This window comes from Adiantum capillus-veneris, chromosome 24, assembly GCF_014529385.1.
Source record: "Adiantum capillus-veneris isolate H3 chromosome 24, ASM1452938v2, whole genome shotgun sequence".
NCBI classification, from domain to species: domain Eukaryota; kingdom Viridiplantae; phylum Streptophyta; class Polypodiopsida; order Polypodiales; family Pteridaceae; genus Adiantum; species Adiantum capillus-veneris.
In genome coordinates this window covers 124,709,811-124,853,989 of record NC_140954.1, presented here as the reverse complement: position 1 = coordinate 124,853,989, position 144,179 = coordinate 124,709,811, and the positions used below count along the sequence as shown (strand labels likewise).

At 43.0% G+C, this 144,179-nt stretch overlaps 1 protein-coding gene and 1 pseudogene across 1 annotated transcript; one reads left to right on the top strand and one right to left on the bottom strand.

The window, feature by feature from the left end:
* Positions 1-496: 496 nt before the first annotated feature.
* LOC147427087 (uncharacterized) lies at positions 497-6,341 on the bottom strand (annotated as a pseudogene).
* A 29,969-nt stretch (positions 6,342-36,310) lies between these two features.
* LOC147427086 (autophagy-related protein 18a-like) lies at positions 36,311-98,496 on the top strand. Its single transcript, XM_086498675.1, has 4 exons — positions 36,311-37,207; positions 96,543-96,792; positions 97,318-97,444; positions 97,855-98,496. Exons 1-4 carry the CDS (start codon positions 36,473-36,475, stop codon positions 97,952-97,954), a joined length of 1,212 nt encoding a protein of 403 aa, XP_086354801.1. The 5' UTR covers positions 36,311-36,472; the 3' UTR covers positions 97,955-98,496.
* Positions 98,497-144,179: the final 45,683 nt, after the last annotated feature.

Sequence of the window (144,179 nt, the reverse complement as noted above, 5' to 3'; positions counted from 1 at the left end):
TCTTTCTAAAGAGATCCAAATTCAAAAAAGATATTTTTACTCAAAATATTGTCAATTTTACATCTGTTTTTTTTTTTTTTTTGGTATCACTAGGCATGTCACCCCTATATCTCAAAAACTTTCTTCTTTTATAGCCCCCAAGAAGGTTGACATTTGTCTCCTCAGTTGTTGCTACATGTAGTAAAGAAAGTATCCTTCTCTTGAGGCATTGAATCCTGCAGCATACCCAAATATTCTAAGTGTTGCATCTCTCAAGAGTAGCATGATCTTGTTTGCATTGATTTGAAGGAATTTGAAGGGGAGTGTACCCCATAAACCGTGACAATATCTTCAGGGCAAATATTGGCAACTCACGATCTTCAGAATACTACATGTGAAAAGCACAAAAGGCGGCACTATCCAATGTAGGCATGTAGTGCATGAGAGAGGAGGCATCCCTTTTTGAAGTTCCCTCTATTGCTTTCCCTCTCGAGCCTTTAGCTCTCCCAAGAAAAATTTATTTATCAAGGAGTTCAATCTGCAAAACAAGAAATAATGAGTAATTAAAACAAACTTGAAAAAAAGAAAGATTTTAGGAAGGGGGATCAAGGTGAAACTAAATCTACCTTTGGCAACTCATCCTCTGCGATGACTTTTTCTTGAACGAGATTGCATGATCCAGTCATCTCTCTTATGTCAACATCCTTATCAACTTCCTTTAGCTTAAAGTCTCTGCCAAAAGATTGGATGCCAAGCTCAACAAGTCTCTTTTCAAAATCCTCATCTTTGAGAGTAGGTTTCTCCTCTTCCACTCTTTTCATGCATAGAGCAAGTGCATCAGGAGCAGAAAGAAATAATTTATTGGATGTCTGAAGGTCAAGTTCCAAAAACTCCTCTTTTGACTCTTCTTCTGTGTCAATGAAATCTTTGGCCACCTCAGAAGCTTCAGAAATGGTTGCAATACAGTAGTCCTCCCTCATATTAAGCACACATTGAATATGATGGAACAGTACTAGCTCTAAATTGAGCACATCAAAATTTGAACTTCCTGCTCCTCGGCTGCAGCATCAATTTCCTCCTCCTCTAGAACTTCATTTTTCTCAAGCTGCAAGACTGTGGAAACATTTGTATTTGTTCCCTCTTTGTCTGTATCTTTCACTTCATCACCTTTGTCTTGCATATCAACTTTAAGGAACAAAAAGAAAAGAAAGGCAACTTCTTTTGGAACAAGGTTACAAGGCTTTGAATGTAATTGACAAGAAATGGTAGTTGGACAAATAAATGAAGTCTTCTTAGAAAATCTTTCAAACCTCCTTGTTACTTTGCCTTTCTCAATTGAGTTGGTAGTAAAATCAGTTAGAATAAGTCTTACCATCCAACACCAAACACTTACCCTCAACTGGTTCTTCAAACTCTTTAAATTCTTTTGACAAAGATTCCTTCAATTTGTCTAGCATAACTGCAAGATCAAACAAAGGATTGAATATTTCATATGCCTTGGTGTACACTTCCATGTCACCACCATCCATGACAGCAACCAAGAGCTTCTCACTTGGGCTCTCCTCTAATATCTCTTCACGACCTTCACTCATGATCCGGTTGAAAAACGTTCAAGGCAAGGAAGCAAGACCAAAATGGAGCGATAGAGGCACGAGCAAGATCTTGCTAAATACCCCTATCGCTTTGTGTAGAGGCTTAGGCCGTGGAAGGAAAACCCAAACGGAGCAATAGAGGCATGAGCCACACTCTGCTGGCTACGGCTATTGCATCGTGTAGGTGGTTAAGAACGTGGCAATAAAACCCGAATGGAGCGATGGTGCAATGAGGCAAACTTTGCAAACACCCACCCTCACGTCGTGCAAGACAAGCATGATGGATATGGAGAGAGATCAGTGAAATAGAGTTGAAGTGAGAAAACAAGAGAGCTTTGAAGAGCTTAAGCTTAAGGATTCTCCCGTCGTGCGGCACAAACTAAAAATAACACGCCAAAAAAATACAAGATCAAGCTTATACAAGGGGGTCAAAAATGAACGTTATTGACACATGCCACTCATGCACACATACCATGTGGCAAAATTTCAACACACTATACGGATGGTCGGATGTATAAAAAAGCTCATGTCACGTGGTCATTTTCCATCTCCCCCAAACAACACGTTCGTGTCGTTTTGTGCCTCCAGCAACCTCCACCATCTCTTCTTTAATCTTATGTTGCATTTTCCTCATCGACCCGCACACACCCTTTTGCAATATTTCATCTAACATGCCCGAGCGACGCGATAGCAGGTAGTTTCAACCTTTGAAAATACTTACTATCATGTTATGTGGGATTTGCTCTCCAACTGATGCATTGCTTTCAACTTCCCACACGACGTGATAGCGAGCGCTTCCAAACTTTGGGAGTACCTCTGATCGCGTCTTGTGGTATTTCTTCAACTTCTTGCACGACGCGATAGCGAGCACTTCAAGACTGTGGAAGGACCTCTTATCATGTCCTTTGGTATTTCTTCAACTTCCCTCACGACTCGATAGCGAGCTCTTCTAGATTGTGGAAGGACCTCTTATCGCATTGTTCAGGATATTTTAGGAGTCTCTTGAACCTCCCGTGTGCCTTGTTTTGGTGAATTTTGTAGCAAAGTACAAAGCACTTTCCAATTATCAAATGGCAAGGACAAAGAAAACTGCAAGAAAAGTTTACCAAGCTCCAAAAGATTCAGAGAAAGATGATGATGACAACCAAGAAGAATTAGTTGGGAAGAAAGAAGAGAAACCACCTACACAACCTCGCCAGAGGGCTACTACTAGGAAGAGATTGAATTATCAAGTCAAATCTCTAAAGCAGATAAGGAAAGCATAGAAGTCTACTTGTCTTCTTATTCCAAAGCTACCCTTCATGAGAGTTGTCAAAGAGATATCAGATAGAAATGTGAGCATGATGAATATCAAAACCTTTGTTTCAATAAGGTGGAAATCTCAAGCCTTGATGTGCCTTCAGGAAGCTACTGAGGATTTCCTTATAAACTTTATGAATGATAGTTACATCGCAGCTGCATTTTCTCATAGGGTCACATTGATGAGCAAAGATTAATTTGTGCTTGTGTCAAGGCTGAGGTACAAGTTTGATAAGGATCTTGAGCTTTTCCTAGTTAGGATCTTAGGGCCTTCCAAATTTTAAATATCCCCCCTTCCAGGTAGCAGAAGAATTCAGGGGTTGTCATTGAAGATGTTACACATCAGTATGAGACAAGAAAGGCCCAGGATATCAAAGAAGGCAAGGAGGTTGAGAGGGAGCAAGACATGATGTCAGAGGATGCTATCCTTATAGAGCAAGCAAAAATTTTAAGAGCATCCAACTCTCTCCTTTATGAAAAAGTTACAGGCCAAATGTGTGGGGATGATGAGGTGTACTGTGACATATTCCCTCAAGACACAAGTATGCTTGTAAACCCCAACATTGAGCTTGGAGATCCTGTGCTCTTTATCTATTTCAGGTATGTGTTGCCCCTTTGCTAATTATTAGTGCATCTGCGCCTACAAGGGCCCCATTGGGGGATGTTTTTCCTTTGACTTCAGGTGTCTTATGAGAGATCTTCCAGAGGCTATAGCTATACAAATTTCCATACTTGATCCTCTAGTGACACAATGTTTATTTAACAAACAAGGAAGACTTTCAAGTTTTTTTGAAGATTTTGACATGCTGACCTACAATTACATAATATACCCTATGCTGAAGGGTAAATCTTAACTTCTAACAATTTATAATATTATGTGGTATTCCTAGCTAATTGTTATTTTTTAGTAGAGGACATTGGAGTCTTATTATCTTCAATCTTTTAATGAAAGATATTATATTCATGAATTCATTGTCAAGTATTCATGGGAGAACTAAACTGTAAGTATGAAGTATGATCTATGCTTGATGGCCCATTGTTTTCTGTTAGTATCTTTTTGATTGATGTCTTCTTGCAGTGCTGCCAAACTTATCGTTGGTCACCTGAGTACCACAAATAAGGATTACAATATAGAAGGTTTCAAGTACTACAATCAAAAAGTGCCTTTACAAACATACTCAACATCTTGTGGATGGAGGGTGCTTGCCAATGCATGGAGATATCTTGAGTCAAGGTGAAGGATGATTACACTCACTGTAAGTGTGTATCTCATGTGCCATTGATTTGTTTTGACTCCTTAACTATGATGTACTCATATCCTTTATTTTCTTTTTCTATTTGTTGCAGCTGCATGAATATCCAGAGTCTTGGGTCACATGGGGAGAGAGAGGGCTGTTTCTATGGTTTTGGAAAGATCAATAAATCCAAATGATCCAGACTCACCTATGGCACCAACTACAGATGAAATAGAGTCTCCTTTGCCACCAAAGAAAGGTAGAGCCACCAAGGGTTTGGATGCAAAGAAAAGGGAGCACAAGAAGAAGAGCCCTGCATAGAAGATCCATACAAATAAAATACCTTCAAAGAGAATCCATACAAAGAAAAGTACTACAAAGAAGAGCCATGCCAAGAGGAAGAGCCTTGCAAAAAGAAAAGTAGATAAAAAGGGCCATCCATTCCACTCACCATTGAAATTCAAGGTTCAAAAGCGTCATTCAGCTAAGAACAATAAGGGAGAGGCACCTAGCTGACCTTTCAAGCTACCATTCATGTTGCCAAAGAAGGTTGCCAAGTCACCCAAGTCAACCACTTCTCAGGAGCCCAAAGCACCAACCCCTGCCAAGTCCCCTGTGCCAAGCCTTGAGGAGCCCAGGTCACAACCACCCGCTCCTGAAATTTCACCCCCTCCTGAACACAAAAGAAATAGGGTCTTTGAGGATGCAGAATCCTCTCAAGCAATAAAAAAAGTTGAGTTTCATGATTGATTACTCCACAAAAGCTATGTACACTTTTGTTCATTTTGTCCATATGAACATATACCCTTTGGTGGTTTATAATTTTTTACTTCAAATACTTAATACCAATTATTCAATTCTTAAATGTGTATCATGGTGTCATGTCAGTTTAAAACAACATAAATAATGATCACAATAAGGTAGAAAAGACAAATATATTTGCAAAATGCAATGATTACAATATTGAACTTGTTTTTTCAAGTCCTTGCAAGTGGCTCAATACAACTCTTTTTGGGGGAAGGCATGTGATGCAAGAGGTTGAATTCTCCATCCTTGTGCTCACCACAATTCCATTTACTTTGAATCTATACTCAGGAGATGTTTCATCAAGAAACTCAAGAGATTCTCTAACATCTTGTACTCTCCAATTTGTTGTTACTATAAGCCTTCTATGCTCAGTGTGTGGATGGACTATGACCTTTAGTTCAAACTCTATACAATTTTCCTCAGAGTTGAGAGGAACCCAACCACCTAATTTGCTTCTCCATATCCTATAGTCATAACCTAGAACTAATGATTCACGACATAGTTGATATGAGATAGACATAGAATTTGGGCTTACTCTACAACTAATATTATCGCCAATATGGAAAGTTTCTTTGGTACTCCATATGTCTCCAAGTACATTATCCAGTTCAATCATAAAAAGTCTTCTATTAAGCCACATTGTCTTTGTCCTCTGCAAGTCCATTGTTTTGAAACATGCCACAAAGACATGTATAGGCAAGAACTAATGAACTTTAATCCTTCTTGATATCTTGCTCGGAGACATAGCTTTAAGGATGTCTTCTTTGATCTTGGATTTGAAGCTTGATATAGTACATGCATCAGGAGCTTCCCAATCAAGTGAACTTATGGTGGGAACGGGTAACTGATGTAATTCTCCATATGCACCTTCTCGTGATGGAGCCTTGTATTCTGCAAAATAGACAAACAAATCCATTGTTTTGTAAAAACAAGGTGGCTTGTCAGCATACATAGCATTTGCAATCCCTTTATGCATTGCTTTGAACGTCCCACTTAGACTCTCCACAAGCTACCATTCCACATCTGTTGAAGGAAATATATCTAAAATGGAATCAAAAAATGAGAAAAAGCAAGGGGAGAACGAAAAATTCATTGTGTCAAATAGAAGTTTTCTTTTTTACTTACAGTAAGAATGCAATGTGGGATGTTTGTCCAAGTCTAACACCATCTCCTTGGCCATGTACACATTTTGAACCTTAGCTAGCCAGCCATTGTCGGTCACTTTGAAAGCAAGAACACGACCTTTCCAATGGTTTTTTACTTTATCACGTTTAGTTCTCTTCACTCTATGTACAAATTTGCATGAAGGAAGCATTGTTACCGAGTCATTCACATGAAAAGATATGGGTTTCCAAAGATCATCCTTTCTACCGTTATGAAAGTCACAAGAAGTTATGTTATGTGAAGGGCGATGTGCAGAAGACGCCATGTAAACTCAAAGATTAGAGAAGAAGAAAGAAATACAGAGTCAGAAAGACTTAAACCTCTCACAAAATAGAGGGAAAGTGAAAAACGTATATGTTTAAAAAAAGTAGGTGATTTGTCATTAATGGCCTTGTTTATAGAGCCTTCTCACAAAGATTTCATATCTTTTGACAACGATTTTGTGAAATATAAAATAGAATAAAAGATGAGACTTCATTACTTTGGGCTGCAAATTTAATGAGCTTACTCGCCGAAAGCACCTAAATATAGCAGTTTCAGCCTTATGATCAAGACATTTAGCCGCAATCTGTCAAAATAGGACCACCAAAACCGAAGATAAAGGAGACAAGAGTGCCATACTTTTGGATATGTGTCAAATGACTACTGGACTATTTCTTAATCCTTAGATTAACAAATAGCCCTTTTCTAGCCGTTTTTGGCCCTAATGGTTTGCAGGCATGACCGACTTTATGAGCCCGATTTCTACAAGATTTTAGCAAAGAGGTATCTCCAATCATTATGGATGCAAACTTGAAGGCCCTCAAGCAAGATGTACGTCAAGGATTCATTATATTTTCTAATTGTTTTGAAGATTATTGAATAGAATGGGCGATGGCTATGGAATTAGCCAACGATGAATATTTTAAGCTTGACAACATGCTTGCACCCAAAGGTGCGGAAAAAAGTGGTTTTTGAAATCTCGGAGAACTATAGCAGGAAGATAAAAAAGAATATTGAGCAGGGTATGTTAGGCCATGTGGCGATGGCTCCTACTCAACCGCACAGTCTGCGATGAAATTCAAGTGGAGAATCAAGTAAACCAAGGTGTGTAAGGAGTTCCACATCAATGGATACGTATTGTTCACAATTTAGCAGGGAAAATGCAACAGTTGTGATTAACTATGATGAACAGAGGAAAACCAAGAGGAGGAAGAAACATAGCTACACCTTTCCTTGGTTCATGCTACAATTGTGGAGAAGAGGGGCACTATGCTCCGGACTACCCACACCCACCTAGATAAAGAGGAGGCATGTACCCCATATTTGGTAGAGGTAGAGGGTAGAGGCTACTCAATGGTCCAAGAGAGCAACCAGTTGACAATCTGGAACCATCTTCCTGACTAGGTAATGAGAAAATTAATAGGATTAATATCATTGGAAATGGCAGGTAGGATGTGAACTTGTTGGCCAACAAAAGGACTTATGGCGATAGAAAAACAAAAATGGAGCAAGAGACTAGAACCCGCAAAGGGAGAGAAAGATGGATGTTGATAAAGAACAAGTAGAGACTAGCAAGAGGAGGAGGCATTACAGGATGGATTTGACTAGTTGTGCTCAATCTGAAGACCAAAGAGAGCTACCTCCATCCTATGCGATGGGAGATGGAGATGATTCAATGGTGAGCTACAAAAATGATACTAAGACGGCCTATGATGAAGGATACATAGGTACCAAGGAGGAAGGGAGTGATGAAAATATTTTGAAGATCGATGCGAGCTTTTTAAAGTTACGATAGATACCCCCTACAAAGAAAGGTATGTTGTCTCATGTCCATGGTATAGATGTAGTAAAGGTTGCTGGTATGTTGGGTGAAGACCTAACTAAGCAGGAAAAGGAGAGTCACTACAAGAGATCAACTCAATATCGATGCCAAATTATCGACGTTTATGGATGGCGTGTGTATATACGTAGCTAAATCTAGAGGGAGGCCCAAGTTTTAAAAACTTTAATTTTTTGAATCTTGATGCTTATACAGACGGTGGTATCGATGATTGTCCCGATGTGCTTCCTTTGCATGTACTTGATCATCATACCTACTCTTGCACCTTCACATTCACCTGTAGATGTCCTCATCTCTAATTTTCTCAATTATTGGAATTGACATGTTATGGTTGCACCATTATTGCCCACCCCCCATGTTGTACATTTATGTTCAATCAAAGAAGTTTTTTATTGAATTTGAAACTTGGTGATGCAACCAATGATGGTTGCACCATCATTGTTTTTCCCCCTTTTTGTATATTTATGGTCAGCCAAAAATGTTTTTATTGAATTTAAAACTGTAAAACTAAGTAAATAATTGAGCAAACATAATATAATAGCACATACTATATCTGCAAAGGTTTATTCTCATGTCCTACAACTTTTCTTTAGGCGGTTCCTCAATCCCCTTAGTCACAATCTGATGCATGTGTGGCACCAATCCCTTATCAAAGTACAACTTGAACCACACACCCTTTACTCTGCTTGAGATGTTTTCCATTCACCTACATCAATTGGTAGGTCCCATTGGGGAAAAAATTTTGTATCTTATATGGACCTATTTCTTCTTGAATTTCTTTTGGAAGGTGAAATCAACGTAGCTTTTGCATTTGTACTTTATCACCAAGTCACCCTCTTTTATCTTTTTTTCCATTGGAAAATGTTGATTGAACTTTGCAACTTGCTTATCCCTTTGGTTTACATAAAAATCTATTTGTGCTTCTCTACTCATCTGCATTAATGCCTCAAAGAAAGTAATCCAATCCTATAAAACATGTTCTTGACTTATATTAATTTTCCATATACCTTCCATTGCACTCAATGGTGCATGTGCTGGTAGCAACACTTCTAAAAGTCTAGAGTTAAAGATTCATATGGTGCCCTTCAAAATGCTCTCCAGACTCATTTTTCAATCGGAGTCATAATGCTCAAGATGTTGGAGTTGGGAGAATAAAGTAGTTTGCATATTCTTGCCATGTGAGAAAAAAGTAACAATGGCCTAAGGAGTATTCACAATTTGACAATTGAAGTGTTTGACTTATGGTACATGCTAGTCGTTTTAGATCCGCAATTGAAGTCCAAATGATCGAGATATGAGCAGATGAAGTTCCACCAGGAGTCAAGTCTACACCATTTTGGTTGTCCTAGGAAGAATTCCATCAAAGGTTTTTCAATGTTGCCAAGGTTTTGGAAGCTGGTATATAGCATATGAGACAAGGAAGAAGTGACGGCTCGCTAATCAAAGACCCCAGCACCAAGCTATAACTAGTCAAAGCTAGCAACACAAAAGAAGAAATGTTACGGGATTGACCGAATGGGCACCCACCTGGTCGGACACGTAACCGAACACCACATTTGTACTCTGTTAGTCTGAAATTAGGAACCTAGAAAAATGTTCTATTGCCCGTAAGCTTTCTACCTGGCTATACCTGACTCAATTTGAGGTTGTCAATCAAAAGTTAGAGTAATTTTAGTGAAATGCACTTGAAACAGCACTTAAAGACCAGAACACAGGAACTTTGATTTGTATCTTGGTCTCTATAAGGTATTTTTAGTTCAAACTTGAGATTTGGGATGAACTCTAGTATGTCTACAAGATCATCAAGTCAAAAATCCCCACTATGTTGAGGTACATGGATCGCGATCCATGTTCCCTTGTCAAATATTTTCTCCAAATTTTGACAGTATGTAGACAAGGTCATATGCAGGCTCTGTACTAATTTTCATCAAATTCTGAGGTTGAGGTAAATATGGCGATCCATGTTCAACCACATCTAAACTTGATCTCTTGGTAGATTGTTTCTCACTATGTCCACAACCTAAATCTCAAATATTTTTGGATATGGACTTGGTTTGATAGGTCAAATACCCAATACTTGGTTTGCACCGCGGTTCTCAGTTTGTCACCTGTTTTGATGTCTTTTGACCCAAATTTTTGCTGATTTTTTTTCGACAACTAGGCCTCGGGATATGTTTCCTTGTGTATGCACTACTGATCTAAAAAATTTTAAATCAAGGTGTCACTATGAGTACATGGATTGCGATCCATGTTTGGAGCCCAAATTGATTTTTCTTGGTACCATTAGAATCACCATGACTAATAGGTCCTATGGTATCAAAAATTTTGAAATTGGACATCTGGATTGAAAATTAGGTCAGTTCTTGTACTTTGTCAGAGTACTTGGCAATTCTAGGATTTTGGTCTGGTTTTTGGTATCCAAATTCACTTTTGAAATGACCACTAGACTCCTTGTGATGTCCTCTAGCTATGGTGCAAGTTTGGTATCAGTCTGTGACTGAGGAACATGGATCACAATCCATGTACCTGTGTGTCAAAAGGTACTAAAACTTGACACACAGCTTACCCTTCATCTCCTCATGCTAGCTATATGGTTTTTGTGTGATTTGGACTTGATTAGGTCAAGCAAAAGTCATCTCACAGATTTGTTTTAGGGCTTTCCTCTTTGCATTGTTTTTGGCTCTTTTCACCTACTTTTTGAACATTTTTGACAAAACTCCTTTGGGGACTTTTGTTCACAATGGTTTGTGCTACAGGCTAGAAAATTTTCTGTCCAAAAATTCCCCAAGGGTACATGGATCGCAATCCATGTTCCACCACTTTCGGATCTGGATTTTGGTGTGTTGATAGCTTGTGATATTTGTAGCTTGCTCCACAAAGAATTTCTAAATTTAGATAAGTTTTGTCCAACCAAAACTGACTTCTACAGTCTAATGTGATAGTTTTGACAATGTTTTGTTTTTTGCTCTTTTGACAAAAAAATTTAACTTTTTTGCAAATGGTGCTTTTGGAAAAAGTGTTTGTCTATGTCTCAGCTACCTACCTACTAATCAAATCTCAGCCAAAAATTTTGATGTGGTACATGGATTGCGATCCATGTTCCATCACATCTGAACTCCAAATTTGGCTTGATGATTTGTTGTATTGTCAATACTCTATTCCACCACTTCTTTTTGAATTTGGACAACTTTTTCCTTGTCAAAAGTGAGTTTTTCTATCTGTCCTACGGTTTTTGGGTATCTCACAGAATTTTGATGTTTTGATTAACTTTTTTCAATTTTTTGCTATGGTCCCTTTAGAAAGAGTTGTTCCACTAGTTATCAAAAATGTCAAATATCAGTCCCAAATGTCAAAAGGTACATGGATCGCGATCCATGTTTGACATTAATTTTTCATGAATTTGTTCTACTGGTTCTCTATTCCTTGTAGAAGCCAAATCTCACCGCTTTTTGAATTTGGATCCCAAAAGTTGAAAAACCCGAATTTTGTGTCTACAATGCGTCTTTTGTTGTTTTTGCCCTAACAATCAGTTTTGATGTGATTTTTGAGTTTTCTTACAAGAAAACTTGATGAGATTAATGTCCCACTAATGCACACTGTCAACGATCAATTTTTTGCAAAATTCGTCTCTGAGGTACATGGATTGCGATCCATGTTTCTCCACAAAATTTGGAAAAACTTTCCAGATTGCTTACAAAGAGTATGTTGATGCCTTTGATCCAAAAAAATTTGAATGTGGATCACTTTTGAGGTCTCTACCATCAAATTTTCATAATTTCAGGGTTATGGTTATTTTGGCCAAACTATGGTTTTTGCTCTTTTTTCCCTCAATCTTTTAGCCCAAATTTGATGTTGGTAATTTCTACTTACTTACTCCTAAGTACTAAAATGAAACATGAAACAAAAACAAAACAAAAAAGTACAAAATAAAGTCAAAACGGAAAACGAAACAGCACTCTAATTAAAGCATAGAGAAAATTGAAGAATGAAATGCTTTTGGCTATCTCACTCACAACCCTCTTTACCTCTTGAGAATAGATCTAGTAAGTCCTCGACTCCTAGACTCTACCAAGCACTAAACCCTATGTCTAGAGGCTTCACAGATAAGGTGTAAATGGAATGGAAAGACAAATATTTGAAAAAGAATTCTCTAAATACACACTAGGTCAGTGACCATCCAAGGATCGTATCCCCGGCAGCGGCGCCAGTGTTAGCAGATTGCCATAATGGATGTCTGTAGCATAGCGATTTGGCACTAACATAATGTCAATACTCAGGGAAGTGACTCGAATGGGGCACGATGACTCTTTGAGGTTGTTAATCTCAAAAAGTGAACCTTAACAAGCAAACACACCAACTCAACAAGAAAACCAACACTCAATGATGAGGGAAATCTGCCTATTGTTGGGTTTGGATCATATTTTCCCATTATGGGCCAAAATGAGCATTTGCAGATTGAATTTCCCATCTGGCTTGGATTTTTTTAATCCTAAGTCCATTTCACCCCAAATTTTAGGGCTCTTCTCCCAAAGTAAAATCAAACTATGTGGACAAAAATTTCTCCATTCTAGCATGTTGGTGAACATGGATCGCGATCCATGTCCAACAACATTTTGGGATTGTAATTGTTGCAACTTACTTGCACTTTCAAAAGGAGTATTAGACACAACTTTTTCCTATAAACTGAGGTGGGGGGACATGGATCGTGATCCATGTTCCACCCCCTTTGTGGACTGTGATTACATGCTTAGGTTCTACTAGGTGAGGGGAGCATTCCCATGTACTTAATTTTAAATTTGAACTTGGGTTTTCCTTCCAAAATCCGTTCGTCACATGTTGTAGAGCTGAGGAGGATCACACCTCACCGATCTAGTGAAGTGTGGGCGTCCGGTGTGGCTATGATAGGCAAAATTGTGGCAGTGTGCTCTAGGTCACACAAGCCCTATAGCTCTTTCTAAACTATCTGAATGCAAATGAGGTAGTCCTACCCTTTTCGACTATATGTGCCCGGCCTGCCCCAAATACAATGTGTATACTTCTTATTTACCTGCCCCAAATACAATGTGCATACTTACCTTATTTACCCATCTTTTGTATGACATACCACCTGTGACTCAGACCGCTCGTCGTTTGGACTTCTAGTCATCATTTGCTCCTGATTTTGCAATTTTTGTGTGTTTGAAATTAGCCCTAATTTTGACTTTTGCCAAATCATTCCATATTTTCATGCTCAAAGCTCTTGCTTTGTAGTTTCAATGTTTGCTTTCAAATATAAAATCCAAAGTTCTTGGCTCTGATTATTAATTTTTGACCATTATTAGGTTAAAAAGCAAAAAGAATTACTCAAAATTATTATTATTTGGCCAGAAATTTACTAAAATTATATCGTACATGCGTATATACACACTCTCACTCTATGTATTTCTTTCATCAAAATTTGTCGATATGGCTCAATACATTTCCAGACAAGAGTAAAAATATGCTAAAAGTTATCAAAAAACAAACAAATTTAAGCATCAAGCACACTTTATACATTGTGCACATAATCTCTCAACCACTTGTAGCGTAGTATCTCGTAATGTGTTGTTGTGTCAGCTATTGTAGCCACAGTTGTTACTCCCCCCTTCCCATTCTAAGTCACTCCAAACGAAGGTCCTGCTATGTGCATGGGTGAAAACAAGTTTTCTATGCATAGTGGTACAACCAAAGCTGGTCGATCGTAAGAGATGGCACAAGCAGGTGCATATGGGCTGGCAAGTGCATAGAAAGGGACTAAAGCAAGTGTGAAAGTCCTGGGTAGATAGGTAGCAACGGATGTGTATGACTAATGTAATTTTACAGGCCATAAATGGCTCCAAAAGAGCCAATTTAGATGGTAGGCAAAGATGATTTGAGGTGCACTTTTTTGTTTGAGATTGTAAAGCTTGAAGTGCTCAAGGAGCTAGTCTAGACGGCTCGTCAAATGGAGCTGTAGAGTGCAAGATATTGAAGTTTGATGCTCAAGTGCATTGCAGATCTTAGACGGATAGGGAAGATGGGGACATGTGCTCAAAGTTGGTCACAGTAGATATATTTAAAGAGCTTGTTGTATGGAGGTTGTCAATCTGTGCAAATCATCAATCGGAGCTAGGATGGGAGAGATATGATTAGTTTATGTTTTGTGAGGGGTCTGGTATGTGACACCTTGATTGCTTAGAAATTCGTGCCACCTAGTAGATTTTTGGGTTTGATCAGGCTCAAAAGGGTGATATGCATCACATGAAGTCAGCAGGAATTGACGGTGTGTTAATCAAAGTCCCGACGTACAAGATATGCGGGTTTGAAGTTTGGTGGCAATTGTCGATAGAGCAGTCTAAGATGTTTTTTTCAATTATCGATTGGTGGGTCCGAGAACATCAAAAAAATAGCGGTGTTCTAAAGTCTTGTAGCCAAAAATAGGGGAGATCCACTGGGGCTTTACAGCTCACCCATTGGGTAAATGAGCAAAGAGAAAAGAGAGTTCAAAGGCTGCACTTGAAAGGGGAGTTTTATTGTGATTTTGCAAGATTGTATTTGAATCTTGGAGGGGGTGTGGTTATAGGCAGCCATGTGGCATCGATTGGAGCCACATGTGAGGGCTAGACGCAAAAAAGCATGGTATAAATCCCGCAAGGGGCGCCATCTGAAGGCGTCAAGGAGAAGGAAGAGCTCGTGGAGCTCAATGGCAATGGCGCCCTCCCTTGGTGCTGCATACGCTCGCGGGTGCCATGATGGGTGGCGACTGTAGGGAATTTCTTGAAGGCGATGGCATTGTTGCTGATGGTTGCCAGTAGTGATGTGGAGCATGCTAGTGATATGTGGCACCTGATAAGGGCCTGATCTCGTGCTCGTAAGCAACCAACAATTTTGAAGAGGAAAGGGAGGCCCCACTAGCGCTAGTGCTAGTGCAGGGGGAGCATCCCATAGTGTTGTGTGTGTGTGTGTGTGTGTGTGTGTGTGTGTGTGTGTGTGTGTGTGTGTGTGTGTGTGTGTGTGTGTGTGTGTGTGTGTGTGTGTGTGTGTGTGTGTGTGTGTGTGTGTGTGTGTGTGTGTGTGTGTGTGTGTGTGTGTGTGTGTGAGAGAGAGAGAGAGAGAGAGAGAGAGAGAGAGAGGTCAAGTCCAAGCAAAAGGGGCCTTCTCGTGAAGTGCATAAGGGGGAAGAGAGAGAGAGAGAGAGAGAGAGAGAGAGAATTCGACAAGCCCAGCTAAGAGGCAGTTTTCATGCATGTTTGCCAAGTCAAGCGGACACTCTGGTGCTCAAATATTTGCTAAAAATAGCAAGGTGTCTCTATAAAACAATTTTTTAAACGCCTTTTTGGGGTCTTTTTGCGGACCGACGAGGGGTCTTCCCAATGACCAAGGAAAAGCTTTTTTAAGTGAGGCTTTGGGCCATTTTTATGCCACGTGGATCTAGAGAGGGTTGTTGATTCTGGATGTTGAGCTTGTCGATGCATGTACCGGCGGATTAGCTTTGTACATGGTTGTTTTGATGATAGTAAATCCATTGTTGTTGTCTCTTTTGTGTCGATTCCCCCTTCTCTTCTTATCTTGTGTGTGTGTGTGTGTTTCTGGGTGTGTGTAGGTAGGTGTGCCAGCCCGAGGTCTATATTGTGCAAAAAAGAGATAGAGAGAGGTTGTGTGTGTGTAGAAGGCTGCAAATGAGAAGGTCAAGATGATTGGGCTTGTTTGGTGCGTTGCAACACATGTGTGTGTATGGTCATGTGCAAACAACGGATTGCTTGTGAGTTGTGTGAGTTTTGAACGTGAATTCTAGTGGATTGGGATGTTGTGTATACCTTGGGCTATGGGGAGGCATTTTGTTGTAATTCAAGTGTGTTCCCCTGTCACCCTCTCCGTCTTTTAGTGCCCCCACTGAAGAGTGCACTGATGCTTCTTATTGAAGTCAAAGCAGTTATCTTTGTGGTGCCAAAAGTGCAAGATTTGAAGAGCAGGACCTGATAGAGATGGCGTGGTCCAGTTTTCCCATTTTCACTGTGGTTGAGGATATGTGGAAGCCTTGCTGCAAGATTATGGTTTGTTTGTGTTGGAGAGTAGACTAAGAAGAGAAGAAGGTGCCTTACAAATTTTTCCATTGTTGGTTCATGGAATGCAAAACAGTGGCTCGCTCGAGGGCGGTCACTACAATAAAAAAAGTGCCTATCACGTGGGTTCAAAAGCAGGGATTCAAACGGTGGCTCGCTCGAGGGGGGTCACTACAGTAAAAAAAGTGCCTATCACGTGGGTTCAAAAGCAGGGATTATTTTAATCTATATTTTATCACATTTTCACATACAGAAGGGTGTTGAAAAAGTGATCTTGGACAAAAAATTACAGATTGAATAGAAAAAAGGTCCTTTTTATTGGGAAAAACCAGACGGGTAAGGGGTTTTTTAAATATCCCTTGAACGCACGTGATATATAGGCTCTACACATAGTTACCCCCTGAGGTGGTTTGATGGACTACCGGAAGAAGAAAATATGGATTGCAAAGCTTTGGAAGCGGCTTTTTGATGCCAATATGTGCCAGTGGTGCAGATGTATGAGAGATGGATGGTCTAAAGCAAAACCTAGACTCGGATTTTCGAGTATTTACATGGGAATTTGAAGCTCGTTAGAGAAAAATGGATGACTTAAATCAGAGTCTGGATGGGGATTTTTTAGCATTCACGTGGGAATTTGAAGCCCTTTGGATAAAGCTTATGGAGGTAACTGCTACGCAAAGTATTATTTTTTTAAAATTGAGCAAGTTTTTTGATTGCCTACATGAGGAGGTTAGAGAGAAAGTTGAGGCGGATGGGCATGTGACGTATGCTGAGATGGTAGAGTTGGCAAGAGGCCGATATCATGCCGCTCCGCTTCCATGATGGGAAAAAGAGCAAAGAACTGCATGCTAAGCTTTGTTGAAGCCTAAACATTTATTGAGCAGTGATGCGGGCTTGTTAACAGGCCAAGTTTAATGCTTGATGTATGCTAGATGTGGCTCTAAAGGGCCAACAGATGCCTTAATGATGCTAAAAAGGAGTATGCTTGAAGTGAGCACAGATGGGAGATTATGATCTAGAACTGCATTTCTTGAAGTGCTCTATCGAGCTGTCTTTACGGCTCATGGATTGGAGCTATGGTGAAGAAGTTATGGCAGTTTGAAGTTTGAGTCAATTGCAGATCCATACCGGATTGGGCAACTGCAACTGATGGGAGAAAAATGAAATGAATGCATGTGGTTGAAGTGCTCACTTCATGGTGTGCGTCGGTCTTTTCAGATCAATGATCAAAGTTCTGGTTGCAGATCCATACCGGATTGGGCAACTGCAACTGATGGGAGAAAAATGAAGTGAATGCATGTGGTTGAAGTGCTCACTTCATGGAGTGCGTCGGTCTTTTCAGATCAATGATCAAAGTTCTGGTTGCCAAGATATTGGCCGTTAAATATTCACCGGGGTCTCGTTCCGTGCTAGTCTGGTTGGCTCGGTAGGAGTGCCATTTGAGGATTTATGGGCTTCAACCACTTTCTAAAATATCGTTCAATTACTGATAGCAGAAAATTCCCAACATGGCTATGGCTTAAGAAGATGTGAAGTCGAAGGTCTCTCTCAAAATGCAATCACCTATACCTACATGTTAAAGGCATGTGGCACTATGCGAGAAATTGAAATAGCAGCAAAATTCATGATGATATTGTTAGTCAAGGACAGTTGGAGGAAGATTTTGTGCTTGGTAGTATCTTGATTGACTGTGCAATGCAAGAGGGCTCTTGACTAAACATGTCGCGCTCAACGGTGATTTGGGTGATTAATGTGGTGCCGTTACAAAAGCACAAAAAGCTCTTGATGAGCTCATAGTTCGAAATGTCATCTCATGGAGCATATTGATTGTGGGATATGCCTAGGAGAGTAGGAGGTGCCATGCATTGCCTTGGCTGGCATGTATGCCAAATGTGGTGCCCTTACTAGGGAGTTGGCTGCTCAAAAAGGGCCAAATTAAAGAGCACCATAATAGGGGGGGTTTATTGAGTGTGAAAGGGAAAGATAAAAGGAGCAGAAAGCGTGCAGGCAGCGGTACAAGGCGTAGAGAAAAGAAAGAGGAGCTCGCGCCCGCCTGTGGGTTGGTCTGACGAGCGCGTGGAAGAAGGAAAAAATTCCCAGCTTGCAAGGGCGACCACATTCGGAACCGTTTTCGCTAGATTTGGTGAGGTCGAATCCTGGACTTGCCACATCATCAAAGACATTCATGCACCACATCAGTCACGGCGCCTTGACTGATGGGCAAGAAAAAAATAGCGTAAAATTTTGGGAAGGGGGGCATCAACGAAAAGGAGGGCAGGGAGAGCTGGGAAGAAGAAGGAGCAAAGAGCTTGCTCTCTCGAGCTTGCACAAGGAGCAAAGAGCTTGCTCTCTCTCTCTCTCTTGAGCTTGCACAAGGAGCAAAGAGTTTCCTCTCTCTCTCTCTCTCTCTCTCTCTCTCTCTCTCTCTCTCTCTCTCTCTCTCTCTCTCTCTCTCCAATCAAAGCAAGGAGTATTCTCTCCCTCTCTCGGTCATAAGCAGCAAGGGCACACGAATCAAAGAGTGGAGGAGGCCATAAACAAGGGAGAGCTTGAAGCGGGGGAAAGGAGGGCATGCAAGAGCTTGAGAAGCTACCAAAGCAAAGAGAATAGGGTTATGAGAAGGGAAGTTCGGGGAGCTTGGGAGGTGAAAGAATCAAGGCTCTCTCTCCCTCTCTCGGTCGTAATCAAGTGAAAGGGGGTAAGCAAGGCAAAGCGGGAGAAGAAGCAAGAATGAAGTCTCTCTTGTCCTTGACTTCAACTTAGCTCAACAAAGAGAAGGGTGCTTGGCAAGAGCAGATATCAGATTTCGGCAGGAGAAGAAGAAGGTCGAACTGGAAAAGAGAAATTACCAAGGACATACAGAGCCTGACGCACTCAAAGTAAGTCAATTAAAGGAGAAGTCGAGGCTCGTGAGCGGAAAATAAGGCAGTGCAAAGCGCACAAAGCAGGAATTTGCAGTATAATTGATAATAACTGAAGCATGATGATTGAGGCAATGAACTTAAATTGAAAATTTGCAGAATCCAAGAGCATTCGGAGCTACGGTAAAGTAGCAAGCAAAAATTTTCTTCACCGACATCAGTTCGAAGGTTGATTAATCATCGTCTTAAGCCCCGATGTCGTTAAAGACCCGCTTAATTTTGTAAAAAGGGAGCTTAAACTCCTAATTTTCAGCTAATCCAAGTGACGCTTCTGCTAACAGCCCACCTTGGCAACCGATTACATTGTACTAAAAGCTTGAATTAATTAATTGAAGACTACGGTGATTGCCAAAGCCATATGCATTTGTTCTTCTTGTTCTCTCTCACACCTCTCATATGCAGAGGCCCGGTGCCTACCCGGCTCACGTTTCAAACACATATCCCCCAGCACCAAACCAAGAAGACCTTGAAGAAGCAGCAAGCTCGGCAGGGGTTATCAAGTGCTATGGTGACTAAGCCAATTGAAGCAATGAAAGTCAAGTCAAAGATGGTGCAAATGAATGTGTCAATGAAAGAGGAACCAAGGGTTTTGTGGCTTTGCGTTTTAAGGGTTAAGCCACGAAATCAAATCCAGTGAAAGTCCTCTTTCAGTGAAACAATGTCCAAGCTACACAAAAAAAATAAAATAGCACCTTTGACTAATTCCCTCTCTCTCTCTCTCTCTCTCTCTCTCTCTCTCTTCTCTTCTCTTCTCTCGTGTACCCATGTGTAGGGGTTTTTTATGTTCTTGATGATGCACACAAGTGGCATAATAGTCGTGTCAATAAGAAGAGAAAGTCATGCTCAACTGCTAAGCGAATATCAAGGTTGCAAGAAGCGTGTGAATGTATTCCAAATCAGTATGAAGATGAGTTTGATGATTATTATTAAAGGTGTTTTCAACAATCTATTACTATTTCCAACATAAAATATCCTCAAGTTGTCAGTTTTCAATTACCAACAATTTTTCAGGATGCAAAGAGATGGAACAGTTTCCATGTCAAGGATTCTAGTTAGAGTGGCTCTAATTGTGGATGAAGCATCAGTGGTTCCAGATCGAGTAGAGGAAGGACGTTCAAATCAAGGTATGGTTGTTCAAGCTCCATTGAAGTGTGGTAGAGATCAAAGAGTGTGGTTTGTCGACAAGGTCAAAGTAGTAAAGCTTGAAGAGGTTCCAGAGCTTGAGGTTGAGGTAGATGATAGCAACTCTATGGATGCAGATACAAGTTGGGAAACTGAGTCGTCTCAGTCAAGGTAAGAAGAGATTGATGTTTTGCATGTGCATGGACATGCGGTAGATATGAGTGAAGAGCAGGAAAAAGTGGAAGCCGATACACTTGATATATACCAAATGGAGGAATCCAAGACTACAAGTGATGACGTGGAGGTAAAGATGGTTTGCAGTGTTGGTCTAATGGCCATGCTTGTGAAAATTGCAGTGGATTGTGCTATGGTGGTGCAAGAGGTGCTGAGTTTTTCCAAAAGGGATGAAGCAGCCCTACTTATGGTAGAGGATGCGGTAGATATGAGTGAAGAGCAGGAAAAAGTGGAAGCCAATACACTTGATATATACCAAATGGAGGAATCCAATACTACAAGTGATGACATGGAGGTAATGATGGTTTGCAGTGTTGCTCTAATGGCCATGCTTGTGAAAATTGCAATGGATTGTGCTATGGTGGTGCAACAGGTGCAGAGTTTTTCCAAAAGGGATGAAGCAGCCATGCTTATGGTAGAGGATCAAGATGACGCGGTGGAGAGTGAGTTTCTATCTTCTTTGGCAGAGCATGATGCAGCAATAGAAGAGGTACTTGAAGGGCAGGCAAGTGAAGCTGCTAGGCAAGAGGTGATGAGATCGACCTTGAAGGGCCAATTGAAGAAGAAGGGCTTGATGGTGTGGTAATGGAGTTCAAATAAGAGGTGAAAGAGATCGTGTTGCATATGATGGAAGAGCTTCATATGAAGCATATATGCTCTATGGTGGATGAAAGAGAATCCCAAGTAGAGGTTTTGCCCAAGATTCCAAAAGATGTATGTCACTCGTGGTTGAAAAGCATGCTTGTGAGTACAGTCGTGCAGTGTGTTATCTATCAAATTTGAACTTTCCTTGAGAGGACCATACCGCCAAGTTGAACTGCTGCAATTGGATGTGGTGGTTGATGTTGTTCCTTTAGCTTTAAAATTTGTACCTTATCTTCCTCATGTGATTGATCTTTAATTGCTTGAAGTCGTTTTGTCACTCCTTAGCTAAATGTATATTTTCTAGCATTTCTACAGTGAGAGGTTGTTGATACCTTGTCAAACTACAACCATTTATCCAACTAGACATCACCTCTCCCTCTAATGTTGCAAGTTGCATGGCTCCACTTGGTGATATGTCATTGATCACAAATGGGTCGTTACCACACTTTTTAAGTTTTTGGGAATGCTGCTTAAGGGTGTAGACCAATACGTAGTCACCCTTTTGAAATTCCTTGTTTTTCACATGCTGGTCATGGAATTGTTTCATTGTTTTTTTTGCGCATATAAATCTATAACCAAATGAAGCGTTTTCTTGTCCAACTGCATTAGTTGGTCCAGTTTGTCAGAAAACTCATGTTCAGTCCATCCAAAGTGTTGAGCTACGTGTAGTGTAGGAATCAAGAACTCTACCGACAGTATGGCATTTATCATAGGCACTAAGTTGAAAGGAGTTGTATTTTGTGGCATTTTATATGCTACCCGATATGCCCATAAGGTTGAATGTAACTTTTGTTCCCAATCCGTTCTAGATTCACTGAAAATCTTTGTGAGAACTCTACACAATACTTTGTTGGTGCTCTTGGCCTATCCATTGGCTTAAGGGTGATATGAAGCTCATTTAGAATAAAGTATCATAAATTCATGCAACAGATAATCAATCTTGTCATTGCAGAAACGAGTGCCTTGATCACTCACAATTTCAATTGAAAGTCATACCACATGAAATTGTTCTCGTACAGGAATTGTGATGTGATTCTAGTATCATCTTTTTGTGTTTCCGTAGCCTCCACCCATTTGGTTAGATAATCCATTTCCACTATAATGTATTGAGCATGATCTCTATATGCCAGTGGCGAGATAGGCCCTACAAAGTCTATTCCCCATTTGGAAAAAGTGCAAGCTTCCATTATACATTGGCAAGCGTCACATCCTCTCACGTAATATTCAGCATCCATCAATAGAGTAGGCCACTAGATCCCTGCTAGGAGAATCTCTTTCATAGTTTTGTATGTTGAAAAGAGTCCTCCAATTGGGCTGGCATGAGCTTGCTCATGAATGGACAGATACTCATGTTCTGCAGCACAGATTCTTAAGTTGTCATCTATTCCTTTCCGATAAAGGTGGTTTTCAATAATAGCATTGTTTTTGGCTTCTTGTTGAATTGATCCTAATCTGGCTTTTCTCAAGTTCTCTAATAAAACACCTTGCTCTAAGTATTTCACAGTGTACTTTGTCCACTTAGGGATTGTTGCTATTCTGAAAAGTCTAGCATGCTTGATCGGCTTGTTGATTGCACAAACATCACATGAACTAACATAGTTGTGTATTCTTTTTTGCATGTGAGGCCAATACACTCCAAGTAGCACCAATCTCTGATATGTTTTCATTTTTGCATTATGAATACTCATAATTTGTACATGAGCTTGCTACATATATATCTCTTTTTTGCATGGCTCGATGCATAACCAGAGTACACTGTCTTGTCCTTGCTTATATAACCGTCTTGCTATCAACACTAAGTTGTGAGATTGGTCAATAATTGATGGTTGTCTTTTGATTTTGAGTGAACCAATGGTGAGCAATGGTATAACCTGTTTTCTCCACCTTGGTACCATCTAGATGTTGAAGAGATAAGAGTCATGGAAATCATCTTCAATCCCTAAAAGAGCTTCCCCATGTAGCATTCACGACAAATGGTCCACTCGCTGGTCCGTAGTCCCCTTTTTTACCACCATCGTGAAATCAAATTCCAACAATATTATAAACCATCGAATGATGCGGCCTGCATTGCATGGTTTCTTCGCTAAGTACTACAACGCCTGATGATCCACACACATTATGAACTTGTTGGTGAGAAGGTAATTTCTAAACCTTTTCATAGAATAGATCATCCCCAAGCCCTCTCTTTCTATGGTCTTGTAATTTCGTTCCGCGTTGTTGAGATGTTTACTAGAGTAATAGATTAAAAAATCCATGTTGTTTTCTCCAAGTTGAGCCAAGATACATACAATAGCGTAAGTCGATGCATCTACATGGACGTGGAAAATCTTGTTCCAGTTAGGAGCTTTCAAAACCAGAGTAAAAATAAGTTTCTGCTTTAATTGTTGAAATGATTTCTCACATTTCTCATTCCATTCAAACTTTGTGATGAATGTGTAGAAAGGTTTTGCAATGATCGCGTACATGCAAATAAATATGTGATAATATCCACAATGGTCCATGAAGGCTTGTACCTCTCTAACTTTTGTTGGTCTTGGAAGAGCAACAATCTTCATATTGTATGAGGGTAGGTATCAATAGGTTTTCCACATCCAAGCTATGTAAGAACTGATACCTACCCTCAAGCTATGTAAGCTGGTGTCAAATATTCTATTGGTTCCACAAAATCAATTTTTTTTGTGTTTCTAGGTCCATCATACGATGTTCCCGGTTCCTTACGCTCTCACATTGATTGCTCCACCACAATACATCGGTCCTAAATTGTGTATTTTTTGTAATGAGAGGGTGCATCAAATGAGTTTGAATCTCCATTAATTTCCTTTTTGGTAGTCCAAACCTCCTTCAATGTCCGTTTTAACTTTTGGTATTCACTTTTACATTCAGTTTTTGACATTGTCGGTGGTTTTCTAGTCTTGCCCTTCAGTTTCTTTTTTCCTTGTTTCTTTGAGTTTGCCCCGAAACTTGTCAAGCTCGTGATTTAGTAGGACAATACAAAAAGCTTGTCATGCATGCTCATGCAATATGCATTAGATCAATAGCATGGCAAGTTGAGTTGAGTGATTAATAAGGTATGCGGATAACATTGAATTGTGATGTATCCATGCCAGTCCAGATTGTGTATAGCACTTACAATATTGGCTCACTCTATTGAGATTGTCATTCTAGACAAGGTCTTATCATTTTCTTTTCTGCTTTGTATGCATTAGTACGATGGATTTAATTCCACTTCATCATTGTTTATGCTTTCGCTATAACACCAACTACTCTGTCAAGGACATGGTCAGATTTTGAATGTTCAAAATTATTTAATCAAACGAACTTCATTCACGAGCGAAGTGCCAAAAGTAAGTCAATCTGATACAATCACGATCACATCCAAGGTAGGTGAGTCAAGTTGTGACTAATGTTTCTTTATGTATCTCTATGAGAGAGCATTGTACAAGCAGACTATTGTATGCTTATAGGATAAGCTACAACACAAATATTGTTTCCACATAAGCATATGTAGGGGACATACACCACAATAGAGTAAGGGATTTTCATCAACCCAGTATTCTCTCTCTCTCTCTCTCTCTCTCTCTCTCTCTCTCTCTCTCTCTCTCTCTCTCTCTCTCTCTCTCTCTCTCTCTCTCTCTCTTTCCTAATTCTTTGCAGGGATAGTGAAATTAGGCATGATTTTACTAAACATTTTCTAAGTCGGTATGGTGACATGAAGGCTATGAGCCATCTGTTTTAGAAGGGCTACAAGCCTTTTTTTTTTTAATCCATCAGTGATTGCTATCAAGGTCAAACAATTATATCTAGTTGAGTACCCATCGATTCTAATGGACAAGCAAGGCTCTTGCCATTAGTGATTTATTGGGTAATACTTTAGCACTACATACTTTTAGTGTGAAGATTAAATTGAGTTTTTGTATCATAATAAGCCGTAATGTCAAATGCATATACATCTGTAAGGTTTTTTGGAATGTTTACCAAGAAATCATATTGGTTATTAATCCATCAGTACCCATTTATTTGTATCCCCAAATAAGTGTGTATATGTTTATGTATATCTTCCGTGTATTCCATTAATCCTTTTTGTACCCCTGTTAACATCTTTGTTAAAAATTTCATGGTGGATGTGAAGATGCAATTATGTGCATTAGTTATCCATCGAAACTCCATTTTGTGTATCTTGAAATTCCCCATAAAGTACGGGGTGGACAATGTGTATGTAGGTTCCTCTATCCCAATTTCCTGTGTGTATGAACTTACTGCTTGGCATATTTCATTTTCAGTTGTAATGATTGGTGTGAACTCAAGGGATTCCAATCTTTCCCTAGCTACCATTCTAATAAGTTGTTTGCAAATAAACACCGGTGTTTGGGCTGACTTATCCAAACCACAGATAAAAATGAATTTTAATAGATAATGAATCTCATTCATTAAATCTGTGTTTTTGAACCAAGGGGTTTGGTTTTGTTTGTGAAATGGAAGATTCTGTTTGAATATTTCAAAAATTTCCTCTCTGATGTATTTATAGTGAGTATTTTTATCTTCTATGTCAAAATATGGCAACGCAATTTCCAACCTCTAGAGAATTCTTTGATTATAGGATCGGGATTTACCGGGACTGGGGAAATATGATTAAGACCTTTCATAAATTCTCTAAATATGGCATGTCTGACAAAGGTAGGTTCTGTGGTGACTAATGTTACCAAAAGGTTCAAAATCTACCAAAAATCGTGCAAATATTTTATGAGTAGTGCACCCACATCCATCTTTCAAGTCAAACGGTTCTAAGAAACACGAAAGTTGGTTTGTAAAGTGTCCGGCTAAAGTTTTTTGTATACGTCCAACCAAAACAAATGTTTAATTTAGATAAATCCTTGTTTATATGGTATTTATCAAACACCTTTTGAAACAATGTTTTAGGGTCAATAAAATCCATGAGTTTATTGCAAAACAAAAGATGAATAAATCTCCCTTTAGGTTTATTCTTACAATCTAAATTCAATAAGCCATTTTTTTTAATGGTGAGTGAGCGTACCAGTTCCTCTGTAGTAGTATATTCCAAATCCCTTGAAGTGTCACCATAGTCTTCAGATCCTCTAAACTGTCTTTGTTTCTTACTGATAGACGCCATGTTGCTTGGCATGTGTGATCTTCTTTAATTTCTCTTTTCCCTTAGCTGGTTTGAGAAGTGTTTCAATGGTGTTGGAGATGGGGGTATTGTGAAGCTTTTGCAAGAGTGGAGCACCAAATGTATGTAATAGTAAACCTTTTGCAGCTTCTAACGTATGCTCATGAAAGTGATAGTATACTATTACTGCATGTCGTAAATACGTTGGAAAAGAAGTCACCCATGCAATAAAAGCATAGACTTGTGCTAGTCTAGATGAGAATTAAAAAAATCTTGGCAGGTTTTGGAACACATATCAAAGAAACTGATCAAACCATATAATTGATGACGAACATCTTGAGTTTGGGTCCGTTCGTTTACATTGGCATTTGAGGAAGGGTTTGTAGGAGTTCCAATAGTTCTTTAAAAATCTTTTTTGATATTTTGCCCGGTCCATAAGAGAGAGCCCTTTTGTATGAGCATTGATGGCTGCGCTTGGACATTTCTTACTATCCACGTCTGATAGCTTGATTTGTTTAAGTTCGAATAAAACATCTTGTGATAAAAGATGTTTAGAATGCAATGCTAGGATTTTGCATTGTTCCACAATTTCATTGAGGATGCTACAAAGAAGTGCTAGAGATGAAATTGTGAAGGGTGCTCGATGATTCAGTACCTCATAATCCCATAATTTATGTTCAAGTCGAGTTGCATCTAATTCAACTTGTCTAGGAGGTAATAATGCTATTACTTCTAAAAAGGTTTAGAGATAGACCTTTCAGGCGGTATTTTACTAGAATCAGCTAAGAGATACAAGGCTTCTTTCTCATCTTCTTCTAGCAAATCAAATCTAGAAGTGGGTTAACCACTTTTTTTGGATGTTTGATTTCATTGTGGATAGCTAGGATACCACTGATAATATATAGCTTGTTTACAATAGTAGGTAGTGATGAGAAGTAAAAATCTAAATCAGAACAATCTTGTGCATCAATGATTAGTAGATTTGAGAGAAACACGGAGAAGGCTTTTAAGAGTTTGTCTTTTTCTTTCCTAGAAAGAATAAGTAGAGATAGCCAATCATTGATAGATGCAATGTTTAATGCTGAAAGAGTTTGTGAAACAGTTGCTTGTTTCTCAAAGTCCAAAAGGATTTTATGAAATTCCACTCCTTTGAAGCAGGAGAGAATACATTAGGTACCAAGTGGCGGGACCTGGGTATCCTTGTCTACACCATATCCCAACCGAGTGAGAGATGGGATCCAACAGGCCTCTGAATGTAAAAAAGCTTATTAAAACTATATAAATTTCAACAATTCTAAGAAGTCTCAGTATATGATAGTTACCCGACCAAGAGTAACTTGGGAAAAGAAAATTGTGTGTTTAAATTTGAAAATGCCATCAGTTTGAATCATATACTAAGACCTTTAGATATTGTTGAAAACTTAAACAGTTCGAAAGTACCTTATGTATTATAGACACAAATGTCAAATCATTGCAAGAAGTAACATGGTTGTTCATAAAAAAGTCATGATTACATAAGCAATTTAAATGAGGAGGAGAAGTGCAGACTCCTGCTAGATGAAAGCGGGGACCTTTACCTGCCAACCAACCATCAGTACAATTAATTAGTATTAAGTTGTACATAATGGGTAACAGGTATCCAAACAGCCCCCACTGCTTGTTATAGTTGTCACACCCAAAAAAATCCCACTCACCCCTCCATTTCATAGTATACAATGTTTTCTTTTGCTTTCCTATGTAGGTATGGTCGGGTTGCATCTTTAAACAACTTAAGAGGTCTTTGGGTTGAATGATTGGATCCCTAATTCCTATTGGTTTTGGTGTACTACGTCTAATGTGTGCAGCTTTCAGTTTGTCAGAATAATCTTCAGCTTACAAGGGTCCCGACTAATGCTCATGCGAGCATTTTTCCTGAATTCTTGTTATCACCAAATGTAGACTTATTAATACGTTGCTACTGAAATCTTTTTGTATTATTTTTTAATTACATGGTGAGGTACAGTATGCTTAATCACTTCTACTTTGCCATAAGCTTTTGGCTAAGTTAAATATGCTCCTCTATCTCCCATTTATTTCTACTATCTGTTTGTTGTACCAATCCATGTCATTATTGTTAACCCCGGGTTTCCTTTGTGATACTTATTAATTTTGAGAAAGACAATTTTGTCTTGTTTTCTGAAAGATGTGCTTCAACATCTCGACTGTTTTTCAAAAAAACTCAACATACCTTTCTCCTAATATTTTGATTAGAGTCTAACTTAGTTTTTATACACATGATCTTTCAGAGACTTAAAAGATAAAGGAAACTTTTGGCAGCATAAACAAACCCCTAGTAATACCTATTGGAGTCCTCCTATGAGGATTTGTGTTTAGTTTTAAAATCGATTATATATGTGTTAGCTTTTGAAGCTTATACTACTCTTTATGTTCCCCTCTTCCAGACATAAATAGTCATAAATGTTTGCTTTTGATACTTATAACAATCCTACATTCCACCCTTCAGAGACGGCGTAATTGAATTATACCAGTTAATCACATTTTGCTACCTGATTAGTTGTAGCCATCGTCATGTTGTGTGTATGCCGATGTTCTTCCACTTTGTGATCGTCCTCGCCTTTGTAATGTACAATGAAGTTTCGATGTGTATAAACGCCTTATTATCGGCCTTGTTATGTACGTAAAAAACCATAAATTAATTTGATCCTGCATTATGAATTACTTGTGTGTGTTTTTAAAAAAAAAACATTGCCTTATGTATACCAAAACAAATGTAGCGCATGATTTACCTTCTCTGAGTGCCCAATCTATATCGCTTATGGCTTGTGTGTATGTATGCGTGTGGGGGAGCACCTCAATACATCAACCAAAAAACCACTTTATGCTTTACGGCCTCTCACAACTGAGGAGCGATTAAGAGCAAAGGGAGCCAGCCGTTGTTCTGTGCTTAATGACTGAAGCTGCCGTGCGTGTGTGTATGAATGTGTGTATGTGTGTGTGTGTGTGTTGTCAACTCAAAGCCCCACTGAGCGCTCCATTGTAGCGCCTCCTCCTCTTCTTGCTACGTGTGTGCTTCTATGTGATCACAAAGCCTATCAGCTAAGGTGTTTTATAAGGCCATGTACACCTACTTGTTTAATGCGCACACTGTCTCTCCAGTTGGCTCAGCTTGCACAATGCCTCCCCTTATAGGAATTCCACCATTTAAGCCTTTAATGTATTGCTTATCCATTGCTCCTGGGTCTGCGATTTTCATAATTTACCTTCTGCCTCTTTTTTTAAACCCAAATGTCTTAGGAAAAAATTGCTTTTTAAATATTCCTTATGGAAATCCTCAGCATCTCTGTCTTGGGTATACAAATCTCATTTTTAACCTTAGTTACTTTCTCTTTGGCAGCATACAATAATAGCAGCTTCAAACCTATGGCCACACCATGAATATGCCTTTTGAGCTTGTAGCGGCATCTGATCATCATGCTTGCACAACTGCCACTATACTTTGTGGTCTCACCTCTATCGCCATGCGGTCCATCATTAAGCCCCTTATCTGCCGCATTTAGACTATGCAAGGCATTTGATATCCATCTAGTTAGCAGCTCTTGAGATAAAACATTGTCCCTATTACCAACTAGCGCTCATTGTTCATGTGGCCTATGAAAACCAAGGGAAGGCGTGGGCCAAGGGGACATGATGAGGGCTTCAGTATGAATTGAGAGATTCATTGTGGGAAAGTACAATGGCAAATTGAATGTGTCTAGAGGTTGTTGCTCTAGCAAGCCCTACAATAATTACATTATATGACAAGTCCATATGTATGTATCAAGCTTGTGAGCAAAGAAAAAATCCATGACTCCAATTCCATAAAGATTGTATCTCTGACATGAGTTGCCTCCTTGCAATCTACAGATTTATGTACAAATGATTGTGATCCACCTTAGGCACAAAGGTTGATGTGCCATTTATGCTTGAAACTATCATGACACAGAAGAGGAGACCTCCTGATACAAGCTCTTCAGTTCGATGTCATAGAAAGCAAGTGAAGTCCTTCGTAAAGTGTGCCTTATATGCCACGACCATGTCCAATTTTTAGCCTTCAAGAATCCAAGTTCCATTCTCATTCCACATTGGGGAGCTTGGGTCTTGGACTGCATCTGGCACCTTTAACAACACTTAGAATCGAGAGCACTTTGCTCTTTAGAATTGTTAGCACTTTGCTTTTTATTAAAATTCATTGCACTTTGCATACCATAACTAGAATACACAACACTTTGCTCTTGAGAACTCACAAGACTTGGAGACAAGCAGTAACACAAAAAGACCATCTATTAAATCTGCTTTGTGTAAAATAGAAAGCTCGGCTGTACATATAAGAGGTGCAGATGGTATATTTTTCTCACCAAGCAAGAGCACATGTTTACCATTGGCCATAAAGGATAAGGAGTTGTGTTCGTAACTAGTGTGCAATGTGTTTCCTAAACCATGTAGCCACTCCCGTCCTAAAACTACATCCGCACGGTCCATGTTCATAACTTGAAAGTCAAAGTTCATCGTATGATCTTGAACAATAAGTTCAACCCCTTGAACTACCATGTCCCGTACTTATTTATCATTTCCAAACATCTGTTCTACCACATATTTATGGGAGTAGGGAGTCTGTATAAGCTTCAATTTTTTGACTAGCTTATAGCTCAAGAAGTTATGAGTTGCACCATCATCCACTAAAGTACGAACATGTTGTTCGTTAATAGTGTCATGCATGCAAATCAACTCATGGGGGCTAAAGGTGGGCTGCCACATTGAAGCAGGCACATAACACTTGTGCTTTTCTTCCATATGAAGAACCTCTACAACACAATATTTAGGAGATGAATCTAATGTGAGGTGTTGCACCGTGTGCATGGCCTTTTCTTTGCCTTGCAAGAGAGGACAATCATTTTTGTTATGCTGGTCCGAAAGACATTTGAAACACAAATTGTGTTCTTTGCACGCTCAAAATTGGTGGTGCTGAGAGACCCACATGGAGTATCTCGTGATTGCTTAGGCTTCTTAGCCTCTTGAGGGCGTGGGGAGGTAGATTGATGTTTGTTCCTCTTGGAACGTGTGGGAGATCCACCTCACCATTGGCTCTTAGCCAAATTTCTCTTAGCAAAAGTATTCTTAGAGTAGGGAACATTTCCCTTCCTCTCTTGGTCATCATCATACATTTGGGTATGAGCGATGGCTTCTTCCACATTTTTTGGATGTTGGGTCTTGACATGAAGACGATAGTCTTTGTCAAGACCCCTATTGAAACCCCTTAACTTTTGGAATTCATCTAGACCTTCTAGTTATTTCTCGATACTTAGAAAGATATTGAGTGAGAGAGAGGCCAGATATGCGGCATGCATCCCATGCTATCCAATTTTTATCTTCTCCATTGGAGTCCAAAAACTCTTTGGAGAAAGAAGCTTCAAACACAGCCCAAGATTGAGGACGAGCATCTACTGGAAATGTCATCGACCACTTATAGGCCTTGCCTTTAAGAGATAGACTTGTTTCCACAACTATCTTAATATCTGGGATGTATCTCAGTCTATGAATATCACTCCATTTGTGTAAGAACATATTGAGCGCATCCTTGTTACGATCACACTCTTCACCTTGAAACTCACGAATGGTGATATACTTAAGTAATGCATTGCTACCTTCTATGTCTTCTGAAGCACTTGCCTCATGGGCTCCTTGAGTCGTGCAAATGTGGGTTCCTTGAATCGTGCGAGCTTGGGCTCCTTGAGTCGTCTCTAAATTCATAAATGTCATAAGTAGCTTAGCAAGGTTTGTAACATTTGAATTTAATGCAGAGAGGTTGCATTCAAGTACGCTTTGGCTTTTTTCAAAGTCTTGAAAGTAGCTTTATCTACAAGGCCATGATCTCCTAGATCGTCATCGGCATGCATATTAGTGTCGGCAGCGTCCACGATTGCCTGATTTTGATGCGTGTGCTCAAAATCAAAAGTGTGTGTATGTGGCATATGCTCGTCGGCCATGGTAAACACACACTAATGTAGAGAGAGAAAAACGTCAACTTGTACCTTGTAAAGCTTGAAGTCGTTGTGTTTTTAATGCTCCATGACTTTTGCGTTGCATGCGATCCTCGCCTTGTTAAATTTGTAGTGCTTCACGTATTGTTCTTTGTAAGAACACCTTCGTTGATTCTTCACAAAAACTCGTTGTTTTTGTAAAGGTTTTTGTTCACTTGTGAAGCTTCTTTCTTGAAGAAAAAGGAATTTTGGAAGAAAACTTGCCTTTCTCTAAGGAGTGAAAATGAAGGGTGAAACTACTCCCTTTAAGTTTGTAGCTTTCCTTTCCTTCTAGCTTTCTTTGTCAACTCAAGTATGCTATCTTTCTTAGTTGTATACAACAAGTCTCAATAGCTTGGATGGTAGGGTGTTGGCCTCTTACCCTCATGGGGTGGGTTTAACCTTCCTTCATGCAAGGGTTTAGAGGGCCTTCCTACATTGTCGCAATTTCTTAAGAGAGTAGAAAAACATGCAAAAATATAATTTCGGCAAAGGCAAAAATACTGTAAAGATTGAGGAGATCAACGTGGTTGAGTATCCCATACCTACCATTGTAGTAGAGAATGCTCCTCCTTTAGTGATGAATGTTATGCCATCAATGACTCATGCAGAGGTGACAACAGATCCCTCAAATGTTCTCATTTTCACTTCAAATCTCACTCCAGATGCTTTGGCTGCACAGGATGAGGGTTATGCGTACAATTGGATTCTAGATTCTAGCGCAAGTTTTCATGTCACACCACATAAAGATTGGCTTTCCTCTTATGTATTCATGCAACACATAGTCAAACTTGTTGATTCTTACGAGCTTGACACTATTGGCATTGGTGATGTGAAGCTTCAGATGCATAACAACACTACCTTTTTCTTGCAAAATGTGCGACATGTGCCCAAGCTTACAAAGAGCTTGCTTTCTATAGGGCAAATGGATGAACTTGGTTACACTATAGTATTTGGTAATTACTAATCGTTCTTGGCTAATCTGTAAGAGCAACCTTGTCAAGATGAAAGGTCATAAGAATGAATCTTGTACTCTATGTTTGTATCGAGTGTCGACGAACACTCTGTCTATGTTGTCGAGCTGTCGTCTATACTGAGTTGTGGCATAGCCGGCTAGGACATATTACCGAAAAGGGAATAAAAACACTTCAACGTTTTGACTACTTACCTATGCTAGATTACACGGATTTTCCATTGTGTGAGCATTGTCTATACGGCAAACAAACTAAGTTGACATCTTCACCATTGAACAAGAAACTACACGAACCCCTGGACTTAATACACAGTGATTTGTGTGGTCCAATGCCACATAAGACCTAGGGGGGCAAACTACTTTCTCACATTCATAGATGATTCTAGGTGTGGGTGTATCTCCTTAAGCATAAGGAAGAAGTCTTTTCTACATTCCAAAAATTCCTCGTCATCGTTGAGAATCAATCACGGAAAAAGCTCAAATCTTTTTGCACAGACAATGGTGGAGAATATGTCTCCACGAAGTTCAAGTATTTTTGCAATCAAAGAGACTTACGTAGGCATTTTACTGCTTCGTACACATCTGCTCACAATGGGATAGTTGAAAGATTGAATCTCACGATTCAAGAACGAGTTATCTCTATGATTTCTATGTTGAAACTTACTCCAAAGTTTTGGGGGGAAGCTGTTCTAACAACATTGCATATTATCAATAGGTCACCTAGCTCTCCTTTGAATTTCAAGATTCCAGAGGAATTATGGACTAGTAAAACGCCAAGCTATGGGCATTTATGTGTGTTTGGATGTGAGGCATATGCACATGTGCCCAAAGAACTTCGTGACAAGTTAGATCCCAGGTCACACAAATGCATTTTTATTGGCTATGGTGTAGATGGAGAGATGGGCTCTCTGGCACCCAGAATCCCACAAAGTCATTCGCAACTCACATGTCATTGTCAATGATTCAAAGATGCACAAGGAGCCCATTAAAGAAATTGAATACAGATGCGTTTGTTTTGAGGATGTAGCCTCCGAACCAACTCAGTGTAGTAGTGATGCACCTAATTCTCAAGTGCAAGATACTATTATTGCTCCAGAGAGAGAGCAGAGTCCAACAGTCAAGCACACCGAGATGCTCTACGAGAGTATCACCTGCGCTTGAGCGGTTTGAGCCTAGTAAACACCACATTTTGGTCACTGACGGTGAAGATCCAACCTGCTACAAAGAAGCTATATATATGGATAATAGCGTTAAGTGGAAGTAGGCTATGCAATCAGAATACAATTCAATTGTGGCTAATGAGAAATGGATTTGGTTGAACTACCATAGGGCAAACATGCTTTACCTTGCAAGTAGGTATACGAGAAGAAGTATACATCAAAAGATCCCCAGCCTAGGTACAAGGCTTGTCTAGTTGCCAAGGATTTCAAGCAGCAAAAAGGTGTGGATTTTGACGAGATTTTCTCTCCAGTAGTTAAGATGACTACAGTTTGCATCGTACTTGGCTTCGTTGCTATCCAGGACATGGAACTTATCCAAATGGATATGAAAACAACATTTCTTCACGGGGATCTAGATGAAGATGTCTACATGAAACAACCAGAGGGTTTTGTATGTGAAACTCAAAAGCCAACGAGGACAAAATTGGTTTGTCGACTTAAAAATACACTCTATGGCCTCAAGCGAGGTTCAAGGCAGTGGTACCAAACTTTCGACAAATTCATGCAGTCTCAGGGTTACATAAGGAGTCAAGAGGATCACTGCTTAGACACAAGAAAGTTGAACGATGGTTCTTTAATCATCTTGATCTTGTGTGTAGATGATATGCTTATCGCAGGGAAATCAATTGATGACATCAATCAGTTGAAAAAGATGCTAAGAACTTAGTTTTCCATGAAAGACTTGAGAAATTCCAATCACTTTCTTGGTATGCGCATCAAGAGAGATAGGCAACGTGGAATTCTTGAATTGTCTCAAGAAAAGTACATCCACAAGGTCTTGCAACGTTTTAGTATACATGGGGGGAAGTCATTCAATGCAAGCATACTTAAAACTTAGCAAGGAAGATTCTCCCAAGACAGATGGTGAGAAAGAGGAAATGGCAAAAGTGCCATATTCTTCAGCAATTGGCAGTTTGATGTATGCTATGGTAGCCACAAGACCAGACATTGCACATTAGTAGGTACATGTCAAACCCTAGTAAGAAGCATTGGGAAGCAGTGAAAAAATCCTCAAATCCCTAAAGGGTACAATGTTTATGCTTCAAGAACAGCGATGCATCTATTGTGGGTTACACGGATGCTGGTTATGCGGGTTGTGTGGATAGTAGAAGATCCACATCTGGCTATGTGTTAATGTTTGCTGGAGCGGTTATCTCTTGGAGATTGTGTCTCCAAGACTGCATGTCTTCACCTACCACTGAGGCAGAGTATGTTGCTACATCTAATGCCAGTAAGGAAGCCACTAGTTTATTTTTACCCTAGGGCTACTAGGGTAGAGGAGCCAGTTTAGAGGTGCCGAAACTCGACGAGAAATTGGCAAAAACTACATCGCTAATGGAGCTTCACATATGAAGGTCGACATGTTTTTCTGATTTGTGTGTTAAAAAAATGGGGATTAGAGGTGAGACCCACAAGGGGGGTATTTAGAGGAGGAGCAACCAACATGGATTGACTTGTCGATCTGATGGCCATGATCTCACCCTAGCTTGGATAACTAGGGGAGAGAACGTTGTTCATACCTTTGAAGTGACACATAACTACTTTATTATGTGGGGGTTGACGGGTTCCTAAGTAGGAACCCATCTTTTTCGTGGCTCCCTTACCCTAGGCTAGAAGCTGAGGCAAAAGTGAACACGACCAATTTATTTATTTTTTTGAAGAGCGCATGAACTTTGAAATCTCAATGCACACACCCAACCCACTGACCCAAGATACCTTGTCGATAAGGAAGTCAGTGGGCAAAGATGTGCAACTTTTGTTACAATTTTGTGAGACGAAAGTTGAAAGGTGACGAAAGTGGACACTTTGTTTTGGAAAAAAATGGGGTCAAGTGTGTTTTAACCGTTTGAAATTGTAAAATCCCGATTCGATTTTGAGCTTGCCTTTGAGAAAACCAGCAAATTTACACAAGTTTTAGTGTAGTTACAGGAAAAAGCTTTAAAATTTGACCTAAAATCCGGGAGAATTTCAAGCTTCCCCTTATTTTCACCCGTTAGAAAAAATGTATTTTTCTAGCCATGCTGGGCATCTGCTTTGGTCGGTAGATCACCTTAATGTGAGTTACTTATCTGCGTTGCATTGATGCATGCAAAAGCACATCCGGCCAAACACTCACGCGCTCTAAACACAGTGATTGACATTCGACAGGCTGTTCCTCAACGAAAGCCCAGGTGCATCGATTAGCTGCATCCAAGTTTTGCTGTGAATTACTATGTGAATGGCTGCCTTGGTGTCCCCTGTTTCAAATGCGGATCCCGCACCTGCCAGTCCACCGCAGCAGGACCCCTCTGTTTCTTCTGCCTCTCCTCGACAAGATTCACTTTTGTTTCTAGGTTTTAATCAAGACCATGGCCGCTTTGCCTGTGGAAGTGCACAAGGATTTCGGGTATACGATTGCCACCCTTTCAAGGCCTCTTGCCCAGAATCCAGCAATCATGAGGGCCCTGGTGGCATTGCCCATGTGGAGTTGCTGTTTCGCTCCCACATTTTCGCCCTAGTCGGAGGTGGTCCAAATCCCCGATATCCACCCAACAAGGTCATGATATGGGACGACCATCAATCGAGCTGCATTGGTGAGCTTTCTTTTCGGTCACAGGTTCGCTCCGTGAAGCTTCGCAGGGACCGCATTGTTGTTGCCCTTGAGAAAAATGTCTATGTATACAACTTCGCTGACCTTAAGCTTCTCTTACAAATAGACACAGTTGCCAATCCAAAGGGCTTATGTGCAATCTCTTCGACGTCAAATTCTGTGGTTCTTGCTTGTCCCAGTGTCATCCAAGGGCAAGTGAGGTTAGATCTTAATGGTTTAAAGAAGCCAAAGTTCATCTTCGCACATGACTCCGGTCTTGCTTACCTTGCTCTTACTTTGGATGGTCGGCTTTTAGCCACTGCCAGCAGCAAGGGTACACTGATCCGCGTGTTCAACACGGGTGATGGCACTCTCCTACAAGAGGTACTTTTGTGCTTTTTATGAGTCAATAGTTAGTATCTGAGTATGAATTGAGATTAAGTTAGTTTAGACTCCAAATTGAAGGCTTTTGAATTGTGTAGAGAGGAATGATACGATCCATGTCCTTGGACATTGGCCATTTGCTTGGTAGTCTCACATTACATAAATGAAGTGACCGTGGAGAGTCTTTGCTTGTTCCTTTGTTGGTATCCCATAATTTTACAAAAAGGATTAGCTTGGTGATTTCATAATCCTTTGTTCTTTCCTTGCGTTATTGATGGTTCCTTTTAGTTAGTTTAGAGAGAGTCAAAGAGACAAGGTAGAGATGCAGAGAGATAGAGAGAGCAAGGAGAAAGGCGCACCAATGGGGTCCCAACCAACCCTCTCAAGGGAACCGACATTGTCACCCGAATGGATGATGTATCTGAGGTAATTCTTCGCAATGAAGCACCTCTAGGGCTGATTTGATGTGGTATATGCTTTAGATGATGTAAAAGGAATATACATTGATCAATGCCAGACTTGACTCGAATTGATGATGTATCTGCGGTAACTCTTTGCAATGAAGCATCTCTAGGGCTGATTTGATGTACCTTTGTTATCTGGCTCGATGTGGGTTGTGGATGGCCACCACGACGAAAATCTAGGGCTGAGTTGCATGCCCAATGTGAGGATTTAACGGCTGAATGCTGGCTGCAAAAGTGCAGTAGATTTTGGAAGAGAAGATGGCTGCAATGGATGTGGCAATAGATGGGCAGTGAGGGGTGCTCTCAACTCAAGCAATGGGCCGCCAGAGGGAGAGGAAGATGGCACATCAGGAGGAGGGTGATGTCACAAAGTGATGACGTGGCAGACAGCAGAAACCCTAAAATTCCTGCAAACCCTAATTTTTGCCAAAAACCCTAATTTCCGGAAATCGCGGAGGCTAATTTTTTTTTTTTTTTTGGAAAATGATGAGTGACGCTAATTTTACTTTTGCTTTTTTTTATTATAAAAAAAAAGAGAAAAGACTCTAAGAGAGAGAGAGAACTGATGCTTTTGATTTTAAAAGCTTTTGGGGCTTTGCTTTTGGGCATCCCTTGTAATCTTTAAATTAGTGGTGAGAGCCTCATTTCTCAGAGCATCTGGACGCAGAGTCTGAGAGTGAAACCCTAACCGCTCTCTTGTACTTTGATGATTGATTAATATAAAAAGAAATACCGAAAGGGGCGCCAGTCTTTGGGGCCAATATCTCTAGGCACGGAACTCCGCCGGGCCAGTGCAAATCTATTGTGATCTGTGAATTGTTTTTAAGTGGTTATTTGGTGTTGTCGCGGTTGATTCTTGACTTGGAGTGTCCAAGTCTGTTACAGTGGTATCAGAGCACGGCCGATTTCTCTTCTACGGGAAATCCGATCTCCGAATTTTTTTTCCGCGGCACCTATGGCTTCAGGCAATGATCAGTCGACTCCCTCTGTATCTGGAGATGCGGGCTGGGATCACAACGAAGATTTAGACAGAGAGTATGGCCCGCCTCGGCCTACTCAAGCGGAGCAAAGAGAGATGGAGCGTCGTCAATTGATTGGCGATGCAACAAAGATGATGCTCAATTTTGCCAAGGATCCGAAGATGGCAAAATATATGAACCAGGCTTCTTTGGAAGAGGTACAGATGGAGTGGCAGAGAACCACAACACCACTCCCGAAACCCGCTCTCAAGAAACCTTTTGCCTCCAAGAAATATACGGAGAAGGAACTGGAGAACATGGTTGATGCACGGATTGCTCAACTTTTCGACGTGCAAAAGAAGGACAAAAAGCACGGCAAAAAGCAGAAGAAAGGCACTGACTTCCTGGGATATTTGGGTCGTCGGTCGACATTCGACAAGGCAAAGAAACTGAAGAAGCACGTCAAGTTTGAAGGCCTACCCAGTTCTTCTTCTTCTGACAGTTCTTCTAGCTCTTCAGACTCGAGCAAAGAAGTCAGGAAAAGCAAAAAGCGAAGCAAGAAACAAAGCTTCGGAAAGGGCAAGAAAATGGCAAAGAAGGCTACATCTCGCCCAGAGACTGACAGTTCTACTGAGGACTCGTCTACAGAGAGCTCAGATTCCGATTACGGAAAGTTTTATGCGAACAAGAAGAATTTTTACAAAGCCAACCAGTATGACTTTCTCGAAGATGAAAGCAAGAAAGTCCGAGAGTTTAAGGAAGGTGGCCACTCGATCAAGTTTGATACTTTTTCAGGATACTCAGATGCTTCGAAGGCTTTGTCTTTTATACAACAGTTTGACATCGCTTTCGCGGGAGGACGCTATTCAGAGCACTCCAAGATTCGGAGAGCTGCCTCTTACTTTAAGGGGAATGCTCGTACTTGGTGGTCCACGCTTCTTTTAAACAAGAGTGCGCCAGTTAAATGGCTGAAATTTAAGAAGCTTTTTATTTCTTCTTGGTTGACGTAAGAATATGAACTAGATGTACGAGCTGCTTGGAACCATCTTCGGATGACCAAGAAAGATACAATCAATGCTTATTGTGAAAGATTTTGGAGCTCTTTTCTACCCGCCTCTTCATTCAAGAAGATCTCGTTCAGAGAACAGATTGAGCGGTTTACCTTGGGTCTACCTACAGAGATCCGAGATCACTGCTTGAAACAAAAGTCAGCTTCTATTCAGGAGTTGATGAGTCATGCGAAGCGGAGCTTTGCCATTCACTCTGGCAGTCTGACCTACCCCACAGATAGAGGCCATGACACAACGAGCCGAACAGACTTCTGGGAATGAAGTAGAAAGAAAAAAGAGCAACCCAGAGAAAAATGATGCACGACCCAAGCTTACTCCTGAGGAGAGAGCTCGTTTCATCAGAGAGGGGAAGTGCTTTGGATACGGGGAACATGGACAAATCTCCGCGAAGTGCCCTAAAAAGGCACAGAAACAACAGAATGATAAGAACGAGGACAGGTATGAGAGTTCGAGAGCAACTGAGGAATGTGGTAGAAAAGGCAGATAGAAAAGCAGAACTGGTACCACATGGCGTGGGACCTGCACCGAATCTAATGAATGAAAGTACAAACTTTGCCGCTTTCGGGGCAAAGTGAAGGATCAGGAAGCTCTTTTGAAGGAGCCAAGGCCAACTTCTTTTCACTTGGAATTGGCGGCTCGATTTGGAACTACGCCCGACAGACTGACGCCACAGGCGGAGGTAGTTCGACTGGCACCCGGATGGGATGTTGCCATTACACCGAGCATTGGCAAACTTCGTTTGCAATGACAGGGGTGTTCAGGGCACGCGAGTGACGTTCTACTCAGGATCCCTTGGTACCACAAGAACTATGCCGTGGTTGACTACCGGGCCGAGAAAGCGACTTTGATAAATGAAGGGCTTAGAGATTGTACTTGATGAACTTCAGTTTTCTTACTCATTCTTTTGGGAGAACTGAATGTTGGATAAAGGTTGAATATCTTTTGACCTGATCAAAAGAACGCCAAGATTTTTTTTTTCTCCACACTCATGCCGATTGCTTTTCAGAGGGCCTGAAGATCAAACCATTGATCTGATACCTGGAAGCACACCACCGAATCGGCCACCTTATCGTGTGAGCCGAGTACAGAATGAAAAGATTATGAACCCAGTGAAAGACCTCTTGGAAAAGGGTCTTGTCTAGCCTAGTACTTCACCATATTGCTCTCCAGTGTTGTTGGTTTTGAAGAAAGACGGATCTTGGAGAATGTGCATCGATTATAGCGCTCTCAACAAAATCACCATCAAGAACAGATTTTCGATTCCTAGGATCGATGATATACTTGACAGGTTACAGGGATCCTCGTGCTTTAGCAGGATTGACTTGAAGAGTGGATATCATCAGATCAGGATAGCGCCAGGAGATGTCTACAAGAGAGCTTTTCGGACGACTTTTGGGTTATTTGAGTTTTTGGTGATGCCTTTTGGCTTAACCAATGGTCCTGCGACATTTAACCGGATGATGGACAGGATTTTTCGAGAGTACAGGCTATTTGTTGGCACTTTCTTTGACGACATCATTGTTTTCTCCAAGAATGAGGCAGAACACAGAGATCATCTGCTTCAAGTCTTTCAGGCATTACGAGATCACACGCTAGTGATTAATGCAAAGAAAAGTGAATTTTTCCTACCAGAGATACACTTTTTGGGACACATTGTGTCAGCAGCAGGAGTGCAAATGGACTCGGCCAAGATAGAGACTATCCGTGATTGGCCCGATTTGAGGAATGTCCATGAAGTTAGAAGCTTCTTGGGACTGTGTTCGTACTACAGGCGGTTTATACGAAAGTTTGCAGAGGTTGCTTCCCCTTTGCATACCTTGACACAGAAAGGAGTACCTTTTTTCGTGGGGACCCACAGAGGTGACTGCCTTTCGGACATTGAAAGAGAAATTGACTACGGGACCTATTTTGACTTATCCGGACTTGCAAAAGTCATTTGAAGTATATTGTGATGCTTGTGGTCGTAGTCTGGGTGCGGTCTTGATGCAAGAAGGCCATTTCATAGCTTACGAGAGACGTTTGTTCTCTAGGCCGGAGATGACAACACAGATTTATGAGAAAGAGCTTTTGGCGGTTATCCATGCTCTTACTCAGTGGCGGCATTACCTACTCGGAGCGGATTTTACTGTCTTTACAGACCATCAGAGTTTGCGCTACTTCTTGTCACAGAAGCAGCTTTCGGAAAAGCAGATGCGGTGGGTGAACATCTTGTCACAGTTCCACTTCGAGATTGTCTATGTGCAGGGACAGAAGAATGTGGTGGCAGATGCTTTGTCTCGGAAACCGTTGGTTCTGGCTATTTCCGCGATACATCATAGGAGCTTCGAGGATATGGTCGATCAGTATGCCACAGATACATATTTTGCAGATATTTTCACACGGCTAGGGATGGGGAGACAGTAGCTGGATACTCCCTTCGGGAAGGCTACTTGATGAAAAAGACTATGTTGTGCATTACACAGCCGTTGAGGGAAAAGGTTATGACTGATTGCCACTGTCCACCTTTTACGGGTCACCGCGGCATTGCTACCACCATGAAAGGGGTAGAGAGATATTTCTTTTGGCGGAGACTCAAAAAGGATGTGGAAGAGTTTGTGTGCAGTTGCCTGGTATGCCAGAAGGTCAAGTTTGATAGGCATAAGGCACAGGGATTGTTACAGCCTTTACCCATACCCACCTGCCCTGGGAAAATATTGAAATGGATTTCATTTTTTTGATCTCTTGAGAATACAGAAAGATCACGATGATTTTCCGATTACATGGTACGCCTGAGACGATTGTCTCCGACAGAGACCCCAGATTTATGAGTTTGTTTTGGAAGGCAATTCGGGAGAACATTGGCACGCGGTTGCAGTTCTCGTCATCGTTCCACTTGCAGACTGACGGGCAATTTGAGATTGCCAATTCAGTGATTTTAGATTTATTGAAGTCTTGTATCTCGGATCAGAAGACTCAATGGGAAAAGAACTTACCTTTGGTGGAATTTGCCTACAATAACACGATACACTCTTCGACGGGGAAGACGCCATGTGAGATTGTTGAAAGTGTTGCGAAGGTTCCATCCTTCCTGAGCACGAAAGATTAGATATTTGAAGCGGATGAATATTCGCGAGATTTGGATATGGCTTTTGCCAAGGTTCGCGAGACTTTGCAGGAGTCTCAAGAACGACAGAAAAAGGCAGCGGATCGCCATCGTCGCGACTTGAAACTGAAGGAGGATGATTGGGTGCTCTTACTTTTGAGAAGGCACGCCTAAGAAAGAAAAAGGGAAAGGAGAGGCTTTTTCCAAAGCTTAGTATGTGATACTACGGACCTTTCCAGATTACTGAAAAGATAAATGATGTCTCCTTCCGATTGAAACTGCCAGATACTTGGAGGATTCACAATGCATTGCATGTGAGTCTCTTGAACCCTGTTAAGGGTGATGTGCCTGATGATGGGGAGCCTGATGAGCAACCCGCAGTGGAAGAAAACGAGGAGATCCTTGTTCCTGAATAGATTTTGGCACATAATGATACGAAGAAAGGTAAAGTCTGAAGGCGGTTCTTGGTTTAGTTCAAGAACTTTCCTGCATTTGATGCGAAGTGGATGGAGGAGGAGGACCTAGCAGATACTCCTCGGATTGTGAAACTTTACCTCGATCTTTGGTTTAGCATAGTCTACTCCAAACGGAACCCAGAATTCAACTTGGCCGGAGATCTGGTGCAGTGGGATGCACAAGAGGGGAGTTACTCCACTCCTTTGTCAACAGATGCCTCGATTTTGATACTAAAGTCACTGATGTCTCTTTGAGCTTCAGGGATACTGAGAGTTGACAGTATTCTGCTGCATGACTTTATGAAATGGAATTTCTGATAATGATACTGATTTGTTCTTGACTTCTTGTGAGTGCAGGAACTGATGCCGAAATGACTGCAGCATTTTGGTCTGATTGATCTCGAATAGACATGGTTGCAATAGGGGTTAGTCAATCGGACATCGATGAGGTCCCGATTGGACCTAGATGTGATTGCTAGCTACATTGCCGATAAATCATGGTCTAAGATCCGAATGAATGTTGAATGTCATGTGATGTCCTGTGATGTCGTGTGAGGTGACTGTCGATTTTGTACATGTGCTAGATGTGTGTTCCTAGTACGTAGGTACTAACAGTCAGTGTCTGCTAAGACGGTTTATGGCTTTTGTCGGTTTTGCAGGCATAATCGCGGTCGATTACAATGCTTTCAAGAGGGGGGTATGTCACAAAGTGATGACGTGGCGGACAGCAGAAACCCTAATTTTTGCCAGAAACCCTAAAATTCATGCAAACCCTAATTTTTGCCAAAAACCCTAATTTCCGGAAATCGCGGAGGCTAAATTTTTTTATTTTTTATTTTTTGGAAAATGATGAGCGATGCGAATTTTGCTTTTGCTTTTTTTTTTTTATAAAAAAAAAGAGAAAAGACTCTCTAAGAGAGAGAGAGAACTGATGCTTTTGATTTTAAAAGCTTTTGGGGCTTTGCTTTTGGGCATCCCTTGTAATCTTTAAATTAGTGGTGAGGGCCTCATTTCTCAGAGCATCTGGACGCAGAGTCTGAGAGTGAAACCCTAACCGCTCTCTTGTACTTTGATGATTGATTAATATAAAAAGAAATACCGAAAGGGGCGCCAGTCTTTGGAGCCAATATCTCTAGGCACGGAACTCCGCCGGGCCAGTGCAAATCTATTGTGATCTGTGAATTGTTTTGAAGTGGTTATTTGGTGCTGTCGCGGTTGATTCTTGACTTGGAGTGTCCAAGTCTGTTACAGGTGACATACAATTCGGTACTAGTACCTCACTTTGAAAAGGAGGGGATGTCACGTGACACATCCAACCCTATGTGTCCGTGGACAAGCTACTTCATGACCAGGGTTCAATTCAGTCCAGTCAGTCTAGAATAGAAAGTGATCTGGCACTTTTGTGAGTCTGTTCGCAGACCATGCATGTCTAGACACTTAGAGTAGATGCATATCCTCTGGTTACACAGAGCATGATCATCAGCATTACCATCAGAATCCATCAGAATCCATCAGAATCCATCAGGGAAATTTTCCAGTGCATTAAACCTATTTTTCCTATTTTTGACATTTTTCACTTATTTATTAAGTGACTTTTGTTGGGAACTAGGTAGGGCAATTTTGCTAAGATAATATAGAAGCAAACTAGAGGCTAGCAATTTCTGGCAGAAGAGGCAGCAGGAACTTCGTGTTCAACAGACACCTTTTCACTTATTTATTAAGTGACTTTTGTTGGGAACTAGGTAGGGCAATTTTGCTAAGATAATATATAAGCAAACCAGAGGCTGGTACTTTCTGGCAGAAGAGGCAGCAGGAACTTCGCGTTCAACAGGCACCTTCTCAATAAGACCCCCCACTGGCGGTAAACCTAGCGTTTTCAGCCATCAGAAGTGTCACGAGGACGTGGCAGTTATCAACCATGTCACAGAGATGTGGCAACTGCTAACCTTGGTTGTTGGTTTCTTTCCAATGGGGTTTATTTTATTTGTTTAAGACCCTCTTTTTGAAGTAGCAAACGGTCAGACATTGTATGGCCAATGTGAACGGTAGATTCACCCGCAGACGGGAAGTGGTCGGCACTGGAATTCGTATGGTAAGAGGATGTCTAGGCTCAGAGCAAGATCATATAGGTCCCCCCGTCGCACTTAGCAAGTTGGTGGATACTAGGAAGTGAACTCAATTAAGGCGTAAAGTCAAGGTGGGACTACCAACTAAAAGTATCCGACAGTTGGGCCACATTGCAATTTTGGATGCGGTCCCAATGAGGATAGATGGTCAGAAGACCAGTGGGAGCCCAACGGAAGCATCTCCTAAAATTTAGGGAACTGCTATTTTGGGCCGTGAAATGTGTTCGCGTCATTACCTCCGGTATGACTAGGGGAACATTTTACAACTCTGCCGCGAAGTCAACTGGGCAACCGGTCAGGATATTTTTAAGCGGCAAGCCCGAAACGGGCAAATGCTTATAAATGCGCCAAGTGTCAACTTTTCATGCACTTTCCTCTTGCAGAAGAATTGGCGCTGAATTTAGAGAAGGGAGAGGCTTCATTTGCAACCTGTCACAGGTTAAGAGCTATGGAGTGCTTCCTTTCCCTCTCATGTACAGTGTGGTGCTAGGAGTGATACCCTACACACTACACACTGCTCTCTCTCTCCCCTACGTGCAGTTATGTGATGCCCCACAAGAGGGCTACTCATTTGACTGATGTACAATTGTGTGGGTTCATGCTTTTGTGCTGAGGCAAGAGCCTCCTTGAGCAGGAACAGGGGTAGCTAACTGCTGCTCCAAAGCAGGCACTGGTGAGGGTCATAACCTCACCGTACAGGTGCAAAATCAGCGCTGTGTATGCGCTGTAAATTCACTGTTTTTCAGCCGTAAGGACGCCGGGATCATTGGGAATCGTGCCCCACTGGCAAAGGACAGTTAGGGGACTGTTTGGGGCTGAAAACAGGGCAAAAACCAGTAAATACAGCGTGCTGAATTTACTGTTTTTGGACAGGAATCAGAGGGTATACGCCAGTGCAAGCGAGTTCCAGCAGGGGAATTGGTTCCGCGCAAGTTTTGGGGCTGTTATGTTGCCGAAATTTGGCCAAATCAAATGGTATCTAGGTGGATACACGTGAAGGATTCCCAGGACCTTACCTTGTAATTTACCCTCCTAAAGAATAAAGAAATACCGAAAGGGGCGCCAATTTTGGGGCCTACAGGTTGTCGGCGTCTGCTCGGAGCATTCTAGCTTCCGAGCCGTGTGTGTATTCAAGTGTTAACTCCCGTCGCAGGTTCTCTTTGCAAAGTGCTTTGTGTGTGTGTATAAAGTAAAGAATTTCGGGTGAAAGCCAACTCCTACCGCCCTACGGGCCGGTTTCATGGTGCCGTTGCCGGGACATCAATCACTTTTTCCTTAAAGAGTGAGCCTGGATTGTTCAGGGTAAAGACACACAGTGCAAGAACGCGGGGATTACACTATGGCCGACAAGGGGAAGGGAATTATGGAAGAGGGTTCCTCTCCAAAGGACAGGCAGGAGATTCCTATGGTTTTTGAGATTGGCGAGAGCTCACGGCCACGTCAGTCTGTACCTCCTGTCAACGTGAATGTCCCTCCAGTAGTACAGGGCTTTATGACAGGGCAACTTGAGGATGATGCGTTTAAGACTCAGTTAGTTGCCGCGGTGAATGTCTTTTCGCAGCTGGTGCAAAATCCGAGGTTTATGGAATTCTTGCAAGCGCCACCAGTGCAACATTAAAATAGGCAACCTACGCCGCGTACGGAGCTAGTTGAAGCTCAAGCCCAGGTACTTCATGAGGCGCAGGAGGAAAGGGAACACTCGCATGTTGCGGAGTCGGGGGCTCCAAAGCAGGTTCCTCCCGTGCTTGAACAGGTGGCTAGAACGCCTATTCCATAGGTTATGCCAGTTCAGCCCGCCACCTTTCAAAGCCAGCATGCTGTCTTGAATGGACAGGGAGCTGGATACCAGGCTATGCACTCAGTTTTTCCACCACCCACGGTACATCCTGGGTATTTCGGGGGTGGATCAGTGTTCCAAAGTATGGCTGGTTATGCGTCTGGAAGTCAGCCGTACATGCCAGGAACAGTGTTCGGGGGTATGCAAGGCATCATGCCAAACCCCATGTATGGTACTATCGGCATGCAGCAAGGTTTCCACGGCAACCAGGGCCAGTTTGGGGTGCCACAGGCTCATTTTGGCATGGCTGGTTTTTCTGGACAGCAGCCAGATATCGCACCTCTGATGCAAAATGTGAATGGCCAACACGTGCCGATCATGCCTAGTACAGTGCCCATGTTGCAGACCATCCCGTATGACAACTTGGGCGCACTAGAGAAGCCGAAGGCTTACAAAGAAGGTGGTGCAATGGTAAAGTTCAGTACCTTCAGTGGTTTCGAGGATAAGACAAAGGCACTCACTTTCCTCCAGCAGTTTGATACAGCTTATGCGGGAGGGAATTTTACAGAGGCCTCGAAGGTCAAGAAAGCTGCCACTTTCTTAAAGGACAATGCGCTTACATGGTGGACGACATTGTTAATGCAAGGACAGGCACCCGCCACTTGGGTTTACTTCAAGCAAATGTTTGCATCTGCTTGGCTATCAAATGAATTTGAAGCTGATGTCCTGACAGATTGGCACCAGCTTACGGCAGCTTCGTGCAAGAGCTTGCTGGAGTACAATAGGAGGTTTTGTAAAGCATTACTCTCAGTGACCTCCTACAGATTTGTGCCATTGACAGAGCAGATAGAGAAGTATTTTTGTGGGCTGCCTAAAGGGCTTCGCGATTACTGTACAAAGAACAGAGTGGCTACCCTTACTCAGCTTATGGAAGTTGCGAACACTGGTCTTGCCCTGTTGAAAGGAGAGGACAGTGGATTTCCGAGCAGTGATAAAGGAGGGCAGCAAAAGAATAATTCAGCGAAGAAGCCCTTTGTGAAAACGGCTCCTGATGCGTCACAGGGGTCAGAACAGGCCACCAAAGACAAGGATTCAGCTGGGACTTCTGGAGCGCAGGCAAAGAAACAGAAAAGGAAGCTTTTGTGCGCAAGTCGCTCGAGGAAAAGAAGGTCCTAATGGCTGAGAACAAATGCTTTATATGCGAGCAGCCTGGTCATATTTCTATCAATTGTCCACAAAGGAAAAGGCCAGCTGACTCAGAGGATAAAGAAGACCAAAAAGGCAAGAAGCCAAAACCCACGGCAGGTTTAGTGCCAGACATGGTGGGTGACAGGCCCAGCACAGATGCCAGTGAGTTATGCAGGGCATGGGGTAAAGTTAGAGATTAGATGGCACTCATCTTCTTTGATCTAGGTGCCAAAGCCAACTTTATCTCACCAGAGTTAGCTATGAAGCTCGGCATCAAAGCTGAAGAGATGGGGTACACAGCAGAGGCAGGGTTGGCATGTCCTGGCCACTCAGAGTGTGTTACTCCCATCATTGGAAAACTTCGTCTGCATATTCAGTCGTATGTGGACACTGAAGAGTTTTACATCATGCCGCTGGAAGGTTGTGACGCCTTGTTGGGGATCCCGTGGATGTTCCGAGTGCATGGAGTCTTGGATGCCTACAACAAAAAGATCACTGTACAGCATAGGGGCAAAACTCACATCTTGGATGTAAAGCTTAAAGGAGAGTCAGTCCATATTGTATCTGCTTCTGCTATCACTTCTGTAATAAAGAATCATCTTTCTGTGTACTTGATTTTTGCACGTGATGTCTCAGATAGTGATCAGTCAAATTTATCTGTGCTAGATAAAGAAAGGTCAGCATTTTTGCAAAAGTTTAGTGACTGTTTTTCTGATTCATTACCGTCGCAATTGCCGCCAGAGAGACCTGAGGACCATCGGATAGATTTGGTGCCAGGGTGTAGCCCACCAAATAGACCTCCCTACAGGGTTAGTGCGGCGCAGCAGAAAGAGATTATGGGCCAGGTTGAGGAGTTATTAGAGAAGGGGCTGATTCAGCCTAGTTCTTCACCCTTTTGCTCCCCAGTGCTTCTAGTGCAGAAGAAGGATGGCTCATGGTGCATGTGTATTTATTATCGTGCGTTGAATAAGAATACCATCAAGAATAGGTTTCCTATTCCTCGCATTGATGATATTCTCGATCGTTTAGAGGGTGCTGCAATTTTCAGCAGGATAGACCTGAAGAGTGGGTACCATCAGATTCGTATAAGCCCAGAGGATGTGCACAAGACTGCGTTTAGAACGACATTTGGTCTTTATGAGTTTCTAGTGATGCCGTTTGGGCTAACAAATGCTCCTGTCACGTTCAACAGAATGATGGACCGGATTTTCCGCTCGCATCAACAGTTTGTTGGAACATTCTTCGATGACATGATTGTGTATTCGAAGAATGAAGAGGAGCATAGGCGTCACTTGACCATTGTGTTCGAAGAGCTGCGCAGTCACAGGTTACTTGTCAATCCTAAGAAAAGTGAATTCTTCCTTGAAGAGATCCACTTTCTGGGCCACATAGTCTCAAAGGATGGTGTTAGAATGGATCCCGCAAAGGTCGAAGCTATCAAGACATGGCCAGACTTGAGGACTGTGCACGATGTCAGAAGCTTCTTGGGATTGTGTTCCTACTATAGAAGGTTTATCAGAAATTTTGCAGAGATAGCATTGCCTCTTCACGCATTGCAAAAGAAAGAGGTCACTTTCAGATGGACCCAAAAAGAGATTTCAGCTTTTAGTCTCTTAAAGGAAAAGTTGACTTCAGATCCAGTTATTGTTTTGCCAGATCTCAGGAAGTCATTTGTGGTCCAGTGTGACGCGTGTGGCAGTAGCATCGGAGCAGTGCTAATGCAAGATGGACGGGTAGTAGCCTATGAAAGCCGAATTTTGCAAGGGCCAGAGAGGACTATGCAAGTCTATGAGAAAGAGCTCTTGGCCGTGATTCATGCGCTTTCTAGCTGGAAGCACTACCTCTTAGGTGCTGATTTTGTTGTCCAAACAGATCATCAGACCTTGCGATACTTCTTGACACAGTCAAAGTTATCCGAAAAGCATATGCGATGGGCGAACATTCTTTCCATGTTCCACTTCCAGATTATGCATGTGGAAGGCAAGAAGAATGTTGTGGCTGATGCGTTATCAAGAAAGCCACAAATTTCAGCTGTGTCAATTCCTTATCATCATGAGTTAGATGACATGAAGGAACAGTATACTGTTGATGAAGATTTTGCAAGGATCTTTGAACAGTTACAAGAGGGGCAACATCACGAGCACTACCTCCTCAGAGATGGTTTTATGATAATGCATGGCAGACTTTGTGTCACTAGGCCACTGCGACATAAGGTCATGGAAGAGAGTCATGTCCCACCGTATGCAGGGCATCGTGGCATTGATGCAACAGTTAAAGCGGTAGAGACGTTCTTCTATTGGCCTACCTTGAGGAGAGATGTGGATGCCTTTGTGCGAGCATGCATAGTTTGCCAAAAGGTCAAGTTTGACAGGCAAAAGGCACCAGGGTTGTTACAACCACTGCCGATTCCGGATAAGCCATGGGAAAGCATTGCTATGGACTTTATCTTCGATCTTCCAAGAACGCCAAGAGGGAATGATGGTATATGGACCATTATCTGCAGGTTCAGCAAGCAGGCCCATTTTATCCCTGTCAGGAAGAAGATAAAATCTGATCAGATGGCACGCTTGTTCATGTACAATGTGTTTAAGTACCATGGTATGCCACAATCGATTATCGGTGATCGTGATCCTCGCATGACCAATTTGTTCTGGAGAGGATTGTTTGAGAACATGGGTACTACGCTCAAGTTCTCGTCTTCGTTTCATCCACAAACTGATGGACAGTCAGAAGAGGCTAATTCTACTGTCTTAGATCTGCTGAAATGCTATGTGTCAGATAATAAGGGCAAGTGGGAACAGTATTTGCCTATGCTTGAGTATACGTACAATAATACGGTGCATTCGTCTACTGGCAAAGCACCTTTTGAGATTGTTGAAGGCGGCAAAAAGGTTCCTCCCATTTTGCATACAAAGGACAAGATCTTTGAGGCAGATCGATATGTTGAGAACATGGATGAGATGTATAAGAAGATTAAAGTTGCCTTGGAGAAGACTCAGGCAAAACAGAAAAAGGCTGCTGATCGTCACCGTCGTGAATTGCTACTATCACTTGGTGATTGGGTTCTCTTAAGGTTCGAAAAGGCAAGGTTAAAGAAGATGAAGGGCAAGGAACGGCTGTTTCCTAAGCTCAGCATGCGTTACTATGGGCCTTTTCAAGTGCTTGACAAGATCAGTGATGTGGCTTATAGGCTGAAATTTCCTGATGCGTGGAAGATTCATAATGCGTTTCACGTGAGTCTTCTAAGACCCTTCGTGGGTGATGTGCCAGAAGATATGCCAGTTGAGGATCAGCCAGAAGTTGAGGAACTTGATGAAATCCTGGTACCTGAGCAAGTTTTGGCACATAAGGACAGAAAAGTTAAAGGACAAGTTGCAAGACGTTATTTGGTGAAGTTCAAGAACTATCCACCTATGGATGCAAAGTGGATGGAAGAGCATGAACTGTCAGAGTCACCAAATGTATTGCAGCTCTACCTTGAAGCCTTTGGGTTACAGCCTACTTATGCCCCAACCCAACGTGTGCAAAGGAGGGGTAATGATAGAGCTAGTACATCAAATGTACATATGAATTCAGTGCCATAGATAGAAATGGCAAAAGTATGAAGGCCTTATTAAGTCATTTGTATCTATGTATGTTATGACCTTTCTTGCGGATACATGCGATGATAAAAGAGTGTTGATAGCACAAGATCATCAGTGACGTGTATTTATGGAATGCAATCGAGGACGTTTGCGATTTCAAGAGGGGGGTATGTCACGAGGACGTGGCAGTTATTAACCATGTCACAGAGATGTGGCAACTGCTAACCTTGGTTGTTGGTTTCTTTCCAATGGGGTTTATTTTATTTGTTTAAGACCCTCTTTTTGAAGTAGCAAACGGTCGGACATTGTATGGCCAATGTGAACGGTAGATTCACCCGCAGACGGGAAGTGGTCGGCACTGGAATTCGTATGGTAAGAGGATGTCTAGGCTCAGAGCAAGATCATATAGGTCCCCTCGTCGCACTTAGCAAGTTGGTGGATACTAGGAAGTGAACTCAATTAAGGCGTAAAGTCAAGGTGGGACTACCAACTAAAAGTATCCGACAGTTGGGCCACATTGCAATTTTGGATGCGGTCCCAATGAGGATAGATGGTCAGAAGACCAGTGGGAGCCCAACGGAAGCATCTCCTAAAATTTAGGGAACTGCTATTTTGGGCCGTGAAATGTGTTCGCGTCATTACCTCCGGTATGACTAGGGGAACATTTTACAACTCTGCCGCGAAGTCAACTGGGCAACCGGTCAGGATATTTTTAAGCGGCAAGCCCGAAACGGGCAAATGCTTATAAATGCGCCAAGTGTCAACTTTTCATGCACTTTCCTCTTGCAGAAGAATTGGCGCTGAATTTAGAGAAGGGAGAGGCTTCATTTGCAACCTGTCACAGGTTAAGAGCTATGGAGTGCTTCCTTTCCCTCTCATGTACAGTGTGGTGCTAGGAGTGATACCCTGCACACTACACACTGCTCTCTCTCTCCCCTACGTGCAGTTATGTGATGCCCCACAAGAGGGCTACTCATTTGACTGATGTACAGTTGTGTGGGTTCATGCTTTTGTGCTGAGGCAAGAGCCTCCTTGAGCAGAAACAGGGGTAGCTAACTGCTGCTCCAAAGCAGGCACTGGTGAGGGTCATAACCTCACCGTACAGGTGCAAAATCAGCGCTGTGTATGCGCTGTAAATTCACTGTTTTTCAGCCGTAAGGACGCCAGGATCATTGGGAATCGTGCCCCACTGGCAAAGGACAGTTAGGGGACTGTTTGGGGCTGAAAACAGGGCAAAAACCAGTAAATACAGCGTGCTGAATTTACTGTTTTTGGACAGGAATCAGAGGGTATACGCCAATGCAAGCGAGTTCCAGCAGGGGAATTGGTTCCGCGCAAGTTTTGGGGTTGTTATGCTGCCGAAATTTGGCCAAATCAAATGGTATCTAGGTGGATACACGTGAAGGATTCCCAGGACCTTACCTTGTAATTTACCCTCCTAAAGAATAAAGAAATACCGAAAGGGGCGCCAATTTTGGGGCCTACAGGTTGTCGGCGTCTGCTCGGAGCATTCTAGCTTCCGAGCCGTGTGTGTATTCAAGTGTTAACTCCCGTCGCAGGTTCTCTTTGCAAAGTGCTTTGTGTGTGTGTATAAAGTAAAGAATTTCGGGTGAAAGCCAACGCCTACCGCCCTACGGGCCGGTTTCAAGAAGGCCCAACATTTTTGCATCAAGATCAGCCTCTAGCGTTTTTGCATTGCAAATCAGCCCCGGCCACAGCACGACAGCAAATCAGCCCTAGTGTTAGCAGATTCCAAAGCATGACAACAGATTAATCCTAGCATTAGCAGATTTCCACCGCAAGCACAGAATTCAGCCTAGCGTTTTTGGATCAGCAAGACCAACCAGCGTTTTTGTAGATCTTCGCGACAGAACCATAGTAGACTCAGCGTTTTCAGTTTTCAGCATTCAGACCCCACAGTAGCACTGTCAAACCTCGCAGATCTCACCTTCCCGCAACAGTTCCTCACCGCACGGTCAGATCCACTGAAGTTTGCAGATTCAGCCCGGAAAACACAGATTTCAGCATTTGCGTTTTCAGCGCATCGTCGCCATTGACATCGTCACCGACATAGGGTCTGAATTCAGTAGATAAAGATTTGCAGATTTCAGCCCTTAGCATTTTCAGATTTCAGCCCGTCTCGTCGTCGTCCTCATCATTGTTGACATCGTCGGCAAGTCCAAGCATTGTAGAGATTTGTGCAATCATAAGTAGACCGCTCTCGCCATAGAGAGTATGGGCCTTCGGAGCAGGGTTCGACGACATTCTGGTGTCGTATTCTTCTCTCTCTATCTCTCAGTCTCATGCACCTTCATTCACAGTGTTCATCACTTTGTTTGTGTCCACTGCACACTCTCACTAAAGGAACGGAAGGCTCTCCCTTCCATAAGTAAAAGGAATCCTTGAGCACAGTTCGGAGCACTCATCTTGAGCAAAGCTCAACATTCACTTCTGCTGCACCTTACACGCAAGAACCCAAGAACCACGTGAACCCAAGTTCCTCGTGAACTTAAGAACCCAAGACTTCAGTGTATGGTCATTACCCGAAGCGGAATAGATACTTCTCATGGAGGTGATGAGCATGGAAGAGGCGACGAAGATTTTTCCCCACCATGAGGTTTTTTTGACCCTCCCGCTTCCCCATCTACTCCAAGGATTGCACCAAATCGTATGGAGGTTTTGGTCAAGACGATGATGGACAAGGAAAAGTTACAACAAGAAGCGCAAGGCGCCTCCTTGGAGCGCTAGTGTGAAGAAAGAACAACAGAAAGAATGGCAGCCATAGAGTGTAAAATACAAAGAAAGAATGGCAATCATAGAGCGTGAGCGCGAGCAAGCATGCTTAGCGGCCGAAGAAAGAATAGCAGAATTGGATCACAAGCATAAAGAGCGTGAAGCACAGAGAGCCCAACACATGCAAGAGTTGTTCTGACTCTTTTCTAGTGTGCAGGCACAGATTGACAAGAGTCAGGAGAAGGAGATTCTTTCAGTCTCTTCTTTCCAAAGCATGATACACATGATTTGCATGATACTGATCAACATGATGAATTGCATGATAATGATAAGCATGATGATTTGCATGATCAAGATGTGATTATTCACGAGCATGATGATTTGCAGGGTAAAGATGTGATTGTTCACATGGATGATGATTTAGTTGATGCTTTTTCTAGTGAAGCTAACCTCATTCCAGGTTCGATCAATCACGAAGAACCATCTTGGCTCTCGAGTCGAGGTCCCAAGAACCCTCACAGGAAGTATTATGTGTTCGAATGATTAGTCAGCACGCATGGTTTGAGTGTTTCATTCGTGATGCTTTCCTGTATTTTAGTCACTGTCTTTATGTGATCCCTTTTCATAGGCATGCCATATTGTACGATGAACACGATTCACTCATGAATGAGCACGGATGTATGCGGAACTCTCATGAAAAGAAGACATGTTTGCACCCAAAGAATTCACATTCCATGTCTCTTCCTTGGCATGACACAGTATCAGAACGAGCATAAGAAGGATTGAGCATCAAGCATCGGCATTTCCATTGTGATTTGCCACAGTTGATTGATTTAGATAAAAAAAAAAAGTTTCGATTCCATTGTTTGCGTGTGTTTGATGAACGGTTTGGCATTCCGTCTCTATGTTCATCTACATTGCATGCACAGTCTTTTAAGAAGACTAGAATTTTTCCAGTCACTAACATTGGTATCAGAGCTTTGGAAGTGTTCTTCATTACTCAAGGAAAGAACCACAAGAACCACAAGAACCACAAGATTTTTTTTTTTTGCTTGTTGGGGTCGCACGAACCCAAGTTTACTTGGGCGTGGCGATTCCTAATCGTGTTTTGTTGAAGAGTGACAGGAATCCCAAGAAAGAAGGGCTTGTCCAGCCTCCCCTTGTGTCTCTTTTTGCTCATTGAGAGCGGACCGTGCACTTAGCGGCCGGCCAATCGACGTGAGGTGGGAAAAAGCAACCTTAGTGTGAGCGCAAGGCCGCCAAGGGGTGTGCCCGTAGAAAAGAGTAGAACTCGGGTGAAGAGAAGTGTTGCTAATTGGACTATTTTCTTATTTTTAATGATTAATTTCTTTCTCTAGGATATTTTATTGTGTACACTAAGAACTGTTAAAAGATTGTAGCTACAGGAAATGCCATCAAGAACGGACAACTCTGATGTGTCATTTGATGGGTGACGGTAAACATCGCGAAGGAGTTTTCGTAAGTTCGGTGGAAAGGGCCGAGTTACGAATGCCCCTGATGCATCACATGACGGGTGACGGGTGCATTAGAAAGGGGGCATTCCGTAGGCTGAGGAGGAAATCCGAACTGAGTAAAAAAATACGCGTAAGAACGCAAGCACAAGAATAAAGATGGGTTCAAAGAAGCTTTTTATGAAAAGCAGGAACCTTCGCGGGAGGGCAGATGCTTTCTCGCGAGGAAGCTATGTCTGCATTGCATCTGTGCCGTGTTCTGCACCCGGGGACGCCTGGAATGTGTTCGTGTATCATTGTTTTCACTAACTGAGTGAGTTTTTAAAGTTTAAACAAGCTCACACTTTATTTTATAAAGTGGCCGGCCACTTTTAAGTGACCGGTCCCTTTTATTAATAAAATAAAGAAGCCCCAAATTCTTATGTAAAAAACCTACGCATGCTGTACGGATGGGTTGAAAACAGCGATCTCTCTCTCTCCTCTCTCTAGAAGTGCCAGAGCTTCTGCTTTTGTGCCCTATTTCCGCCGGGTGCAAGGGCTTATAAAAAGGCAGCAAGCGTTACAGTTTGGGGAGATCGCAAGAAGCAGCAGGAAGTGCCAGCGCTGAGGTTTTGGAGCAAAGTGTGGCGACGGGAATCTGCGAGTGTTCGGGTGACGACGGAGTACGGAGGTCGCTTTTCCGAGCAAGGAGCGACAGATTTCTAAGTGCTCGTGTACGCTCCCGTTTTGTGACAAGAAGATCCTTCTCTTACGCGATTTGCAAGCGAAAGAAAACCTCAAGAACCTCAAGAACCCAAGATTCTCACGAGTCAAGGACCTCATGAACCTCAAGACCCCCAAGAACCCAAGTTCCTCGTGGACTTAAGAACCCACAAGAACCCACGATTGCAGAATGATCATTACTCGAAGCGGATTGGATACTTCGCTTAAAAGTGATGAGCATGAGAGAGGCGAAGAAGAATTTTCCCCACCAGGAGGTTTTTCCGACCCTTCCCCATCTACGACAAAGATTGCACTAACTCCTCTGGAGGAGTTGGACCAAGAAAGAGAAGCAGAAAGAAAAGCCTATGAAGAAGATATGGCAGCCATCGAGCGTAAGTACCAAGAAAGAAGGGCAGCCATAGAAGCAAAATTTTATCGCAAGAACAAAGCACAAATGCAAGAGTTATTGCGACTCTTTTCTCAAACTCATGCACAGATGCAACAGAATCGGAAAAAGGAGACTCTCTTAGTCTCTTCTTCTCCAAAGCAGGATACACAGGATTTGCATGATTGTGTGAAGCATGATGATGATTTGATTGACAATGACTTGCATGATGATTTGAATGACAATGATAAGCATGATAATTTGGATGCCAATGATAAGCATGATGATTTGGATGACAATGACACGCATGATGATTTGCATGATCAAGAGGTGATTTCTCACAAACATGATGAATTGCATGAAGATGATGTGATTGTCCACAAGGATGATGTGTTAGTGGATGCTTTTTCTAGCGAAGCTAACCTCCTTGCAGATTCGATCAATCACGAAGGTTCGATCTTGGCTCTCGAGCCTGGGTCCCAAGAACCCCTTCAGGAAGAACCGATCTTGGCTCTCGAGCCTTGGTCCAAAGAACCATCACAGGAAGTATTGTGTGTTCGCATGATTGATACGCACGCATTGTTCGAGTGTTTCATTCGTGAAGGTTTCCTGTATTTTAGTCAGCATCGTTATGTGATCCCTTTTCCTAGGCATGACATATTGTATGTTGAGCACGTTTCTCTCATGGATGAGCACGAATGTATGCGGATTTCTCATGAAAAGCTGAAAAGTATGTATGTAAGGAAGTCACATTCCATGTCTCTTCCTTGGCACGACACAGTTTCCGAAAGAGCACATGATAGTATGAGCACCAAGCATGGGGCTGAGATGCCAGTCTTTCAAGCTGTACCAGTTCAGCCAGCCACTTTTCAGCAGCCTATAGTTGGTTCTAATGGGCAGGGAAGCAACCTACAGGCTATGCAACAGGTCTTCCCACCACCTTCAGTACACCCTGGCTATTTTGGAGGTGGATCGGTCTTCCAGAGCATGGCTGGTCATGCACCTGGAAATCGGTTTTACACGCCAGGAACAGTGTTCGGGGGTGCTCAAACAATGATGCCTAACCCCATGTATGGTGTCACAGGCATGCTACCAGGGTTTCAAAGCACTCAGGGCCAATTTGGGATGCCACAGGCAAATTTTGGTATCGCTGGAATTACAAATCAGCAGCCAAATATGGCACTTCCAGGTCAACTAAATTGCGGTCAGGGAACACAAATGAACCCTAACAGTGTTCCCATGTTTCCGTCACTTCCATATGACAACTTAACGCCGTTGGAGAGGCCAACTCCGTACAAAGAAGGTGGCAAAGGTGTGACATTCACGACCTTTACAGGGTTTGATGACACGAAGAAGGCTCTCTCATTCCTCCAGCAGTTTGACAAGGCCTATGTAGGGGGAAACTTTACAGAGGCTTCAAAGGTCCGCAAGGCAGCCACTTTCTTGACAGGGAATGCGGGACAAGGGTGGACAACTTTATTGCTGCAAGGGCAAGCTCCGTCCACATGGATTTACTTCAAGCAGATTTTGCAGCAGCATGGTTATCTGATGACTTTGAAGTAGATGTCATGACAGAATGGCACCAGCTTAATGCTGCCACTTGCAAGAATCTGGATGACTACAATCGGAAGTTTTGGAAAGCTCTACTTCCAGTAACTTCCTATAGGTTTGTGCCATTGACAGAACAGATTGAAAAATACTGTTGTGGTCTACCCAAAGGATTGAGAAAGTACTGTACGAAGACTAAAGTCACTACTTTGACGCAGCTCATCGAGGTAGCAAACACTGGCAATGGTTTGCTCAAGGGAGAAGATTGTGAATTCAATACTGACGTCAAGGAAGGATCAGCCAAGAAAAATCCAGCGAAGAAGCACGTTCCCAATGAGGCTCCAAAAGGGACTCAGGAGCCAGCCAACGCAGGGAAAGGCAAAGCTTCGACTGAATCAGAAAAGGGACCAGCAAAGAAATGGAAAAGACATTTTCCTCGCAAGTCGGAAGAGCAAAAGAAGGTCTTGAGGTCAGAGAACAAATGCTTCATCTGTGAGCAGCCTGGCCACATTGCTTACAATTGTCCTACAAAGAAAAGGCCAGCTGATTCTGAAGACAAGGAAGACAAGAAAGGAAAGAAGCCCATGGCTGGTCTAGTGCCAGATATGGTGGGCGACAAGCCAAATTCAGATGCAAGTGAGCTTTGCAGAGCATGGGGAAAGGTCAGGGATCAAACAATTCTTATCTTCTTTGATCCAGGTGCCAAAGCCAACTTCATTTCCCCAGAATTGGCTTCAAAGTTGGGAATCAGACCTGAAGAGATGGGGTATACAGCAGAGGCAAGTTTGGCATGTCCTGGCCATACAGAGGCTGTGACACCCATCATCGGAAAGTTGCGCCTACATATCCAGTCCTATGTAGATGCTGAAGAATTTTACATCATGCCACTGGACGGATGTGATGTGTTGTTAGGTATTCCTTGGTTATTTCGTGTACAAAGAATCATGGATGCCTACAACAAAAAGATCACTGTACAGAGCAAGGGAAAGACTCACATTCTAGATGTAAAGCTTAAAGGGGAGTCTATTCCCACTGTATCAGCTTCTGCTATTACTTCTGTAATGAAAAAGCATCTTTCTGCGTACTTGGTTTTTGCACGTGAAGTGTCAGATTGTGATGAATCAAATTTATCTGTGCTAGATAAAGAAAGGTCAATGTTTTTACAACAGTATAGTGACTGTTTTTCCGATTCATTACTGTCTCAATTACCGCCAGAGAGACCCGAGGACCATGCGATAGATTTGGTGCCACGCAGTAGCCCACCAAATAAGCCTCCGTACAGGGTTAGTGCGGCTCAGCAGAAAGAGATAATGGGCCAAGTACAGGAGCTGTTAGAAAAGGGGCTGATTCAGCCCAGTTCATCTCCATTCGGTTCTCCAGTGTTGTTGGTGCAGAAAAAGGATGGCTCATGGCGTATGTGCATCGACTACCGTGCACTGAACAAGAATACCATCAAGAATAGGTTCCCTATACCTAGAATTGATGATATTCTCGACAAATTAGGAGCAGCAGCTATGTTTAGCAGGATAGATCTAAAGAGTGGGTACCATCAGATCCGCATTAGATCAAAGGATGTGCACAAGACTGCTTTTAGAACGACGTTTGGCCTTTACGAATTTTAAGTGATGCCCTTTGGTCTCACAAATGCTCCTGCTACGTTCAATAGGATGATGGACAGAATTTTCCGTCCACTCCAGCAGTTTGTTGGTACATTCTTTGATGACATGATAGTCTACTCAAAGAATGAAGAGGAGCATAGGCATCACTCGGCCATTGTGTTCAAAGAGCTACGTAGTCATAGGTTGCTCATCAATGCAAAGAAAAGTGAGTTGTTTTTGGAAGAGATTCACTTTCTGGGACACATTGTCTCAAAGGATGGTGTCAGAATGGATCCTGCAAAAGTTGAAGCGATCAAGTCATGGCCAGATTTGAAGACGGTGCATGATGTCCGAAGTTTCTTGGGACTATGCTCCTATTACAGAAGGTTTATCCGAAATTTCGCTGAGATTGCTTCACCTTTACATGCTCTTCAAAAGAAGGCAGTCACCTTTAGATGGACACAGAAAGAGATTTCAGCTTTTAATCTCTTAAAGGAAAAGATGACTTTAGATCCAGTCATTGTGTTGCCAGATCTTAGGAAGTCATTTGTGGTCCAGTGTGACGCTTCTAGTAGTAGCATTGGTGCAGTGCTAATGCAAGATGGCAGGGTAGTAGCCTCTGAGAGCAGAATTTTGCAAGGGCCAGAGATGACCATGCAGGTCTATGAGAAAGAGTTACTCGCTGTGATTCATGCGCTCTTAAGTTGGAAACACTACCTGCTAGGTGCAGATTTCGTTGTCCAAACGGACCATCAGACCTTGCGATACTTCTTGACACAGACAAAGTTATCTGAGAAGCATATGCGATGGGCAAATATCTTGTCCATGTTCCATTTTCAGATTGTGCATGTGGAAGGCAAGAAGAACGTTGTGACTGATGCCTTGTCAAGGAAGCCACAAATTTCAGCTGTGTCAATTCCTTATCATCATGAACGTGATGATATGAGGGAACAGTACGCATATGATGAAGATTTTGCAAGGGTCTTCGAGCAGCTAATGGATGGACAACGTCATGAACACTATCTTCTCAAAGATGGGTTCATGATGATGCATGGCAGATTGTGTCACAAAGCCATTGCGACGCAAAGTTATGGAAGAGAGTCATGTCCCACCGTATGTAGGGCATCGTGGTATCGATGCTACAGTTAAAGCGGTTGAGACATTCTTCTATTGGCCTACATTGAGAAGAGATGTAGATGCCTTTGTGCGAGAATGCCTAACATGCCAGAAGGTCAAGTTTGACAGGCAAAAGGCACCAGGGTTATTGCAACCACTACCTATTCCAGATAAACCATGGGAAAGTATTGCTATGGATTTTATCTTTGATCTTCCGAGAACGCAGACAGGAAACGATGGTATTTGGACCATTATTTGCAGATTCAGCAAACAGGTTCATTTTATTCCTGTCAGGAAGAAGATAAAGCCAGATCAGATGGCACGCTTGTTTATGAGCAATATTTTCAAGTATCATGGCATGCCACAGTCGATTGTTAGCGACCGTGATCCACGCATGACAAGTTTGTTATGGAGAGGCTTGTTTGAGAATATGGGCACAACGCTCAAATTCTCTTCGTCATTTCATCCTCAAACAGATGGGCAGTCAGAAGAGGCAAATTCTACTGTCCTAGATCTGCTAAAGTGCTACGTGTCAGAGCATAAAGGAAAGTGGGAGCAATATTTGCCATTGGTGGAGTATGCATACAATAATACAGTGCATTTATCAACTGGCAAGGCACCTTTTGAGATAGTTGAAGGTGGCAAGAAAGTTCCTCCCATACTGCACACAAAGGACAAGATATTTGAAGCAGATAAGTATGTTCAAGACATGGATGAAATGTACAAGAAGGTCAAAGTGGCCTTAGAAAAGACTCAGGCAAAGCAAAAGAAAGTAGCTGATCGTCACCGTCGTGAAGTAGTATATTCACTTGGTGATTGGGTGCTTTTACGCTTTGAAAAGGCAAGGTTAAAGAAGATGAAGGGCAAGGAAAGAGTGTTTCCAAAGCTCAGCATGCGTTACTATGGGCCTTTTCAAGTGTGCGACATAATCAATGATGTTACATATAGGCTGAAATTGCATGATAGTTGGAAGATTCACAATGCGTTTCATGTGAGTCTTCTCAGACCCTATGTGGGTGATGTGCCAGAAGATATGCCAGCTGAAGATCAGCCGGAAGTCGAGGAACTTGACGAGATCTTGGTCCCGGAATAGATTTTGGCACATAAAGAAAGAAAAGTGAAAGGCAAGGTTGCTAGGCGTTACTTGGTAAAGTTCAGAAACTATCCACCAATGGATGCTAAGTGGATGGAAGAAGGTGAACTTGCAGAGTCACCAACTGTGTTATCACTTTACCTTGAAGCCTTCGATTTGCAACCTACCTTGACCCCTTGAGTTTCAAAGCTATATGGATTGTCAGTGTGACAATGGCTTTTGAAACAAATGATGTACATGGTATTTAAAGTGAGCTCAAATGAAATACCTGTTACATGAATGTTAGAGCTGTACAGATTGTCAGTTTGGCAATTGCTCTTATGGAATGTCCAAAAGTATGGTTAGTGCTATAGAAGTTAGTATTTCTTGTCAGTTTGTCAAGGATACAGTAATTGCTTCTATTAAAGGGTACATGTGTAACTGCATTCTTAAACTGTCGGTTTGGGTATGCTCGAAAGTGTTACTGGGCCCAACGTGTACTATAAGACAGTGGCAAAATGCGTAGCTACCATTTTGTCACTGGAAAGTTAGTGACTCAAAGCAATGGCAGAGTGCGAAGCTACCACTATGTCATTGGGACAGGGTTCACACGCAGGCAATACATGTGTTGACGAGGTGTTGAATACACCAGGGTTGACAATGAGCATGTATGTGTCGTACATGTGTCAACAGGTGTTGAATACATCAGTGTTGACTGTGAGCATGTACGACATAGATGCAAACGAGGACGTTTGAGATTTCAAGAGGGGGGTATGTCACCAGCGTGTGACTACTATCTATCCTTTTTGTTGATTTCTTTCTTATTATTTATTTACTTTCACTTTTGGAAACACCCCTCGGGAAATCTAACTACCTTGCATTGCATAGCTAGTGTGGAACTGTCCAGAGGGAGTCCAGGCCTGAGGGCAAGAGAGCACTAAGGTTGGACAAGGACTATGGCTAGCCAAAGTGGGGTCATTGACTAGCCAAAGTGGAATCCTTTGCTACAGAGGCTACATTTCAGTTTTGGGTGTGGCTGCAGTGTACAAAGGGGGTCAGATGACCTAGAAAGATACAATGGCAGCATCTCCTAAAATTTAGGGAACTGCTATTTTGGGACCTGAAAATGTGTTTGCGTCATTTCCTCCGGAATGACAAGGAGAACATTTTCTTACTCTGCTGTGAAGTCAATTGGGCAACCGGTTGGGAGATTTTTAGGCGACAACCCCGAAACGGGAAAATGCTTGTAAATGCGCCAAGTGGCACATTCTGGTGCACTTTCCTCATGCAAGAGAAGGTGGCGCTGAATTTGAAGCTGGGAGAGGCTCATTTTCAGATTTTGTCACAGGTTAAGAGCTATGGAGTGCTTGCTTTCCCTCCTATGTATAGTGCGGTGCCAGGAGTGATGCCCTGCACGCTACGCACTGCCCTCTCTCTCCCCTATGGCAGTATGTTATGCCCCTCTAGTGGGCTTTTCAATTGACCAATGTACAGTTGTGTGGGTTCATGCGCGATTGTCGAGGCAAGAGCCTCTTGCACAGGTACTGGATTAGCTAGCGGCTAATCCCATGCAGGTACAGGTGAATTCGGAGAGGTTTCACGCTAGAAATCTCGTCCGATTCAAAAGGCAAGTAGCCCTACAGGTGCGGGAGCTCGAGGACTTGCTACGGATGCGACCGGCACGCGAAACGGAGCCCGAAACAGTAAATTACAGCCTGCTGTGTATTTTTGCAGGTTTAGGGTTTTGGCCCTAAACGGTCCCTAATACCCCCAGGAGGTTCGGGGACGCGAGGGGACCGCTGTACAGTTGATCTGGTGCATTTTTGGGGCTAAAAACAGAGAATTCAGCGTGCTGCAGATTCTCGCCAGGTTTTGCAAAGTGCCTGTTTGCGTCGGGAAAGTCATTCAATGCGTGGGAATACTGACTGTGTAGGGTCCTAGTACAGTTATGTTGCTGAAATCGGGCCGGAACAGTTGAAGTTCAGCCAAGCTTGTGCGGGGTAGCTTGTAGGGAACCACAACGTTTATTCCCTCTTTTAAACAATAAAGAAATACCGAAAGGGGCGCCTAAGTTAGGGGCCAATCTGGTGTCGGTCTTCTCATACAGGTGCATTCTAGCAGCCTGTATCCCTTTCCCCCCGTGTTGTGTCTTGAAAGTACAGGTAGAATAGACGACTAATAATGGGTGAAAGCTAAATCAAGGTTTGAAGTAAAGTCTACCGCCCTTTTTGGATTGAACAGGCCGGTTACATGGTTCCATCGACGGGATTAAATCACTTTTTCCCATAGAAGTGAGCCTTGGTCAGGTTGGGCTTGAAGACAGAGGCGATCATAGACCTAACACAGGGAATTGCAATTATGGCTGATAGACCAGATGATGTGACTGAAGAGGTTTCCTCTTCAGAGGGTCAACAGACACATGAAGTGGGTGAGTCTTCAAGACCACCACAAACGGATGATGATATATTCAGGACTCAGTTGGCTACTGCTATGGCTATGTTCACACAAGTAATGCAGAACCCGAGGTTTTTAGCCTTTCTGCACCCTTCTCTTCCGTCTCAGCAAGTTGGGTCACTGGATCATATTCAAAAGCTTGTTAAGGCTCGAGCATAGGTGATTCATACTGCACAGTCAATGGAAACACCTGTACACTTGACGGAGAACATGCAGTCTTCACAACCTGTGCCTAAGGTGCAAGAACAGGTGGCTGAGATGCCAGTCTTTCAAGCTGTACCAGTTCAGCCAGCCACTTTTCAGCAGCCTATAGTTGGTTCTAATGGGCAGGGAAGCAACCTACAGGCTATGCAACAGGTCTTCCCACCACCTTCAGTACACCCTGGCTATTTTGGAGGTGGATCGGTCTTCCAGAGCATGGCTGGTCATGCACCTGGAAATCGGTTTTACACGCCAGGAACAGTGTTCGGGGGTGCTCAAACAATGATGCCTAACCCCATGTATGGTGTCACAGGCATGCTACCAGGGTTTCAAAGCACTCAGGGCCAATTTGGGATGCCACAGGCAAATTTTGGTATGGCTGGAATTACAAATCAGCAACCAAATATGGCATTTCCAGGTCAACTAAATTGCGGTCAGGGAACACAAATGAACCCTAACAGTGTTCCCATGTTTCAGTCACTTCCATATGACAACTTAACGCCGTTGGAGAGGCCAACTCCGTACAAAGAAGGTGGCAAAGGTGTGACATTCACGACCTTTACAGGGTTTGATGACACGAAGAAGGCTCTCTCATTCCTCCAGCAGTTTGACAAGGCCTATGTAGGGGGAAACTTTACAGAGGCTTCAAAGGTCCGCAAGGCAGCCACTTTCTTGACAGGGAATGCGGGACAAGGGTGGACAACTTTATTGCTGCAAGGGCAAGCTCCGTCCACATGGATTTACTTCAAGCAGATTTTGCAGCAGCATGGTTATCTGATGACTTTGAAGCAGATGTCATGACAGAATGGCACCAGCTTAATGCTGCCACTTGCAAGAATCTGGATGACTACAATCGGAAGTTTTGGAAAGCTCTACTTCCAGTAACTTCCTATAGGTTTGTGCCATTGACAGAACAGATTGAAAAATACTGTTGTGGTCTACCCAAAGGATTGAGAAAGTACTGTACGAAGACTAAAGTCACTACTTTGACGCAGCTCATCGAGGTAGCAAACACTGGCAATGGTTTGCTCAAGGGAGAAGATTGTGAATTCAATACTGACGTCAAGGAAGGATCAGCCAAGAAAAATCCAGCGAAGAAGCACGTTCCCAATGAGGCTCCAAAAGGGACTCAGGAGCCAGCCAACGCAGGGAAAGGCAAAGCTTCGACTGAATCAGAAAAGGGACCAGCAAAGAAATGGAAAAGACATTTTCCTCGCAAGTCGGAAGAGCAAAAGAAGGTCTTGAGGTCAGAGAACAAATGCTTCATCTGTGAGCAGCCTGGCCACATTGCTTACAATTGTCCTACAAAGAAAAGGCCAGCTGATTCTGAAGACAAGGAAGACAAGAAAGAAAGAAGCCCATGGCTGGTCTAGTGCCAGATATGGTGGGCGACAAGCCAAATTCAGATGCAAGTGAGCTTTGCAGAGCATGGGGAAAGGTCAGGGATCAAACAATTCTTATCTTCTTTGATCCAGGTGCCAAAGCCAACTTCATTTCCCCAGAATTGGCTTCAAAGTTGGGAATCAGACCTGAAGAGATGGGGTATACAGCAGAGGCAAGTTTGGCATGTCCTGGCCATACAGAGGCTGTGACACCCATCATCGAAAAGTTGCGCCTACATATCCAGTCCTATGTAGATGCTGAAGAATTTTACATCATGCCACTGGACGGATGTGATGTGTTGTTAGGTATTCCTTGGTTATTTCGTGTACAGGGAATCATGGATGCCTACAAAAAAAAGATCACTGTACAGAGCAAGGGAAAGACTCACATTCTAGATGTAAAGCTTAAAGGGGAGTCTATTCCCACTGTATCAGCTTCTGCTATTACTTCTGTAATGAAAAAGCATCTTTCTGCGTACTTGAACTCTCAATGCCAAAAGTGATTCTCCTACTGTCTTTCATGGAATGGACACTACTCCTTCTCCATCTCTCATTGCTAATATGCAGACAAGGTTGAAAGGATTCGGGATAAGGAGATTCTCTCAATCTCTTTTTCTCCACAACATGACACACAGGATTTGCATGATTATGAGAAGCATGATGATTTGAAGGATAATGATTTGCATGATGATTTGGATGAAAAAGACAAGCATGATGAATTGCAGGAAGAAGATGTGATTGTTCACCAGGATGAGGTGTTAGTGGATGCTTTTTCTAGCGAAGCTAACCTCGTTGCAGATTCGATCAATCACGAAGGATCGATCTTGGCTCTTGAGCCTAGGTCCTAAGAACCCCTTCAGGAAGAATGTCACAAAGTGATGACGTGGCTACGGACAGCAGAAACCCTAATTTCTGCCAAAAACCCTAAAATTCCTGCAAACCCTAATTTTTGCCAAAAACCCTAATTTCCGGAAATCGCGGAGGCTTTTTTTTTTTTTTTTTTTGAAAATGATGAGCGACGCGAATTTTGCTTTTTTTTATAAAAAAAGAGAACTTGAGAGAGAAGAGCTTTTGAGCTCTTATGCTTTTTATTTTAAAAACTTTTGGGGCTCTGCTTTTGGGCATCCCTTGTACCTTTAAATTAGCGGTGAGGGCCTCACTTCTCAGAGCATCTGGACGCAGAGTCTGAGAGTGAAACCCTAACCGCTCTCTTGTACTTTGATGATTGATTAATACAAAAAGAAATACCGAAAGGGGCGCCAGTCTTTGGGGCCAATATCTCTAGGCATGGAACTCCGCCGGGCCAATGCAAATGTATTGTGATCTGTGAATTGTTTTGAAGTGGTTATTCGGTGTTGTCGCGATTGATTTTTGACTTGGAGTATCCAAGTCTGTTACAAGGAACCGATCTTGGCTCTCGAGCCTTGGTCCAAAGAACCATCACAGGAAGTATTATGTGTTCACATGATGTATACGCACGCATTGTTCGAGTGTTTCATTCGTGAAGGTTTCGTGTATTTTAGTCAGCATCGTTATGTGATCCCTTTTCTTAGGCATGACATATTGTATGTCGAGCACGTTTCTCTCATGGATGAGCACGAATGTATGCGGATTTTTCGTGAAAAGCTGAAAAGTTTGTATAAAAGGAAGTCGCATTACATGTCTCTTCCTTGGCATGACACAGTTTCCGAAAGATCACATGATAGTATGAGCACCAAGCATGGGCATTTCCATTGTGATTTGCCACAGTTGATTGATTTTGATCAAATAGAAAAGATTCGATCTCATTGTTTGCATGTGTTTGATGAACGGGTTGTCACTCCGTCCCTATGTTCATCTACATTGCATACACAGTCTTTAGAGAAGACAAGATTTTTTTCCTTCACTTTACATGGAATGGGTATGTTCATGGTTTTGTGTTGGAGATGGTTTCAAGAATTTTTAGCCATGGAGATTCTTGAAGACGAAAGAAGCAGGACTCTAGACGAAGTTGAAGCATCGAAGGAGCCACAAAAGACTTTGTGTCGCTTTCGGCGCGGCCCAAAGAAGCAAGCGTTTCAGACCTTTATGAAGTTCAAGTACCGCTCGATCCACACAGCAGAGTGGGCAGGTGAAGAGTCCCTTCCAGGATTCCGGATGCGGTTGGCGATCTCCCTCGACGCCATACAGTTCGGTACCAGTACCTCACTTTGAAAAGGAGGGGATGTCACGGGACACATCCCAGCCCTATGTGTCCGTGGACAAGCTACACCATAGCAGGGTTTAGTCAAGTCTAGATTAGCAGTGATCTGACACTTTTGTGAGTCTACTCGTAGACCGTGCATGCCCAGTCACTTAGCATAGTTGCATATCCTCCGGTTGCACACAACATGATCATCGGAATTCCCATCATAATCCATTAGCATCAGTTAGGGGAATTTTCAGTGCATTTAGCCTATTTTTCTATTTATTGGTATTTTCACTTATTATTTTTAAGTGACTTTCCAACAAAAGTAGGTAGGGCAATTTCGCTAAGTTAATATATAAGCAAACCCAAGTTAGCACTTTCTGGCAGAGGCAGCAGGAGCTTCCCGCTCAACAGGCAACTTCTCAGCAATACCCCCCTCAGCATCAGATCCATCCCATCCTCTCCCAGCACTTGGCGTTTTCAGCAAATGCTTCATCGCCATCAACACAGAAGCCCTGGCGTTTTCACCTATGCATCATCGCCATGCACAGCAGACCAGCAGTAACCACTAACGCTAGGAAGAGGTATCAACGTTTTTGATTCTCAGCTTTACCGCATCATAACCTTAATGTTTTCAGCCCCTCTGTAGCAAAAGCATCAGCGTTTTGGTATTCAGCCACCAGTAACAGAGATCACCATTAGCGTTTTTGGCAAAGACGGGTCGAGCCAGCGTTTTTAATTCTCAGCCCGAACCAGCATGAGAGCACAGCGTTTTCAGCCTTATGCACAGTAGCAGAACCAGCCCAAGACGGTTGCAGATGTTCCCCCATTTTCAGCCATAAAAACGCAGCCAAAACAGTCATTTTCAGCCACCGAAACAGTCCTGAAATTCAGCGAGTAGAAGAACTCAGATTTCAGCCATCAAGTCGTCGTCGTCATCACCGTCGTCGTCATCGGCATAGTCCAACTTGCATCTGTTCATTGCATTCGCATTGTACACCTATGTGGTGGGGCCTTCGGAGCAGGGTTTTACAACCTCTCGCGTGTCTTATCTCTTCTCTCTCCTTCTCTCAGTCTCATTCACTTGCACGCACAATATCCACTCACTTTGTTCCTGATCATAGCACTCTCCATAAGACAGAAAGCTCTCTCTTTCCCTAAGAACTAAAGGAACCTTGAGCAATAAAGATCACTAATCTTGAGAAAATACAACATTCACTCCGTTGCACCTAACATTGGTATCAGAGCTTTGGAAGTGTTCTGCATTACTCAAGGAAAGAACCACAAGAACCACAATAATTTTTTTTTGCTTGTTGCGGTCGCACGAACCCAAGTTTACTTTGGGCGTGGCGATTCCTAATCGTGTTTTGTTGAAGAGTGACAGGAATCCCAAGAAAGAAGGGCTTGTCCAGCCTCCCCTTGTGTCTCTTTTCACTCATTGAGAGCGGACCGTGCACTTAGCGGCCGGCCAATCGACGTGAGGTGGGAAAAAGCAACCTTGGTGTGAGCGCAAGGCCGCCAAGGGGTGCGCTCGCAGAAAAGGGTAGAACTCGGGTGAAGAGAAGATCCTTCTCCAACGCAATTTGCAAGCGAAAGAAAACCTCAAGAACCTCAAGTACCTCAAGAACCCAAGATTCTCACGAATCAAGGACCTCAAGAACCTCAAGACCCTCAAGAACCCAAGTTCCTCGCAAGCTTAAGAACCAAAGATCCTAGCGCATGGTCGTCACCCGAAGCGGCACGGATACTTCGCATTCAGTTGATGGGCATGAGAGAGGCGACGAAGGGTTCTCCCCACCAGGAGATTTTTCCAACCCTCCCCCTTTGCCATCTACGCCACGAGTTGTCCTCACTCCTATGGAGATGATGGTCAAGTCGATGTTGGACATGATGGCACAACAACAAGAAACGAATTGAGTTGCATTGGCACAACTCGCAAGCAAAGCAGAAGAACAAGCAGAAAAGGACCGTCCACGAGAAGCCAAGGACCGCGAGCGCGATGAAAGAAACGCGACACTTGTCGCAAAACAAGAAGAAAATCGCCTTGCTCAGGACCGTGAGCGCCTTGCTCAGGAACGTGAGCGCATTGCTCTTGCTGCAAAACAAGAAGAAAATCGACTTGCTTTCGAACGCGAGCGCGATGAACGAGAGGCTCAAAGGGAGATTCGTCATCAAGAATTTATTTCCCACATCCTAGCCTCGAAGAACGAACCCCCCAAAGATCAGTGGCGCAAGCCACGACGCGGATTCCAACCATCCAGTTACAGAAAAGTTGACTTTTAGTAAGTATGACGGTAAGATGGATGCTACAATTATTCATTCTTGGTTGCATCAATTTAATGCTTATTTTGCGACAACTAAGAAGACAAGAAATAGCAAAGTTCTGACGGCAGCTATGTACCTTGCCGGTGATGCCATCAATTGGTACCATGCATGGCAAGAGGCACAGCTAGCCGCGCACCTTGAGGCAGCCGACGATTTCACGCCCCTCTCTTTTAGTTGGGCTGATTTCTAAGACAAGCTCAAGGTGCGGTTTATGCCACCTCAGTACCTTGCACGATTGAAGGACGATTGGCGCGCTCTCAAGCAAAATGGTATACTGGTTATGTCCTTTTCTAATCGTGTTTTGCAGCTAGGTACCCAATTACGCATGTCGGATGATGAGCGCAAAGAGGCTTTTCTCTTTGGATTGGACGAGTATATCAAGTACGATGTCGAGGTATTCGATCCAATCGATCTTAACAAGGCGGTAGCGATTGCTCTCGCACAGGAGATGAAGCACAACAAGGGAAAGCCTAAGGAGAACAAGACTTCAACAAGTACCTCACAGACTTCTCAGAACCCTCCGAACGGTAAGAATGATAACTCTTCTAACCAATCTTCGAACAGTATCTCATCAAAGAATTCTTCCAATGAATCTAAGGGTAAGGCTAACGCAACTGCTAAACCTAAGCTTACTCCAGATGGAAAGGTAGCACAAGAAATTGTAAGAGGTTACATCACTTCGGAAGAACAAAGCACTTGTTCTAAGGAAGTTCGTTGTTTTCATTGTCACATCAAGGGTCACATAAAACGAACATGTCCTAAAGCTTGAATCGAATGAATCTAAAGAACCCACAGCACCCACTACATTTGTCAATGCAATGAATGATAACATGGGTGTGCCCAAAGTTTCTCAGGACCCTCCCATTGATGATTCTCTCATTAAATGTTATGGTCGAACGTCGGGGCACCGTTTTGTCATATTGTTTGACCCAGGTAGTATGCATGATGTGATCAGTCTCTCTCTTGTTGAGAGAGCCCGCCTTGAAGTTAGTCCGAGATCTCCTATCGAGGTCTCTGGCTTTCGTCCTGGTATGGACGCTCTCATCACGAAAGAGTGCCTTGATGTGTTGTTTGCAATTCAACAGACTGCCTTCACTAGAAGATTTGTTGTTTCTCCTCTCTCAGGATGTGATATGATTTTAGGCATGAAATGGTTTCGTGAAATAAACCCTCTCGTTGATTGGGAGGCTAGCACTTGAACTCTCAATGCCAAAAGTGATTCTCCTACTGTCTTTCATGGAATGGACACTACTCCTTCTCCATCTCTCATTGCTAATATGCAGACAAGGTTGAAAGGATTCGGGATAAGGAGATTCTCTCAATCTCTTTTTCTCCACAACATGACACACAGGATTTGCATGATTATGAGAAGCATGATGATTTGAAGGATAATGATTTGCATGATGATTTGGATGAAAAAGACAAGCATGATGAATTGCAGGAAGAAGATGTGATTGTTCACCAGGATGAGGTGTTAGTGGATGCTTTTTCTAGCGAAGCTAACCTCGTTGCAGATTCGATCAATCACGAAGGATCGATCTTGGCTCTTGAGCCTAGGTCCCAAGAACCCCTTCAGGAAGAATGTCACAAAGTGATGACGTGGCTACGGACAGCAGAAACCCTAATTTCTGCCAGAAACCCTAAAATTCCTGCAAACCCTAATTTTTGCCAAAAACCCTAATTTCCGGAAATCGCGGAGGCTTTTTTTTTTTTTTTTTTGAAAATGATGAGCGACGCGAATTTTGCTTTTTTTTATAAAAAAAGAGAACTTGAGAGAGAAGAGCTTTTGAGCTCTTATGCTTTTTATTTTAAAAACTTTTGGGGCTCTGCTTTTGGGCATCCCTTGTACCTTTAAATTAGCGGTGAGGGCCTCACTTCTCAGAGCATCTGGACGCAGAGTCTGAGAGTGAAACCCTAACCGCTCTCTTGTACTTTGATGATTGATTAATACAAAAAGAAATACCGAAAGGGGCGCCAGTCTTTGGGGCCAATATCTCTAGGCATGGAACTCCGCCGGGCCAGTGCAAATCTATTGTGATCTGTGAATTGTTTTGAAGTGGTTATTCGGTGTTGTCGCGATTGATTTTTGACTTGGAGTATCCAAGTCTGTTACAAGGAACCGATCTTGGCTCTCGAGCCTTGGTCCAAAGAACCATCACAGGAAGTATTATGTGTTCACATGATGTATACGCACGCATTGTTCGAGTGTTTCATTCGTGAAGGTTTCGTGTATTTTAGTCAGCATCGTTATGTGATCCCTTTTCTTAGGCATGACATATTGTATGTCGAGCACGTTTCTCTCATGGATGAGCACGAATGTATGCGGATTTTTCGTGAAAAGCTGAAAAGTTTGTATGAAAGGAAGTCGCATTACATGTCTCTTCCTTGGCATGACACAGTTTCCGAAAGATCACATGATAGTATGAGCACCAAGCATGGGCATTTCCATTGTGATTTGCCACAGTTGATTGATTTTGATCAAATAGAAAAGATTCGATCTCATTGTTTGCATGTGTTTGATGAACGGGTTGTCACTCCGTCCCTATGTTCATCTACATTGCATACACAATCTTTAGAGAAGACAAGATTTTTTTCCTTCACTTTCCATGGAATGGGTATGTTCATGGTTTTGTGTTGGAGATGGTTTCAAGAATTTTTAGCCATGGAGATTCTTGAAGACGAAAGAAGCAGGACTCTAGACGAAGTTGAAGCATCGAAGGAGCCACAAAAGACTTTGTGTCGCTTTCGGCGCGGCCCAAAGAAGCAAGCGTTTCAGACCTTTATGAAGTTCAAGTACCGCTCGATCCACACAGCAGAGTGGGCCGGCGAAGAGTCCCTTCCAGGATTCCGGATGCTGTTGGCGATCTCCCTCGACGCCATACAGTTCGGTACCAGTACCTCACTTTGAAAAGGAGGGGATGTCACGGGACACATCCCAGCCCTATGTGTCCGTGGACAAGCTACACCATAGCAGGGTTTAGTCAAGTCTAGATTAGCAGTGATCTGACACTTTTGTGAGTCTACTCGTAGACCGTGCATGCCTAGTCACTTAGCATAGTTGCATATCCTCCGGTTGCACACAACATGATCATCGGAATTCCCATCATAATCCATTAGCATCAGTTAGGGGAATTTTCAGTGCATTTAGCCTATTTTTCTATTTATTGGTATTTTCACTTATTATTTTTAAGTGACTTTCCAACAAAAGTAGGTAGGGCAATTTCGCTAAGTTAATATATAAGCAAACCCAAGTTAGCACTTTCTGGCAGAGGCAGCAGGAGCTTCCCGCTCAACAGGCAACTTCTCAGCAATACCCCCCTCAGCATCAGATCCATCCCATCCTCTCCCAGCACTTGGCGTTTTCAGCAAATGCTTCATCGCCATCAACACAGCAGCCCTGGCGTTTTCACCTATGCATCATCGCCATGCACAGCAGACCAGCAGTAACCACTAACGCTAGGAAGAGGTATCAGCGTTTTTGATTCTCAGCTTTACCGCATCATAACCTTAATGTTTTCAGCCCCTCTGTAGCAAAAGCATCAGCGTTTTGGTATTCAGCCACCAGTAGCAGAGATCACCATTAGCGTTTTTGGCAAAGACGGGTCGAGCCAGCGTTTTTAATTCTCAGCCCGAACCAGCATGAGAGCACAGCGTTTTCAGCCTTATGCACAGTAGCAGAACCAGCCCAAGACGGTTGCAGATGTTCCCCCATTTTCAGCCATAAAAACGCAGCCAAAACAGTCATTTTCAGCCACCGAAACAGTCCCGAAATTCAGCGAGTAGAAGAACTCAGATTTCAGCCATCAAGTCGTCGTCGTCATCACCGTTGTCGTCATCGGCATAGTCTAACTTGCATCTGTCCATTGCATTCGCATTGTACACCTTTGTGCAATCAAAGTAGACCACTCTCGCCGACGAGAGTGGGCCTTCGGAGGAGGGTTTTACATCCTCTTGGGTGTCTTATCTTTTCTCTCTCCTTCTCTCAGTCTCATTCACTTGCACGCACAATATCCACTCAGTTTGTTCGTGATCATAGACTAGCCAAATGTGGCTTCAAAAAAAAGTGTGCATAGGCAATATGTGCAACATATTGCCTATGCACGCGTACATAGAATCTGCAAGTGACAAAATCCCTGCTAGGATCGGACTCTCAAAAGAAGGAACAACATAAAACTATAATCACTCTGAAGACACCACCTGTATGGCCGTAGCCTAAGTCTACGGCTCAACCAGAAAATGTCCATCGGCTGGGTCTCCAACGTGGACACAACCTGTAATGTCGATGCTAACAACTCCGCCTCCAAGCAGTGTGCTCGAGAAATGTGTCACTCAAGAGACCGCAGAAAAGAGGATGTGAGTGCTCTTTCTATGTCGGAGTAAAAAAAAAACTGGTCGATGTTGCCTTTCACCATCAGACGGAGGTACGCTGGTTGAATAGCCGCCAAAATGCTCGAAACAGATGTCGGGTGTCACTTCTCTATGGTAGAGGTACGTCACCTGTGCAGGTCATGAGCGTAATGGTTTGCAAAAAGAATGAGATCGAGTCGATGTTGATGCCGAAAACTTGAGTCAATGTCAAAGAGCCTGTGTGGAGCGTCAGAGACGGTAAGTGCGTTCTCTCTCTCTTGCTTGCGCTACGCGCAATCGATGCCAAAGAAATCGGATGTCGATGATGGGGAAGGAGAGGTGGTGGTGTGAACTCACCCTAAGGCTCCAGTTGAAAAAAATTTAAACTCTATCAAAGTCTGCAAGTCATCTGGAATGCTGCAAAAGTCGTTTGAAGTTGAGATGTCGAGATCACGGGTGTGTGTGTGTGTACACACACCACCACACAAGCACTTGCCACGCTACTTTCTTAATTTCTAGCTACTTCACGCTACAAGATGCTCACGATTGCTTTGATTATGAGCTCAAAACTCCCTTTGATTCCCTTCCTTCTGCTTGCTCAATTCTGCTCGTGAGTTGTCACGCAGAGAGTGTGTGTGTGACAAACACTACACTATGCCGGCTCCAAGTCTAATGTTGCTGCCCAAGAGCTTAACACTACAACCCAATTTGCTAATAGCTCTATTGGATCTTGCTCACTTTGCTCATGGTGTTACTCCCCCACATTGGCTCCAACAAATTATTTGAGCTTACATTACTTGACCTACTCGACTATGGCAAGCCTTTGATTTTCCTGCTCGTGACCTTCGATTTCCCCTACGGTTTCGAGGCTCTGCTTGTGAGCTCTATTAAGTATGGAGCCTAGTTTACCCCTTGTAATTTTTAATCTTTAAGACGCACAATTGTAAGGCCATTGTGCCTAAGAAAAATCACTCGTCGAAAAACCAAAAATTCAAAGCTCGAGACTGGGTTCGTTGGAATATTATGGTCGGATGACGGTCGTAAAGTGGTTGAAAAACGGCTAGCCAGTTGGTTGGTGGGCAGAAGTTTATGGCCGGTGGCCAATTTCTAGGCGGATTCGTCTTCTCAAGGACGGCCACACATGGGCGCATTGGAAAGTCCAACTTGGACTTGTCTACACAGGGGCGGCTACACATTGTTACCTCTCATGAGAGAGGGTAGCTCTTTTGGCCTATAAAAGGAGGCCTTTTCTACACACATTTTGTATTTGTGAAGGTGATGAAACAAGGTGTATGTGAGGTGGCGAGAGTGAAAGAAGGCAGGAGCTCCATTAAGGGTATAATCCCTTTGTAGCCTACTTCTAGTTTGAAGTACTAATTCCATTGAGTGGCTGCTTTCTCGTGGACGTAGCCCACAATGGCTAAACCACATATATCGTGTGATCTCTCTCTCTCTCTCTCTCTCTACTTTATAATCTCCTGTGTGAAAATTATCTCTCTCCATTAAGTAAACTACTCTAATATCTGCTTAGATATACCCTATTTCCTAACAAGCTCAATTGCCTGATGCTTTGCAAAATCACAATTGCAATTTGACTTTGTCCTCAATTTGGCTGCTTGTGAGCTCGACCTTGCAAGTACAATTTGATCTTACAAGCCCTCAAGCTTTTGATTCTGTTTGCAGCTAGATCTGCTCCTCGATTTCATGCTTGCCGAGATCTACCTCCACTGCACTCAACTGCTTCAATCTCTCAAGATTCCATCTCCCACTTGGGAGGGTTGCACGCACGATGGGTGCACTAGCAAGGGAGAGTGTGTTTGGAATTAGTACTTCAATCTAGAAGTAGGTTACAAAGGGATTATACCCTTAATGGAGCTCCTGCCTTCCTTCACTCTCGCCACGTCACATACACCTTGTTTCATCAACTTCACAAATACAAAATGTGTGTAGAAAAGGCCTCCTTTTATAGGCCAAAAGAGCTACCCTCTCTCATGAGAGGCAACAATGTGTAGCCGCCCCTGTGTAGACAAGTCCAAGTTGGACTTTCCAATGCGCCCATGTGTGGCCTCCCTTGAGAAGACGAATCCGCCTAGAAATTGGCCACCGGCCATAAACTTCTGCCCACCAACCAACTGGCTAGCCGTTTTTCAACCACTTTACGACCGTCATCCGACCATAATATTCCAACGAACCCAGTCTCGAGCTTTGAATTTTTGGTTTTTCGACGAGTGATTTTTCTTAGGCACGATGGCCTTACAATTGTGCGTCTTAAAGACTAAAAATTACAAGGGGTAAACCAGGCTCCATACTTTTTTTTTCCGAGAAAAAGATCCTTCTATTAGTTAATGAAAACTGCCCGTAGGGCTACAACCACCTCTGCAAGAGAGGGCTACAACAAACATGATGGGGAGACTCTCCCAATGAAAGAACAACATGTATACAATGAGGCTAAATCAAGGGATGGGAGGAGGGAAGAGCCACACAGGTGGTCGGTAGTGCCATCTGAGCACACCCTGGACAATGGTGTAGAAAGGCCCAGGGCGCAAGGGTCGAAGGAAAGCCTCGCGGCGCTCCCGCATGCGGTCGGAGCCACCCTGTAGTCCCTCAAGCTGTCCTCTGAGAGTATGAATCAGCTCTAGCCAAAAGTCACGAACAATCTCTGCTGGCGGCACAGAGCGGGCCTAAAAAATGCGGAAACAGCGGGCCCGCCAGATGAACCATAGTGTCAGGCCACTGATGAGCTCCCAACACTCCCTCTCACTGCACCACTCCTGTGGAGTAAGCTCTGTAGCAGGCTGGAGTGTAGGATGCCCCCCCTGTATCACTATCATCCTGCTAGTGGAAGATAGCTCAAACTGAAGTGCCGGGCCCGTGAGAGTGGACCAAGCCGTTGCCCCCCAAGTGTACTGTCTAGCCGTGGAGAGAGTAGGCATGAGCCGAAGAACTCGTAGCCACACCTGCTGGGCCGAGGGACAGTCCCAAAGACAATGGCGTTGACTCTCCACCAACTGGTCACAGGCTGCACATGCGGCTGAGAGACCACTATGCACAAGCTAGCTCCCTACTGCTGTAGCTCTGTGTGCAACCAGCCACTGAAACAAAGTGACGCGCCTCGGCTGTCTGGAGTCCCACAGCCTCTGCCAAAAGGCTGCCAAGAACTCGACTGTGAGGCCCTTGTCCTGCCAATGACGTGATGCAGAGCAGGGCGGGCCTCTCTATGTGCTGCAAGTATATGACGTCCAAGCCGAACAATGTACTGAAAGAAGGGGACTCCTGGGTGGTCTGCAGAAGAGAAGGGGTCCCTCCATAGCCACTCACCAAGATCCCACTGTACTCGTGCCAGTGGACAACACTCTCAAGCCCATAGCCTCCAGTGTCCAGTCTCAAGAGGTGCTGGGTCAGGGTCTATGACGCAAGTCCTCCCACAGATGCCTACAACTCGGATCCTCTGAAAACAGCACTTTGCTACCTGCGGGGCCTCTATTGCAACTCGCTATAATCGTCCCCCACCCTGAAGCTCGAAGAATAGGGCTGGGACAGTCTCTGAGCAGGCCCTGACTGAAATGAGAACCTCCAGTCGTGTGAAGGCTCCCATCCACCGGGGTGCTACTGGCTCGAGAGGCGTGAGCCACTCAGCTGGAACTGACTTTGAGATGTCCTGACACATGCACCCCTCTCATGCCCTACAGCTGGAAACCCTGCACCTCCTCTGACAAACCTGTGAACTCTAGCTAGTCACCTGGAGAGCGCGTTGGACTTGCTGCCATGGGACCCCAGGAAACATGAGGCCGACTACCAACCAAGTGGCCTCTGTGAGTGCTAACCATGGGGTTCCAGACGAGGGGCTGCCGCAGGCGCTCTTCCGTGCACATCGGCTGTCGTTGCTCCAGGCCACACCGTAAGAGCTCCCAAGAACGAAGCAAACTCACAGCGAAGCGGTCCTCCGGTCTCCTGCTCAAACCAACTCGGCGCATCTCTGTAAAGATCCATCTGGTCGAAGGTTGCCAAGGGCCTCCTGACTGAGGCATCCTGGCACGAAGCCTCTGCAACAAGAACTCCTTCCAGGGCTCCTCACCTGGAAGAAGTCCTCTGACTATGAACTTCCCTAGAAGGCTCTGCTCTGCTGTGCTGGATCAATGATCCCAAGCCCTCCTTGAGAACAAGGAAGCGTGATGACCGACCAAGCCACCTTGGCTCGGGCCATCTGAGTGTCACGTCTTGACCAAAGGAAGTTCCTGATCAGCCTCTCTACCTGACTGATACAAGAACTCGAGAAGATCCAGCAGGAAGTGATGTACCACATAGTCGCCAACAGCACCTGGTTGGCAACTGTGCTCCAATGTAACAGCTTTCTCCTGATGGACAGGAGAAGAGGAGAATCTGCTGCTTAGGAGACAAGTCCAAACCAACCTGACAACCCAAGTACCGAACTGCAGTCCCTGTGGGAATCCACCTGAAACCCTCTCCTGGCATCCAATCTGGCACAGGAGCACTACCAATCGAGAAAGCCACTGTCTTTCTCCAGCTGATCAGTGCGCCCGATGCACAACAGAAGGTCTCTAGAGCCTGCTTATATGTGTGAAGATTGGCCTCTAGGCCATCTAAGTACAAGGCGGAGTCATCGGCAAACTCAACGTCCAGTAGCTCCTCTCTTCGAATAGGGAGTGCTAAGCCCCGAAGACCAACCTGCTGTGACACCAAAAATCTGCTCATCGCCTCTGCATAGAACAGAAAGAGAAAGGGGGCAAGAGGACAACCCTGTCTGACCGAGCGTGTGAGCATGAAGCGCTCACCTCTCCCTCCTGCCAAAAGCACTTGACCGTGAGCGTGTCTGTACAAAGCTGACACCCCTCTGATCCAAGCATCTGAGAAGCCCATCCTGCGGAGAGTGCCCTCTAGAAAGTCCCAGTCAACTCGGTCGTATACCTTCTCAAAATCGAGAAGAAGAATCACAAGGTCCTCACCACGGAGCCGTGCCAGGACAGAAGCCTCCCAGAAAGTAAAGATGTTGTCAAGGATACTGCGTTCCTTGACAAAACCCGTCTGAGTCCCATGTATAAGGCTCTCTAAGAGTGGCTGAATCCTCAAACTCAGAGCCTTGGCAAGAATTTTGTAGGCTGAGTTGAGGATGGTGATGGAGCGCCACTGTCGAATCTCATCCAAGGAGCCACCCTCCTTGGGAATGAGGTAGATCAGGCCCTCACTCATGCTGTCAGGCATCACTCCTGTGTGCAAAATGTAATGAAAAGCACTACAAAGATCTGGGCCAAGCAGGTCCCAGTACTCCCAAGAAAAAGTTGGGAGTCAACCCATCCTCACCTGGACAGCTACCACGAGGGAGGGCCCTAAGAGCTGTGTGCAGCTCCTCAAGCTGAAGTGGCATCTCTAGCCTCTGGCGCATCTCCTCTGTCACAAGACATGGCATCTGTGCCCAAACGTGCTCCCTGCATGCATCCTGCCGCTCTGACTGAGGCTCAGTCGACAGTAACTCGCGGTAGAAGTCAGTAGCAATTGCACGCATATCCTGCTGACGCTGTGGCCCCTGGTGTCGGCGGCCACGGGCCTGCTGCCACCCCTCCTCCGCTGGAGCCCCAGGCTCGGAGGGTGGCTCTGCATCTGTACGCTGTGCTGCTGGCTGTGGCTGCGGGCCAGCCTTGGCAGGTTGGGGCTGAGGCTGTGGTGCAGGTCGCGGCCTCCTCTGTGGACAGGCCTTCGCTAGATGGCCCATCTGTCGGCAAATGAAGCACTAGTTCGGGAGGCCCGAGTACTCCACACTCTGTCGAAACCAACCCCCACTCACCCGAGGTAAAAGGATAACCTTCGGGAGCGTGTGGGTATCTCTGACCAAAACTCGAATTGAGGGAATGCCAGCCGCCTTGGCAGCTCCTGATGCTGCCGTACGAGGTGTCTCTAGGATAGTCCCAATGGCGGAACCGATCGTGGAAAGAAGTGGTAGGTACTTCCTCTTTAAACCCGGAAAGCAGACTGAGATGGGGATGTCTGCCTCCTCTACTAGAACATCCGAAGCTGGGTCAAAACCATGTCGCCACTGTCGAAAGTGGGCACGTGATGCTCGGATGGCCAGCGGACTCATAGCTATGACCGGACGCCATCTCGGAGGACTCAAACTCGATGTGATAGTAACCCCGTCCGAGAATCTGGACATCCAAGATCTTTCCCACCTCTGCGAGAAGGCGGGCCTGGAGAAGGTCTCGCAACTCTCCTCTGCTAGGTCGGGTGCCGAGAATCTTGCAGATGACCGAGGTTGCCTGCAATTGCTCTACCTCTGCGGCAAGGCTCGCTTGCTCTGTAGGCGAGAGCAAGTCGAATGGTGGGCTCAGCGGGGTCGGGTGAGGGGGCTTTTGGCGAGTCCCTTTGCGGCGAAGCTGGAGCCTCCATCTGTGTCTACTGCTGTGGCGTAAGAAGGGGACGACGGGAGGGTGCTACAATTGGGCGCGCCAAACACTGCTCCAAGGAATTGAAACAAATGCGGAAAGTGCCGAACTGCAGGGAGTTGCCAAGGAGAAGGAACCAAACGGGCGGGCGAACGGGCCGGGCCGGGCCGGGGGGGGGGGGGATGTAGCGGGCTGGGGCAAGCGGGCAAGCAACGAAACAAGCACAGGGGATAGGGCAGTGGGCCGTGGCAGCTAGGGCTGAGGGCCGGCGGACGGGCTGGGACAGAGGCAGCATGAGGGGGGGCAGCGGGGGCTGAGGGCAGGCGGGAGGCAGCCAGCGGGAAGGCAAGGCAGCGTTGGGGGGGGGGGGGGGGGGGGGGGGGGTGCGATGGCGCAGCGAGGAGTTCATAGCAGCAGCGAGCGCGCTATCGAGGAGCAAGCTCTTTTTCGTTAAGCTTCCAACCAGGCTCCATACTTAATAGAGCTCACAAGCAGAGCCTCGAAACCTTAGGAAAAATAGAAGGTCACGAGCAGGGAAATCAAAGGCTTGCCATAGTCGAGTAGGTCAAGCAATGTAAGCTCAAATAATTTGTTGGAGCCAATGTGGGGGAGTAAAGCCATGAGCAAAGTGAGCAAGATCCAATAGAGCTGTTAGCAAATTGGGTTGTAGTGTTAAGCTCTTGGGCAGCAACATAAGACTTGGAGCCGGCATAGTGTAGTGTCTGTCACACACACACTCTCTGCGCGACAGCTGACGAGCAGAATTGAGCAAGCAGAAGGAACGGAATCAAAGGGAGTTTTGAGCTCATAATCAAAGCAATCACGAGCATCTTGTAGTGTGAAGTAGCTAGAAATTAAGAAAGTAGCGTGGCAAGTGCTTGTGTGGTGGTGTGTGTACACACACACACACACCCGTGATCTCGACATCTCAACTTCAGACGACTTTTGCAGCATTCCAGACGACTTGCAGACTTTGATAGAGTTTAAATTTTTTTCAACTGGAGCCTTAGGGTGAGTTCACACCACCACCTCTCCTTTCCCTCCATCGACATCCGATTTCTTTGGCATTGATTGCGCGTAGAGCAAGCAAGACAGAGAGAACACACTTACCGTCTCCGACGCTCCACACATGCTCTTTGACATCGACTCGATCCCATTCTTTTTGCAAACCGTTACGCTCATGACCTGCACAGGTGACGTACCTCTACCATAGAGAAGTGACACTTGACATCGGCTTCGAGCATTTTGGCGGCTATTCAACCAGCGTACCTCCGTCTGATGGTGAAAGGCAACATCGACCAGTTTTTTTTTTTACTCCGACATAGAGAGAGCACTCACATCCTCTTTTTTGCGGTCTCTTGAGTGACGCTTTTCTCGAGCACATTGCTTGGAGGCGGAGTTGTTAGCATCGACATTACAGGTGGTGTACACGTTGGAGACCTGGCCGATGGACATTTTCTGGTTGAGCCGTAGACTTAGGCTACGGCCATACAGGTGGTGTCTTCAGAGTGATTATAGTTTTATGTTGTTCGTTCGTTTGAGGGTTCGATCCTAGCAGGGATTTTGTCACTTGCAGATTCTATGTACGCATGTTGCATATATTGCCTATGCACGGTTTTTTTTGAAGCCACATTTGGCTAGTCTTGGTATTTTTTCCCGACCGTTTCTGAGACTCAGTTTTGAAAGAGCCCTTTTTGAGACTGTGGCTAGTGTGATACAGGTAGTTGGAGTTCCCCATTATGGTACCCTCACCATAGGATATGTATCGAGTCGGATTTTATGCTTGACGCCATGTATGGCAGTCTATTGGCAGTGACAATGTCAGTTTTTTGATGCCTAGTTAGTGCAATTTACACACTCTGTGTGTTTTTTGAGGTGAGTGTTGACTCCTCATACAAAGGAGACTCTATCGGATTTTTCTCAAGAATTGTGACTTTCATTGTTGGCACTTTTGAGCCTATTTTGGTTGAGATTTTGCTCTCGATACAAAGGTTACTCTGCCCAAATTTTTGCAGCTTCTTGCCATAGATTGGCACCTCTCAAACCCTCTTGTTGGCAATGTCTTCTTCTTCAAAAAAAGAGGAATATTTCATCCACAAGTTTGATGGCAACAACTTCACCATGTGGAAAGAGCGCATGAAGGATGTCCTGACTAACAAATGTCTATCTAAACCGCTGAAAGAGCGTGCAGAGGGTGTTGGCTATAGACGGGCTCAGTGGGAGCTTCTGGATGTGAAAGCCATGGCTATGAGACGTCTACATCTAGTCGAGTCAGTGTTCTTCACTATCATAGGGAAGACAATAGCCAAGGATCTATGGGATAGCTTATGTTCAACATAAGAGAGCAAAAGTGCATCCAACAAAGTTTTTCTCATGAAAAAGCTTATGAAGCTCAATGAAAGGAGGGGAGTAATGCCATGTGCTAGTCTCCACCCAACCATGCTATCTTATAGCCTTCCCCTAGCGTACACACTGTTCGGTCGTGCCGGTGACCTTGCCCATAGGACCCGTGTCCTTACATTACCACCGTCCCCCCCTCCCCTTGGAGAATCGTTTTTGTCCTAAAAAATAAACGTAGGAAATTGTTTCGTAAGTGCGGAGACATTCTCCCATGTAGAACCTTCTTCAGGTCTATCTAGCCATTTTACCAACACCTGTCGTCTGACATGATGTCTCCTGCGAGGCTCATGAGAATCCAAAATCTTGAGGGATGCTTGGCCGTTCTATAATGTCAACTAATACACCTGAGTCAATGACATTATCATTTTGTCCTATCTGTTTTCGTAAACGACTAACATGAAAAATAGGATGAACTCGTGAGTGCTCGAGAAGAGCTAACTTATATGCCACTTGACCTATATGTCGTGGTGAAAGTTTAGCAACTTTTCTCGTCTTTAGACTTTCTAAATGCTCCGAGACCTTGAGGAAAACCTTGTTTCCTTCTTGGAAAGCAAGACGATGATACTCATCTGCATACTTCTTATATTGATCTTGAGCTTGCTTAACAGTCTATCAAGCAACTTGAAGCATATCAAAATTGTCTTGGAGAAAATCCTTCACTTTTTGTATCTTCTCCGTAGCCAACCCCACCGTAATGTAGTCTTCCCAATTGGTTTGCTTCTTGCTAACGTACGCTCGTAGCATATCCTTTAATACTTGATTAACCCTTTCGGTTTGACCATTTGCTCATTCATGAGTGAAACGTGCTCAACGTACAATATGTCATGCCTAGGAAACGGGATCACATAAAGACGCTGACTAAAATACAGGAAACGATCACGAACGAAACACTCGAACAATGTGTGCGTATCAATCATGCGAACACATAATACTTCCTGCGAGGGTTCTTTGGACCTAGGCTCGAGAGCCAAGATCGGTTCTTCCTGAATGATCGAAGCGTCCTGTGGGGGTTCTTTGGACCTCGACTCGAAAGCCAAGATCGGTTCTTCTTGATTGATCGAATCTACAACGAGGTTAGCTTCGCTAGAAAAAGCATCAACTAACACATCATCCTTCTTGTGAACAATCACATCCTTTTCATGCAACTCATCATGCTTGTGAGAAATCACATCTTGATCATGCAAATCATCATGCTTGTCATTGTCATTCAAATCATCATGCTTATCATCTTTATTCAATTTATCATGCTTCTCATAATCATGCAAATCCTGTGTGTCATGCTTTGGAGAAGAACAGACTGAGAGAGTCTCCGTCTCTTGAATCTCTTGCATCTGTGCCGACATGTGAGAAAAGAGTCGCAAGGACTCCTGCATGTGTCGGTTCTCTGTTCTTGTCTTGCCTTTCTTTCTGCTTCTCTTTCTGCTTTGTCTTCTGCGTGTCTGCGTTTGATTTCTGCCATTCTTTCTGCATTTCTTGCTTCGCGTTCTAACTTTATTTCCATAAACATCTGGTCCAAAGCCTCCATAGGAGTTAGTGCAATCCTTGACGTAGATGGGGAAGGGTCGGAAAAACCTCCTGGTGGGGAAAATTCTTCTTCGCCTCTCTCATGCTCATCACCTCCAAGCGAAGTATCCATTCCGCTTCGAGTGATGACCATCCACTGAAGTCTTGGGTTCTTGTTGGTTCTTGTGGTCTTGGGTTCTTAAGTTCACGAGGAACTTGGGTTCTTGGGGTTCTTGGGTTCTGGGTGTTCTTGAGGTTCTTGAGGTTTTCTTTCGCTTGCAAACCGTGTTTGAGAAGGATCTTCTCTTCACCCAAGTTCTACTCCTTTCCGCGGGCGCAACCCTTGGTGGCCTTGCGCTCACACCAAGGTTGCTTTTTCCCACCTCACGTCGATTGGCCGGCCACTAAGTGCACGGTCCGCTCTCAATGAGTGAAAAGAGACACAAGGGGAGGCTGGACGAGCCCTTCTTTCATGGGATTCCTGTCACTCTTCAAAAACACGATTAGGAATCGACACGCCCAAGCGAACTTGGGTTCGTGCGACCGCAACAAGCAAAAAAATCCTTGTGATTCTTGTGGTTCTTTCCTTGAGTGATACAGAACACTGCCAAAGCTCTGATACCAATGTTAGGTGCAGCGCAATGAATGTTTGAACTTTGCTCAAGATGAGTGCTCTGAACTGTGCTCAAGGTTCCTTTTTGTTCTTATGGAAGGGAGAGCCTTCCGTTCTTAATGAGAGAATGCTATGATCACAGCAAAGTGAGTGGACACTGTGCGTGCAAGTGTATGAGACTGAGAGATAGAGAGAGAAGAGAGATACGACACCAGAGACGTAAAACCCTCCTTCGAAGGCCTCACTCTCGTCGGCGAGAGTCGTCTACTTATGATAGCACAATCTGGTACAAATGGTATGCACGAGACTGATGCAAGTCTAGGCTATGTTGACGATGATGACGGTGATGACGAAGTCGACCTAAGGGCTGAACTCTGCAATCTCTCTACTACTGTCCAAAAACGCTACGGGCTGAAATCTGCGACTAGTCCAAAAATGCTGATTTGGGGGCTGTTTTTTGTGGTTCTTTGACGCTGAAAATCTGCAGGTTTAGGGCTGAAAACTGAGGTTTCTTAAGGCTGAAAACTGAGGTTCTTACCGGGCTGAATCTACTACCTCTTTGGGCTGATCTTGCAAGTCTTCTGATGCTGAAAATCGCTATGGAAAACGCTGCATATGCTGGGATCTGCAAACGCTGGATTTGGGACCAAAAACGCTAGAGATGCTGATGACAAAAACGCTAGGTCAGTTGGTTCTGCTGGCGATTCCTTGTTGATGCAGACACTAGGTATGCTTGGGTTCTGGCGATGGTGTGATGATGCAAAAACGCCAGCTTGAGATGCTTCTATCAAAAACGCTAAGGGAGGTCCTTCTTGCTTGGTGGGGGAAACCGCCAAGGTCTTTGTCTTGCTGAGAAGTTGCTTGCTGAGCTTGGCTCTTGTTGCCTCTTCTGCCAAATAGTGCTAGCTCTAGTTTGCTTATATACAAACTTAGCGAAATTGCCCTACCTACTTTTGTTGGAAAGTCACTTAATTATAATAAGTGAAAAATGTCAAAAATAGGGAAAAAAGGCTGAATGGACTGGAAAATTCCCCTGAAGAATTTTGATGGGAATTCTTATGATCATGCTGTGTGCAACTAGAGGATATGCATCTACACTAAGTGACTGGGCATGCACGGTCTACGAATAGACTCACAAAAGTGCTAGATCACTTCTAAATCTAGACTGACTGAACCTTGATCATGCTGTAGCTTGTCCACGGACACATAGGGTTGGATGCGTTACGTGACAATGGGAGAGGGCAACAGATGACCATAGTGCTCAAGGGAAAAAATATGACAAGCCTGCAGGAGCATAGATGGACATGGAACCAAGCCAAAACCCAAGGCTAAACGTGGCTAAACACAACCCGACAAGAGAAACCTACCTCACACTGGCCGGGCAGGAGGGTTGGTCGGGATCCCATCGGGTGTCATTCTCTCTCTCTCTCTCTCTCTAACACTCTCATTCCCTCTCTTCAGGGAAAAGTAAAAGAAACCATCATTCAAGCTAAAAGGAATCACTACCGCAAAGAAAGGAAGTAAAGGATTTATGGAAGTGTAAAACCTAGATATTCACCATTTCAATTCCGTTGCACCTGACAATGGTATCAAAGCTTTGAAGATTTTGCACTAGTCTGCTAATCCCCAAAAAGTTTTTTTTCTCTCGTGTTTTTGGTTGTGTTGGCAGCCCTTTCGGTGTATACTCCTCCCTCTCTTGGAATGGTAGGCCTACCGTTGTGTGTAGGATCGTGCGCCTTGAGTGTCGGAAAATAGCAACCAATCGTATATCGGGTGTTGCATGCAGAGTGCACCGACGAGGGGGTAGATAGTCTCCCGAAGATTAGTCTGCGACCTTCCTTAACCAAGAGGGAAAATCCTTGCATGGTCAAAACTCAGTGGTATGGAGAGCTCCCCCAATCAAGAAGGCGAGCAAGTTCCACCCACGGATTCTTCCATGAGTCCTGCCCCTACCCCTCCCTCTTTGCCACCAAATCCCATGGATGTTGTGATGCACATGATGATGAAGATGATGATGCGGCTAGACAAAGCTTGACGACAAGAGCGTATGGAGGTGGAGGAGGCACGTCGATTAGAGCGTGCCGAAGCGGCAGAGCGAGAGGAACGTCGATTGGCGGCCAAAGCCGAGGCTCGTAAGCTGGAAAAGGCAGCTATGCGTGATCTTTTCACCTCTCTGGCGATCCAATGTGATACCCCACCTTCGGAGTCGGATTATGAGAAGCTTGCCAAGACCATCACGGAGGCGACCAATACTACACATAAGGCCCATGAACCAATTCCCGAGAAGATTACGTTGAGTAAGTATGATGGTAAGGTGGATGCTATTGTCATTTATTCTTGGTTGCATCAATTTGCATCCTATTTTGCGGTTGTTAAAAAGTCTGATAATAATAAAGTTCTCTTGGCTTCTATGCATCTTACGGGTGATAGCATCACATGGAAGGATGAGTGGATGGAGAAGGAGGCGGCCCACAAGGCAGCCCATTCCTAGTCTCTCCTCGTTCCCCCTCTCGAGCTTAGCTTGGAGGAGTTCGAGGAGGATCTAAAGACTCGCTTCTTACCTCCATAGTACCTGAAGCGATTGAAGGAGGATTTTCGGGCTTTGTTTCAACAAGGTAAACCTGTGATGTCGTATGCTAACCGTGTCTTAGTTAGGTCGACAATTGCAGAAATCGGATGAGAAAAGGTTGGAGGCCTCTCTCTTTCGATTGGACCACTGGATCAAGTTTGATGTGGAAACTGGTGATTGGAAGACATTGCAAGAAGCTATACGCTTGGCTCAACTCCAAGAGATGAAGCACAACAAGGATAAGCTCAAGAAGGCCTCAGGTAATGGTAACTCTTCTCTCATGACTTATCTAAGGACAAGGACAAGAATTCTAATGGGAATGGTTACAATAAAAAGAACTCTTCCAGTTCTTCTCAATCTAGTTCTCTATCTCAATCTCAAGGAAAGAGTGATAAATCTAAGGACGAGGGTAAAGGAAAATCTGATAAACCTCAAATTTACACCTGATAAAAAAATTACTGAAGGAGTTTTAGGTGGTCAATTAAGTAGAGAAGAATTGGCATTGTATGCAAGGGAATGTAGGTGCTTCCATTGTTCAGTCGTAGGTCACATGAAAAAAGGAAGCCCTAAGAAAGAATCTAAAAAGAAAACCTCTACTGCGTAAACTTCTGACTCTACCCTCAAGTGAATGCTATGAGTGTGGTAGAGTAAGAAGCTAAGCAAGAGGGGACTTTTGAAGAAAATGAACTCATAAAATGTTATGGACATGTGAATGGTCAAAGGGTCATTGTGTTGTTTGATTCTTGAAGTTCTTAAGATGTCATAAGTGAATCTCTTGTGAAACGTGCACGTCTTCAGACTTCTCCTATCCCCACCCTCTCGATGTAGGGTTTCTTTGAAGGCATGGACGCTTCGATCTTTCAAGAGTGTGATGATGTCAAATTAATCATTCAATAAACCCAATTTACTCGTTGTTTTGTAGTCTCTAAACTTGCAAGATGTAATATCATTTTGGGCATTAAGTGGTTTCACAGGTTCAAGCCCATTATCGATTGGGAGAAGCTTACGTATCTCATCAAAGATAATGTGTCGTAACCTGTCCTCATCCGAGGCGAGAGCGGCATTTCCTCTCTCCCTCTCATCTCTCACGTACAGGAAAACAAAGAGCTACATCGAGGAGCCCAAGAGGCGGTCATCTATGTCAACCCCACATCGAGGAACTTGGGTATTCCTGACAGGTATAGTGAAGGGTTTCTCTAGGTAAATTCCATGCTTTCCCAGGATCATCCTTTTCCTACACACCATCCCCATCGAACTATGGACATTGTCTACGATCAATTGCATGACATGAAATGTCACAGACTTGGGTACCCCAAGTCGAGAATCTGCACGACACACGAGAGAATCACTTAAAATACTTCACAACTTTAAGATCACAGTTCAATTTGGTTGACACGGCCCGGCGTAGTTTCGTGCCCAGAGGTATTGGCCCCAAAATCTGGCGCCCCTTTTTGTATTTATTTTTATATTAATGCTTGAGCAAAGTACCAACGCTCGCGAGACCTCTGCTCTCAGACTCTGTGTCCAGATGCTCTGCAGGGAGAGGCCCCAAGGGTCTTATTTATTCTTACAAGGGATGCCCTAGAAGGAGAGCCCCAAAAGCATTTAGTTCAAAAGCAATAACTTCAAAGCATCTAATCTCCAAAAACTGCTAGCGCAATTGGTAGAAATCCATACAGCTATCCACGTGGCATGTCAGTGCAAAATGCGGCGATCCGTACAGCTGCCACATCAACGCAATTCACGGAGGGCTGTACAGTTGCCACGTCACCTGTCCGGGGCAATCTGTAAAGTCATCAATTTGTGGCACGGAACACGTAGGTCTCTCAACCGGATAAAGAGAAGCCAAAACTAGATGAAGTCTTGTTTAGGAAGCGTCGCCCTCCCAAGGTACGGTCTTTTGGGTTACCGGTTCTCTTTGTTCGTAAGAAACCAAACTCATTTAAGTTTTGTGTGGATTTTAGGGTACTCAAGAAAAGGATGGTCAAATTCCAAAAGCAGAGACCTCACATGGCGGTTCCTTTGGAGCGTCTAGAGGAGGCACAACGAGTTTCCAAAGTGGACTTGTCGAGTTGCCGCCACAAGGGTGGACTTCCAAGGAGCAATCCAAAAGAAGAACCATTGGAAATCATTGTCACCAACTTGAAGCGTTTTGAATACTTCCATTACAGTGCGGCAATAAGAAGAAGCAAGCAAAGCAATATCTCCTCAAATTCAAGGATCGAAGTACACATCAAGCTCCTTCGAAGGACGAGGTGGACGAGGAATTTTTTGACCACCCAGATTTGCTAGCCTTATACAAGGAGGCCATGCAGATCGGTATCTGTACCTCACCTTAAGCAGGAAGGGATGTCACATGCACATGGCTCTGTGTGCCATGTGGACATGCTTCATCGACCTCCGAAGCCAGTTTTCCCCTTCTTCCTAGGTAGGAGTGTCTAGAATCCTAGGAGGATTAGTATTGGCAATTTTGTGAGCCTGTTCGCGGGACCTGCATGTTCGGATGAATCCATTAGATTAGGTTTTCTAGTTTTGGAACCCTCTTGCATAAATGGTTTGTAGACGCGTGTTGACTGATGTTATTATACTACGTGTCAAGTGCAGCGGAAGTGATTTAGCTTGGATCTAGTACTCCGCACAAACACAAGGTTACTTTACTTCTTCCATTGAAAAGAGAAATTGAACTGAACACAATGAACGAGAGAGAGGCAGAGAGAGAGAAAAGAGAGACGACACGGCATATCGAGTCCCAACCACCCTCAAGGGCCCCCTTGCTTTGTTGCCAAAGCAAGTACTTGCTTTATTGACTTGCACAATGCTGTTACAATGATCCCAAGTGCTGAGATGCTGATGGTATCGGCGTAGATGCTTGGTACTACTAAGATGTTGGCGGGTACTTGCTGTAGATACTTGGTACTGTGAGGCTGATGCTGAATGCTGAAAACGCTGATGCTTGGAATGCTGAAATCTGCAACTAACTTGCGATACTGCTAAAAAACGCTGATGCTAATGCTGGCGATAAGGGCTGAAAATCGCTGGCTGTGGGTGGCTGAAAACGCTGATGATGAAGGGCTTCCAAAACGCTGGATGGCTGATGATGGAAACGTTGGATGGGCTGAAAACGCTAGGTCCTGATGCTGAGTGCCGCGGTACTGCGTACTGGTCCTTGTTCTTCTGATCCCTGACTTGAAGTGAACACCCAGGTCTCTTATATAGGGATTTTTATGCTGGGTCGAGCAGTGGTCCCTTTAGCCCCACGACCTTGACCAATTAATGCTTAAAAAAATCAATTATTACTAAGTTAAGAGATTGTTCCTATGCCTATATGTTGAACTGACGGTACTGTGCAAGAGAGGGTATGCATAATGCAACTATGATCTGCCTAGGCATGCCTGCTAGAGGCTCACAAAGTGCTAGGCTAGGTTCTAAGCTAAACTAAGACCGACGCTAGACTGTAGCAGAAGCTTGTACACGTGGCACAAGTGCAGTGCGCACGTGACCCTACGGTGGGCATCTGGCATGACGTGCATGTAGTTTTAGGTTAGAGGAATCCAACGAGCAATTCCCCCTGTCGATCAGATTCCTAGGTGGGCAGAAGTGCGACAGTTTCACCCCCCTGGCCAAACTTATTAATAAAATCATTTTTATGATTTATTTGCTGGGTCTGGTGGACGGTTTGCCCTACGTAAGCCTAAAGAAGTTTATAACCCAATTTTAGCCCTATAAAGGGAACCCTCAGCCTAGCAATTAATCTCAGATTTGCAGAGCGCTATCAAGGGAGCAAGGCAACCCAACATTTTTGGAGTTTTCAGCGTTAGCAAATTCAGCCAGCCATTACCAGCGTTTTGGGCAGCCACAGCCTGCATTTTGTAGATCCATCTCTAGCGCCAGCCAAAGCATTGCATCAGCCAACATTTTCTGTTTTCAGCCCATCTTCGTTGCAGAGGTGTGCGGGATCAACAAGCGATGGCCTTCACAGATGCAGTCTGGTACTTCGGCAGCCCATTGAGCCTCCCCTCTGCCATTCCCTCGCCGGCGTTGAGTGCTCCCGTGCTGTCCATTATCAGCATTATCGAGAACTTCCACAAATCTTTTACTTCTTTCCTTGCGTTAATGTGTGCTACGTAGCATGAGAGAAGGTTCCTTTTATTTCCTTGTTGAGAGAGAATGAGAGAGGTAGAGACGTGTAGAGAGAGAAAAGGAGAATGACACCCGATGGGGTCCCAACCAACCCTCTCAAGGACCCCCCACGCCGTTGCCGATGTGGCATTTACTCTTGATTGCATAAATGGAATGTACACACATGTAATACCTCGTGCGGACTCTATTGAATTAAATTGGAATGTCGCCGCGGTAACTCTTCAAGATGAAGCACCTCCGGGCTGATTTGATGCACCTTTGGATCCGTCTCGATGAGGGGTTGCTGATGGCTAGATTTGGGGCTGATTTGCGCTCCCGATGTGAGAGGAACGAAGAGCTGAAAATGCAAATGATGAGGATGCCGATGATGGACAGCAATGGGAGCACTCGACGCGGTGAAGGAATGGCCGAGAAGAGGCTCGATGGGCTGCTGAAGTACCAAATCACATAAGGGAAGACAACGTCAGAGAATTTGACGCGTTTCCTGCGAGGGAATGGGTTGGAAACAGAAAACGATGGGCTGAATGGGTGATCTGGGGCTTTGCTCGCAATGGCAAGGCAAAACACTAAAGGCTGATGTGCACCAAAATGCTAGGACCAAATTTGCAATGCCAAAACACGCTATGGTTGGCTTCTGTAAAACGCAGGCTGATCTGATGGAAAACGCTAGCAAGACTGCTCTCCCTATAGGGGAATTTTCTGGTAAGAGGATTTTAGGACTTTGGTAGGGCAAATCCTCTTTCAGATTTTATAAAATAAATTGACTTATTATTAAACTTGACCAGGGTTACGTTTATAAACTAAATTATAAAATTGACTTATCAATAAACTTGACCAGGGTTAAGTTTCGGGGTGAAACTGTCGCACATCTGCCCACCCAGGAACCCGATTGACGTGGGGAATGGCTCTTTGGGTTCCTCTAACCTAAAACTACATGCATATCATTCCGGATGCCCATGGCAATGTAACAACATCTGGCAAAACGCTTGTACAATCCATTTATGCAAGAGCGTTCCAAAATTGGAAAACCTGATCTAATGGATTCATCCAGACATGCAGATCCTACGAACGGGCTCACAAAATTGTTGGTACTAATCCTCCTAGGATTCTAGACACTCCTATCTAGGGATAGATGGAAAATTGGCTCTGGAAGTCGATGAAGCATGTCTACGTGGTACATACAGCCATGTGTATGTGACATCCCCTCTTGCTTAAGATGAGATACGGGTACGGAGCTACATGGCCTCCTTGTATGAGGCTAGCAAATGTGGATAGTCGATGAACAATTCCTCGTCCACTCAAGCAACTTCATGGGTCCCCCCCGGTCCTTGAATTTGAGAAAATATTGCTTTGATTTCTTCTTATTGCCAAACTGGAATTGAAGCAATTGAATATGCTTCGGCTTGGTCACTCTGACTGGAATAATGACGTCTGATGGTTCTTCTTTTGGATTACTCCTTGGAAGTCCACCCTTGTGGCGGCAACTTTGGAAACTCTTTGTGCCTCCTGTAGACTCTCCAAAGGAACGGCCATGCGAGGTATCGGCTTCCGGAATTTGACCATCCTTGTCCTTAGTGCCGTGAAATCCACACAAAAATGAAATTAGTTTGGTTTCTTACAAACAAAGAGAACTAGTAACCTAAAAGACCGTACCTTGTGTCACGGGGACAAGCACCACGTGCCAACAGAAAAGAAGAGAACAGACTGAACAACTTTGAGCACTTCAAATAACACTGAACTAAAAGAGATGCACGACACGAGACGGGGAGTGATGGAGCTCCACCCCGAGAGAGCACTGGCCCCACATCTTGGCGCCCCTTTCTGTATTTCTTTATATTGTTTCAACTAAGTACAAGCCGGTACTCCACGTTTTGCACTTTCACCCGAAAGCGTGCCGGAGAATGAGCCCATGGCACATATTTAAAGGCCCTTGGCCTATGAACAACAATTTACATAAAAAGCTTCAAACTCAAAAGCATCTGGTCCCAAAAGCTGCCGCCCAAAGTAGCCCAAGGTAAATCACGGAAATCCGTACACCTGCCATGTCAGCATGTCAATGCGAATTGCGAAAATCCGTACAGACTGCCACGTGCCACTGCAAGCGCAAATCACGGGTGTTGGTACAACTACCACATCATCATCTTCTATGCAAGAGTGTGGTCCTGCTTTATTTTAACCTCTTTAGGTCCCGTGGGCCCCATCGGACGTGGTCCCATAAGTTGGTAAGACTTCTTCTTTAAAATAGGCCACTCGGCAAGACTTTGCAAGTTGGTAGAACTTCTTCTGCTTCTTCAACTGCTTCTAGGGTTTAGGCCCCTCGGCAAGTTGGCTCCGTTCTTCAGTGGCTTGACACGTCAGCAGTTTGTGACACCTTGGGAGGGCAAAGCCTCCTAAATAAGAATTCATTTGGTTTTGGCCTCTTTATCCGGTTTATGGAAATGAGAGAAATTTTTACCTACGTGTTCCATGTCATGGAATTGGTTGGAGACAACGGTCGGCATAAGGTGGCCAATGAAGCATCTTTCTTGGCCTCTCTTCTTATCTACATATGCAAAGTGGTTGACAGTTTTCTTCTGTGGGCTAGACCACTCAATGAACATTGACATGGAGGCGAATGACCCAAAGACATTGTCTGAGGCGTCCTAGCTTTAGGAGATGAAGCATAATGAGGGTAATGAGGATTGTACACACAAACTCTTACACGGTTGATTCCTCTAAAGACAAAAACTTTCAATGGGAATGGTAATAATCTTCTCAATCCTTCTCTTGTCAAAAATCTGCTTCTACCTCTAATATTGTCTGATTCTAAGAGGAAAAAATTCAGACTAAACTTTGTTCAATGAATTTTGGGTGTTCAATTAATTAAAGAGGAAAAAGTTTGCATGGACAGAACATGCTTTTTCATTCTCACAGTAAAGATCACATGAAATGGGAGTGTCGAGGAAGATCTGACTTTACTGCTTCTACTTCTAGCTCTACCCCTAAGGTGTTAACCTTGAATTTTGTAGAGCAACAAGGGACTCATAGAATGCTCTCTGAATTGGGTTTAGTTGGTAGTCAAGCCTTGTCAAAGTGGTGGGTGCTGTTTGATCTCAAGATGCTACTAGTTGTAATTAAGTGTGCTCGTCTACCCCCATTCCCACCTTTCTAGTGGAAGTTTCTTTTGAAGGCATGGATGCCTCTCTCTGATGAGTGTAGCAATGTAAACTTGGTCATTCAACTATCACAGTTTACCTGTGAGTCTCTTAAGTTGCTGGGTGTGATGTTCCTCGGGCATTAAGTAGTTTCAAAGGTTCAAAACCCAAGTAGCCTCTTTCCTTTGCTTGAGAGTTGATTTTCATTACTGAATTGTTGCTTGGGCCATCCTCTGATGGTTTATTGATACATGAAGTGCACTCGGTATGGGGCTTAATATACTTAGCTTCATCAATCATGGAATGGAGTTATCTGTATTCCCTTAATGTGTGCGTATTTTTAGTTGGGTTGTCTAAATCGGGTGTTTTTTCAGGTGCGAAGGGGTGTAGATCGAGCAGACATTTTCAGTATCTCTTTCTCGAGTAACGCGCAGTGGCTGGCTGTGTCAAGTGATCGAGGTACAATACATGTATTTGGTGTTAAAAAAGAGATGGAAAAGACAGAAGACAAGCTTTCAAAAAGACAAGATAGGAATACTGGTGTTAGTAACGGCCCAAGTAGGAAAGATACAACTTCTTCTGGCACAAATTCGAATCCAGGTTCCACATTCTCTTTTATGAAAGGTAATGAGCTTGAATTTTTGAATTGGGAAGCTGTTACCAAATTGTGCTTGTGATGCTCTGTTTATTTAAAAATAGACAATACCTACCTCTCTCTCTCTCTCTCTCTCTCTCTCTCTCTCTCCCCCCCCCCCCCCCCCCCCCCCCCCCCAAACCCCCCCCAAAAAAAAGAACATACACACTCACAGTTTCTAGAAAAATTTTGCTTATTGGTCCCCGTGGACATGAGTTCACACTCATGTATTTCCTCAAATGTTTCCATGTGTTTTGTGTGTATACATATGTGTTCACAGTGCACACTCATGTATTTTGTTAAATGTTTCTATGTGTTTCGTGTGTCTACATACATGTTCACACTCATGTATTTCGTTAAATGTTTCTATGTGTTTCGTGTGTATACATATGCTTTAGTAACATGTGCAAGCTGTGTGATTGTACTATGTGGGCATCTGCATGTGTGGGTGTGGGCAGGGTATGCTTGTGTGTGGATCTGTTCCAGTGTAACTATATACTGGTTTATACTTGCAGGTGTTCTGCCCAGATATTTTGGTTCAGAGTGGTCCTTCTGTCAGTTCAGGCTACCTCAAGAGATCAAGTCGATTGTGGCATTTGGTCCCGAGGAGCACTCTGTCGTAATTGTGGGCTCCGATGGAAGGTATACAGCTTCAAGCTTTGGTTAGTATAGAAAAACAATTCGGAATATGAATCTCACATCGGAATATGAATCTCACAAAATTTGATATGGAGATTCAGTATCATTGTTTACTTGTCTGGAGTTTTGAATCGTGATTGAGTGTGAAATGTAGTTGTAACTACATACAATTGCCGATAATAATGCTGGCTAGCTTTGCTGCTTAGCACACAGTTCACCATCTTAAATTGCCTGTGTTGCTGCTTAATCACCTACCCACCTTGTTCTCTATTTGCAAGTTTGTCATGTTATACTGTTTTTGCATTACTCTACGTCTTGGAATTATATGGGCCTAAAGTTGAACCTTTATGTCAATGTTCCTGTTCAGGAACGACTGCCAATCTAATTGCTAAAATGGTCTTTATCGGTTACAGTTTTTACAGATGCACTTTTGATCCTGTACAAGGAGGGAAAATGATCCAGGACGAGCATGTGAATTTTATGAAGCCGAATTTCATTGAGCCGAGTACATGAAGCCAGTCTATGCCTAAGAAGATGGTGATTGAGCCGTGATCTCTTGACCTGTTGATTCAATGAGGAATTTGATTTTGTAACAAGAAATGCAAGCGCTATTGCTATGTATTATAAGCTAATGAGAATTTTGTGCTCAAGAAGAAACTGGCCTCCTTCACTGCCGACACAGTTCAGCGGAGTTTGTAAGCTACAAAGAAGTTGACAATACAAAGAAGCTACAAAGAAGTTCAGCGGAGTTTGTAAGCTACAAAGAAGCTAATTCATGATAAAAAGTGAAGGTGGTAAAATCAATTTTTTTTTTGTGCGCCCTTGTATAGGAAAGGGGAATATCTGCCAATGGAAGGGGGTTACATTAAGATGCCCATCTAATTTCGAAAATGAAGACATGCTATAGCACTGAAAACAGGAAGGTAGCGTGTCAAATATGAGTTTTCTAATTTTCATATACTTCCAAAATGCTTGTGGAGAATGTGATGATCTAAAAAATTGTACCTATTTTGTTCATCTTACACATTGCGAAATAAGGAAACAATAATTTGTGATATTTGTTTATTTTTAATCTTGAGAAAAGCAACATGGAAATAGGCCCTTACGTAGGGACGGATACTACTCCCAAGTGTTCATGTTTTACATGTAGAATCAACTAGCATGTTATATGTCATTGGTAGCTTTTCTACAGTAGAACCTAGAAGTATACGGTTTGACAAGTTTTGAAATTGTTCATAAAAAAATTAATGGTTCTAACTTTTAACGAGGGTACTACTAAAAAGTGCAAAAAGTGGTACCACCAATACATCCATTCACATAACTTGTTCCCTATTGCTTCATGGTGATGATAGGTTAGACATAAAAGAAGAAGCTGCATATGTTATCAATATGATACCGTCTCACCTCTTTGTGTAGCTTGCATTGCCTTTTAGCTATAATAATATGAGAGAGAGAGAGAGAGAGAGAGAAGCTTTTAATGAATCCGAGTATACCTCTTTATGTGTAGCTTGCATTGCCTTTTAGCTATAGCAATATTAAAGAGAGAGAGAGAGAGAGAGAGAGAGAGAGAGAGAGAGAGAGAGAAGCTATTAGCATTGTAGGAACAATCCGAAGAGACCTCAAAGATCTATATGACAAATCTTAAACTCAAGACCTATTACTTGAGAGGGAATTTAGATAACCAAGCTGCTGATAGAAGCTTTTAGCACAAAGGTCTAAATGACAAATCTTAAACTCAAGACCTGTTACTTGAGAGGCAACTTAGATTACCCATCTCCCGATAGAAAGGTTATTCCAGTTCTGTCGTCTTGTTCTCTCTCTCTCTCTCTCTCTCTCTCTCACACACACACACACACACATGAGAAGTTGTAGGAACAATCCCAAGAGACCTCAAAGATTTGTCTGACGAGTATTGTGTGTGTATAAGAGAGATTATTGTTATAGCATCAAACACCAACGATTGAATGCTTTGATATTATCGACCATGAACCCTCTGCTGCACTGAAGCAAGAGATAAAGCAATTTTGACAATAGTGTTGTAGTGTTGTCTATATGTAGACGGAACGTAACAATGAGGTGCCATAGCGCCGGAGCCTTCTCCGGCGGGAATGTGGGGAGTTACTAGCTGCCATGGGGATCCTTGAGAGCACAGCTAGCCCCGACGGCTGCCACATGTGCATAGCAAGCAGTTGTTTGAGGAGTGCCCGTCGGCGCTTGCGGGATAAGAATGTGGAGCTGGAGGCAGTGTCATTGCCTGCTGCAGATATGGACAATGGGGATAATGGCGTTGATGAGGTGGCTGCCGAGGACAAATTTGGAGTAACGGGGGTGGCCTGAGATTCAGATTCACTTCCAGCTTGTGCGGTGCCGCTTGAAGTTGATGTTGCAATGTTGTTTGTGAGAATTGGTGATGTAGTGGACAGCAAGGCCTGCGTGGAGCCGTTTGTAGATGCCGATGCAGACTTCAAAGACTTCATTGTGCTTGTCGATGTGGGTGTAGATTTCAATGACTTTGCTGTGCACAAGAAGCGGTGGCGGGCTGTTGGCGAGAGCTTGTAGGAGGCCTTGATTTTGAGGAGGAGGTTTTGATGGGCAAGGTGCTTGAGACAATGTGAGAGCCGGCGACGGAAGGAAGGGGTGGGTGGCAAAAAAGGGCCGTACTGGGCTTGCAAGAACTTGGCTATGGCATGAGGGCTGGAGCCGTTGCGCCGCCGCAATGCCATGATTGCCTCAACGCACATCTGATATGCCAAATGGATCAATTGACAAGACAAAGATGCAGAAGTAGAGAGAGCAACGAAACGTCTCTTTACCTGAGAGTAAGTAGGGCGAATCTTTGCCATGCGAGCTGCCATTGTCGTGTCGTGTCGTGCTCGTTGTTTGTGAGAGCGTGGGTGAATCCGGCCGCGTGCGGCTTTTTATAAGGCCGCTATGAGGTGAACGCTACGCCAATGCGAGCGTCGCTGCGTACTCAAGAAGAAGCCGAGTCTCTAGAGTCACACTCCTGCCACGTCACTCTTTTCCCATAAAAGAGAAAAGGGAAAATTACCCTCTATTTTTGTGGAAATTCTCAAACAAAATACCCTTGCATCTATTTTGGTTGGATTGTTCAACATTTTCTAATCTTTATTCCTTTATGACAATTGACGTCCCTTTTTCAGTGCGTAGCACATAATTTGTCACAAATTACCTCGCAAATATAAAAATAATGAAGCAATTCATCTCCAAAGTGAACATAACCAACTAAAAATCTAGTTTTAGCACCTTTTATTGATAGACAAACAGTCTTCTTATGAAAAGCTGCACATTTTTTAATCTTTGGAGATATTTAATCACACAACCAAGGGTATTTTGGGAATATTGGGGGTATTTTGGAAATTTTGAAAATTTGAGGGGTATTTTGGGAAATTTCACAAATTAGAGGGATATTTTAGTAATTTTTCCAAGAGAAAAAGGTCGAACTTTTCCTCGTCACTATATGACACGATGTGGGTTAGGTGGGATTTGTGACATGAAAGGGAAGCTTGAATCACGATGGGATCGTCAAGAGGTGAATTAGGGTGAAAAAGTGATTTGCGTGCCTTTTTAGGTAGATTCTTGGGCAGTGATTGAAGATAAACTAGAATTAGGTGAACTAGGTGTGAAAAGTAGATTTGCACATAATCCCAGGAGAGTTAAGAGCCCAAGGACATGGTTACATTTTAAAGAGCCACAATTTCATATTGTATATTTCACATTAAGGGACTCTAATTTGCATGTAGAGTACAAGGAGATGGAGCTTTCACATTAGTGAACTAAGGTTAAACTAGGGTGGGCTGCAAGGCTATCTCTCCTCCCAGCCTCTGTCTCTTATACAGGCAATCCCCGAGCTCGGTTCAAACTAGCACCTAAGCTCTGGCCTTGGCCTTACATGACTTCCCCCTTGGAGAGTTTGTGCCTGTGTACCTACTCCACAAGGAGAGAGTTTATGTACCAACGAACACAGACATTCAATGCCAAATTCTTTATGAATATCGTGAAAATCTTAGTGCACGGAACCTAGGCATAAAGACAACAATTGTATTGGCTAGATTTACACCGGTATGATCTAAACTATGTCTTGCATTGCCAAAAATATTAAGTGAATAAAGCAGAGCGCCTGAAAGCAAGAGGTCTCTTGCATCCATTTGAGATTCCTAATGGTAAATGGGAAAGTATCTCAATGGATTTCATTGTGGATTTACAACCATTGTATGAGGTATGACTCAGTACGGGTGGTCGTAGATCGGTTGGCTAAACTTTGCAAGTTTATTCCAATCAAGTCCACATTTAAAACTCTAGATTTAGCTAAGTTATTTTTTGACAATCTGTATCGGAGGATGTACAGGTTGCACAACAATATTGTGAGTGATCTTGATCCCAAGTTTAACAGTCATTTCTGGAGGCTGTGCTTAAACGATTGGGTACACAACTCAACATTAGTACTGCACATCATCCTGAAATGGATGGCCAAATTGAACGTGTTAATCAGGTGCTAGAGGATATGCTAAGAGCATACGTTAGCAAAAAGAAATCAGATTGGGAATATTATTTTCCTATTCTAGAGTTTGCTTAGAATAGTGCCAAGCATGTGACAACTGGTTTTAGTGCTTTCATGCTTATTCAACCTAGGTCACCAATTACGGTGGGGTTGGCAACTGAAAAAATTTAGCAGGTCAAGGATTTTGTCCAAGACCACATAGAAATGCTGAGACTTGCTCGTCAAAATGCTCGACAAGCATATGATTGGTACAAAAAGCATGCTGACGAGAAACATTGACAATCTACCTTCACGGAAAGGGAAGAGATATTTTAACATGTGCTAAAGCATTCAAAAAGTTTGAAGACTGGACCAACACATAAATTTTCTCTGAGATATTGTGGGCCTTTTAAAATACTCAAGTGAGTTGGAGATAAGGCCTATAAACTCTCATTACCTGTGCACTCTCGTGTTCATCCGATATTTCATGTAAGTCGTTTATGTAAATGCTTGCATAGGGATGACAATGTCATTAACCATCACATTTTGGTTGATTTCATTGAATCTCCAACCTAACTTCATAAACTTGAGAGCATTCTCAACTATCATGATCTATGTAAGTATCATCATGTGCGTCGACAAGCATTAGTAATCAAGTGGAAAGCAAACGTGAAGAAGGTGCCACTTGAGAAAACATTAATGTTCTTTCAAGAAGAAATTTTTCACGTTTGTTTTTAAGGATGGAAATGCTTCAAGGAGAAAGTAATGTCAGTCCAAGGTCAGAGGCCAGGGGCTACTTTGACCCGAGCTCGGGGGTTGCCTAAATAAGGGGTAGAGGCTAGGAGGAGAGATATGTTCTAGACACTCTCTTGTTAGAATAAGGGTTGCACGAAAACACACACAACTTGGAGAAGATGAAGGAAGCTCAAGGCACACAACAAAGAGTGTATTACTTAGTGCGCAATGAAAAGTAGATAGCCCTAGAATGATGGACGTATATACAATGCACAGGGAAAAAAACCTCCTAAGAAGGGAAAAAATTCCTCGGCAGTCCTAAGTGTGTTCACACACATCACTAACACATGTATATGGTAACAAATCCCCCCTAGGAGTGATGCGGTGAACGAGAGATGGCACATAGAGTATAGGGAAGTGCCATGCCCTGAGGACATGATTAGTCCACAAAGGGGAATAAGCCCAAAGCTTTGCGAAAAGTTTCAAACTTCTCACGAGACAAAGCCTTTGTGAAAATATTTGCAAGGTTGTCTTGTGTTGGAACATAAGCCAAGCTGATCTCTCGTGGTGAGAGTCTCTCCCTGACATAGTGGTAATGCACCTCAATGTGTTTTGTGCGAGCATGAAAAACTGGGTTCCTTTGCAACTGCCAATGCACTTTGACTGTAAGTGTAGATAGTGTTGGCAGTGTCCTGTCCAACACCCAAATCAACCATAAGGCGTCTGAGCCATAAAACACTCAACCGTAGCTGTGAAGGCTTCCATATGTACTCAGCCTCACAACTAGAAGTGGCCACAATAGGTTTCTTCTTGCTCAACCATGATATGCATGAGCTGCCAAGCATGAAATAAAAACCACTTGTGGACACTCGTGTGTCAAAACAACAAGCCCAATCTGAGTCCGAAAAAGCATGTAAATCTGGTGGCAATGATCTCCCCTTGGGATAAAACAAGTGAAGTTATAAAGTGCCACTCAAGTAGGAAAAAAATCCTCTTGATAGCCTGGCAATGCTTAGACCCTGGGCTATGCATGAATCTGCTGACCTGTGAGATTGCAAACTGAACATCCGGCCTTGTGTTGCATACATAAATAAGGCATCCAACAGTAAAGAGTGACATCAGGAGGATCACCAGCATCATGAAGACTCAATTTCAAACCCGTTTCCATGGGAGTGGCAATATGTTTGCAATTCTGAAGTCCAAACTTACATAGCAATGTTTCTATGTAACTTTTATGGCACAAGGCAATACCACCATCACACTGTTTAAACTGTATACCCAAGTAATGATGCAACAGCCCCAAATCTTTTATTCTGAAAGTAGCATTCAAACCAACCTTAAATCAACAATATGTCTCTCATTTGGTCCAATGATCAGCATATCATCCACATAGAGAATAATGAGAAGTACATCACCCTCACGCTTTACATACAATGTGCTTTCTGTTGGACTGTTACGAAAGCCTTGTTTGACCAAATGAGTGTCATCTTTCTCATATCAAGCACGAGGAGATTGCTTCAACCCATACAAAGCTTTCTTACGTATGCACACTTTATCCTCTTATCCTTTCTTGACAAAACCATGAGGCTGCATTACATAAACTTTCTCAAAGATGTCACCATTCAAGAAAGAAGTAACAATGTATGACTAATGTACATCCCAACCAAAATGAGGTGCCAATGCACATAGAAAACGACAGTAATCATACAACAAGTGAGAGCAAAAATCTCTTCATATTCTATGACTTTTTGTTGTGCATAACCTTTTGCAACAAGTTGAGCCTTATAGCGATCAATCTTACCATCCAATTTGCGTTTCAACTTGTAAACCCACTTTGTACCAATGGCATTTTTGCCAGGAGGAAAATCACATAAAGCTAGTAGTCATATGACAAGTGGGAGCAAAAGTCTCTTCATAATCTATGCCTTTCTATTGTGCACAACCTTTTGCAACAAGTCAAGCCTTATAGGGATCAATCTTACCATCCGGATTGCGTTTCAACTTGTAGGCCCACTTCATACCAATGGACTTTTTGCTAGGAGGCAAATCACATAAAGTCCATGTGTCATTTTCTATAAGTGAATCATATTATGATTACATGGCAGCCATCCCCAATTTTTTGAATTTTGTGCTTCATCAAAAGATAGAGGTTCCTCAACATCACATAAACTAGACACAACCGAAGCATAACAATCTGATGCATAAGATGCATGGCAAGAACCTGAACGAGTATGACTAGGCAAAGGTGCATCCAATTTACTGTCATGCAAAGTATGCACCAGCCATTTAGGCATACCTCTAGCCTGCTCATTCTCAGCCCTTTCCTCACCAAGTACATTTACATCTGCATCAGTAATAAGCTAATCTGTAACAGTTTTAGAAACCCCCATAGAAGATACATCTACCTCATTGGAATTTACATTCAAACTTCCACCACTTAAAAGAGGCAACAAAGTGTCATAAATGTCCTGTGAGCTTACATTACTGTCTCTCGTATATGACATCAAGGGTTGAACAAAATCTTCCACAAACACAACATCTCGTGAAACCAAGATATGCTTTTTTTACGATGATATAACTTGTAGCCTTTGTTTTCAACACTCTAACCAACAAAAATACATTTGACAGTCATCCAATTTTCTACGCTTGTGGCACCAAAGCATATGCCAAACATCCAAAATCATGCATGTGCTCGATAGAAGGCTTTCTATCATGCCATGCTGCATATGAAGTGATAGACTACAAAGGTTTTGTAAGACACCTGTTTAGTACATAAGTGGCACACATGATGGCCTCAAGCCAGAACGAATGCGGCAAAGCTTGATTTTTGACCATACATCGTGCCATTTTTGTAAGTGACCTATTTTTCCTCTCAACAAGACCATTTTGCTGAGGTGTATAAGGCACTGCACGTTGGTGTTTTATCCCACGACTAGCTAGAAATGCATTAAATTCATGAGACATATACTCCCCCCTTGATTGGAACGGAGGGTGCCCATAATACATTTTGAGACATTTTCAGCCATAGCCTGAAATTGTTTGAAGCACATAAATACTTTGGACTTTGATTTAAGCGATATACCCATGAATACCTGAAGTACTCATCCATGAAGTAAAGGTAATTGTCACATGACGGAGTTTGCATGGGCCCACAAACATCACTATGCACAAGCTGCAACCTGCATGTGGCCCTAGCTGAACCATCCTTTGGAAACTTTGAACGCTGTATCTTTACCCAAAATATAACCTTCACAAACACGTTTGATAGGTGCTTCAAGAGGTGGCAAAGAAACAACCATATCAGATTTCTAGAAACGTAGCAAATTGGCAAAACTCAGATGCCCAAAACGTGTCAAAGTTTTGCATCTGAAATAGCCTTTGAATCCACAATAGCATTTGCAAAATTCTCCCAAACTTGTCATACAAAGTGAGCTTATACAGCCCACAACATAAATGCCAGATGCAACGATTTCATCATCGAAATTGAGATCATGAACTGTACATCTATCATCCACAAATTTAACAACAAGACCAAGTCTAGCAAGTGCAGATACAGACAAAAGGGTCTTTTTGATTCCAGGAACATGCAATGCATCAACAAGTGTGAAAGAACTGCTATTTGTAGTAGTAAGCACAATCTTTCTAACTCCCTTGACAGGATAAGAGACATTGTTAGCAAAAGGGATTAAATTCCCATGAGGGACATCCTCGAGAGAGGTAAACAAGTCACAATGAGAGGTAATGTGCTTTGTAGCACCACTGTCAAAGTACCACACTTGAGCATCTTCAACAACTAACAAATATGCATCATGAACAAAAGGATCATAAGTGTACTCTGCACTAAAAGCCCATTCTGCATCAACATCGGCATCACAGTCTCCTTTCAAAGAAGACTCAACAATAGCTGCATTTGTAGTGGAACCAACATTAGTAGTGGAACCAGCCTCGTTCTTCTTAGCCACTTTGGCCACCAGCCTCTTTCTTCTTAGCCACTTTGGCCTTCAACTTAGGATACTACTTGATCAAGTGATCATTATCTATACAATGATGGCAACGCATCTTATTTTTGCCCTTATCACCAAAATTTCCAAACAAATTGATGCCAGCAGAAGCATTAGGAACATGTGATTTACCACTTGTAGAAGAACCATGAGAAGTGGTGACATTGCTGTTTTACAACCTTTTCTTTGACCAACTCTAAAGGCCTGCTCAACTACACGCCGTCTAGTCCTATTTTTCAAGAAAGTGACTCTTGCAACAACAATGTGCATAATGCATCAAACTTGACAACTTCATGATTTCCTTGGGTCATAAGTCTCCAAGTACTAGCAAAAATCTATAAGAATCTGGCAAGGCATCAAGAATAGTCTGCACAAGGGAGCTGTCTGAAATGACTTCACCTACAAAAATAAGCTGCTCCTTGATATCCTTGACACCAATAAGGAAAGTGTCCATGTCATCTTCCTCATGCATAATCTTTGACTCTTGCTCTTTACATAGCAGTGAAATTTTTGCCTCATTGCGACTTGCATAAAGACCAGCCAGAATATCCCAAGCGTGTTTTACAAATTTTACTAAATGAATGTGAGGAGTAATAGTGCGCTTCACAGAAAATGCAATCAATGCATGAGAATGCGCATCTTTTACATCCCAATTAGCTTGCTCAGCCATAAAAACAACTCTAGTAGCAACAACTCTGCCACCAAAACCTGCAACATCCTCAACATCGCCTACATCCTCAGAACCAAGACGTACATCAATGCCCTGCTCAATGTTCCAAACTCCCTTTGACACAAGGACATGTTGCATCATCATTAGGAAAAATATGAACCCCAAAAGGGCCCTTTAGCTTAAGGGGTGATTAAGCATGACCAATAGGAAGAGGGTGGTGGACACATCTATACCCTCTCAAAAGGTAGGGTAGTAGGGGGCATGGGGGCCTATTTGCTTCCCTCATTATAACTTTGTCCCCTAGAAAGAGAGAGAAGGGGGAAAAGGGGGGGTAAGAGGGGTTTCCTCGATTTTCATGGGAGCCCATAAAGTAGCCCTAAAATTTCAATTTTTTTTGAAAATCTCTAAATCTCACTTTTCATTCTCTAAAAGCTCTCCTAACCAAATACATGGTCAAAAAACTATTTTCTTTGACCAAAACTGCATTTCTCAGTAGTACCCTCTATTCTACCTCTTCTCTCTTCTCTTTCTCCTTCTGCCTCCAAGCTTTCCATAGCTGCAGCACATGAGGAAGCTTTCCATAGCTGCACCACTTGTCTCCCCCTTCCATCCACACCATCCCTTTGAACTACTTCTTCTCCCCTTGCTCCCCATTAGCCACTTCTCCCCCTCCCGCCAAGCTTTCCATAGATGCATCACAAATGGAAGCTTTTCATAGCTGCACGACCTGTCTCCCTTTTTCATCCACACCATCCATTTGAGCTACTTCTTCTCCCCTTTGTATCCCATTCAAACATTCCTTCTCATTTCATTCCTGAAGCAACATGCCTCTCTCTCTCTAGCACCACAACTCTTCTTCTTCTGGTGCTACCATGTTAACTCCCTCCACTTCAAGGAAGCCAAAGGATGAGATAGAGGCTGTTTGCTTGCATAACACTAGGGATTATGATGGGGAATGCGTGATGCAGGTGTTTTCTAAAGGATCTTGGATCTTCATGCAACCTGCAGCTATCGGGCCTCATCGAGTTCTAAACCGTAGCAACCTTGACGAACATTGGAAGGGGAGACTTCTTGGTTTCAAAAACCATACAGTCAATGGCACAATGGACATTGTTCAACACGTGTACTCTTGGCGTTCCATGCGCTTGAGGAATGGAAGCTCAAGAGATTTCCCAATACATTATAAGTCGTAAAACATTGTTGGCTGCTGATTGTAAACGCTTGTTATTTGTTTTTGACTTAATAATTTTTGGTGTTGTCATAGATATATTTCCATCCGACCTTGTTGAGGAACAACAAATCAAGAGTCTCACAAGAACCTTCAATGCTGTTCATGCAGACATTGGTGTTATGATGCTTCCCAACTCGCCACCTTCGATTCTGCTGCAATGCAGAATCTTCTTCTACTCACACACGTATGTAGTGCCGGCCTCGAAGGATGGATATGGTAAGATCATTGCTGTTGACAAACCTTCATTACTGAGACCGGAATGGCCACAACCCGATGTGTAGTCGCTTTTCTCAGTGAAGGAGAAGATGCTTTTTGATATTTTCTCCTCATTAAAATTTGGGAAGGCTTCTAGATTAGTAGGGCTTAGTTGGTGCTACCCCTTGCATGTTTTTGTACACCTGTTCAAGACATTACCATTCTGTGTCACACCTACTATGTTTTGTAGCAAGAATGTTATGTATGAAGCACTAAAACTAGTATTTGGAGATAATTGGGGAATGGTTGAGGGAGTACACCAAGGAGATAAATACAAGTGTAAGGTGGGCGCTTCAGGTTTAGGGATACGATATATGAAAGGTGGCACTACTTTGTACTTACGTTTTCACTATGAGCGTTGGGTGTGTAAGAGTGGAAAGTGGATACCCTTACAATCTAGTGTTGCTAATTTTGTGACATTTGACATGTCCGTTACTTTGTCAAATGGTGTTTGTAAGATTCTGCAAGTCAGTGAACACTGGACACTCACCAACATACAGGAACACTTGATTATCTTGGGCTACAAAGAAATCAAAGATGCTTACTTTTGTCTCAATCGGCAAAAGGTCACTTTAGTTTATATGTTGTCTACATGTGCCAATTCCTAGTCTTATTAAAAGCATTTTTGTTGTTTCAGATTGGTAGGCGGATGGAAGCAGCCATGAAAGTGCAAGAGGAGTGGAGGGCTAGCGGTGCACTGTCTTTAAGTTGATCTGATAGATCAATGTAACTGGCTCTAATGCCACGTTGTAAAGCCTTCTATTCAATGGAAATTAAAATTGTTTTGTCATTATAGTATCACCTTCGTTGATTAAGTTTTTTAGATTTTGTTTGGGTGTTTGTGTGTGCACCCATGTGTGTTTGTATGTATATTAAAGAGTTTTGGGATGGTGTCTTTTTCTGCAGCGGGCCGCGGTGGTGGGGAGGTTGGGTGTATATAAAGGGGAGGGGGCTTCTTATTTTTTTGTCAACACTTGAGAGTGATAGAAAGAAGACACACATAGAAAGAGAGAGAGAGAGAGAGAGAGAGAGAGAGAGAGAGAGAGAGAGAGAGAGAGAGAGAGAGAGCCATGGCAGCACATGCTAGTGCATCCTCCTCCCACATAGCAGCAGCATCGGAAGAGCCACATACCCCCCTTTTGTGGTTTCTTCTTGTCTTAGAGAACACTGAATATGTTGGACGCAGTGATCTTCACGACTTCTTTACCCGCACAGTGGATTTACAAAAAACCAAGCAACAATGATACTTTTCACGACATCATAGAGTCATGCTGTGGTTGCCATGTGATCTGCTTCGCTACATCCACAAGGGCGACACAAAATTTTCAAAGAGACTAGTTTGCTTTGAAGCGATTGCAAAAGAGGCAAACCACTTTCGTCAAGTGACAAAGGAAGTTGCAAACTCCTTCAAGAAGCACAAAATTGGGCAATCTTTCTTGTCCAATATTGCCATTCTCTTCTTCCTCGTCAATGAGGAGCCCTCCTTGGAGGAGATGGAGATCCTGCATTTGGCAGTGGGTGGGGTGCTGGCAGATTGTAAAGATCCCAAGGCTATGCCTATAGATGTCCAAAGTGAGCGAAGACTGCAAGGTACCGAATATCCCCACGGCTTGGAAGAAGCAGTTGTAGTGAGAGAGCAGATTGCTGGCACCTCCGAGGTGCCTGACCCCGAGTGCCGTGACCCTGTTGCAATTCCTGAAGTGGAGATTAGCCATCGCAACATAATTTAATTATAGAAGATGAGGAGTATTTATTCTTACATGATCTTGAAAAGGCTTTTGGTGTCCGACTAGATGAGTGTCTTAGCCTCATATGCACCAAGATGGAGTTCCCCCTTGATCCTACACCAGAAGCTACAGATGACAAGCTGCTTCCATTGGGGGACTCTGTTGCTAACACAATTGCACTAGTGACAACAAATATTCTTGCTGTAGAGCAGAGTAAAGTCACAGATGAGGAGTTCATTGCCACACAAGCCAGTTGTTGCCAACCAAAACTTCTATCCGCCCCGATTCGTTTGGTTTACAGAGCCCCCGCAAGGTTGATGAGAGCAAATCCTCTATCAATCTTGAAGCCACACCAACTATGGATGATGAGGATAAGCAACAAGAGGTAATACTAAGCATCTTCTACGTTGATAATTCAACCTTTCTTCTTTGCTTTTGGTTAATTACAATTTTGCAGGATGTTTTGGACATGGACCTTTGGGCTAGCCGGAAGGGGGGAGAGCGCACGGTGTTTGGGCCTCAAGCAGCCCTAGCACACTACATCAGCAAACTACCAATGTAGGATGTGTGCATCATACACAAGGATTTCTCCCCAAATGGCCATTTTGTTTTGTGGGTGCTTAAGGCCGCAAGTAAACTCCTATGTTTAGCCACCATCCCTCAAACAACCCATGTAATTATTCTTGTGAAAAAATCACTTGCAGTTGCCACTTTTGGCACTGGCTTCCACGGCAAGGTCATGACACACACAACTCTTTGTCAAGCCCTGGGGGTTGACAGTGCCCAAGCTATAGCTTCTTCTGTACTTACATCCATTCTACCCAACGTTATAGAACGTCGTATAGAGGTTGCAAAGTGCCTCCTGTCAAAACATCATTAAGCCAGATGTACAAGCTTCTAAATGAAAATTATCTCTCATCTTTTGCAAAGTTCAATTTATTGTTTTGTTCATGTTCAATGACAAGGCAAACTATTTGAAAGTTGATTTTGTACATTGAAAAAAACTTGTCCAAAAAATAGCATATAATAGCTTTTTTGGTACTAGCTGTTCCCTGTCATTGACATTTCATGCAATTCTCTATGTGTCCACAAGGCAACAAGATTTGGCCCTGCAAGCCTGGTGTCTGGCCAATTCTCGTTGTCTTGTGGACAACAACAATTTGACAAGTTTTGCAAGTTTCTGGCTAATACAAAGCAAAAATTTTACCTAATGGATAATTTCAAGCCAGCCAAAAAATTTATTTAGCTTTGGTTGCCAGTTGATTAGCCTTTTGTACAGCTGATTAGCATCTCACCTTCAATCATTTAACAAAATAAATGTAGACAAATAGACATTAGAATTGGACATTAAGTTAACATAGAGAGACAAATAGAGACGGATTGTATTTGTCGCAAAGTGAAAATACATTGAGTTCTCAAGAAAACTTGAATCTAGTACAAGGGTTCCAAAGTAAATTGATTCCAATACAAAAATTAGTTACAAAAAAAGGTTTTGACATCAAAGGGTATCAGTCTCGTATCAGTTCTGGCTTAGGCGGCGTGCAAGTTGCATGTCCATGGCCATGATTGTTACACTCTTGGCATGGATAGCACATAAGAATGTGTCTTCAAAGAGACTAACCAAATAAGCCTCTGCAGTCTCCTGAATTGATTCGAGGACAATTGCAGACATCCAAAGCTCTATGTTGTAGATTTGTAGCACTTCCTTACATGTCTATGAAAAGGTGCTTTCCTAATAAGCAGGTCTATTGTCATTTGGTAATGTTGAATCTCAGCAAACGCTCAACAAAACCGTCGTGTTCTTTGAGGTCGGTGTTGTGGGGGCCTTTGAGCTCCTTGTGGCTTTGCTCTTTGCGGCTTCCTGTAGAATTTTGACTTTCGGAGGCACTTGGGAGGTGGCTGGGGGGCATCTTCATTCGGATCATAATCCTCATCTTCACTGCTACACTCATCATTGTTGGGTTGATCAGAAGGCATGGCATCCATTCCTCTGGGCATTGACTTGTCGGCCACAATGTGGCGACTTGGTCCAGATGGCATCGGGCCCATTTGGCTTGGCAACGTCTTCTCGCCCACCCTATGGTTCACTGGGATGTTCTCCCCTTCCCACTGCGGACGTTCATCGGACGTGTCCATCTCTGTTTGATCCGGGTTAGCTAGCTCTTCAGGTTGTCCATTTGCACGCATCTTCTGCTTTGTGCGTGCGCCTCAATGGTCTTTGGATTCTTCTTTGCAGTGTGTTTTGTCCTTGCCATCGTGAAAGTGCATTTGGGGGCCTTCTTAGAGCTTGTGGTGTTCGGTGAGGGAAGGAGTGTTATGTGTTTGAGAAGGGGGGAAGGTTTACATCTTTATATAGGGTGGCCTATAAGGGCGGGTTCACATGGTGGAAAAAAGCCGCTAAAAGCATGAGAAAATAATCTTTCGAATTTTAAAACCACATGAAATTGGAGAACTCTTCAAATACATAGAGTGTAACGTACAATTCTAAAATTTCATAAACAATCAAACAATGCAAACGCTTGATCCAAAAAAAGAGAGCATCAAAATGTAGTAGATTTGCCATTTTCATGAGTTTCTAAATACATCTACTACCACCTGACCCAAACTTTTCCAATCCTATTCCTTGATGCTCGCCACACTGCATGCCGTGCTGGACCTTGTGAGGATCTCCAGTGTTCTAAGGAAGAAACAAGGTCCAATCAACGTGTTTCTTTTGCCAAGCGCGATGACCTTGCACGTTCAATCGACACTTTGCGTCCAAAGGTGGTGTGATAAAACCAGTTGAACATTTCTTGAAGATAGCATGAGTGCGCTAAACCTCCTCCGTCTCTTGTATTCTTGAAGTAGACACCCCTCGCACGATAGTGTGACTTCTCCATACCTTGCATGCTCCAAAGATCCAATGAATCATACATGTTCATAAAGTATGCACCATGGACATAGAGGATGTGCTGCCCAAAAAAACACAACACATCGATGATCAAAACTAAAGCATAGTACATATCAAGTCAGAATAGCAAGCACTCACCATATAGTGTGTAATGTTTGATTCACCCCATGCAATGACGATTGCCTTTGTGAACTCCACCACCAAATTTTGGAATTCTTATCGTTGCTCACTGGTTGTGCTTGCAAGTCATAGTATCTTCATCATCTTGTCAAATACCACCCAAACATGTTGTTGGCTAGGCACAAAACTTGCATTGCTATAATTGTCCATTGTATGCTTGCAGAGATCCTTCCACAACTCTCATCCACCTTCAGATGTTGATGTTCCGGCAGCAGCACCCCTTTCCTTGGACCGAACCCTCTTCAAAAAATGCGTTGCCTTTAGTCCACTCATGGACACTGGTTGGCCCACTTCCTGAGCGCTTGCATTGTTCTTCTGTGCAACAATGGAGGTGCTGGTCCCATGACAACCTATTAAGTTTAAGAGCCCTTTCAGTTTTGAGATAGTGTCACACGACCTCTCCACAAGCTTCATTGTAAAGGCATAATCAATATGAAGCTTTAATAAACGATCAAAGATGCGCATAAAAGCATGAAGTGTGCAAAAATGCACATTTTTGAGAGGGAAGTTAATTATAGGGTTCCATTCACCGTCTTTTGCGGCATGATTGGGTCCTCCAGCATAGGATATTGTAGAACCGAATGCTCCCACACACGTGTAATTTGTGAATCGTCATTTTCCTCTGTTTTCTCAACCATTGCGATCTTGCGTGCATTCCCCTTACAGTCCTTAATGAAAAATGGACAAGGATACGAAAATCTTGCCCCTTGTTTGCACCCTAGAATGCACTTGATTGTTTTCAAATCGCCACCTAAGTGCCAGCCAACTTCAAACTCCCCTGTGCCATCTACTTGAAGTTTTTGCCCAGCTAGCTATGCCTTAATGACATCTATTATCCCACAGAATGCCTTCAAAAATTCAAGCAAGCACTCCATGGGTCTCCTTGGCAGTCTCAATAGCACCAAGCCACCAAATTTTTTTTTCTGACTGCACACTCAAAGATGGTGCACAATCCTCGTTCATAGCTGTACGTTTTGCATGAAATAATGCCTTGTTCAGTAGAGTAATTATACTTATCCTTTCTAATCTTCGTTTCTTCACAATTTGACACTTGTGTAGCTTGAGCACAAACACCAACTTTGAGACTAGCACTGAAAAATGTCCAAAATAACATAAGGAAAACCATAATTGAAAAAAATTGATTGCATTACTGTAGCCTCACCATTAGGTGGTACACCATAAAAATGTATCATTTCCATTTGAATCCTTATTAAATCAACAAAAATATTATTTGACATTGAGTAAGGAAATCCCTTGTCCACCCTGTCTGCACCTACGCTTGCATTGGTACATTTCTTAACTCCTTTGGACTGCTTGGTAAAGATGGATGAAGACATTATCTCCTCTATATGCAAATAGCCTCCTATTTAAAAGTACACGTCTTCGTTCGAGGCCTTCTTAGCAAGATTGACCTTAAGTGGTATAGGAAAAACGTTCTCAGTAATTCCTCTTTCCCTTAAAGAATCCTTAAGGAGACCATATAAGGCAATGTATCCCTTAATACTAATTCCAACTTCATCACAAGCCTTGTGTACATCAATATCGCTCACAAGATTTGAAAACTTTCGCATCACCTCCTTTGTGACAACATTGTTTAAATGTTTTGCATTTGGTGCTCGTAAAAGGCTACGACATCCGATTTCTTGAGGCACAAACTTAACAAATAGATGCGACTATGGCCACCACACAGCTCTTGGATAAAATTCCTACAAGAATGAACAAAAACATTATTACAAAATTACTACAAGAATGGACAAAAAAATTACCACAGACACATAGATTGGAGAGTAGCAAAATGTACCTTGTAGCTGTAACTCTTCTTTTTCTAGCACCACCTTCGGGGCTAAAGTCTCTATGGCATTGAAGCTCCTCTTATGTTCCCTTGCACCTAAGGGAATATTTTTAAGATGCAAAATCTTATCTTCAAGCTTCACAATCTTAGCATCCTTCTCTTCCACCTGTAGCTTAAGAGTTTCCACCTCCTCCTCCGCATGAAAGATCCTTTCGTGCAATCCACTAGTGGTATGGGTAAGAAGTTGACATTGATGCAAAGACCATTGTGCACTATCAGCTCCAATAGTCGACAATTGCTTGTAGTATCCAAGAAGATCTTGCTCCTCTCTACCTACATATTGTAAGAATGAAGCAAGGCTATTGAATGTTGGGTACACATTGATGGCTGGATCATTGGGGTAGATGCAACCATGCACCCCAAAGGTCCACATTGGTGTGACCTGCAGCACGACGTTGTTGTGCAGTTTGCAAGTAATGATGCTTTGAGGGTGCGAAGTCCTTTGGCAACCGAACATGTAGAGAAACCGTTTTCGAACTTGAGAATCTTACTGTGGATGGGAGGTTTGTAATGTTTCCTAGATCAATGGGAAGGGGAATAAAGTTGGCCTCAAGAAATAGTGGAGAGCTGCACTAGAAGCACGGAGTGCAGAGCTATGAGATGGAGAGCTTTAGGAGAGCTACGGAGTGGAGAGGAGATCTATGGAGTGGAGTGCTGCAGGAGAGCTATGGAGTGGAGAGGAGGGCCATGGTGTGGAGAGCCATGAGGGGGAGAGCTGCAGAAAATCTATGGAGTGGACCTGCAACAAAGAGAGGGAAGGAGGAAGCTATGGAATGGAGAACCATGGGGGGAGAGCTACAGCAAAGGTATGGAGTGGACTTGCAACAAAGAGAGGGAAGGAGGAAGTGTGTGTGCTGAAAAGTAGGAGAGATAAGAGGGAGGGAGAGGAGTGAGAGAGGGAAGGAGGTGGAGTGTGTATTGAAAATTAGGAGAGAGAAGATACAGAGAGGAGTGACAGAGAGGAGTGATTTTGGAGAGAAATAATAAAAGGTGGGAAGTTTCATATTTTGCAGGTTTAGCTGTGAGATTTTGAGAGAGAAAATTAATTTTTGAGTATATATATAGGTTCGGGAGAAGTTTTGAGTAAAAGTGAGTTTTTTTTTATTTTTTTTGAAAAAAGTGTTTTTTTGGGCTGATGCTATGGACGCCCTTGATGATGTGACCAAAGAAAGGGGGGAGGGTAGTTATTGTCATAAGGACCACCATTCTTTTGGGTAGAGAGAGAATGTACCTATCCTCCCTCCTTAGCCTCTATTTCAACCGACAGCCTAAAAAAAAGCATATGAGAATACCCTCATTCAATGGCCTTGTCTCCTAAACCACATATATTTTCAGTCTTAATCCCTTAAAATTAGGGATCCTTACAAGGCCCTTTTGGGGTTCATATTTTTTCTAATGATGTAATCCCACATAGGGTAATGTCCCCATCCAATCTATCCTCAATAGCAAACATCTTGAACACATGTGTGTTGTTGTCAGCCATGGTAAATGCAACACATAATGTGAAAACGGCCCGAAATGAGGAAAAACAAAGCGGGAACAACAGGTGCTAATAGCACAAACTGTAGAAGACTGTAAGACCCTCTATAGTACATGTCCATCTTGGCCCTTGTCCTGACCAGTCTTACCCTAGGCTTGACATCTTGAGCATCCACAAGGCTTATAACAAGTCTAAAAGAGATCATTATGACAATAGGAGAAAATATGTCATTGAAATACACACCTTTATTTTGAGAAAACCGCTTTACCACAAGCCTAACCTTGTCTCTCCTATTCTTATCTTCTTCCTCTTTCAATTTGTACACACTTTATTTTGTAATGCCCATTTACCTTTAGGCAAATCAACCAATTCTCATGTTTGATTTTGTTGCAATGAGTTCATCTCTACTTGCATGATCTTTGTCCACTCCTCTTTGAATTCATGTTGCATGGATTCTTCATATAACTCTGGATATCCAACTAAGAGATGAAGGAAGGAATAAATCTCTATGGAGGTCTAATAAATGTTGTAGATCTTTGAGGTATAGGTTGAGGTTCCTCATCTTGCTGGCATTGTTGCAAGTTGTCACCATTTTCACTTTTTGAGAATTTATTGTCCTCAAGCTCCATGTACTCATCACCTACATTTTTTGTTTGTTTTCTTTGCAAGTAGTCTTTGTACACATTATGCTCATTGAAAATAACATCTCTACTCCTAAATATTTTACCATCTTCAGATCCCAAAGATTTCTTGGATTTTTAATCTATTTTAGAACTTAGACTTCTATCTATGTGCATGAGAGCCTCACATCCAAATACTTTGAGAAATGCATAGTTCACTTCTTATCTGTCCACATCTATTTTGAAATTCCTCCATCCAATGCTATTGAGGATGATGGGCTCATTAAGTAGATGGGTGAAAAAGCAAAACTATATGTAGCCTCATGCTTCTTGTATGCTCCATGATTGTCCTATTCATCCTTTCTAAAACTCCATTTTTTTTGAGGCGTGCTTGGTGTTTTTCTATACCTATAATCGGTTTTGTTGAGCCCACTATGTGGGATATGGTGCACACTTGAGAGCTTTGGTCTTAATAATGGGGTCTTTTTAGACTTGCCTGCGGCTTTACCATTATTGAGCGATGAGAAGTCTAAAAGGAGCTATCCCTCGGCAATTCTGCAATATTAGACCCACTCCACTTCTCTCTATAATTAACCAATTCAAGCCATGGGTGTAGATGATTAAGTGCTGATTTTCAAAGGCTAAGAGGAGTAGCAACTAAAAACAAACAAATTCTGTTAACATGGCTGACAATAATGAAGAGAATAGGATTGATATTGATAGCTTTGATTTTGCACATAAAGGTTGTTAGGAAATTAGACGTAGCTAAATAGATAATTGAGTAGATTACTTAATGGAGAGAGACATATTTATATACACGAGATTATAGAGTAGAGAGAGAGAGAGAGAGAGAGAGAGAGAGAGAGAGAGTACACACGATATACGTGGTTCACCCAATGTGGGCTACGTCCACGGGAAAGCAGCCACTCAATGGCTTTAGTACTTCAAAACAAGAAGTAGTTTACAAAGGGATTATACCCTTAATGGAGCTCCCGCCTTGCTTCAATCTCACCACCTCATACTCACCTTGTTGCATCAACTTCACACTATATAATGTGTGTAGAAATGGCCTCCTTTTATAGGCCAAAAGGACTGCCCTCTCTTATGAGAGGCAGCCATGTGTAGCCGCCCTTGTGCGAATAAGTCCAAATCGGACCCTCCAATCCGCCCATGTGTGGCCACCCTTGAGAAGACAAGTCCGCTTTTGAATTCGCCCACCGGCCATTGAATTCGGCCACCGGCCACCGGCCATTGACTTCCGGCCACCGGCCACCGGCCATTGACTTCCGACCACCGGCCATCGGCCATTGACTACCGGCCACCGGCCAACCGACCGGTTGTTTTCCGACCACTTTCTGGCCATCGTCCGACCATAATATTCCTGCGAAAAGGAATATTCCGGCGAAAAAAAAAAGTATCGGGGGCCTCCGCCCCTGAGGCCTTTAAAGTTGCCCCTGATTCTTGTCCGTGAAAATTTTGGTTTCCGGTGAGTGATTTTCCTTCACGCACAATGGCTTCTCCTCATAATGGGGGCCTTACAAATGTGCGCTTTTACCACAGAAAATTACAAGGGTAAATCAGGCTCCATACTTAACATTCTCCCACTTGGAGACTGATCTCCAAACCAAACCTGTGACTACTTTCCATTCTGGCTTCTTATCCTTGAATGCCGATTGAAGATGAGCAAAAGCTCAACTTCTCCTTGTTGACCACCTTTGTAAACATGTCTGCAGGATTTTCACTTGTATGCACCTTTCCTAGATTTAGTTGTCCCTCTTCCAAAAGAGTGCGTATGAAGTGATATCTCACCTCAATGTGCTTTGTCCTTGAATGAAAGGCTGAGTTCTTCGCAAGATGGATAGCGCTTTGGCTATCGCTGTACAAGACACAATTGTCTTGTTTGAATCCAAGCTCTTCTAAGAATCTGTGAAGCCACAGAATTTCTTTGCTTGCCTCCGTCATTGCTACATACTCTGCTTTCGTGGTAGAAAGTGAAACCACTTTCTGCAGCTTTGAAGCCCAGCTTACTGCTGTGCCTCCAACCGTGAACACATAGCCAGTAGTGCTCCTTCGAGTATCTTTGTCACCTGCCATATCTGCATCAGCATACCCTTCTAGAAAAATATCAGTTCCTCCAAAATACAAAGCATTTGTTGTTGTCCCTTTTAGATACCTAAGTATCCACTTCACAGCTTGCCAATGCTCTTTACCTGGGTTGTCCATGAACCTACTCACAACTCCCACTGCATGTGCAATGTCTGGCCTTGTCCAGACCATAGCATACATTAGAGAACCTACCGCTGCAGCATATGGAACTTTAGACATATAGGCTATCTCCTCTTGTGTCTTTGGACACATATCCTTCGTTAGTTTAAAATGACCAGCCAAAGGTGTAGAAACTGGTTTTGCATTTTGCATTGCAAACCTTTCTAGTACCTTCTTGATGTAATCTTCTTGAGATAGCTTTATTGTCTTCTTCGTCCTGTCCCTTGATATTTTCATACCAAGTATCCTCTTTGCAGCACCTAAATCTTTCATTGAAAAAGATTTGGACAGCTCCTCTTTTAGGTCTTTGATGTCCTGCATGTTAGCACTTGCAATCAACATGTCATCAACATACAACATTAGGATGATGAATTTCCCATCTCCCAAATTCTTCGTGTAGACGCAGTGATCCGAGTTGCATCTTGTGAATCCATGATCCAACATCCATCGATCAAACTTCAAGTACCATTTTCTTGATGCTTGCTTTAAACCATACAAGCTCTTCTTTAATCTGCAAACCATTTTCTCCTTACCTTTTACTTCATATCCCTTTGGTTGAAGCATGTAGATTTCCTCCTCTAAGTCACCGTGAGGGAATGCCGTATTTACATCCATTTGCTCGAGATTTAGATCATGAGCAGCCACAAGGCTTAAGACAAGCCTAATTGAGTTCATTTTTACAACAGGAGAAAATATTTCATTGAAGTCAATACCTTTCTTTTGAGAAAAACCTTTTACCACAAGCCTAGACTTGTACCTTTTCTTCCCACCTTCTTCTTCCTTTAGCTTGTACACCCATTTGTTTTGAAGTGCCCGCTTACCTTTAGGCAACTCAACCAACTCCCATGTTTGGTTGCGATGTAGTGAGTCCATCTCCACTTGCATGCTCTTTGTCCATTCTTCTTTGGATTCATGTTGCATAGCTTCTTCATATGATTCCGGCTCTCCAGAATCTGAGATCAAGAGATGGTTGAAGGAAGGAACAAACCTTTCTGGAGGTCTACTTGCTCTTGTAGATCTTCGGGGAATAGGTTGAGGCTCCTCATTTGGTTGACGTTGTTGCACATTGTCACCGTTTGTAGTCCTTGAGTCTTCACCGTCCTCAAGCTCCATGTACTCATCACCTGTTTCTTTTGTTTGTTTTCTTTCCACGTAATCTTTGTACATATTTTGTTCGTTAAAAATTACATCCCTACTCCTTAAGATTTTACCATCTTCAGGATTCCATAGGCGATACCCAAAGTCTCGTTCTCCATAGCCAATGAAGAAACACTTTTTGGACTTTGCATCTAACTTTGATCTTAGGCTTCTATCTATGTGCATGAAAGCCTCACACCCAAACACTTTGAGAAATGCATAATTCACCGGTTTACCTGTCCATGCCTCTTCTGGAACTCCCCCATCCAATGACGTTGAGGGTGACCGATTGATTAAGTACACAGACGTACTTACAGCTTCTGCCCAAAGCTCAAGTGGTAGGCCTGCATGTAGCCGCATGCTTCATGCTCATTCCATGATTGTCCTGTTCATCCTTTCCGAAATCCCATTTTGTTGAGGTGTCCTTGGGGTTGTCCTTTGCCTCCGAATTCCATTGCTAGCACAAAAGCTTTCAAAAGCTTGGCTGCAATATTCGCCTCCATTGTCGGATCTGAGGCATTTAACCTTGGTACCTGTTTCATTCTCCACAAAGGCTTTCCACCTTTGAAATATGGAAAATACATCGGATTTATTCTTCATGACATAAACCCATGTTTTTCTAGTCGCATCGTCTATGAATGTTACATAGTACAATGAGCCACCAAGTGATGGTGTACTTGCAGGACCCCAAACATCAGAATGAACCAACTCAAGTTTTTTATTTTTTCTTTCATTTCCTGATTTTTGAAATTTTACCCTCTTTTGTTTACCATAAACACAATCTTCACAGAACTCTAAGTCCACTTCTTTCAAACCTGGTAGAAGCTTCTTTGTTTGAAGGATTTGCATTCCTTTGGCACTCATATGCCCAAGTCGGTAGTGCCACACCGCACTGTCAACTTCTGTAGTTGCTGCATAAGCTGAAGGTTGCATGCTAACAATACACAAGTAAAGTGTACCGACTTTTTCACCCTTGGCAACCACCAAAGATCCCTTTGAGATCTTCCACCGTTTGTTTCCGAATGCAATGTTGTGACCTTCAGCGTCCAATTGTCCTGTAGAGATCAAATTTTTGCGAAGAGAAGAAACATGCCTAACATCTTTAAGCTTCCATTCGTTTTCGTTAGCAGTTTTGACAGAAACTGTACCTTTGCCGACAATCTCACAAGCTTCATCATCTCCCAAGTATACATACCCAAAATTACCTTTGGTGTAGTCTTGGAAATGTTGCTTGTGTGGTGTCGCATGGAATGAAGCCCCGGAATCTACTATCCAGGAATTAGACACATTGTCTAATGAGAGAATTAGAGCATCTTGCTCTACTTTACCTGCCACATTGGCCTCCGATGTTGGCTTGTTGTCTTGAGACTCTGTCTCCTTCTTCTTCTTGGACCAGCAATCCTTCTTGATGTGGCCCTTCTTGCCCCAGTTCCAACATTCAAGAACTGAATTTGTGCGTGACTTGCTCCGCCTTGAGTGATCACGACCCTTTTGGTTTTTGAACCTCTCCTTAAGCCTTCCTCTTGTTTCCACTGATAGTGCAACACTTGATGATTCTCCTGTGCTTCTCCTTCGCATTTCCTCGCTTAGGAGAACACCCACAACATCATCAAACTTAAGAGTATTTGAGCCAGAGATAGAATTACTTATAGCCATCACAAGGCTGTCCCAACTATCCGGTAGAGATGATAGTATAAGGAGAGCTCGTACTTCGTCATCGAAATTGATTTTCACTAATCGAAGTTGACTTATGTTTGTGTTAAAGTCATTTAGGTGTTCTGCAACTGAACCATTCTCTGCCATCTTTAGATTGAACAAGCGCTTCATAAGAAATACCTTATTGGATGCCGATGGTTTCTCGTAGAAGTCGTCAAGTGACTTCATCAAGTCCTCCGTGGTCTTCATCTCCGAAACATTGAAGGCCACCGTTGACGCCAAGCTTAACCGGATTGTTCCCAGTGCCTTTCGATCAAGGACAATCCATGCTTCATCTGCCATTGTTGCGGGCTTCTTCGCAAGACCGCCTAGTGGCAAATAGAGGTCCTTCTGGTAGAGATAGTCTTCAATCTGCATCTTCCAATGTTGGTAGTTTTTGCCGTTGAACTTCTCAATCTTGAGCTTCCCTTCCTCCGCCATAACTCCCACTCAATTCAAGGAATTCTTTCCTTGAGATAATTTAGCTACGAGCAAACCTTGCTCTGATACCAGTTGTTAGGAAATAAGACGTAGCTAAATAGATAATTGAGTAGATTACTTAATGGAGAGAGACATATTTATGTACACGAGATTATAGAGTAGAGAGAGAGAGAGAGAGAGAGAGAGTACACACGATATACGTGGTTCACCCAATGTGGGCTACGTCCACGGGAAAGCAGCCACTCAATGGCTTTAGTACTTCAAAACAAGAAGTAGTTTACAAAGGGATTATACCCTTAATGGAGCTCCCGCCTTGCTTCACTCTCACCACCTCACACTCACCTTGTTGCATCAACTTCACACTATATAATGTGTGTAGAAATGGCCTCCTTTTATAAGCCAAAAGGACTGCCCTCTCTTATGAGAGGCAGCCATGTGTAGCCGCCCTTGTGCGAATAAGTCCAAATCGGACCCTCCAATCCGCCCATGTGTGGCCGCCCTTGAGAAGACAAGTCCGCTTTTGAATTCGGCCACCGGCCACCGGCCATTGACTTCCGGCCACCAGCCACCGGCCATTGACTACCGGCCACCGGCCAACCGACCGGTTGTTTTCCAACCACTTTCCGGCCGCCGTCCGGCCATAATATTCCGGCGAAAAAAAAAGTATCGGGGGCCTCCGCCCCCGAGGCCTTTAAAGTTGCCCCTGATTCTTGTCCGTGAAAATTTTGGTTTCCGGTGAGTGATTTTCCTTCACGAACAATGGCTTCTCCTCATAATGGGGGCCTTACAAATGTGCGCTTTTACCACAGAAAATTACAAGGGTAAATCAGGCTCCATACTTAACAAAGGTGCTAATGATGACACCCCCATGTTTGTCAATTATCTTGTTACTAGGTTGAAGCAAGCTATGGGCAACCCTGCTTCGCAAGCCAAAGTTACTCAACAACTTTGTGCTTATGGGGATTTCCATTCCTCTACAGGAGGAGAGAGAGCTTAGGAGAGGCCTCTTGATGAGACGCCCAAAGGAAGACTCTCTCCCATACGAGAGGAGTAATCCAAATAATGAGAAAGTAATGAATCCCTAAGTTCTTTTGAAGATGTGGCTCCATGAAGACGACGGTCTAGACGGTCGCCAGCTCCTCCCAAGAGGAAATGGTCAACCCACAGTCCTTCTCCTCGTCATTCCAAAAGAAAAGAGAGGAAACAAAGGAAGAAAAGGGAAAGAAAGAGGTCACCCTCTTCTTCTTCTTCTTCACCTTCCTCCTCTTCCGATGAAAGCTATGGCTATGATCCTAGAGAATACAAGAGAGGAAGGAAGACATCACAAATCTCACCCTGCATGGCGAAGGTCACAAAATCTCAAGAAGTTCAAAGAGGGAGGAAAGAGTATCTCTTTTCTCACCTATGATGGAACCTTTGGTGCCACCGACAAAGTACTGGCCTTCATCCAACAATTTGAAGAGGCCTTTGGAGATGAGGGCTTCACAAAGTCCTCCAAGCTACACCATCTAGGTATGCACTTCCACAAATTGGCTCGTCAATGGTGGGCTAGCCTTCGTGGAAACGATGAAGCCCAAAAGACAGGGAAAACTCTACGAGCTTCCATCATGAAGCAATTCCTTGCGAGCGCTACAAGGGACAAAGTGCTTACCGAATGGCAAAGTTTGAAGCTTCGCTCCCATGAGTTTATTCACAAATATGTGGACAAGTTTTGGGATTTACATCTCAAGTCTATTGTCTTTCAAAAGATAGACTTCGCCGAGCAAAAGCAACAATTTTGTGCGGGATTACCTAAAGAGATGACCGAGTACATCAACTCTCCACAACCTGGTTCTATCACCGAAGTAATCCACCACACCATGGTTGCTTCATGCATCAATTTCCAACAAGGGGCTAGACGGAATGTCAAGCCCATGGAAAACAAAGACAAGAGTGATGCAAAGGAAAAAACCAATGCCCAAAATTCTTCCCAAGGTGATTCCAACAACAACAACAACAATCGATCCAAGGAGAGGGGATTTTACAAAGGTAAAAACAAACTCTCTCCTGAAGAGCTTGAAGCTTTTTGCAAGGACCACAAATGTTTTAAGTGTGGGGAGCAAGGACATGGGTATCGTTCTTGCCCCAACAGAAAATCACGCAATGAGATTCCTAGACCTTCCACTATCGAAGCTCCAAAAGAGGATGCTCATTGCAAAGGATCACCTCTCTTCTATGCTTGGGGAAAGATAAGGGAGCATGATGCCTTCATCTTGTTTTGACCCTGGCTCTACTCACAACTTCATATCAATGGAGTTGGCCACCAAGTTGGATATTCAAGCTTTTAAGATAGGAGATACTGTAACAATCTACACCACTTTCAAGGGACATCAAGCCTCCATTACTCCCTTAATTGGGAATTTGAGGCTTCATGTCCAAAGCTATGTTGACAAAGAAGACTTTTGCATCTCTCCTCTTCAACATGAGGATGCTATCCTAGGGGCACCATGGTTCAACCGCATGGCTGCCAACATGAAGTTCCATGAAAGGAGAATCTATTTCACCTATAGGGGAAAGAGCATGTATATAGATGCTAGTGAGTCTGGTCATACTATACCACTTGTAAATCCTCATGCTTTTGATAAATCAACAAAAAGCTCAGTTTTTGGGTACATGATTTTTGTCAAAGAGTCCCTAAAAGATTCTAATGTTTTATCAAATGAAAATGGTAGGAATCAAAAAGAGTTAGACATATCTAATTTTCTAAAAGGATTCCAAGATGTGTTCATCGATGATATCCCTATGGAATTACCTCCAAAACGAGGGGATGATGACCATCGAATCGAGCTCCTACTAGAAAGCTCACCGCCTAACAAGCCTCCTTATCGAGTTTCCCAAGCTCAACAAGAGGAGATCATGAGGCAAGTACAATAATTGGTAGACAAATATATGGTGAGGCCTAGCTCTTCTTCCTTTTGTTCTCCAGTCCTTTTAATGAAAAATGAAGATGGTACATACCGTATGTGTGTGGACTATCGAGCACTAAACCATAACACTATCAAAAACAAATTTCCCGTGCCTCGGGTAGAAGATCTGTTTGATAAGATACAAGGCTCTACCTACTTTAGTAGGGTTGACCTTAAAAATGGCTATCATCAAATAAGGATAGTGGATGAAGATATCCTAAAGACCACATTTCGTACAGTGTTTGGTCTTTATGAATATCTAGCCATGCCTTTTGGCTTGACCAATGTACTAGCCACATTCAATCATCTAATGGAGAAAACGTTAGACCCTATCACAAATTCACTGAGTGTTATTTGATGATATCATCATCTACTCCAAGTCCTTGGAGGAACACAAGCAACATCTCCAAATGATCTTTCAAGCATTGAGGGAGAACAAGATTTTTCTCAAGCAAAAGAAAAGCGAATTTTTCCTTCAAGAGATTCAATACTTAGGTCATATTATCTCTCAAGATGGTATCCGAATGGATCCATTAAAGTTGAAGGTAATAAAAGCATGGCCTAATACAAGGAATCTACATGAGCTAAGAAGCTGTATTGGTATGTGTGCATACTATAGACGCTTCATATAAAAATTTGCTCAAATAGCAGGACCATTACATGAATTAACAAAAACGAATGTTAAGTACTCATGGACTGCTAAGTAAAATTCTTTTGAAAAGCTCAAAGAGAAGCTAACCTCCCAACCAGTCCTTATGCTTCCGGATCTCTCAAAGCCATTTGAGGTCCAATGTGATGCTTGTGGTGATTGCCTTGGAGCAGACTTGATTCAAGAAGGGCATGCCATAGCATATGAGAGCCGAAGGCTCAATATGGATGAACGGGTCTTGGGCATTTATGAGAAAGAGCTTTTAGCTACTCTACATGTCCTAGACACATGGAAGCACTATCTACTGGGGACTCCATTTATTTTACAAAAAGACCACCAGAGTCTCAAGTAATTCATGAAGCAAACCAACCTTTCCAGACAAACAAATGAGGTGGGAAAATTTTATTTTGCAATTTTATTTTCATATTGCTCACATTGTTGGTAAGCACAATCAGGTGGCTGATGCACTTTCACGATGACCAAAAGGTAATGCAGTCTCTATAGCAACTCACAATGATCTATCTTTTATGATAGATGAGTATGTTACTGGCCCTGACTTCATTTACATAATGTTAGCCCTTGCTTTAGGGAAGAAAGAGGAACCATTCACCTTATAGGATGGTTATCTTCTCCACGACAATAGGCTATGTGTTACCCACTTCCTTCGTGAGAAAGTTATGTATGAATCCCATGCTCCTCCCTATGTGGGGCATAGAGGTATTCAACCTAATCTTTGAGGAGCAGAGACGTACTTCTATGGGCCTACCATGAAAGTGGAAATACAAGAGTATGTTTCAATATGTGTGGTATGCCAAAAGACTAAGTATGATAGAGGGAAGCAACATAAATTACTCCAGCCATTGCCAATTACTAATTCACCATGGGAGAGTATATCATGGATTTTATCTTTGAATTACTCAAGTCTATCCATGGGAATATGATATTATGGACGATAGTTGACAGGTTTAGCAAGCAAGCACACTTTGTTCCTATCAATAAGACTATTAAGGCACACCAAATGACAACTCTCTTCATATCTTAGATTTTCAAAACACCATGGATTTCCAACATCCATCATGTTAGATAGAGATCCTAGAATGACCCAGTAACTTCTACAAAGGTCTCTTTGAAAACCTAGGGACAAGATTGAATTTCTCTTTGGCCTATCACCCACAATGGATGGCCAAAGTGAGATAGCCAATCTTACGATACTCGATCTACTAAAGTCTTATGTTATAGAAGTAGATCAACGCTCACAATGGGAAAAGTACTTATCTCTTGTAGAGTATGCATACACCAATACTGTACATACTTCTACGAGAGAAGCACTTTTTGAAATCATTGAGGGAAGACCTAAAAGTCCCTTGCTACTTAAAGTACATGGAAAGATCTTTGTTGCCAATGAGTATAGCTGTGACCTACAAGAATCTTTTCAAAAGATGAAGGAGGCTATATCCATTTCTCAACAAAGGCAAAAAGTTGATGTTGACAAGCACAGAAGGGCCTTAACATTCAAAGAAAGCAATTGGGTCTTACTTAAGTTTCCCAAGGCTTGATTGAGGCAAACGGGGCAAAAGTATTATGCTAACCTAGCAAAAAGATACTATGGTGTTTTCAAATCTTGAAGCCAATCAATGAGATGGCTTATCAACTCAACTTTCCCAACCATTGGCTCATACACAATGCTTTTCATGTGAGCCTACTTAAGACCTACAAATTAGAGCCACCAAGTGAACAGATTATTGAAGACCCTCCCAAAATCGAAGACCAAGAAGAGGTGCTACAATCCGAAGCTATCCTTTGGCATGAAGACAAGGTACTAAGACATGGTAAGATTATCCAACGGTATCTTATTAAGTTAAAAAATTATCCTTTTGAAGATGCTAGATGGATGCAAGGAATACAACTTAAGGATAATATGAACCTTGTCAATGCTTAAAGCTACATTAGAGTAAGCAAATGTACAAATTTCTTTTAAATGACCAATGTTTTTAAGACTAGTTCTCTTTTTATTGTGCACAAATATAAGTAGTATGCATACTTAGAATCATGTTTGTGATGACGACGTCTCTCAAACACCAAGTAAAACTTGTCACTCTACTTGGAAAAATGAAATGACTAAAGAGCAGACATGCTTGCGGTAGCTACGTTTCCCAAGCACCAAATGGATTAGTGATCCATCTTGGAATGATTTCATAGGGTAAAAAGGGATCCTCTACCTGCTAAGGAAGATTGACTAATGACTAAGGCTTTATCTCTTCTACCTCATAGTCGAGGACGACTATGATTTCAAGAGAGAGGTAATGTCATAAAATCTAATATCTAACCAACCCAAATGATTTTTTCATATTAAATTGATCATTTAATGTGCGAGAATAAACGAGAACAAGGGTTAGAATATAGACATGTGCTTAGAGATCTATCTCAACACAGGGCCAATGGTAAAGGGATCCAAATGAGAGATGGTCTGTCAAAGAGCAAGGCTAGCCAATGGAGATTAAAGAACTTATGGTTAGCTTCATTGAAGACCTCCAAAGGTTAGTGTTAAAAGTCCTTTGACCTTAGGTAAGCTAGGGCTGTGCTCCAGGTGGGAATCCGGCCCAATATTGAGGTGCTTGTCGTGCTTTTTGACTAAGATTCTTGAGGTGCTTGTCGTGCTTGATGACTTAGATGCTTGAGGTACTTGTCGTGCTTGCTGACTAAGATGCTTGAGGTGCTTGTCATGCTTGCTGACTAGGGAGCTTGAGGTGCTTGTGGGAACACTAGCCAAGCTTGAGGTGCTTTGTCGTGCTTGCTGACTAAGGTGCTTCTGTTCCAAAAGTCAACAAAAACCCTACAAAGGAGGGGGCGAGCCCTAAAGCTAGGGGATGAGAGCACACACACCCACACACACACACACACACACACACACACACACACACACACACACAAGGTAAGCCCAAGCCTCAAGAGGCAGCAAGAACACATGTCAATCCCCTACCCATGTTGCCCTCGTGGTGTGACTAAAGCCTATTTGTTAGCCTCCCAAGGGGTCCAATGATAGTTTAGCTGATTTAATTAATTTTTTTTGCATTTATCAAGTCCTCTCTCTCAAAGGGGAAAGAGGGACACTTGTCCCAAGACTACCCTTGTTGCTTGTGTTGAGATAGGCATGTGACATCTCTCTACACCTAAGCCTAATGATGTTGACACCTTTGTATATGTGCTGTATGGCCAAGAATAAGCCATGTCTAGGCATTTGTGCCAGCCGTGTAATATCAAGGCTCTATATAAAGCCTTGTATTGTACATAAACTATATGCTATGCAATATGATATCCTACTTTTGTGTGTATCTTAATTTGTCCCTTTAGTGGTCGTGCATCTTTTATTAAGTGTGCGCAGCTCACTGTGTAACAATGAAGCCTTTCACCTTTGAACCTCCTCGAGCTCCCTTCCCCTCCCGAATCCCGATCCTTACAATTGGTACCAGAGCCAGTGAGCACCATAAATAGCTTAGCAATCTTCTCCTCATTGCATAGACACCCCACTTGACCACTTTCTACTAATCACATAGTCAATTAGAAGCCAATTAACATCCTTAATCACCCTCCTAAATTGTGCAAAATAAGCTTATTCACTTAGAATTTTGCCGATCAGAGTCCACGGATGCGAATATCAGAGAGTGGCACTTTGTCTTGCAACTTCTAATCAAGAAAAGGAGCAATCTAAGCAAGGCAACAACTTTGGACAGCTCCTGCTTGTTTAAAATCTCTTCAGAACTTCAAATTGTTCAAAGCCACATTTCGATTAAGCTTGCATCGTAAGCCTATTACACTCTTTGGAACGGACGGCCAAGGTCCAATCTTGCAATCATCTCCAAGCTTCAGCCTTGGCCTGATCAGCCCGTACGGATGTTTTCAGCAAGCATGGGCACCCCCCACGCCACTTCTGATCAAGAGTTGGCCCAAGGTTCCGTTCTTCCATCATTCGACGGCCCTTGAAGCTTCTGTGCCATTTCTTTGAAGAGCCAAATTTGTTTCATTTTTGAAGTTACTTTCTTGCAAAGCCTAAGATTCAAGCTACACATTTCACATTTGGCCATTTAACGTTGGGTGTGGGCACTTCTTTTGAATTTGTCCTAAAGCTTGTCTTGACTTTGGCTCTCAAGTTCAACCGCCGTCAAGATTTTCAATTCTAGGATTCTCCGACACCCTTCAAGCTCTCCACCCTCGGAATTATTACGCTCGAATTTATCACACCAAGCAAAGGCGAATCTAAAGTTTTTCCGAAGCATTCACACGCAATCTTTTGATTTAATTTTTGTATGTAAAAATTTGTACAGTACTAGGCACACTAAGACTTGTAAATGCACAAGGGTCTTAGACACTGCCTTTATGGTAAGACCACCCTCACACACACAAGATTTTCTCTCTTGTTCACTTGTGAAGAGTGACTTCACGCTTGTGAAGAGGTGATTCACAAGATAAATTATAAAGATGGTACACAAATCTTTTTCTACCTGCTTGGTCTCTAGGAAACTCATGAGATTCTGCTTAAGAAGGGGAGGAGAAAGTATGGTTGCAGATGACAACAAAGATGAAGATGACAGCAGCAGCAGTAGCAACAAAGACAAAGGGAGAGTCAACATTACAGAGAACACGGACGAGGACAAAGACAAAGAAGAGGAGAGCCATCTCCATGTTTTTACTTCACCCAACCCTTTCATCGAATACACTGATGTATTGTAGAAAATATGGATGGTCCTCACTCTACTCATAGAGTCTGATTGATTCTAATTTGAGGGGAGGATACTTTGGTCTAGGTGACGCCATATTACAAGATGAGACCACTTATTGTAGCCTGTGTGGCATAGTCTAGGTGACTACAAGTCTGTGTGCCCTCTGTTAGCTTCTGTGAGACAGTGAGTCTCTGTTTAGTTTTTCAGTAGTCCATGCCTAAGGGGCGGATTGTTGAGATATGCATGGGACATCTCTCTACACCTAGGCCTAAGGATGTTGACACCTTCGTATATGTGCTGTATGGCCAAGAATAAGCCATGTCTAGGCATTTGTGCCAGCCGTGTAATATCAAGGCTCTATATAAAGCCTTGTATTGTACATATACTATATGCTATGCAATATGATATCCTACTTTTGTGTGTATCTTAATTTGTCCCTTTAGTGGTCGTGCATCTTTTATTAAGTGTGTGCAGCTCACTTTGTAACAATGGAGCCTTTCACCTTTGAGCCTTCTTGAGCTCCCTTCCCCTCCTGATCCTTACAACTGGTATCAGAGCCAGTGAGCACCATTATTAGCTTAGCAATCTTCTCCTCATTGCAAAGACACCCCACTTGCCCACTTTCTACTAATCACATAGTCAATTAGAAGCCAATTAACATCCTTAATCACCCTCCTAAATTGTGCAAAATTAGCTTATTCACTTGAAATTATGCTGATCGGAGTCCACCAATGCGAATATCAGAGAGCGGCACTTTTGTCTTGCAACTTCTAATCAAGAAAAGGAGCAATCTGAGCAAGGCAACAATTTTGGACAGCTCTTGCTTGTTTAAACTCTCTTCAGAACTTCAAATTGTTCAAAGCCGCATTTCAATTAAGCTTGCATCGTAAGCCTATTACACTCTTTGGAACGGACGGCTAAGGTTCAATCTTGCAATCATCTCCAAGCTTCGGCCTTGGCCCGATCAGCCCGTATGGATGTTTTCAGCAAGCATGGGCGCCCCCCACGCCACTTCTGATCAAGATTTGGCCCAAGGTTCGGTTCTTCCATCATTCAACAGCCCCTGAAGCTTCTGTGCCATTTCTGGGAAGAGCCAAATTTGTTTCATTTTTGAAGTTTACTTTCTTGCAAAGCCTAAGATTCAAGCAACACATTTCACATTTGGTCATTTAACGTTGGGTGTGGGCACTTCTTTTCAATTTGGCCTAAAGCTTGTCTTGACTTTGGCTCTCAAGTTCACCCGCCGTCAAGTTCACCCGCCGTCAAGATTTTCAATTCTCGGATTCTCCGACACCCTTCAAGCTCTCAACCCTCGAAATTATTACGCTCGAATTTATCACACCAAGCAAAGGGACTCCAAAGTTTTTCCGAAGCATTCACACGCAATCTTTTGATTTAATTTTTGTATGTGAAAATTTGTACAGTACTAGGCACACTAAGACTTGTAAATGCACAAGGGTCTTATACACTGCTTTTATGGTAAGACCACCCTCACGCGCAAAAGAATTTCTCTCTTGTTTACTTCTGAAGAGTGACTTCACGCTTGTAGAGAGGTGCTTCACAAGAGAAATTATAAAGATGGTACACAAATATTTTTCTACCTGCTTGGGCTCTCGAAAACTCATGAGATTTTGCTTAAGAAGGGGAGGGGAATGTATGGTTGCAGATGACAACAAAGATAAAGATGATAGCAGCAATAGTAGCAGCAAAGACAAAGGGAGAGTCAAAAATACAGATAACACGGACGAGGAGGAAGACAAAGAAGAGGAGAGCTGTCTCCATGTTTTAACTTCACCCAACCCTTTCATCGAATACACTGATGTATTGTAGAAAATATGGATGGTCCTCACTCTACTCATAGAGTCTGACTGATTCTAATTTGAGGGGAGGATACTTTGGTCTAGGTGACGCCATATTACAAGATGAGACCAATTATTGTAACCTGTGTGGCGTAGTCTATGTGACTACAAGTTTGTGTGACTACAAGTCTGTGTGACCTCTGTTAGCTTGTGTTGTAAAGTCTCTGTGATAGTGAGTCTCTGTTTAGTTTTTTAGTAGTCCATGCCTAAGGGGAGTATTATTGAGATATGCATGGGACATCTCTCTACACCTAAGCCTAATGATGTTGACACCTTTGTAGATGTGCTATATGGCCAAGAATAAGCCATGCCTAGGCATTTGTGACAGCCGTGTAATATCAAGGCTCTTTATAAAGCCTTGTATTGTATATGTACTATATGATTGCAATATGATATCCTACTTTTATGTGTATCTTAATTTGTCCCTTTAGTGGTCGTGCATCTTTTAAGTGTGTGCAGCTCACTCTGTAACAATGGAGCCTTTCACCTTTCAGCCTCCTTGAGCTCCCTTCCCCTCCAGATCCTTACAACTGGTATTAGAGCCAGTGAGCACCATAATAAGCTTAGAAATATTCTCCTCATTGCATAGATACCCCACTTGCCCACTTTCTACTAATCACATAGTCAATTAGAAGCCAATTAATATCCTTAATCACCCTCCTAAATTGTGCAAAATAAGCTTATTCACTTGGAATTATGCCGATCGGAGTCCACGGATGCGAATATGAGAGAGCGGCACTTTGTCTTGCAATTTCCAATCAAGAAAAGGAGCAATCTAAGCAAGGCAACAACTTTGGACGGCTCGTGCATGTATAAACTCTCTTCAGAACTTCAAATTGTTCAAAGCAACATTTCGATTAAGCTTGCAATGTAAGCCTATTACACTCTTTAGAATGGACGGCCAAGGTTCAATCTTGCAATCATCTCCAAGCTTCCGCCTTGGCCCGATCAGTCTGTACGGATGTTTTAGACAAGCATGGGCGCCCCCCCACGCCACTTCAGATCAAGATTTGGCGCAAGGTTCGGTTCTTCCATCATTCGACGGCCCCTGAAGCTTCTGTGCCATTTCTGTGAAGAGCCCAATTCGTTTCATTTTTGAAGTTTACTTTCTTGCAATGCCTAAGATTCAAGCTACACATTTCACATGTGGCCATTTAACGTTGGGTGTGGGCACTTCTTTTCAATTTGGCCTAAAGATTGTCTTGACTTTGGCTCTTAAGTTGAACCGCCGTCGAGGTTTTCAACTCTCAGATTCTCCGACAACCTTCATGCTCTCAACCCTCGGAATTGTTACGCTCAAATTTATCACACCAAGCAAAGGCGACTCCAAAGTTTTCCCGAGGCATTCACACGCAATATTTTGATTTAAGTTTTGTATGTTAAATTTGTACACTACTAGGCACACTAAAACATGTAAATGCACGAGGGTATTAGACAATGCCTTTATGGTAACACCACCCTCATAGGCACAAGATTTTCTCTCTTGTTCATTTGTGAAGAGGTGCTTCACAAGAGAAATTATAAAGATGGTAGACAAATCTCTTTCTACCTGCTTGGGCTCTCGGAAACTCATGAGATTCTGCTTAAGGAGGGGAGGAGAAAGTATGGTTGCAGATGACAACAAAGACGAAGATGAAAGCATCAGCAGTAGCAAAAAATACAAAGGGAGAGTCAACAATACAGAGAACACAGACGAGGACGAAGACAAAGAAGAGGAGAGCTGTTTCCATGTTTTTACTTCACCCAACCCTTTCATCGAATACACTGATGTATTGTAGAAAATATGGATGGTCCTCACTCTACTCATAGATTCTGAGTGATTCTAATTTGAGGCGAGGATACTTTGGTTTAGGTGACGCCATATTGCAAGATGAGACCACTTATTGTAGCCTATGTGGCATAGTCTATGTGACTACAAGTCTGTGTGATCTCTGTTAGTCTGTGGGACAGTGAGTCTCTGTTTAGTTTTTCAGTAGTCCATGCCTAAGGGGAGGATTGTTGAGATATGCATGGGACATCTCTCTACACCTAAGCCTAAGGATGTTGACACCTTCATATATGTGTTGTATGGCCAAGAATAAGCCATGTCTAGGCATTTGTGCCAGCCGTGTAATATCAAGGCTCTATATAAAGCCTGGTATTGTACATATACTATATGCTATGCAATATGATATCCTACTTTTGTGTGTATCTTACTTTGTCCCTTTAGTGGTCGTGCATCTTTTATTAAGTGTGTGCAGCTCACTGTGTAACAATGGAGCCTTTCACCTTTCAGCCTCCTTGAGCTCCCTTCCCCTCCTAATCCTTACAACTGGTATCAGATCCAGTGAGCACCATTATTAGCTTAGCAATCTTCTCCTCATTGCAAAGACACCCCACTTGCCCACTTTCTACTAATCACATAGTCAATTAGAAGCCAATTAACATCCTTAATCACCCTCCTAAATTGTGCAAAATTAGCTTATTCACTTGGAATTATGCCGATCGGAGTCCACTGATGCGAATATCAGAGAGCGGCACTTTGTCTTGCAACTTCTAATCAAGATTTAAGGAGCAATCTAAGCAAGGCAACAACTTTAGACAGCTCCTGCTTGTTTAAACTCTCTTCAGAGCTTCAAATTGTTCAAAGCCACATTTCGATTAAGCTTGCAACGTAAGCCTATTACACTCTTTGGAACAGGCGTCCAAGGTTCAATCTTGCAATCATCTCCAAGCTTCAGCCTTGGCCGGATCAGCCCGTATGGATGTTTTCAGCAAGCATGGGCACCCGCCACGCCACTTCTGATCAAGAGTTGGCCCAAGGTTCATTTCTTCCATCATTCGACGGCCCCTGAAGCTTCTGCGCCATTTCTTTGAAGAGCCGAATTCATTTCATTTTTGAAGTTTACTTTCTTGCAAAGCCTAACATTCAAGCTACACATTTCACATTTGGCCATTTAGCGTTGGGTGTGGGCACTTCTTTTCAATTTGGCCTAAAGCTTGTCTGACTTTGGCTCTCAAGTTCAACCGCTGTCAAAATTTTCAACTCTCGGATTCTCCAAGACCCTTCAAACTCTCAACCCTCGGAATTATTACGCTCGAATTTATCACACCAAGCACAGGCGACTCCAAAGTTTTTCCGAAGCATTCACACACAAGCTTTTGATTTAAGTTTTGTATGTTAAATTTGTACACTACTAGGCACACTAAGACTTGTAAATGCACGAGGGTCTTAGATAGTGCCTTTATGGTAAGACCACCCTCACACGCACAAGATTTTATGTCTTGTTCACCTGTGAAGAGTGACTTCACACTTGTGAAGAGGTGCTTCACAAGAGAAACTATAAAGATGGTACACAAATATTTTTCTACTTGCTTGGGCTCTCAGAAACTCATGAGATTCTGCTTAAGAAGGGGAGCAGAAAGTATGGTCGCAGATGAAAACAAAGATGAGGATGACAGCAGTTGTAGCAGCAAAGAAAAAGGGAGAGTCAACAATACAGAGAAAATGAACGAGGACGAAGACAAAGAAGAGGAGAGCTGTCTCCATGTTTTTAATTCACCCAACCCTTTCATTGAATACACTGATGTATTGTAGAAAATATTGATGGTCCTCACTCTACTCATAGAGTTTGAGTGATTGTAATTTGAGGGGAGGATACTTTGGTCTAGGTGAAGCCATATTACAAGACGAGACCACCTATTGTAGCCTGTGTGGCATAGTCTATGTGACTACAAGTCTGTGTGACCTCTGTTAGCCTGTGTGGTAAAGTCTGTGGGACAGTGAGTCTCTGTTTAGTTTTTCAGTAGTCCATGCCTAAGGGGAGGATTGTTGAGATATGCATGGGACATCTCTCTACACCTAAGCCTAAGGATGTTGACACCTTCATATATGTGCTGTATGGCCAAGAATAAGCCATGTCTAGGCATTTGTGCCAGCCGTGTAATATCAAGGCTCTATATAAAGCCTGGTATTGTACATATACTATATGCTATGCAATATGATATCCTACTTTTGTGTGTATCTTAATTTGTCCCTTTAGTGGTCGTGCATCTTTTATTAAGTGTGTGCAGCTCACTGTGTAACAATGGAGCCTTTCACCTTTCAGCCTCCTTGAGCTCCCTTCCCCTCCTAATCCTTACAACTGGTATCAGATCCAGTGAGCACCATTATTAGCTTAGCAATCTTCTCCTCATTGCAAAGACACCCCACTTGCCCACTTTCTACTAATCACATAGTCAATTAGAAGCCAATTAACATCCTTAATCACCCTCCTAAATTGTGCAAAATTAGCTTATTCACTTGAAATTATGCCGATCGGAGTCCATGGATGCGAATATCAGAGAGCGGCAGTTTGTCTTGCAACTTCTAATCAAGATTTAAGGAGCAATCTAAGCAAGGCAACAACTTTGGACAGCCCCTGCTTGTTTAAACTCTCTTCAGAGCTTCAAATTGTTCAAAGCCACATTATGAATAAGCTTGCAACGTAAGCCTATTACACTCTTTGGAACGGATGGCCAAGGTTTAATCTTGCAATCATCTCCAAGCTTCGGCCTTGGCCCGGTCAGCCCGTATGGATGTTTTCAGCAAGCATGGGCGCCCCCCCCACGTCACTTCTGATCAAGATTTGGCCCAAGGTTCGGTACTTCCATCATTCGACGGCCCCTGGAGCTTCTGTGCCATTTCTGTGAAGAGCAAAAACCGTTTCATTTTTGAAGTTTACTTTCTTGCAAAGCCTAAGATTCCAGCCACACATTTCACATTTGGCCATTTAACGTTGGGTGTGGGCACTTCTTTTCAATTTGGCCTAAAGCTTGTCTTGACTTTGGCTCTCAAGTTCAACCGCCGTCAAGATTTTCAACTCTCGGATTCTCCGATACCCTTCAAGCTCTCAACCCTCATAGTTATTATGCTCGAATTTATCACACCAAGCAAACGCGACTCCAAAGTTTTTCCGAAGCATTCACACGCAATCTTTTGATTTAAGTTTTGTATGTTAAATTTGTACACTACTAGGCACACTAAGACTTGTAAATGCACGAGGGTCTTAGACACTGCCTTTATGGTAAGACCACCCTCATGCACAAGATTTTCTCTCTTGTTCACTTGTGAAGAGTGACTTCACGATTGTGAAGAGGTGATTCACAAGAGAAATTATGAAGATGGTAGACAAATCTTTTTCTACATGCTTGGGCTCTCGGAAACTCATGAGATTCTGCTTAAGAAGGGGAGGAGAAAGTATGGTTGCAGGTGACAACAAAGATGAAGATGACAGCAGCAGCAGTAGCAGCAAAGACAAAGGGAGAGTCAACAATACAGAGAATACAGACGAGGACGAAGACAAAGAAGAGGAGAGCTGTCTCCATGTTTTTACTTCACCCAACCCTTTCATCGAATACAATGATGTATTGTTGAAAATATGGATGGTCCTCACTCTACTCATAGAGTCTGAGTGATTCTAATTTGAGGGGAGGATACTTTGGTCTAGGTGACGCCATATTGCAAGATGAGACCACTGATTGTAGCCTCTGTGGCATAGTCTATGTGACTACAAGTCTGTGTGACCTTTGTTAGCCTGTGTGGTAAAGTCTGTGTGACAGTGAGTCTTTGTTTAGTTTTTCAGTAGTCCATTCCTAAGGGTAGGATTGTTGAGATAGGCATGTGACATCTCTCTACACCTAAGCCTAATGATGTTGACACCTTGTATATGTGCTGTATGGCCAAGAATAAGCCATGTCTAGGCATTTGTGCCAACCATGTAATATGAAGGCTCTATATAAAGCCGTGTATTGTACATATACTATATGCTATGCAATATGATATCCTACTTTTTTGTGTATTTTAATTTGTCCCTTTAGTGGTCGTGCATCTTTTATTAAGTGTGTGCAGCTCACTGTGTAACAATGGAGACTTTCACCTTTGAGCCTCCTTGAGCTCCCTTCCCCTCCCGATTCTTACAACTTGATATGCATTCTGCATGTGATTGGCCACAGGCTTGCAGGGGTCTAATGAGCTTCGAAGTTGAGCTAGAAGAGGGGTCGACCAAAGCAAGAAGGGGGGTTGCTTGGGGGGTATAATCTCCCACACACACTCACACACAGTCTCATTGTGTGAAGTGCAAAGTGCAAGAGCTCCATCTCCTTCTCTAAGCTAGTAGAGAAGTTGAGATCCTACACCAACAGTCTTGGCTATGGAATGCAAATCCAACCAAGAGCCATGCTTCAATGCTTAATCTTGCCATCTTCTCCATCTTCAGTACTATGCTATTATATATGCTAGCAAGAAGAGTGATGATAAGTGAAGAGCTAACTCGGTCAAAATCGAGAGTAGTCCGCCATATATGGTTTCAAGATGTCAACAAAAACTTGTAATTGTTCGCTTGAAACGTCGTTGACGATGGAATCTTCCTGAAGGAAGAAATTGCAATAGATCCTCTTTCGAAACTTCAACTCTGTCAAAATTTTACTTCTACCGATTTCTGCAATTTCTAAAATTTTGACAGTTTGCCAAGAATTTCATGGCCCCTTGCCGATGCTTGTGTCGACTCTCGGCCGACAACCATCGAACAGCTTGTGTATGGGGTGTGTGCCCGGGTGGGCACGCACCCTAGCTTGAGTTAATTGAGGAATTGTCCAAGGCCAAAGGCCTTTGGACGCCTTGAGTGTGGAAAAAAATGTTGTTGTCGACTATGGCGACCAACACAGTGTCGTGAGGGCGAGGGGGAGAGAGAGAGAGATGCCCGTCGGTTGCGTGTTGGGCGTCACTGTAGTGACAAGAACTCCTCCCCTTTGCAGCGTGCGTCCGCCGAGCTAGGCCACACAGCATATGGTGGAGGTCGAGGTCTCCTCCCTCCCGACGTAAGCGGCTCTGCACGCGTCAAGGGTTTTCAGCTCCTCCCTTAGCAGGCGGCCCTTCACATGCAAAAAGCTCTCAGTGGCTCCACACCCTCTTGCCCAAAATAGACCATGCTCTGATACCAATGTAAGACAGGGGTGACTAGAGCCTGAGAGTCCACCACCCAACCACCCTTTATATAGGCATGCCTCTGGCCCTTTGCCCTAGTTGGACTCTTCGTTCCACACCGCCTAGCCTGGTCCTGCCTTGTCTAGTCCGGCCTTGCCGGTGTCCTAACAGATGCTACTCTAATGTTATTCCTTTTGGAAACACTATGCAGTTCATCTTACCATTGAGCATCAGTGGATGTGGAAGAAAGAAAGTATGTGATGCTCTATATAAGATGGGAGAGCTTGTGAGGTGGGTGAGCTCTAAGGAGATTGAAGTCGCATCCATACCAGCTACAAGATTTTTAGCTAAAGAAGTAGTTGTGCTCATTGAAGAGAGCTTTCGCAGGTCCATATCTTATAGTGCATCTTATAGATTAGGTAGAGATTTGTGGAGTGGTCCATTCCCGTTGGATGTTCTTCCTTGAGTGTTTTCTTAAGACACTCAAGGACTTTCTGAGGCTATGTTCACAACCACAGGCTAGCATGGCCGAAGGATGGATTGTTCAAGAGTCGTTTGTGTACATCTCTGAGTACTTGGCTGTGGATGAAACAATACCACATTTATGGACTGATAAAGAAGATCCAAGGATGCACTCTCATATGCCAAATGGGAAGGGGAAGATAAAGCTCATGGAAAGGCACATACGTGATGCAATAAACAAGTATCTTGTCCTTAATCCATCAAAGGTGCAAAAGTGGGTAGATCTATATACATAATTGAAAAGAAAGAGTGAAGAAGATTGAGAAACGTATAGGTAAATACACTCTCGCCAAAAAAATTGCAATGTGGTTTACCCACCGTACCTTGCCATGTTTCCAAAACTTATAAGGCCCAATTGGTTGCATGAACAAATTACTAAAGCTAAAGCTGATGGTGAGCATGTTAGCGATGTTAAAGGTAATTGCTAATCAAACTCATTATGCACAATATAAAGTATTAGTATATAGCTACCTATACTCAAACTTGTTCTACTTTCAACAGGCAATGATGTTCAAGTTGATGTGGCCACTGGCATGAAGGAAGGCACTTTTGAACTGATAATTATAGACAAAAAACAAATGACAAATGATGGTGGAGTGATGGGCAATTTTGATGCGCAAACTCCAAACGATATGGAAAATAGATATTGTGGAGTTATCCAAAGAATATAACAAGTAGATTTTTGAACTTTCAAAAGTATGTGTTCGATGTGAAGTGGTTTGTAGGCATTCCATCTAGACATGCAAGCGGTATCTACATGGTGGACTTTACAAGATTCCATACAGGCACAAGTGATGTCTACATTTCTCCAAAAAGTTGTGAGCAAGTGATCTATCTTCCAAGTATTTATGAAAGAAGGTTTTGGTTTGTCATACAAGTCACTCCAAGAGCAAGATGTATACTAGATGACGCAACGAGCATAGGAACCATTCTGAAAAAACACAACGATGATGATGAAGCAGACATAGAAGGTGAAGAACTTTCAACACGACCGCTTGACAAAGTGAATGAGAATGATGTCGATGAAGAAGAGAAAACCTACATAGAAGATGAAGAAGAGGATGAGAGCTAGACGAAGAGAATGATGATGAGGATGATCATTTTGATCCCTATATTGCTGATTTTGATGACCTGGGACTCCACATAGACCGCGTCATGGCTATGGAACTAGCAGATGATGATGTAGTGGATAATTAATTAAGGCCATGTTTTAATGCATTCGTAATGAGGATGTTGTAGCTAATGTCAATCACTTGCTTTTGTGAATTCTTTGTTAACACCTATGTTCTCTCTCTCTCTCTCTCTCTCTCTCTCTCTCTCTCTCTCTCTCTCTCTCTCTACTATACTTTGCGAGTGCTCCCAATATTAGGTATATTTTCTGAGTACTTCTTTCACCGCACTGTGTAGCCATGGATTCGGATATCATTATGACATTCGATTTTGAGCAAAGTACTCATGATCCTACCAATGATGGCCCGCGGTCGGATCCTCTCAAGGAGAGTACCCGCGACGCTATGGCAAGAGAAGATACTTATGATTTGCTCGATATTCAAGAATTTCATGCACTTCAGACATGCATGACAGTCATGGATGAAAATTTTTAAGCTTAAATGAAAATTTTACTAAACTCTCCACATTAGTAATTCAATTAATGCATTAGCAGTCTAAGAGTCCTGCTGACACCCACATGCATGAGCACGTTGGCACACAAGGGCAAGGCCCAACTAATGATACGTTGCATACTCTCATTTCCAAAGAGGTGGATGACTTGTTAAAGAACTTTAAACCACCAGTCTTTAAGGACGAAGACCGAGATTGCAATAAGGATGCAGTGAACATCTTTCTCAGCAAATGGGATGGAATTCACGCCTTACAGCATACTCCGGATGTAGTCAGAGCTCTGCAGACGAGCTTAACTCTGGAAGGCAAGGCCTACAAATGGTGGATATCTCTCAAGGAGAAGAACATCATAGAGTCAGGCAGCCTTTGAAGCAATGTTTAGCAAGGAATTTTTGCCTACAAACGAGGCCGATCGGAATTGGACGGCTTGGGACACATGTTCCATGTGCCAATACCCATCACTCCTTGAATATATCTCTCACTATCAGGACGTTATCCTCAAGTTGGAAGGATTGGATACCTTTCAACAAGTACGAGGGTTCATACGAGGTCTGACACTCGAGCTTAAGAAGTATGTCAAGACCCAAGACCCTAAAACACTTGAGTAAGCCATAGTGAAAGCACATATTCATGATGAAAACACATAATAGTAACGTGCTTGCTAGTATACATGGTAATGCACGCACTCAGTATGGGTACAATAAAAGAAAATTTCTAGTTGCTAATTCAGATGCATCTAAAAAACCCAAGGGGTCCAGGGGTCCTCTCTCTCCTAAGGATTTTGATAAAGCCAAGAAAGAAAAATTATGTTTTCAATGTTTAGGAAGAGGTCATGGCAAAAAGGATTGTCCCAAGGGGAAATCTGCTGCTCAAGGGAAGGAGAAAGCAGTGCACACGGTGCAACTACTGTCTCTTGAGTCTTCCTCAAAATTCTCCACAGTGAAAGTAACATACACTGAGGTGGTGCATGAATGCTGTCTCACAGCTTCCATGTGGCAACAAAGCTTTGGACCACATGAGTTAGTACATATGCACGGATACCTGCAAGGGCACAAGGTGCGCATCTTGGTAGATGACGGTGCTACTCACAATTTCATCAATTATGGATTGGTGAAAAAGCTCAAACTGCCTCAAACTCCGAGTAGCCACCGCTACAAGGTAGCAATGATGAATGGACATGATACTGAAATATGGGATACTCAATGCCGAGCTCTTCCATTGGAATTACAAGGGTCCTCTACTTGTTTGTATTTTCAGGTTATGAACATGGAAAGGGATGATGTGGTTCTTGGTAGGGAGTGGTTGCATAGCCTAGGACCATCACTAAAGCATAGCTATGAGCACAACAGCTTGATGTTTGAATCCATGGCGCACATGTGTTGTTGTTAGGAGAAAAAGATATACCTTCATCACCACTAATTTGTACCGCTGAGCTTTACAGCTCGTTTCTGATAATGAAATAGATCAGGTTTTCTTATGTTACTCACTATCTCATTTTCTTTCTAACATTGAGTCTGTTGAACATTCCTCAACGACGCATGCTTCTCTCTCCTCTATTCCACCAATTGCTAATTCTAAACAAGCAAACGTTGCTAGTCAATCACAAAAATTATAATAGGAATTTCAAGATGTATTTTCTAATGATTTTCCATCAGGATTACCGCCAACACGATCAGTACAACATAGCATTGACGTGGCTGCAGGCTGGAAACCTGTTAGTAAACCACCTTATCATATGAGTTACTCAGAGGCTGGTGAGGTGTAACGTCAGCTTGCTGACTACCTTAGCAGAGGGTTTATACAAC

What these genes read in the sequence shown, in the direction of transcription:
- LOC147427086 (XM_086498675.1), top strand. Translation starts at nt 36,473, where the DNA reads ATGGCTGCCTTGGTGTCCCCTGTTTCAAATGCGGATCCCGCACCTGCC. An exon ending in ATGGCACTCTCCTACAAGAG is followed by an intron (nt 37,208 to 96,542) that starts GTACTTTTGTGC and finishes GTGTTTTTTCAG; the next exon opens with GTGCGAAGGGGTGTAGATCG. An exon ending in ATTGTGGGCTCCGATGGAAG is followed by an intron (nt 97,445 to 97,854) that starts GTATACAGCTTC and finishes TATCGGTTACAG; the next exon opens with TTTTTACAGATGCACTTTTG.